This window comes from Mercenaria mercenaria, chromosome 10, assembly GCF_021730395.1.
Source record: "Mercenaria mercenaria strain notata chromosome 10, MADL_Memer_1, whole genome shotgun sequence".
NCBI lineage: Eukaryota > Metazoa > Mollusca > Bivalvia > Venerida > Veneridae > Mercenaria > Mercenaria mercenaria.
The window spans coordinates 49,713,539-49,857,717 of NC_069370.1; the positions used below are offsets into that span (position 1 = coordinate 49,713,539).

At 36.3% G+C, this 144,179-nt stretch overlaps 5 protein-coding genes across 7 annotated transcripts; 2 read left to right on the forward strand and 3 right to left on the reverse strand.

Moving 5' to 3' along the window:
* Positions 1–16,474: 16,474 nt before the first annotated feature.
* On the reverse strand, positions 16,475–28,742 carry LOC128559916 (uncharacterized). Its single transcript, XM_053553049.1, has 8 exons — positions 28,669–28,742; positions 27,572–27,752; positions 24,193–24,355; positions 22,462–22,645; positions 20,826–20,946; positions 19,418–19,540; positions 17,323–17,432; positions 16,475–16,703 (listed from the first exon to the last, which is right to left on the reverse strand). Exons 2-8 carry the CDS (start codon positions 27,657–27,659, stop codon positions 16,527–16,529), a joined length of 966 nt encoding a protein of 321 aa, XP_053409024.1. The 5' UTR covers positions 27,660–27,752; positions 28,669–28,742; the 3' UTR covers positions 16,475–16,526.
* On the reverse strand, positions 28,695–42,395 carry LOC123561617 (serine/threonine-protein phosphatase 2A 65 kDa regulatory subunit A alpha isoform-like). The gene is made up of 4 exons (XM_053516907.1): positions 42,236–42,395; positions 30,374–30,464; positions 30,066–30,166; positions 28,695–28,736 (listed from the first exon to the last, which is right to left on the reverse strand). Exons 1-4 carry the CDS (start codon positions 42,329–42,331, stop codon positions 28,695–28,697), a joined length of 330 nt encoding a protein of 109 aa, XP_053372882.1. The 5' UTR covers positions 42,332–42,395.
* A 152-nt stretch (positions 42,396–42,547) lies between these two features.
* Positions 42,548–94,792, forward strand: LOC123561618 (cystathionine beta-synthase-like). Of its 3 annotated transcripts, none has more exons than XM_053553045.1 (15): positions 42,548–42,691; positions 46,739–46,901; positions 56,617–56,723; positions 63,305–63,439; positions 65,070–65,149; positions 67,392–67,596; positions 72,917–73,008; positions 73,876–74,001; positions 77,567–77,651; positions 80,008–80,119; positions 80,950–81,030; positions 84,425–84,439; positions 86,189–86,323; positions 86,996–87,189; positions 90,280–94,792. In XM_053553045.1, the coding sequence occupies exons 2-15, from the start codon at positions 46,762–46,764 to the stop codon at positions 90,402–90,404; spliced, it is 1,632 nt and encodes a 543-aa protein (XP_053409020.1). In that variant the 5' UTR covers positions 42,548–42,691; positions 46,739–46,761; the 3' UTR covers positions 90,405–94,792. The 3 variants fall into 3 exon arrangements, with proteins under 3 accessions (XP_053409020.1, XP_053409022.1, XP_053409021.1); XM_053553046.1 differs by having other exon boundaries at positions 42,598–42,750; XM_053553047.1 differs by lacking the exon at positions 84,425–84,439.
* Positions 94,793–103,551: 8,759 nt separating this feature from the next.
* LOC128559914 (sulfite oxidase-like) lies at positions 103,552–119,234 on the forward strand. Its single transcript, XM_053553044.1, has 2 exons — positions 103,552–103,835; positions 111,750–119,234. The coding sequence occupies exons 1-2, from the start codon at positions 103,634–103,636 to the stop codon at positions 113,231–113,233; spliced, it is 1,686 nt and encodes a 561-aa protein (XP_053409019.1). The 5' UTR covers positions 103,552–103,633; the 3' UTR covers positions 113,234–119,234.
* Positions 119,235–137,212: 17,978 nt separating this feature from the next.
* On the reverse strand, positions 137,213–142,393 carry LOC128546328 (uncharacterized). Its single transcript, XM_053516740.1, has 3 exons — positions 142,265–142,393; positions 137,895–138,940; positions 137,213–137,309 (listed from the first exon to the last, which is right to left on the reverse strand). The coding sequence occupies exons 2-3, from the start codon at positions 138,915–138,917 to the stop codon at positions 137,241–137,243; spliced, it is 1,092 nt and encodes a 363-aa protein (XP_053372715.1). The 5' UTR covers positions 138,918–138,940; positions 142,265–142,393; the 3' UTR covers positions 137,213–137,240.
* Between the last annotated feature and the right edge of the window lie 1,786 nt (positions 142,394–144,179).

Genomic DNA, 144,179 nt, shown 5'->3' on the forward strand with positions numbered 1-144,179 from the left:
ATGGTATGTCACATATCCGGCAATCATTCAAAAGCAGAAACTTTTATGAACAGTCTACCAATATCATCATGTCTTCATGGAGAAAGTCTACTAAGAAGCAATATTCCACGTACATTAACAAATGGATTTCATACTGTTGTAAAAGGCAAATTGATTCTTTTCAAACCATTATAAATAATGTGATAGAATTTCTGACGGAACTTTTCCATCAAGGGTACAGTTATGAAACTATAAATACAGCTCGTAGGGCACTTTCGTCCTTGTGTGTTTTACAAGACAGATTTACAGCTGGGTCTCACCCTTTAGTTATTAGGTTCGTGACGGGTGTATATAATTTACGACCAACGAAGCCGAAGTACACAGAAACGTGGGATGTAAGTAAAGTCTTGTGTTACCTGAAGCGATTATACCAAATCAAGATATTTCCTTGAAAATGTTGTCTTATAAATTAACAATGCTGGTAGCATTGACTAGGGCAAGTCGCTCTCAGTCTATTAGTTTGTTAGCGCTTGATAATTTTAAGAAAGAGGGGGCGTGGACAGTGTTGCATTTTCCATTACTGCTCATGAACAGACTCAATCAAACCGACTCTGCAATTTTCACTGTTTGCATTGTTCTCGGTGCTTCCGAGGGATCTACTTTTCAGATTAGATACATTTACATTGTATTATAGTGGGTTGTTAAATCAGAGTAAACGGGCTAGACTTAACCCTGTTGTGACATTTAATAAATATGCTCCAGACAGGAGAATTTGTGTATACAGTGTTTTAGAAGAAAATAGCAATAGAACCGAGCCTTTACGTGGTAGTGAGAAAAGATTATTCATTAGTTATGTCAAACCTTACAAAGTAGTTACGTCTTCAACCATTAGTCGTTGGTTGAAAAGTGTTATGTTTTGTGCAGGAATTGATACAGGAAAATTCAAATCACACAGCATTCGTAGTGCGTCAGTATCTAAAGCCAAGACACTTAATGTGCCAATATCAGAAATATTGCGGGTAGCTGGTTGGTCTAGTGACAGAACCTTCGCTGAATATTACAACAAGCCAATTCAACGCGATAGTTATGATACAGCTGTTTTACAGTAAATATCAAACAACATGTAAGTGTTATTATTTATTTATTGCATAACAAACAATATCACAGCAAAAGTTACCCGTGGAGACTTGTTTTGTGATTTAATGACAAAAAAGATTTGTCCATGCTTTGAAGTCTCATTTGATAACGGAAGCTATATGACGTAAAAGAATCCCCCAAACAAACAAGACTTACCTGGAAGTTGATGTTTGGTTGTGATTCTTTGTAGTCATATAACAACTGGAGGGATCAAATGCCCTCCCTGGGAAATTTAGCCCTCCCTGAAACAGTTCAAAAATATGTCTTTCAGTAAATGTTATAATATTTATTGTATAGTGTAAATATGTAATACACTATAAGCACACACACACTATATTTGATCCTTGTTTAGGACAAAACTTTTTTGTAAAGCTATTAAATACTGATTATCACGGTCTCGGTTAGCGCGCATCTCATGTGATCCCTCGAGTTGTTATATAACTACAAAGAATCACAACCAAACATCAACTTCCAGGTACAAGTCTTGTTTGTTTGGGGGATTATATCGAAAGTAGTCGATTGTAACTCGCTGCTTATGGAATTTCAAGGGCACACTGCAAAAGCTTCAATGTGTACAAAACACAGCATAACAAAGACTCCGCGATACAATCACATCACACCAGTCTTAAAGCAGTTGCATTGGCTTCCAGTTAAAGACCAAAATGAGTTCAAATCTTGACACTTACATACAAAGCCATGCACAGTGAATTTCCAAAGTGCATTGTCGATATGCTGGACATGTACACGCCTCATAGAATGGCGCAGTGTCTTTGGTTGCTCCGAGGAGTCGAGCAGAAAAGTATGGTGACAGAAGTTTCAAGCATTCAGCTCCAAAGTTTAGGAACACCTTCCCAGCAAGCATTAATTAAGAGATTCTAGCTCACTGTCCGCATTTAAAAAATATCTTTGAAAACACTTTTCTTCCACACATGTTATAGAAATACTGTTGAAAATGGCGTTAAACCCAAAACAAACAAATAAAAATAGAATCATGACCGGTTTGTATCGTGGTGTTTGTTTTGGGTTTGACGCCGGTTTTCAACAGTATTTCAGATATGTAACGGCGGGCAGTTAACCTAACCTGTGTTCCTGGATTTTGTACCAGTACAAACCTGTTCTCCGCAAGTAAATTGCCAACTTCCCAACATGAATCAGAGGTGGAGGACAAATGATTTCAGACACAATGTCTTTTTATCAAATCTTAACAGAGAACATCCGCCCGGCACGGGGATCGAGCTCACGCCCCACAATCCGTAGACCGACGCTCTCCCTATTGAGCCAAGCGGGCGGGCATTGTGATTGCTCTCCTTTAATAACGTACGAATGTGAGTTAAGGATGATCTTGTTTTAATTAGTATTCCTTTTTATCTTTTACCAATGTATTTACATGTAAGTTTATATATGTAGGGGCCTCCGTGGCCGAGTGGTTAAGGTCGCTTCAAATCACTTGCCCCTCATCGATGTGGGTTCGAGCCTCACTCGGGGCGTCGAATTCTTCATGCGAGGAAGCCATCCAGCTGGCTTACGGAAGGTCGGTGGTTCTACCCAGGTGCCCGCTTGTGATGAAATAATACACGGAGGAGCACCTGGAGTCTTCCTCCACCATCAAAAGCTGGAAAGTCGCCATATGATAATTGTTCTGGTGCGACGTTAAACCCAACAAAAAATGTTTATACATGTGTATATGCATGTTTAAAGATCAACAATGTTTTTGTACTTCTAATAACAAAGAAACTGTACATCCATTATTTAGGTAATATCATTCAGTACAGATGTTGTTCTTTCCTGGATAAGTTTAATTTAGTTATTCAGCAGAAGAATATTGTCAAAATCAAATTATCAAAAGTGAGTGAAGATTTTGTTTGTTTGTTTTGGGTTTTACGCCGTTTTTCAACGGTATTTCAGTTTTGTATCGGCGAGCAGTTAACCTAACCAGTATTCCTGGATTCTGTACCACTACAAACCTGTTCTCCGCAAGTAACTGCCAACTTCTTCACATGAATCAGCGGTGGAGGACGAATGATTTTAGACACATTGTCATTTATCAAACAGTCACGGAGAAAATACCCTTCGCCTAAGGCGCGATACGTAAATCTGCGCTATCCCTATTGAGCTAAGCGAGCGGTCTGAGTGAAGACTTTGGTTTTATCTATTCCTTACAAAGATTATTTAATACGGGCAATGACAGTCATGACCCCAGTTAATCAAACATTTAGATCTACAAATCATATAACTAATTCAAAGCCCACAAAAACTTCGATACTTTACAAATGATATATCATAAAGTGTATATGCATATATATGCATTTCTTTTCATTTCTTTTTTCAGTTCCTGTATCGCGTTGTGGCCGACCCCTAAAAAGAAAGATTTTGGATTTATGAAAGGATAATATAATCATTTTTGTGTGTTTAAACTGAAAGTCAGTAATTCAATTCCTTCTTTGTTTCATATAAACTAGGTGCCCAAAGGCAACATGTCGAGCCCGCCAGCTGTCAAAAGAGCTAGAGTTGCACATGACAACCTTTCTCATTTAGGCAAACATTTATGCCATATAAAAATGACAGCAAAAAGTTTCAATACAAGTTATTTATAGTAACAACAAAGGGAAGAAAATCTTTTAAAAAATCTAAATCCACACAAAAATCCTTACAAGTAGAGATAGGTCAAAATACACCTGAAAATTGGATGTAACACGCATATTGTACTACAGGAAAGTGGTCTTGATTTTTCCCTACGACCAGTAATAAAAATGTTACAGTACAAGCTATTTATAGTAACAACAAAGGGAAGTAATTCTAGATTCTTGCACATGACACTCCGTCTCATAATGGTGAACAATTGTGCCAAGTTACATCAAAATCCCTCCATGCATGAAAAAGAAATTCTCCGGACAAAGTCATTCTTGTATCTGACCTTTGACCTCCAAGTAGCCCGCCCGCTTAGCTCAGTAGGTAGAGCGTTGGTCTACGGATCGCGGGGTCGCGTGTTCGATCCTCGGGCGGGCGTATGTTCTCTGTGACTATTTGATAAACTACATAGTGTCTGAAATCATTAGTCCTCAACCTCAGATTCATGTGGGGAAGTTGGCAGTTACTTGCGGGGAACAGGTTTGTACTGGTACAGAATCTAGGAACACTGGTTTGGTTAACTGTCCGCCATTACATGACTGAAATGCTGTTGAAAAACGGCGTAAAGCCCAAATCAAATGTTTGTTTTGGGTTTAACGCCGTTTCAACAGTATTTCAGTCATGTAACGGCGGGCAGTTAACCTAACCAGTGTTCCTGGATTCTGTACCAATACAAACATATTCTCCGCAAGTAACCGCCATCATCCCCACATGAATCAAAGGAGGACTAATGATTTCAGACACACTGTCGTTTATCAAATGGTTACGGAGAACATACGCCCCGCCCGAGGATCGAACTCAAGACCCCGCGATCCGTAGACCAACGCTCTTACCTACTGAGCTGAGCGGGCCCTTGACCTTAGACTTAGGGTCCTGGTTCTTGCGCGTGACACTCCGTCACATGGTTGTGAACATTTGTGCCAAGTTACATCAAAATCCCTCCATGCAAGAAGAAATGCTCCGGACAGTCATTATTGAATTTAAACTTTGACCTCCAAGTGTGACCTTGACCTTTGAGATAGGAACCTGCGGTGTATGCATGACACTCCGTCTCGCTGAGATTAACAATCATGCTAAATATAAATGAGATTGCTCCATGCATGTCAAAGTTATTGTCCGGACAAACAAATCCGGACGGACGCATGCACGCACTCACATACACCGAACAGCCATTTAGACAACAGTGTCTTCGCTACGCAAGCGGGCTCGACAAAAACGACAATATCAGGTCGTTTTTACGTACCTTTAAAGAATATCACTTGTTCCTTCACCCATTTTTTATGAAAGTTCTATCATAAATTAGCGAAAACAATAAAAAGAAAATAGGGGTTTAATAGTTCCTAGTGAAATGCCAGTCAGTTGTGGTCTACCCCAAAAGTGGCGGACATTTGTTCTTGTCCGCACAATAAACACCTACTTCCGGTTTCAGTCTGCAGAACTTGTCATGGGGCCTCCGTGGCCGAGTGGTTAAGGTCGCTGACTTCAAATCACTTGCCCCTCATCGATGTGGGTTCAAGCCTCACTCGGGGCGTTGAATTCTTCATGTGAGGAAGCCATCCAGCTGGCTTACGGAAGGTCGGTGGTTCTACCCAGGTGCCCGCTCGTGATGAAATAATGCACGGAGGGGCACCTGGGGTCTTCCTCCACCATTAAAAAGCTGGAAAGTCGCCATATTGCCTATCATGTGTCGGTGCGACGTTAAATCCAAAAAAAAAAAAAAAAACTTGTCATGTGGGATGTATAAACATGAAAATCGTATCATTTCATGCAGAATATATACTAGCAGTGAAAAAATAAAAGCACTAATAACCTTTAAATGGTAGTGAAGAAACAACATGTACTTTGGCCAACTGTTATTTCATATCCAAACACCAATCCTCATTTTTCATCAGATTGATAGTGCAAATTTATGTCTATCACTTGAGCAAAATCTTAAATGGGATCAATTGCAGTTGAGTAACAAAAAAGTGGTCTGTTTCTTTTAATTTCAATAGAATTTCTAGTTTTTCATTTGCATTTAATAATTATTGGGATATTTCAACTAGAATGTGTACATAGGACACAGGGTGTGCCCCCCCCCCCCCCTCCACTGGTGCATTTGTCACAAATAAGGGGAAATAATTCAAATGTTTGCAGTCTTAATGGGGTATAGCCTCAACAAACACTTTATGAAAAGTATTCATTATTTTAAGCCATAAACTTTTTGAGCTATGAGCATCACAAACAAAAAATCCACTATATTTGCTATTTCAAGGGCCGTAACTCTGTAATAAGCACTAAGATTCTATAGAAGAATGCCACGTTCGCAAGTTTATATCATAATAAAGACTCGAGCAAGGTTTCATGAATTTACATCAAATACATTTTGAATTAGATGCTTCACAAGGTGAAAATGTGCATTTATTTACTATTTCAGGGGCCATAACTTTGAAAATAGGGGCGGACCCAGATGAAAAATAGGAGGTGCGCAAGTTCATACCATGATTAAGACTCGGGCAAGGTTTCATCAATCTATATCAAATACTTTGTGAGCTTCGCGTGTCACAAGGTGAAAATGTACACTTGACTATTTCAGGGGCCATAACTCTGGAAATCGAGGGCGGAGCAAGACGAAAAATAGGAGGTGCGCAAGTTCATATCATGATAAAGACACACGCGTGGTTTCATCAATTTATATTGAATACATTTTGAGCTAGGCGCGTCACGAACCTTGGGCGGACGCACGGATTGACGGACGCACGGACAAGAGAAAAATATATATGCCCCCACTACTCATGAGTATAGGGGGGCACAAAAACCAAGATTTAAAACGCCAAGCTTCGTAATTAAGCTGTTTTCAATCGATCTAGGTTGTGCAATCAAGATTTACAAAGGGAGGTAATAACGATTTTACAAACTTGCATTTTGGTTTGATTTTGAAAAAAAAATGATGTATTTCACTTGATTTTATTGATCTATAATAATGAATGTTTATCAGAAATACAGGATAGTTATGACATTCAGACCTAAAATTGTTGGTTTTTTTTTTGTTTTTTTTTTTGGTCAAAGACACTTATTGCAAACAATTGTTCTTACTATAAGCGGAAAAGCTTTTATCGGTTTCTGAACATAAAAACTGAAACTGAATAGTTTGATTAAACGCCTATTTCTGTACAGTGGCATATTCAATGGTTCAATGGCGTTATACATTATCTATTTATTTATTTGGGTTTTACGGCGCACCAACACAGTATAGGTTATATGGCGCCAAACAGGACTTTGTACATAATAATAACAGTAATAAAACAACAATATTAATAATAACAGTTATGACAGTCTTATTCAAACAAAAAGTCGTTACCGCACCACTCTCCCTGAGGTAATTTTACCCCTACTGCGAATACCAGTACTTACTGCCTTACATGGTAAGCCAAGATCCCAGATCGAGCTACTATTGTAATGATTTTATTTCTATTTCCCTCTTTTTGTTTGTTGTTTTGTTATCGAAAGAATTCTTCAATGTTTGTTGATGTTAAAATAGAAATGAGTCATGTTTTTTGTGTGCGCTGTGTCAGGTCATGCATATTAAATAAAATTAGCCAGGCAACATACATTACAAAAGGTGCAATACGGATTTTTTTTGTCCGTTCATAATATTTAGTTGTAAAAAACAAGCATATTTTTGACATAATTCATATAGTTATATTTTTTCTCGGCTTGAGCATTTCGGCCTGGGTGGTTCCAATACTCCCGTTTTCATATACTTGAGTATTGTATAATCAACCCTTGAATATGATGCCTGTATTTCAATTTTGACTTTTGGCACTTCCTGTGATATGCAGACTCCATAATGTCAGATTCCCTTTCTACATTTAGCCCGCCCGCTTAGCTCAGTAGGTAGAGCGTTGGTCTACAGATCAAGGGGTTGCGAGTTCGATCCTCGGGCGGGGCGTATGTTCTCCGTGACGATTTGATGAAAGACATTGTGTCTGAAATCATTCGTCCTCAACCTCTGATAATTCATGTGAGAGGTTGGCAGTTACTTGCGGAGAACTGGTCAGTACTGGTATAGAATCCAGGAACACTGGTTACGTTAACTGCCCATCGTTACATCATGACTGAACTACTGTTGAAAAACGGCGTTAAACCCAAACCAAACCAAACCTTTCTAAATTCCAGTTTGTTTAGTTCTGCAAATTGTTTTCTTGTTTAGGGTTTTACCCATTATTTTAACTGGGGACCATGCGCCGCTTTTCATGGAATTACACGCTAGTGCATCATTGAAGGATTCCATGTGCACCGTCATATGAACACATCTGCGGATGTCTCCTAAATTGGTTTTCGCACTTTTGCATGGCATATGTTGAGTTTTGCTCGACTCGGGGCTAGAGGGCGTGGCGGTAGTATGCATTTCCACTACTGTTAATGGACAGGCGCAGTCAAACCAAACTTGCAACATTTTCGTTTATGTCGTGTTGAGCGCCCTATGGGAGTTTCCACTTTTTCTATTATCACAGCAACGTTGTTTGTGCTGTGTGGAAGCTGTAAAATGTCCCCATACATTCAGTCAGGGCTGTTATATTTCGATCTTCTCAGATCGTTCAGCACGAGATTTTTGTCATGTTAGTGGTACCTTTAATTTCTCAGCATGAACGTGATTCCAATACTCCCGCTTTCACAGCTTTGGATATTGTATAATCCCCGTTTGGATATGGTGCCTGCTTTTTAATTTGTATTTTGGCAGTTCCTGTGATATACAGGCTCCATAACCTCAGATTCCCTTTCTAAATTACAGTTTGTTTAGTTCTGCCCACTGTTTTTTCGTTTAATCTAACATTGGACCATACGCCGCTTTTCATGAAATTACACGCTAGTGTTTCATGGAAGGTTCCATGTGCACCGCCGTATGAACACACCCGCGGATGACTTGTTTTTTAGCTCACCTGAGCACTTGCACTAGTGCTCAAGGTGAGCTTTTATGATCGACTTGTGTCCGTCGTCGTCCGTCGTCAACAATTTGACTGCTAACACTCTAGAAGTCACAATTTTTGCCCAGTCTTAATGAAACTTGATCAGAATGTTACTCTCAATAACATCTTGGACACGTTTGATACTGGGTCATCTGGATTCAAAAACTAGGTCACTATGTCAAATCAAAGGAAAAGCTTAACACATTTTTGACAATTTCTACATGAAACTTGGTCGGAATGTTAACCTCGATGATCTTTAGGTTAAGTTTAAATTTTGGTTAGGTGGGATCAAAAACTAGGTCTCCAGATCAAATCACAGGAAAAGCTTGTTAACACACTAGAAGCCACAATATGACTGTATCTTCATGAACCTTGGTCAGAATGTTAATGGTCAAATTCGAATTTTGGTTATCTGGAGTCAGAAACTAGGTAGGCATGCATTTCCACTACCGTCCATGAACAGGCAAAAACCGAGCCGGCAACATTTTCGTCGTGTTGAGCGACTTGTGGAGTCTCCACTTTTTCTATTTTACTTCTATATATTTAAGTTTTATTGCAATGTTATATCAGAATGCTATATATAATGACCACATATATCTAGAGTCTATTTTGTAGAAACCTTGACAAAATGGGTAATAATTATGTCCTATAGTATAAAATACTTATCAACCTGTATCTATAAATGAAAGATAATTAGGGTTAGGCCGAAACCAATCAGTACTGCAGTACTGGTAATCTGACATTTCCAAATATTTCTTTGTGACCCAACCGTAAATTGGGGCCTCCGTGGCCGAGTGGTTAAGGTCGCTGACTTCAAATCACTTGCCCCTCATCGATGTGGGTTCGAGCCTCACTCGGGGCGTTGAATTCTTCATGTGAGGAAGCCATCCAGCTGGCTTACGGAAGGTCGGTGGTTCTACCCAGGTGCCCGCTCGTGATGAAATAATGCACGGAGGGGCACCTGGGGTCTTCCTCCACCATTAAAGCTGGAAAGTCGCCATATGACCTATCATGTGTCGGTGCGACATTAAATCCAACAACATCAACCGTAATTATTTCATACCATTTGCTGGAAGTCGTCAGCCAGATCTAATACTTTCAGATACATGAAGAATAACATTCAACGAGGTTTCATCGATATTAAATTCATACATTCGTCATTTGTGAAACAGTTTTCGCTACGTAGGCTGATCAAGTGCTACCAAACTAAATGTAAATAAAACCTGGAAAGTAGATCCCTCGGAAGCACCGAGAACAAAGCAAACAGTGAAAATTTCAGACTCGGTTTTATTGAGTCTGTTCATGAGCAGTAATGAAAAATGCAACACTGTCCACGCCCCCTAGCACCGGCTAAAGCCCACACAAGTGTAATAGTCCAGATATAAATAGTCCTGATAGTTTTTTCCTTTCCTCGTGCTCTTTCTCAATGACATTGTGTTTTCTTTTATTATATTGTGTTTCAGTATGTCGCAGTATCCAAATAATCTGTTTCTGCTATGGTGATGTTTAGCACAGATAAAATCATTGTAAGAGAAAGATATTCTTCCTTCCTACCACTTTAATTCTTTTCAACATTTACCAGAACCAAAATATTAATTTGTTTTGGCTTAATAATCGTTAATACAAAATTACTTGTCCAACTATGACTTATTTTGCACTAAAAATAAACACATTATTTTGACCACCTTTAACTACAACACATCCATTTACTATCAAATTTTATCACATGTTCAACCTCATGTGAGTGAAATTAACAGCATGCAATAATTCCGGCTCATCTCAAAGACTCAGTACATGAAAAAGACCGAAGTTTTTGAACACATGGAAGCTTTTTAACTTGCTTTCCACGGGAGCAATTGCAGATGCACAAGCAAGCTGGAATATATAAACCCAAAAAGACTCTTGTGAAGTTTCATTAAATTGTGTAAAAGGAATGAGTAGAGTTGGTGCACACAAAGTTGTGTCTACGGACGAACGGACGGACAGACAGACAACCTGAAACCAGTGTACCCCTCTTACAACTTCTTTGTTCGGGGGTACAAATATAATTGCCACATCTGTTTATGACGCATTATACCATATTTCATTAACAACATGGAACTACATTTTGGACTACTCCACATGTGACATGTGGTCACTTCCTATTTGGTGAAAACAGTGATTTAGTACGCATTAATTCCAATCAAATATATGGTAGTTTCATTTATGATGTTTGAATCTGAACATGGCGTGTTAAAATTCAAAAAGTAATTCAAAATCCGTAGCATGTATTTAACTTAAGGTAAAGAATGTGTAATGAGAGGGAATTTCAAAAACAAGTTGCATCCTTGATAACATGTTTAAATAATAGCAAAAGCTGATCTTCACCCGATGTACAATTATTAACAAGAGTGCCAGACTGTCACAAAATACGCCCGTCTAAATATTCAGTTACGTAAATTCAAGGGCCATAATCCAATAGTGTCTGGGACGATTTCGGTGGTTATCAAACTTGGCCGAGATATCATGCCCAAAAACATTGTCACCAAGTTTGGTGAAGATCGGATGAAAACTGTTCGACACAGAGGGCGGAAAAGGCTAAATTCGCAGTTTTTCGAATAAATTAAGGGCCATAATCCAAAAGTGCCTGTGGCGATTTGGATGGTTATCGAACTTGGCGGAGATAGTATGCCCACAAACATTGTCTGGAAGTTTGGTGAAGATCAGATGAAAACTGTTCGACTTAGAGAGCAGACATGGCTAAATTCGCAGTTCTTCGATTAATTCAAGGGCCATAATCCAAGAGTGCCTGGGGCGATTTGGGTGTTTATCGAACTTGGCCGAGATATTATGCCCACAAACATTGTCAGCAAGTTTAATGAAGATCGAATGAAAACTGTTTGATATTTTCCACAATAAAAGTAACGAACGTTACGGCGTACGCCGGTCACGTGAGCTGCAAATACAAAAAATAAATTTCCAATTTGTTATGATTTTCTAATGTGGCCTGTTCCAAATAAGTTAACAAAAAGTTCTGACAGTATGTTTCTACCTTTTCTGGTATTAACCCAAATTTCCAAATTTTTTCCCGATTTTATATCGCGAAAATATATGATTTGCCGCTTTGCCTATCGCGCAAGATCGGCGTACGCCGGATAGATACGGGCAGTGCCGGGAAGCCAAACAAACGCCTAGCCGGTTGCCTTCGGAAAAACGGCGTACGCCACAAAAGTGAAACGAATTGGCCCAGAGTATAGGCTCTGACTATTATTATTATACCAGATTTATATAGCGCCCTTTTCATGATGAACACGTTCAAAGGCGCTTTACATATAGCGAACGCAGCCACACAGGGCGCGAAATTCATCCTCTACTAGTACAGACACAGAGCGATCTTACCAGAGGAACAGAGTGAGATAAAGCCTCTACTGGTTACCCAGGCAACAGTGCCAAAAGAATGTCATGAAATGAGTAAGGAGCGGACAGAGCAGACTCCAGTTTTACCGTCAAGAAAATTTTAAACAATGTACGCAAGTACTAAACATCACTGAATCATAGATAAACTAAGTGTGTCTGAAACATCAATGTGAACTATCGGAAAATGGGCTTTCGCATCTCGCATGAAAGTGATATGAAGGCTTACAAAGTTATTGCAGAAGGCCTTATGAAGTCACAGGTGTAATTACCTGACGTAATGTGTTAATTACATGAATCGTGTGTTTCCAGCATTGTGCAATGTTACACAGTCACAGACCTACCAGGGCGTCCATCCCGGCACAAGTGTTGTTTGTTCTAACAACACATCGTTGTCATTCATACCCTTGGTAAGGTACTGTTATGAAATATATGTACCTGATGGTGAGTTAGGAGGTGTGTTCAACTAGAATTAACTTCATGATTATCAATGTACTGAATTAGTTTGTATATTACTTATGTTATATATCGGCCGCTATGAACAGATAATGGGGAACGGGTAAGATGGGTGGTGGCCTTTTGACAGTAAGAATTATTTTTTAAGAATGTAATTTTGTAAGTGAGAAATTGAATATTTGAAAATTCATCATAGATCATGAAACAAGATTAATACATGAAGATAGGATATAGTAAGAGATGAAAGGGGTTAAGTCCCCGGAAATTCGTAGTTAGAATTATTTTGAAAGAATGTAATTTTGTAAGTGGCGAAATTTGAAAAATATCAGATTTTATCATGGATCATAAAACAAGGGGAATATAAAGGGAAGAGAGGAGGAATGAGGAGCTGAAAGGCGCAAAGTCCCCGGCATTTTTGTAGTTAGAATTATTTTGTAAGAGTCTAATTCTGTAAGTGGCGAAATTTGAAAAAGATGAAATTTTATCATAGGTCATAAAAAAGAGGAGCATACGGGGAAGATTGGAGATAGTAAGAGATCAAAGGGGCTTCGTTCCCGGCCTTATCGTAGTTCGAATTATTTTGTAAGAATGTAATTTTGCAAGAGGCGAAATTTATAGAATACACAATTGTATCAAGAATCATAAAACAAGGGCTATATAAAGGAAGGAGAAGAGGTAGAGGAGCTGAAAGGGGCTAAGTTCCCGGCCTTTTCGTAGTAAGAATTATTTGTAAGTTGTAATTTTGTAAGAGGCGAAATTTGAAAAAAAATACTCAATTTTATCACGGATCATAAAACAAGGGGAATATAAAAGGAAGAGAGGAGGTAGCAGGAGCGGAAAGGGGCAAAGTCCCTGGCCTTTTCGTAGTTAGAATTATTTTGTAAGAATGTAATTTTGTAAGTGGCGAAATTTGAAAAATATCAAATTTTATCATGGGTCATAAAACAAGGGGAATATAAAGGGAAAAGAGCAGGAAGGGGGAGCTGAAAGGGGCTAAGTCCCCGGCATTTTCGTAGTTAGAATTATTTTGTAAGAATGTAATTTTGTAAGTGGCGAAATTTGAAAAAGATGAAATTTCATCATAGATCATAAAAAAGGGGAATATACGGGGAAGATTGGAGATAGTAAGAGATCAAAGGGGCTTCGTCCCCGGCCTTATCGTAGTTCGAATGATTTTGTAAGAATGTAATTTTGCAAGAGGCGAAATTTGAGGAAATGAAATTTTATCGTGTATCAAAAAACAAGGGGAATATACGGTGAAGATAGGAGATAGTAAGAAATGAAAGGGGCTAATTCCCCGGCCGTTTTTTAGTTACAATTTTTTTGTAAGAATGTAATTCTGTAAGAGGCGAAAGTTAAAAAATATGAAATTTTATCATAGATCATAAAACAAGGGGACTACACGGGGAAGATAGGAGATAGTAAGAGATGAAAGGGGCTAAGTCCCGGGCCTTATCTTAGTTCGAATTATTTTGTAAGAATGTAATTTTGCAACAGGCGAAATTTATAAAAAATAAAAAATATGCAATTGTTTCAAGGATCATAAAACAAGGGATATATAAAGGAAGGATAAGAGGTAGGGGAGCTGAAAGGGGCTAAGTTCCCGGCCTTTTCGTAGTAAGAATTATTTTGTAAGTTATAATTTTGTAAGAGGCGAAATTTAAAAAAAAATCAATTTTATCACGGATCATAAAACAAGGGAAATATAAAGGGAAGAGTGGAGGTAGCAGGAGCGGAAAGGGGCAAAGTCCCCGGCCTTTTCGTAGTTAGAATTATTTTGTAAGAATGTAATTTTGTAAGTGGCGAAATTTGAAAAAGATGAAATTTTATCGTAGATCAAAAACAAGGGGACTATACTGGGAAGTTAGGAGAGAGTAAGAAATAAAATGGGCTAAAACCCCGATATTTTCTCAGTAAGAAATAGTTTCGTAAAACTGTAATTTTGTAGGTGGTGAAATTTGAAAAATATGAAATGTTATCGTGGGTCATAAAACAAGGGGTATTAAGAAATGAAAGGGGCTAAGTCCCCGGCCTTTTCGTAGTAAGAATTATTTTGTAAGAATGTAATTTTGTGAAAGATTAAATATTATCATAGATCATAAAGCAAGGGGACTATACGGGGAAGATAGGAGATAATAAGAGATGACATGAGCTAAGACCCCGGTATTTTCGATTCAGACTCGTGACGGATGGGATTTTACAACTTGCCATTATTTTTTAGTTTTAAAGTCCATTGTAAATAATTCTTACAATATGCGGGGATCTGGCGAACTGGACAGAAAATGAGACATATCTAGTTCCGTCATAATAAAAGATAAAAAAACTTAAGTTTAATCCGGTTTAATAACTAAGGGGTCACAACTGAAATTCGCAATCATAGAATTGTCAAGTCTGTTCGTTATATTCTTCATATGCTTACTGTAAATGTGTTTGAAGTTTTACAAATTTTATTATAATTTGTCCACCACTCCTATAAATTCAAATCATTCTTTACCGCACTAGCTGGACGTAATGGCGAAGATGGCATTCCATTTTTAGACACGGGCTGCTGTAGGTCACGAGTGATATTAATATCATGTCATGTTTGTTCTCCGTCTGAGAAGGTCCCCTGTGCATGATTGTATTATTGTCCGGTGGGTAGGCTGACCATAGAGTCACGCTATGGTTATGCATGGCGAGGTAATTTTGCCAAGCAGTATGTAGCCTTATTTATCGCGCATCTCTTCACTAGAATGTTGCTGCAGTAATGATACCACCACTAGATGGAGAAATTCGTCAGTTAAAAGCTGACATTTAAATTGTAAGGAATGACAACAAGATCTGTTTCCCGACCCGAACCCTCAATTGTCCTGCCCCAAATCATAACACTACCCTTCTCAAAACCCGCCCCAAGAAGTAATTATCAGGGGAAAAAAGGTAACCTTGGTGACCTACCATGAGGACATTAACATTGAAATGAGATTCGTTGTTAAATAACATCCTTGTCCTTTCGGTACGAGTCCAACGTAAATGCCACCTGGCCCTTATTGGAACTGAGTGTAGTACTCTCAAACGGTTTAGAAGCTTTTTGTGGATATATTGCACTGAATTGCGGTGCTTGTACCAGATGCGTTATTGTCAAGTACCCGTCTTGCTGTCATTACCTTTGGCCCGTCTAAACGTACGTCGTCCATGACGCTTCCAGATCAGGGAATACGCTTTCGCAGACTGATATTGTGCCGCGATGATAGTAAGCCGCCCTTCAAAAATAGCTGTATTTTGTGTTTCCATGATGGTGATCGTACAATATTTGCAGAATTCCAAAAATTCAAACTTTAAAGTGCTGCCTCAGTGGAATATCATGTCGTAAACACGTGACATTATTCCCCCTCACGGTCACATTATACTCACACCGGCTTAATATGGGGTGTTTCTGCTGAGCTAGTTTTATTGTGTATGTAAAACAATAAGATTGAAAAAAGGTGACTTCTACCGTTTTGAATTTATTATATTACATTGTTCGCGTGAAAACTAAACGTGTCAAAGCAATTTTAGGGCGAACCTACTGTACTAACAAACTTACACGAGAATACCATGACTAGATTGGCATCTAATCATTGGGCAGTCAAATAGTCAAATCCCACTCATTTCTGAAGAACTGTATTTATATCCCCACAAATGCAAGTTTATTCAAACGTCGGAAGTATTTGTAAATATTGTACAGAATTGATATATTTTCGACGTTTAAATCATACATTTTCTAAAGTTTTCAAATGTAATACAAAGTAGAAATGAAAAGTCGTAATTTAAAACGTTTTTACTTTGAAAAGAGGTTTTATTTTTTCTTGTGAAGCCTAAATGATCTTTTAAGATGAAAAATACAACATTCGGACACGTTCAATTGAAAATCATATATATCATTATATGAATACAAAACGACAAAACACGAAAAATGAAAGAATTCTTTGTTTAATATTCATATCATTTTTGGGCTTTTGTGTATTTCTAGAATGGAAATTTGCCCCAGTACTCCATTGCCATGCCCCTGGCTGGTCCCACAACCATATCAAGCATAGGGACCAGTACCGTTGTCTTGTACGACTGTTTACCTCCATTCAGATATACAGTAATATGGACGTTAGTGTACTTGAATTCACTGACTGCTGTAGGATCAAGTTGTAGCTGAAATAAAATATTGGCAGTCTTTATAATAGCTTGTGTTTTGTTAACTTAAACTTAATAGGGAGAGGGCACCGGAAATAGGTGACAGAATAATCTTTAAAATTGCAACTATCTATATCAGCATTTGGTAGAGGTAACATTTCTTGTCACGATTGTGACAGCGAACAGATTTAAGAGCATTGTTATCTTATCAGCTATACTTTTTGTTGTAACTGAACCAGTTAAATACAGATGTTGCAGCCGTGTATTAAGTGTTATAATCAATGTTACGGAAAAGAGAACAAATTTACTTATGTTTATAAACAAAACCTCGAGTACCTATCTGAACAATGAAAAAGCTATATTCATAAACTGGTCTGCAAGCTCAGTTTTATAATATCTGAGCCATAACAGTTTGTGGTGGATTTTGCACTGAAGTCGCTCAATCAGCACACAATGGCTGCATATAGCACCAGTGTAACAGATGATGTTGTGAGACAGTGTTTCTTGCTCGCCATCTAACTAATGCAAGGTAAGTTTACTGTGATTTACGTAACAGATGATAACACCTGATTAAATCATGTTCATCAGTATGCTACGATATTCTTAATTATATCAATAGGTGTCGAACTGTCCCTACCTTATCAACAATGGGATTCTTTTCGTCCAATGTATGGTTGTACACACCTTGGATTTTCGTTAACATTTTCTGTATAGTTTCGTTAGCCTTGACGATTTTAGGTCCACAAACTGTAAAATATATTTGTCATTGTTCTTTTCTTATTTTTATGCAGAAACTAGAATCTAGTATATTGTAATTCTATTGTCTAAGGCAAATAAATTCTACCATATTTTACAAATAAATGTTATTTCTGTTGTCTTGGCAGCCGAAATTCCAAAACACCCATGCACAATGAGAATAAAGAGTTGTATAAATAAAAAAAGACCGTGGTGAAACCAAAAATACACGATTGTGTTATTTTTCAGTAAACTCATTTTAAACCATTTCTAAATATTCAAATGCATGTTAAGTTAGTGATACGCATAATTTTTCACATATATGACATGAAATATACACCTCATGTACAACGACGTCATACTGTTTTCATGACGTTTTAACGATACGTCTCTACATGCCTTCGGTCAATTACTTAAAAGCATTGTACGTTTTTGAAATACTGAAGATAATCTATCCTACCACTACGCATTTATCAGGCTGATATCTGCTTGCCGTGTATACTTGGGGTTTTTTCAGCCAAAAGAGGTTTATACGGTCAATACAACTGACGGACTAATTTTTCAAGTATTTGTACTATAGGCAGTGTAAACTGGGTCAATAGTTCGAAGCTCAAACATTTCATCTGTTTATGAGAACAGCCACGGTAAAAAAAAATCAAAAATTATTTTTGTCTATCCAATGGTACGGTGACGGTTTTTAAAAACTTGGTAAATCGACCGTGACTGTGTATTTGTGGCATTTTGACATTTCTAGACAAATAATCAGTTTTAAGCAGTCCTTTATTGTAATTATTAGATCTAAACCATTTGTGGTGGATAGAGTTTCATTTACGTCACATTATCTTGCACGGAAATGGAGTATATTTAAGGTAGAGACCTGAGAGCATTTGAATTCATCTAAAGCCTGGTTTTTGGCTGTATTTTATTCGGGTCAAAACCACTTTGTTTTGTACACGAATGCCCTGTTAGCACATATGATTAATGGTACGCAGAAGGCAAAGTATGATGTAAGGAATAATGTTTTATCGTAACGAATCTTGTGTAACTGAAAGGAATTTACAAATGAGTAAAAATCTGTGTGGATTATTTTGTATTAAAAACATTTTTTTAAACAAATACATGTTAAACACAGATTTATAGACTGCAGGCTAAATAAAATATAATGTTACTGTCTTTCTTGACATAAGTTTATCCACCTCGACTCCGAACAATTTATCCCCCTCGGCAATCCTCAGGATGGATAAACTTTTCTCCAACTTGGCGGATAAACTAAAGTTAAAGTGACATTATACGCATTTTATTGCATAGTGTGTTTTTGGTGAATGTTTTATAAAAGCAATTTTCGGTTGCTGTGCATTTAATTGTGTTAAATTAACGACATTGCAGCGTAAGAATTTGAAGTTGGTGATTTAGAAATAAAGAAATCGGGCTAATAAAATAAAAGTTCTTTTCTTCAATCTTCTACGCAATAATCTCCCTTACCTATAGGTAGATATTTCTGAAGTGGAAGGGAAGCAACTCCTGCGTGCAGTTTGACTTTTCTTAAAAAGACTGCCTCAGTTATTATTTAAGTTATTATTTCGTACTGGTAACAGGAAAGGGTTGGTATATTGGGTCAAAAGCTATAATTTCCTTCACCCTTTTTACACACACATCTATTTCAGCTGGAGTTTTACTTGAGAAAAGCGTATAATTCCACTTTAAGAAAGACAGTACTCAAATATTCTCTGTTTCTTCAAGTTTTCAGATTTGGAAGGTAATTAAATAATTTGCAGGATCATTTTTGTTATCTCAGTTTTTATTTCTTTTCACTAATAGAGTTTTTGTCATAAAACGGCCAAATCATAAAGGCTGAATGTGTTCAAATATTCGATAAAAGTAATAGGCATATAAATGGGCAATATCTTATATATAAGTCTGCATTGGAATAGAAGTATTAGCGGTTAATTTTACTCTGTACACCTAAATGGTGTAGATATAATATTCTTAATTATTACCTGCTGTTATTATTTCGGATTGGGTTGGTTTCAACAAAGGTGAACAGGAGACGCATTGTTCCATGCACTTTCTGACTTTTGGGTCAATTGTCTCTCGTTTCCTACGCTTCTTACCAAGCCAGTCTGTAAAGATATATATCTAAAATGTATATGTTATTTGATTAAATTGCTTAACTGAAAGAATACCAACTGTTAAAAAATACAGTTCTTAAACTAAAATACATTGTTCATTTACAAACTAGTCGGAACAAACACACTTTATATTGATATTAAATGTGCCTAGGCTCCCATTCTAGTTCTAAGCGCCTCCTCTGTGTCGCTGGCTCCTCCTCTTGGCCAAAAATACACATAGACGGTAGTAATCCGCCAACATATTCACGTAGATTATACAGTAATAAGACATTCCTTTCAACAACATCCGAACGATAACTTTGAAATCTCTGACTTGTGTAAATTAGGACGAAATACATAGACATATGTCCACTTTCAGTTTAATTCGGTCCTATTTCACAAATTTCAAAAGTTCTCTCTTCAAGAAATGCCTTTGCTCTGCAGATCGACCTGCATACATAAGAAGTTTAACCAATTCTGAGTGGAATAACATTGCCTCTTTTTTGAAATAAGGACTTAAATTTGTTACAGAAAGTAAAAAATAAACTCGCCCTCTGTCTTTGTTTACATTTCTCGTGTAGTTTCTGTCATTAGCGCCGCCTTCGAAGTATCACTGGCTCTTTTTTCAACTCACCTCCATAAAGAGTGGGAGCCAGTGTTTACAACCCGTGTAATTGAAATAAATTGAAATAAAAGGCAATCCATCGTATACAATACAAGCTCTTGCTGTAAATATTTTAAAGCATTTTATTTATTAAAAATGTATTTATACTGACTATTTTGAGGTGTTTTTAGCGCATCAAACCAACTGTGGAAAAACTACGAGTTCGTTCACAAACAAAGTAGTGTTATATGCAAGTACTCGAACATATTAGTAATGGTATCGGTATAAGACTGATAAAAACTTTTCTCTTCTTCACTTTTGTGTTGTAATCAAGAGCGATTTACAAACCGTAACCAATTTGCATATGAAGTAGACGTATATGCCCAATTAGTGGTACACGGGTATTTTATTTGTTATTTTGCAATTAATCACCGCATTTCGCCAGACTCGCAAATAATATATAACTTTATTACTTTATAGTATTTCACATTTTTACACATGAAATATCAGCACAACTAGATGGTATTGCTATAAATGTAAGCCTGAAATTTTCATTTACCCGAGTGAACTTGGTTCAGGTCTTGAACACTATGTGCAATTAGAATTGTAATATTTCAAGAAGAGGACTCAAGAGTGCTTTAAATCAGCTCGATCTTTCTTTACAATTGAACAATAAATAGATACAAAAAATACCTTTGAAGGTATCTCCGAGAATTGAGCCTGTGTCAATGACAAAGTTACCAATGTCTACTCCAAGTGTTTTAAGTTCCGCTATTGCCTTCTTAAGTCCGGCTGAGATTTGTTCGTAAATAAACTGGAGGATAAATAAACGATTTGAACAGAAAATACAAACCCGGACGTTAAATTTACGAATGTTGTAATATTCTTAGTCGCCTAAAATTATTTGAAAATTCAGTTTTGATCATAAGGTGTCGGCAAGGACTTTGGAAAGACCACATTTAACCCACTGGATGACATTAGATAATTAATGTCTGAATGTTATAACTTTTAAATCGCCTAAAGTTATTTGAAAATTCAGTTTTGGTCTTCAAATGTCGGCAAGGACTTTGGAAAGACCACACTTTACCCACTGCATGACATGAAAAGGAACAATGGCGATATCTTTCAAAGCAAATGTTCAAAACGTTTCAAGTTTAACAAGAATTCTGGTACAATATTGAATAGAAATACGATTCTCTGGAAAAACTGTTCGTATTAGATGTCAATGATAAAGACGCTGAGTTCTTACGACAAAAGAGATTGGTTAGAACTGTCTAGAATGTTGCATCATATTCATGTATCTATATTTAAAGATTGTTAATTAGATTTTGGTCATGTTATATATTTGTTAAAATCTTTTAACAACTGTTCTCTTACACTTATTTATGTACATCGAGTGTTTAGTACATTTTAGATTCTCAATAGAGGTATTTTTGATTCTGATTTGATTGCCAAACAACATGAGTTAACCAATTTTAGCCTAGGGAATGGTATAAATATAAAAACTACCGTATTATATTTGTCAAAGATATGCTTTGACAACTGCACATTTGGCTGAAATTCATTAGAAAATCAAGTTGTAAACTTATCATTACCTCCCTTTGCCTATATTGGTTGCTGTGAAAAAAGTAAGATTGGAAATAATTTAATTCCGGTTCTTCATGGAGTCTTAAAACTTTCCACATGGTTCAGATTATTGAAATACCTATCTAATTGGTATGTGAAACGAAATAAAAAGAAATAAAAACAATGAAATATACATTTCTAAAAAGGATTTAATCAATGTAATAAGTCATCTTATTCCATAAATGTATCTCTAATAGAATATTCAAGAAGTGAACAAATGGCATAAAATGTTGAAAATGTGCGGTATATTTAATCCTTGAAGGTTATTAAACGATAATATGTAGATACTATAGCATGTTGGTTTTTTTAACCTTTACCCTGCTGAATTTCTAAAATGGTTTTGTCTCTCATTCAGTTCGGGCAGTACCACTTGTTATTCAAAGCGATGTTCACTGAAAATTTAGTGAATAATACAGACCATGATGTTGCTATGCTGAATTTGGTCTGCACTGATCGCAAAGGCAAAATAACTTGTCGCCAACAGGCGGAAAATTAATTGTTGTTGCTGTTTGTATTTTGCGTGAGGCTGAATGCAACCTATTACAGTTATTGCAAGATCTATCAAACTAAAGGAATTTCTTAAGCTTAGTAAATTTCTAGTAAGATTTGGGTGTAAAATGTTTAAGTTTATGTGCAAAAAAAGTGTGATGTTTTTTAAGAAGCAAACGTAAACGGGAAGAACACGATAATGTGAAGTTGTTACCTTAAATTCCGGTGGAAGTTTTACTGAGTCTGCAAGGTTTTTCATCGAGTTAACGAAGCCACCAGCCTGATCTTCTACTAGTTTAACGGCGACCATAGCCTTACTGCCAATGTTATCAAGAGGTTCTTTCAGATAATTATACGGATTTGCAATATTCAATATATCTAAAAACGTTGGTGAAGACCTGAAAAGAAAAAAAATATTAAGTGCTTTAAAAAAATGCAATGTTAAAGCTGTTGAATTTAAAATTATCTCAATAAAAATATATATCACCCGAATGCATTTTTAAGTAAAGAAGTTTTAATTTTACTATCAAAATAGTGGACACAAAAACAATGTTTGTGTTAGCTTGTTGGTTCAGTCATGTTCGACACTGTCATAAGACGTGGTCAGACCGAATTTGTTTGTTCCTGGTCTTATTTTTGTTTTGTTGCGGTTAACGTCTCACCGATAAAGTAATAGGTCATATGGCGACTCTCCAGCTTTTCATGGTGGAGGAAGACACAAGGTACCTCTCCGGGCATTATTTCAACACGGGGTAGATCCTGGTAGAACCAATGACTTTCTGTAAGCCAGCTGGAGTTCTTCATCACATAAAACATTCAACGCCCCAAGTGAGGCTCTAGTCGGTTAGAGGCAAGTGGTCTGAAGTCAGCCACAGAAGAAGCCCCTGCTCCCGGTTTTAAGTTGTGCACAAAACAGAACAAGAACTATTAATATGTATCGAAGGATCCCATTGGCTGGTGTATCTAAAGATCCCACTGGCTAAAATACCGAAAGATTCCAGTGTGGGTTCAGCTCTCTCGTTACATAGAAGAGGACCTAGCAACATGGTAACTCAATGAACATAAATAAATGTAAATAATCTGAGGTTAATGTTTTAATGCATAGATACAGAGGGATATATATATTTCATTTGCTAATGCCTTTCAACTAAATTTTCTAATAAATATAACTACGTACACATAAACTAACACAACAAAGACTTCCGGATGCCTAACAAGTAATAAATACTCATCGTAATGGATACGATTATTCCGAAAGTCTTGGGATGGCGCGATTTCAAAAAATAAAATTGTTGCATGAAGCAAGCTACCGGTATGCTAGTCAAACATAAATTAAGTCTACCCTACCATGTTGTTTGGAAGCAAAATGCTGTGTGTTAGATCAATAATTATGCTAGGTAAATAATACACGATAATTCATAATCAAAAACATGCTTATCCTTTTTTAGTGCAAGACGTAAACGTTTATTTACAGTCATGGTCCTGGTGCATTCAGCAAATCACTAGTTAGTTCTAATTACTTTTCCGCAAGATTTGCTTTCGGCGATCTTATCGTTTAAAATCAATACTTACTTAAACCTAATTTTTCGGAAAACTTCCATTTGGTGACCTTAGCGTTTAAAATCAATAATTGCTTACAATTGCTTTTTCGGATGACTTTCTGTCGGTGACCGTAGCGTATAAAATCAATAATTGCTTACAATTGCTTTTCCGGATGACTTTCAGTCGGTAACTGTAGCGTATAAAAATCAATACTTATTTATACTTACTTTTCTGCAAGATTTTCATCAGGCGACCTTTGCGTTTAAAATCAATGCTTGCTTATAATTACTTTTCCGCAAGACTTTTATTCGGCGACCGTAACGTTAAAAGTCAATACTAACTTATAATTATTTATTCCTGAGACTTTCATTTGGACACTTTAGCATTTAAAATCAATACTTACGCGCATTTAATCTTTGCGCATTGCTTGCACTCTTCGACTTTGCTCTTTATCTTTGGTTTGCACACGTCCATTTCAACTTTCAGCTTCTTGCTAGCATCTACAGTATTGTTTATTTCCAGTGCAACTTTTTCCAGAAGCGTTGTACGAAAGTTTTTGATGAATACTGCAATTTCAAATGATAAAAATTTATACTTTTGATACAAAGGATTGCTACTAAAATATAATTGCATTTATGTTTCCCAATGAGAAACCACAAAGTAGTATAAATCCAAATGTGACTTTGTCGAGTTTGTTATAACGTTTTATATATATTATATTCCTCGATTTTGAGACTACCTAGGTGAATCACTCTAGAATCCTGTCGTCAAAAGTTTATGCAACGGCTTAATAGGACAGAGGCCAGTAACTTCTACGTTGCACCCATCTTAACATTTTTCATAGGTTCTAAATTGTTTGGAATTATATAATTAATTGTTATAAATTGTTGTGAGATGTTTTGTTTAAAAATATAGAGTAAACACTTAATAGAAGGTGGAAGCAATATGTAATTTCATCAGATTAAGTCTAAAGAACTAAACACTTAATAGAAGGTGGAATCAATACGTAATTTCATCAAAATAAGTCTAAAGAACTTACTTAAAGTATAATTAAATTGATAGTTACATTAGTTCAAATTAAAACAGGAACATTGAAGGTAAAATGAATGTTTCAGATGATTTCTTGTTGGACAAAAGAAAACAAATCATAGTCTTAATAATATACAGCTGAAGTCGATAATATTATCATATTGATGACAATGACTTTCTACCTACATATCTTAAATACAACAGAGCAAAGTGGTGACGTTTTTGAAAGGTGGTTAATTAGATTTTTGACAAGTACTGGATTTGTTTAAAACTTTAAGATCTGATCGGTTACTCTTATTTATGCTCACTGAGTGCTTGATATACATAAGAGTTTCACCGTAGATATTGTTAAAAATTCATTTTCCAATCCTGGTTGTCAAACCAATATAGAATTATTTTATCATAAGTATCAATTTTATAGATAAACATAGTCTAGGGAATATTATGAATATAAGAACTATCGTAATTTATTTGTAAAGATTTGCATTAAGAAACATATTATTTAGCTGACAGCCTCGGTAGTGATAAAGCGCCCGAGTGCGGGAGGTCGTGGGTTCGATCTCTGGCCGCGTCATACCAAAGACATAAAAAATGGTACTTGTAGCTTCCTCGCTTTGCGCTCAGCATTAAGAGGATAGTACTAGGACTGGTCAGTCCGGTGTCAGTATAATGTGACTGGGTAGTAATATCATGTCACGTGTCTACGGCGTGATGTTTCAGTGAGGTAGCACTATAAAATTGGGCATTGGGCACTGCTACAAGTAACTACAAGTAGACACTGTCGTTTATATGACTAAATAAAGATTGAAAAAGACGTTAAACCTGGAGACACACGCACGCACGCACGCACGCACACACACACACACACACACACAAACACATTAAGCTAAAATGCTTGAGAAATATAATTTTGAATTTTGAAAAATTATAATTACCTCCTTTTGTCCTAGCTTGGTTTTGCAAATGAATTCCGAACCTACGCACTATGGAACAATTTACTATTTGACCGAGATTGTTGCAATATCCATTACCTATTAACTTCATTGAAATCAAAGGAAATACTCAGCTTTTTAGATACTTTCACATTAGATTAACTATAAAATTTTATTAAAACAATAAAATCTACAATTCTAATAGGGACCTAAATCCTTATAATGGTTATTTTTTGTTCCTGAAATAAATCTTCATTAAAATATACGAAAAGTGAATAATGTCATAAAACTGTGCTTAAATGTGATTGTCCACTTTTAAAACGTCGTCACGGAAAGAATCATTGCTTCACTAGTATGGAAATATACTGATTTAGAGTATTTAAGATCTCATATGTAATATTATTAGACTATCAAGATTATTGAAATAGTAACTTGTGCAAAGTATGTAACATACAGACTTATCCTTTAATAAAGTGTTTACACTATATTTTCATATGACAAAGATCATATGATCATCTGTTTATTTATGATAGATTACCTTTTATGCTATTTAGTTTAAGCAATATGTTATTTCCTGAGAAGTTAGTTTAAGCATTGGTTCATTTTATGTAAATTAGCTTAATACATTATTTAAATTTAGAGCAACAAAATACTACTTTAGAATTTAAGACCAGATGGAAACCGTTTGGTAATGAAAGCTTGCAAAAAATGTTTTTTTACAAAATTTTGGCATTTTGTATTATTCTCATTAGTATTCATTAATATGCAAATTTGTTAATTAATATAAGAATACTGCCACTAAACGGCAAGTAACTATTTGGTACCATTTTATTGTTCTTTTTTAACAAAGCTGTCCAAGATATGATGGATTATCATTTCATAACAGGTTGTCATTTAAAAAAATAAATGGTTACCATCGAAACAGAAAACAGAAAAGTCTTATATAGTTCAAAAGAGTTGTTTCATGAGAACTTTTTTTTATTTTCCCACAGTTGGTCTTGACAAGCAAGTTTGTACATATGAAAAAAAATGTCTTAAAGAGGGTGCATGGTAGTTACTGGCCTCTAGCTAGTAGCATTATAGTTTTACGCATTTATATGAATAAATGAATTTAGATAAAACTGCTTAAACTGTAAATAATAGATACGTAAAAATGATTTAGTACATATATTTTCACTGCGGTGATGAACTGTGCTCATTGATAACGCATATTTATAATTACAATGTATCATTATTATAAAATAAGTACCGGTAATACCGATCAATATAATTACACTTTTACTTATCCTACCTGCCATGCGACATTTTGTTAAAAGCAAAATTGTAGTATCTTCACTTTAAAATACACCGTGATACTTCATTTTATTATCGTTTTGTTACAAGTTATTTTTTTTACTACAAATATAAGCTGAAAAAAGTGAGGCATTTTACAAGAGTAAATCATGCACATATGAATATATCCTAATTGTATTTATTTCCTGAGAAGTTATGATATTGGACTAAAACCTTTTACATTTTCCACTCTATTTTATAAGTGCACCGAAAGCAAACTAAGAGAAATTTATGCTTGTAATTGCTTGCTTGAGACAAGAGATGTCAGCCTTTGCCCACAGAGCTATAAAATAAATATCAGAACTTCAGATAGAAAATTTGTAAAATCATTTTTGGTTATTCGAAGGACTTCCAGTCAATTTCTATACTTAATTTAATGTGTTTCTCTCTTTGAAAAAAAGTTATATCAGTTTTAAATAACAAAGACACAGATAATGATAAATGGTGATGATGATTATATATTGTAATAAAATCGTTTAATTTACAAACCTTTCTTTGATTCTGCGGGAATCGACATTAGAGCTCCACTTGCAGCTTGGACTGCCAAACATACAAGGACAAATACAGGAAGCATCATCCTGACCTCCGTGTGAGTGAGTCTTCTCCGTGTTAATGTGTCTTATTTGTGTAATATGTCTTCCTCGGAATGCGTTCAGTGTAGTCTGCTTTGCTATATGTATTAATGATAAAAAAGTAACATACGTACGTTCTATTTCTACCACGATCTTCGTCTTAAAATGACTCCTTTTTTGCCCATATATTTTATTTCAACAAGATATACTATTTATACATAAACATAGGGCAAGCAAACCCGCAGTAAATAAAAACAAATACGATTTATGTCAACGAAACGTACCACTTTGAATATATATTGACAAAGCGTTACTGAAAAGTGAATGAATCTACAGGTTTTGAAGCAAATGTTTCAGCAAAGATAACATTATGAAACCCAGTAAAATTTGAATGAATCTAAAGTTTCTGAAGCAAAATTAATGTTTAAGCAAAGATAACGTTATGAAACCCGGTAAAATTTACTAGCTAAATGAATCTAAAGTTTTTGAAGTAAATAACGTTACGAAACCCAGTAAAATTTGAATAAATCTAAAGTTTTTGTAGCAAATGTTTAAGCAAAGATAACGTTATGAAACCCAGTAAAATTTGAATGAATCTAAAGTTTTCGAAGCAAATGTTTAAGCAAAGAAAACGTTATGAAACTCGGTAAAATTTAAATGAATCTAAAGTTTTTGAAGTAAATAACGTTACGAAACCCAGTAAAATTTGAATAAATCTAAAGTTTTTGAAGCAAATGTTTAAGCAAAGATAACGTTATGAAACCCAGTAAAATTTGAATGAATCTAAAGTTTTCGAAGCAAATGTTTAAGCAAAGATAACGTTATGAAACTCGGTAAAATTTAAATGAATCTAAAGTTTTTGAAGCAAATAACGTTACGAAACCCAGTAAAATTTGAATAAATCTAAAGTTTTTGAAGCAAATGTTTAAGCAAAGATAACGTTATGAAACCCAGTAAAATTTGAATGAATCTAAAGTTTTTGAGCAAATGTTAAAGCAAAGCACATCATCTTACCTGAGTCAAAACCGTGGTTTCGAGCCTTAGCGTCGTAATGCCTTCCTAAACGGTTGCCTTTTATACACCTAGAACAACGAATGACTAGTGGGATAATTGCCGTTTGTAAACAACTCTATTAATCAAACAGCCTAGTTTTGTCATTGAAATATTGGTAAGCAGCTTTGAGCTAGGAGATGACTCAATAAGTACTATCAGCATGTGAAGTTTGAAGGTCCTGGGTGCAGTGGTTCGTGAGTAAAGTGTCTTCATACAAAAGGTTAACATTGGCCCCTGTGACCTTGACCTTTGACCTGGAGACCCCAAAGTCAGTTAGGGGTCGTGTACTCAATAAGTTCTATCAGCATGTGAAGTTTGAACGTCCTGGGTGCAGTGGTTCGCGAGTAAATTGCCTTCATGCAAAAAGTTAACATTGGCCCCTGTGACCTTGACCTTTGATCTGGAGACTCCAAAGTCAGAAGGGGTCGTGTACTCAATAAGTACTATCAGCATGTGAAGTTTGAAGGTCCTGGGTGCAGTGGTTCGCGAGTAAATTGCCTTCATGCAAAAAGTTAACATTGGCTCCTGTGACCTTGACCTCTGACCCCAAAGTCAATAGGGGTCGTGTACTCAATAAGTACTATCAGCATGTGCGTGTACTCAATAAGTACTATCAGCATGTGAAGTTTGAAGTTCCTGGGTGCAGTGGTTCGCGAGTAAATTGCCTTAATGCAAAAAGTTAACATTGGCTCGTGTGACCTTGACCTGGTGACCCCAAAGTCAGTAGGGGTCGTGTACTCAGTAGGTACTATCAGCATGTGAAGTTTGAACGTCCTGGGTGCAGTGGTTCGCGAGTGAAGTGCCTTCATGCAAAAAGTTAACATTGGCCCCTGTGACCTTGACCTTTGACCTGGAGACCCCAAAGTCAGTAGGTTTCATGTACTCAATAAGTACTATCAGCATGTGAAGTTTGGAGGTCCTGGGTGCAGTGGTTCGCGAGTAAAGTGCCTTCATGCAAAAAGTTAAAGTTAACATTGGCCCCTGTGACCTTGACCTTTGACCTCAAAGTCAGTAGGGGTCGTGTACTAAAAAAGTACTATCAGCATGTGAAGTTTGAAGGTCCTGGGTTTAGTGGTTCGCAAGTAAAGTGCCTTCATGCAAAAAGTTAACATTGTGACGAACGAACGAACTAACAAACGGACGGACAGTTGAAAACTAATATGCCTCCCTTCGGGGGCATAATAAAAAGTTGCAAGAATGAAATATCTGCCCTAGTCGATGGCCCATAGATGGATGCTGCATATTTTATTTTCTTGGGTGTCAAAACGATATATGTCCATTAAATAATATATCAAATCAAATATTTATTATGACATGTTGCTGCAGCTTGACACAAATGGCAAAAAATGTAAACTTACCAGGAGGCAGTGGACATACTCTGGTCCACCTACAAGAGGAGTGAACTGGCCTAACTGTTCTGCTAGAGCTAGCAATACTTCATCTTCATCATAGATTGTGTCTGAAAATGAAATTTTTACTGTGTTAACTGCTGACTTCCATTCTACATAGTCTAGTCTATCAGTTACATTACATACTGAATCAAGGTTACTATAAGATTAAGAAAGGCAACAAACTACTAGAATGAGACTGTATGAAATCAAACCAACAGAAAACTATTAGAGAGCTGGCAAAAAGAAGACTATCAGCTGAATTATTGAACAAGTACCTGTAAGGAAGGGAATAAGTTCACTTCTTGTTCTTTCCACTCCAAGGGCTAAAGCTATTGTAGACAACTTTTTGATACTGTTTAATCGAAGCTGAAAAATGGAGAAAACATCAAATAAATGCATCTTTAAATTAAAGGAAATATTTTTATTTCCAAGGCACATGGTAACCTAATGTAAGCTTTAGAATATTGGCAAGATGACAGTTACTGCACTCAAAGTGACAATATGCTGGCTGGCAGAACCATCAGTGTTTTCTTTTTTTCAGGTCAATTTGCCAAATTTCAGTCCCAATTCCAGTGGCAGATAGAATATTTTACCCAGTTTCAAAGCTAAAATTCCCCAAGTTAAAAAAAATCTTTTTTTTTAACTTTTACAGCCAAGACACACACCTATGAAACCTTAAACATTGGAAACACAAGGCAATGTGTTAGTGAGTTCTGTTTAATGCATTACTCACCATTTTTGGTTGCGGGTTTATCCCGCTACCAAAGTTATGTGTATTTCTGACAATCATGTAGCATCTTTATTTGATTCCAAATCACACCCAAAGAAATTTGTTCATGTGCTACAATGAACAATGCGGATGAATTATCAATGATCAAGCAGTTCTTATTTATCCTCTTTCCATTCACACTGGCCATTTAGATTTTATAAGATTTATGCCAGCCCATGGTTACATCACTGACTTCCAGCTGTTCATGTAAGGCCAGGCAGAGTTTATCTTAGATATGAGGCACATTAATTAGTATTTGTTTCTTATACTTGTATATTTATAGATTGGCATTTAAAATGAAAATAACTCTAGCAAAACCCGCAACCACCAGACATCTCAAGGCTTTGATTTTCTTAAATGTAACATAAATTTGATAAAACAAGAGGACCATGATGGTCCTGAATCGCTCACCTCTTCCCACATGACCCAGTTTTGAGTATGACGTCGTTTTTTCTATCATTTGACATAGTGACCTAGTTTTTGAGCTCATGTGACCCAGTTTTGAACTTGACCTAGATATTATCAAGATAAAAATTCTGACCAATTTTCATGAAGATCCATTGAAAAATATGGTCTCTAGAGGTCACAAGGTTTTCCTATTATTTGACCTATTGACCTAGTTTTCGAAGGTACGTGACCCTGTTTTGAACTTTACCTAGATATCATCAAGGTGAACATTCTCACTAATTTTCATGAAGATCTCAAGAAAAATATGGCCTCTAGAGAGGTCAAAAGGTTTTTCTATTTTTATACACACTGGCCTAGTTTTTGACCGCACGTGATCCAGTTTTGAAACTGACCTAGATATCATCAAGATGAACATTCAGATCAATTTTCATGACGATCCATTGAAAAATATGGCCTCTAGAGAGGTCACAAAGTTTTTTCATTATCTGACCTACTGACCTACTTTTTGAAGGCACGTGACCAACTTTCGAACTTGACCTAGATATCATCAAGATGAACATTCTCACCAATTTTTATGGAGATCCATTCACAAGTATGGCCTCTAGAGAGGTCACAAGGTTTTTCTATTTTTAGACCTACTGACCTAGTTTTTGATGGCACATGACCCTGTTTCGAACTTGACCTAGATATCATCAAGATGAACATTCAGACCAACTTTAATACAGATCCCATGAAAAATATGGCCTTTAGAGAGGTCACAAGGTTTTTCTATTATTTGACCTACTGACCTAGTTTTTGAAGGCATGTGACCCACTTTCGAACTTGACCTAGACATCATCAAGATGAACATTCAGACCAACTTTCATACAGATCCCATGAAAAATATGGCCTCTAGAGAGGTCACAATGTTTTTCTATTATTTGACCTACTGACCTAGTATTTGATGGCATGTGACCCACTTTCCAACTTGACCTAGATATCATCAAGATGAACATTCTGACCAATTTTCATGAAGATCTCATGAAATATACGGCCTCTAGAGAGGTCACAAGGTTTTTCTATTTTTAGACCTACTGACCTAGTTTTTGACCGCACGTGACCCAGTTTCGAATCTGACCTAGATATCATCAAGATGAACATTCAGACCAACTTTCATACAGATCCCATGAAAAATATGGCCTTTAGAGAGGTCACAAGGTTTTTCTATTATTTGACCTACTGACCTAGTTTTTGACGGCACATGACCCAGTTTTGAACGTGAACTAGATATCATCAAGGTGAACGTTCTGACTAATTTTCATGAAGATCTTGTGAAATATATGGCCTCTAGAGAGGTCACAAGGTTTTTCTATTTTTAGACCTACTGACCTAGTTTTTGAAGGCACGTGACCCAGTTTCGAACCTGACCTAGATATCATCAAGGTGAACATTCTCACCAATTTTCATGAAGATCTTTTGAAATATATGGCCTCTAGAGAGGTCACAAGATTTTTCTATTTTTAGACCTACTGACTTAGTTTTTGATGGCACGTGACCCAGTTTCGAACTTGACCTAGATATCATCAAGATGAACATTCTGACCAACTTTCATAAAGATCCCGCAAAAAATGTGACCTCTAGAGTGGTCACAAGCAAAAGTTTACGGACGGACGGGCGCACAGACGACGGACGCTGCGTGATCACAAAAGCTCACCTTGTCACTATGTGACAGGTGAGCTAAAAACAAGAAGCTGCGTTCAATAAATGCTTGATGCCCCCGGTGGCATCCTTGTCAATACAAAGCAACCTAAGTCCAAAACGAGGTCAAGGTCAAACTGAGGTCAGGTGATGTTTGAAGATGAGGAATGGTCACAGGTTACATCTGTATTAGTATCAACTCATTCTTAGCTGTCCGTAAGACAGCCAAGCTCGACTATTCGAAATATTGTCCCAGAAGCAGGAAAATGTTACCCAAAAAGGTTAATTATCAAAAGAGTTTTAAGTTCAAAAGGGGACATAATTTGACCAAAATGCATATCAGAGTTATGGGACTTGCGGCTATCAACTAGTTTTATAATCCCGAAGGCACATTGTGAAGTTTCAATTCAATATCTGTATTAGTTTTGGAGATAGTAACTTGCATGTAAAACTTTAACCAGAATTTTCTAAGTCCAAAAGGGGGCATAATTTGCCCAAAATACATGTCTGAGTTATGAGAATTTGACACAGTGAGATTGGTAATTGATCTAGAAAAGGAAAAAATAAGTTTCAAATCTATAATGCCTTTTAGCAATAGCTGTATGTACTTGCACACAAAACTTTAACCAGATTTTCTAAGTCCAAAAGGGGACATAATTTGGCCAAAATGAAGGTCAGAGTTATGGGACTAGTTTTATAACCCCGAAGACACATGTGAAGTTTCAATTCAATATCTGTATTAGTTTTGGAGATAGTAACTTGCATGTAAAACTTGAACCAGAATTTTCTAAGTCCAAAAGGGGGCATAATTTGCTCAAAATACATGTCAGAGTTATGGGACTTGACCCAGTGAGGTTGGTAATTGACCTAGAAAAAGAAAAAATAAGTTTCAAATCTATATTCCTTTTAGTAATAGCTGTATGTACATGCACACAAAACTTTAACCAGAATTTTTTAAGTCCAAAAGGGGGCATAATTTGGCCAAAATGAAGGTCAGAGTTATGGGACTTGGTGTTATCAACTAGTTTTATAACCCCGAAGACACATGTGAAGTTTCAATTCAATATCTGTATTAGTTTTGGAGATAGTAACTTGCATGTCCAAAAGGGGGCATAATTTGCTCAAAATACATGTCAGAGTTATGGGACTTGACCCAGTGAGGTTGGTAATTGACCTAGAAAAAGAAAAAATAAGTTTCAAAGCTATATGCCTTTAAATGATAGCTGTATGTACTTGCATGCAAAAACTTAACCAAGGTGTGACGCCGACGCCGACGCCAGGGTGAGTAAATAGCTAGACTTTTCTTCGAATAGTCGAGCTAAAAACATATATAAAAAGTTTATTGTCTGTAGAATACTTCAATAGGATAATAAATATTCTCAAATTATGAATAAAGTGGCTAAAGGGGAAAGAATAAGATACGTATCACAGGTTTTTGCTTATTTTATTCAGTAACTTTTTGCCATAAACTGAGACTGATAGTGGGGGTTTTTAATCGCCAAGGGAAGCATTAATTCTTCTTTTCAGATATATAATTTTTATATCTTTGTTAAGAGAAAAGAATGACGAACACTTCAACAGGATAATAAATATTGTGTGTTCATTCTAATAAAAACAATATTTGTTCAAACATTTTTTCCTTCTTTGTTTCTATTGGAAAATATCAACCTGATAAAAATCAATATCGCCAAGCAAGGTGATTTCAAGGGGGATAATTTTACCGATAAGGTGGCAAATTTTACCGAATTGTTGATCATGCTAGATGTATCCACCTATGTGCCAAGGCTGTGAATGAAGAATGTGATGCTGAACCGTTTTTGACAGTATATAAGGACTCTGGTTTAGAGTGAGGGTATGACTCCAGGGGTGTAAAATTCTTTTTCACACCACTCGTCCTGCAGGACTAGTAGCTGGTAAAATCTACTCGCCCTTAGTGAACAGTCACTCGCCCTAATAATTGACATTTTAATACTGTTCGAACGTTTTATGGAAGGAGTATTATGTACAAGCAAATTTCAAATATAACACATACAGGGCGTTCGGTTGACCTGAGGTACCGGGTTTTGACCTGCGAAAATTGAGAAAAACTCATATTTGACCCGCATAAAATATGCCACGCGCGTCGGCTCGACTCGCGGAAATTTACTTTGATGCGTCTCATGTTCGAAAGTTCTGCCCCATGTCAATCAAAATCCCAGTGAATTTCAATATTGTTGGCCAGCACATGCGGAAATATGGCAGTAGGCGGAGCGTCGTATGTTAATTAACTACTGACAGATCTGATGTCAGTCACGCCACTTGCCGACTGACACGTGATCATCTCGCGGTTTGTATTTAGTACAATAATGCTTTGTCATTACCTTAGGTGTTTATTGATCAATGTGTAAAAGTTAATTGATAAACAATGCAGCCTAAGATTATCGTGTTTGTACCACTTGTTAATTATTTTGTGTGCTTGACACGATTACATGAGCCGGTCTGCAGTCACGGTCTATAGCAAATTTATAATCATTGCCAAGGCTTTGTTTGGGCAAAACAAATTCAATGCTTTAAATAAGCAAAAGTTATACGTGGTATGACGAAAAAAATGAAATTTAAAACAGTTATATTTCAAGAATTTTAAATGTTTACTTTCATTTTCTGTATTTGTCACTCGTTTTTTGCGACCACCATTTTTGGACATTTTTATCATTTCTTACAAGATTTTTCTACTACAATTTGAACAATCGCTCACCTCTTCCCACATGACCCAGTTTTGAGTATGATGTCATTTTTTCTATTATCTGACATAGTGACCTAGTTTTTGAGCTCATGTGACCCAGTTTTGAACTTGACCTAGATATTACCAAGATAAAAATTCTGACCAATTTTCATGAAGATCCATTGAAAAATATGGTCTCTAGAGAGGTCACAGGGTTTTTCTATTATTTGACCTACTGACCTAGTTTTCGAAGGTACGTGACCCTGTTTTGAACTTTACCTAGATATCATCAAGGTGAACATTCTCACTAATTTTCATGAAGATCTCATGAAAAATATGGCCTCTAGAGAGGTCACAAGGTTTTTCTATTTTTATACCTACTGGCCTAGTTTTTACCGCACGTGACCCAGTTTCGAAATTGACCTAGATATCATCAAGATGAACATTCAGATCAATTTTCATGAAGATCCATTGAAAAATATGGCCTTTAGAGAGGTCAAAAGATTAGAGGTGCGCGGTATTACCGGTATACCGGTAACCGTGGTACCATCTTCCCGTGGTACGATACTGCGGTACCATCGGGGAATACTGGTATTTTATCAACATTATCCCTACCTCTGTTTATTTTTAATATAGTTTGTCTATGTAGCCTTCCGTAACAGCAATTGACACCATGCATGATTTTCCGATTTATATCTCTGGAATTCCCATGCTACTATTATTAGTTTCCAGAAATAACCACCCAATAGTGCAACTGAACATGTATGATCGACCGCGTGATCCCCAAACCTCCAGATTATTCCGTATAGATGGATGACGTCATGGGCGCACTTGTTTTTACTTTGAGTCTGGTAAATTCGGCGAGTCCCGACTTCTTGTTTAAATGATGATAGTTTAAAATATCCCACTATGTATTTGCACGTATTAAAAAAGAAATAAATAGTATGGAAAATGTTCAGTCGAAATTTATTTTTTGTTTGTTTGAAAACAATCTGATGAAGCCTTCATAAACGTTACTGGTTTATCAAACGGGTGCACGAATCGAACTTCAAACAAGCGCGACCTATATACATGTGACCCAGTGCTTCCCTAGAGACAATATGGCGTCTTCCGACGAATACACGCTGGTAAAAAATACTAAGGGTCATTAATCTAACTAGTCATTAGTCAAGTTAATATTCCAGTGTACCTTTTTTCTTTAATTCTAGTCAAGTAACTAGTCTTCGTTGTTGCTCATAATAAATTAAGTATTTCTGAGAGTTTTTCAATATTTTTATGACCACTACCATTGCTGCAAGTCTTACGATAAAGATGATGGTATACCGTGGTATATACCGCGGTAATTAGGAAAAAACCGTGGTATACCGCGGTATTTTTTTCAAGGCGGTACCCAGCCCTACAAAAGATTTTAATAATTTTAGACCTACTGACCTAGTTTTTTGACCGCAGTTGACCCAGTTTCAAACTTGACCTAGATATCATCAAGATGAACATTCAGACCAACTTTCATACAGATCCCATGAAAAGTATGGCCTCTAGAAAGGTCACAAGGTTTTTTTATTATTTGACCTACTGACCTAATTTTTTAGGGCACGTGACCCAGTTTCAAACTTGACCTAGATATCATCAAGGTGAACATTTTGACCAATTTTTATGGAGATCCATTCAGAAGTATAGCCTCTAGAGAGGTCACAAGGTTTTTCTATTTTTAGACCTACTGACCTAGTTTTTGACCACACATGACCCTGTTTCGAACTTGACCTAGATATCATCAAGATGAACATTCAGACCAATTTTCATACAGATCCAATGAAAAAAATGGCCTTTAGAGAGGTCACAAGGATTTTCTATTATTTGACCTACTGACCTAGTTTTTGATGGCACGTGACCCAGTTTCAAACTTAACCTAGACATCATCAAGATGAACATTCAGACCAACTTTCATACAGATCCCATTAAAAATATGGCCTCTAGAGAGGTCACAAGGTTTTTCTATTATCTGACCTACTGACCTAGTTTTTGAAGGCACGTGACCCACTTTCAAACCTGACCTAGATATCATCAAGGTGAACATTCTGACCAATTTTCATGAAGATCTCATGAAAAATATGGCCTCTAGAGAGGTCACAAGGTTTTTCCATTTTTAGACCTACTGACCTAGTTTTTGACCGCACGTGACCCAGTTTCGAATCTGACCTAGATATCATCAAGATGAACATTCAGACCAACTTTCATACAGATCCCATGAAAAATCTGGCCTTTAGAGAGGTTTTTGATGGCACGTGACCCAGTTTCGAATCTGACCTAGATATCATCAAGATGAACATTCAGACCAACTTTCATACAGATCCCATGAAAAATATGGCCTCTAGAGAGGTCACAAGGTTTTTCTATTATTTGACCTACTGACCTAGTTTTTGAAGGCACGTGACCCACTTTCAAACCTGACCTGAATATCATCAAGGTGAACATTCTGACCAATTTTCATGGAGATCTCATAAAATATATGGCCTCTAGAGAGGTCACAAGGTTTTTCCATTTTTAGACCTACTGACCTAGTTTTTGACCGCACGTGACCCAGTTTCGAATCTGACCTAGATATCATCAAGATGAACATTCAGACCAACTTTCATACAGATCCCATGAAAAATATGGCCTTTAGAGAGGTCACAAGGTTTTTCAATTATTTGACCTACTGACCTAGTTTTTGAAGGCACATGACCCAGTTTCAAACTTAATCTAGATATCATCAAGGTGAATGTTCTGACCAATTTTCATGAAGATCTTGTGAAATATATGGCCTTTAGAGAGGTCACAATGTTTTTCTATTTTTAGACCTACTGACCTAGTTTTTGACGGCACGTGACCCAGTTTCGAACTTGATCTAGATATCATCAAGGTGAACATTCTGACCAATTTTCATGAAGATCTCATGAAATATATGGCCTCTAGAGAGGTCACAAGGTTTTTCTATTTTTAGACCTGGTGACCTAGTTTTTGAGGGCACGTGACCCAGTTTCGAACTTGACCTAGATATCATTAAGATGAACATTCTGACCAATTTTCATAAAGATCCCATGAAAAATGTGACCTCTAGAGTGGTCACAAGCAAAAGTTTACAGACGGACGCACGGACGGACACTGCGCGATCACAAAAGCTCACCTTGTCACTTTGTGACAGGTGAGCTGATAAAAAGACAATAAAAAGTCTGCATTTAAGAAAAATATGATCACTGTTTCCAAAGCAGCTCTTATTTAGAGGAATTTGCCGAGAATAAAATCATGCAAAGCACCAAACCCCACCCACTTTTAGGCAATGTGCAAAATAAGACAACTAAAATATGAATTGATTAAGAAAATCTGTAATGGCTAATGTACTTGTTTTAGATAAAGTCTGTGGGAGCTGCATTAATAACAGTATACATGTAGCTTGACCCCTGTAAAGCTAATCTTGACTCTTGAAAATCTGACTTTGACCCTTGAAAATTTAAGCTGAAGAGTCAATGATTTTTGAGTTTCAGAACCTACTGAAAGCCCTGTCATAGCTTGTACACTACGTTTTTCTTTTTGATTATTCATTTTAGTTACTCTTAAATTTCCTTTTCACACCAGACATTTTTCTTTTTCTTTCACTAATTTTGTCATCTCTACCATCAAGTTGCTCTCCATAGTAACTGCATCGATAGTAATAATAATCAGTCTAACCCCTACCGTCATGACCGTAGTTTCCCAAAGTGTCAGGAAAGTATTAAATATCAGTTATTTTTGTTTTCCCAAGACTTATTTCCGAAAAATAGTTATTTTTATAAGTGTCCTAAAAATATGGACACAATAATCATCATCCACCTACCCGTCTTGAAAGCGAGAAAAAAAGTTGACGATCAACGGTAATTATTCTGTTAATAAACTAAGTAATTGGCCTTGTTTTCATAATCAGTTAACATCCTCTCAAAAAGCTAAAAGAAGTGTGTCGGTATCATGTCATCTGAAGTGGAGATCAAAGCGGAATTGTTGCACTAGATTGTCATGGCATTACGTCATATTACAGTTTTCGCGCCATGTGACACAACACTGTCTGATCGTACCGCCTCAATTCTTTAAATTGATGAGAAGCGGAAATCAATAAAAAAATTTCTTCCTTAATTTGTTATTAAAAGCGAATGTTCAGTATCGCGTATAAACTGACAAGTAAATGTCTTAAACGCTAATAGTGGAAATCCTACCTCTGTGACCTATTTGCCATCAAGGAATTTACATTATCGTTTGAGAAGAATATTTTATCAAAAATACATGTACAAAGATTCATTTAAAACTTATTAAAAACCGCAACAACATCATTTTGTTTTATTTTAAAACCACATTTCTATTTACGTCCATGAGGTCACGTAACCTATTCCACCGCACTAACAAACCTTTTTACTAAAAAAAAAATCGTTTTACTCAGTATTTTTAAATTACTGCCGTTTTTTCATTATTTAAGATTTTTTAATTTTGTTTTTTGTTCTTTCTGGTCAAAAGTCTGAATTTTATGCCCATAGTATGTATCACTTATTTTCTCTTAGAAAGAAATAAGTAATTAAGATCCTGCTGTTTGAAATTTAACAAATGATTATATGAAAATTCGACCGTTTTTATACAAACTTTCTTACATTTCCGTCGATATTTTATTGAAATCTTAATAGAATTCAGATTGTATTACTTTTCAAGCGGTGTTGAAAAATTGAAGCAATAATGTTAAAAATTGAATGCACTACGCGCGTTTTTTGTGTGTACGTGTCGATAAACAAAAGTAACGGCGATGTAAATTAGATATTACGATAGGTCGCACGTGCTCTCGGAATGGAAAATTACCGGCATGACATTTTGATTTCTTTACGATTTGCAGGTAAATTCCAGTCAAATTCTAGCAACTGAACCATCTCAAAGTTCGTTGACGTTTTTCGAGATATAATTGCTGAATTTCATTAAAGCTACAACGTTAAAACCACACGCCCGATCGGTCGAGAATACAGCGAGGTCCACTCGTCCTATCCAGACTTTTAACTCGCCAATGCGAGCGGGCGAGTGGAATTTTACACCCCTGGACTCTGTCTTTTTAAGTGGTCACAAATACATTTTTAAGAGGAATTCTGTTTTTATCTTTTTGTATAAAAAAAAACATAGCTAGACAATGCAAAGAAAAAACAACCAAAAATACACCAGACTGCACCATTTTAAACCTTCAATTTCAAAATTTTCAGGGGGAACACCCTCCCACTCAGGTTCCGCTGCTATTTAGAACTCTTTCATCACTGACTACTTCAAACTTTATGGAGAGCCCTGAATATGTGCGTGATTGTTATCTTTTTAACATGATTTGCACAATATTAGCGAGCATAGCTCGAGAGCAATCACGAGCGCGTAGCTCGCCTTACGGCAATGTGTAGGCGAATATAACAAAGGTGTGCCGAATGAGGCAAAGTGATGTAGCTGAAAAATTTTCCTCTCGTCTGGGCGCCGCCATTTTGGGTGCCGCCATTTTGTTCTACTTCCATCAAAGTCGGGGAAAATTGTTTGTTTTTTTTAATTTTATACTTGAGTTACAATCTCTATGTTCATTAGGTGTCTTTATTTTTTAAAAAGTTATGTTATGGAAATAATTTCAATTTTGCTTTTATTTTACAAAGTGCATGTCCCTAGAGGACAGGTGCTCACAGGAAATGCTTTGTTGGCAGTGAATACAGAACTTCAATTGATTGCTGAATATTATCCATCACTCAAAAATAATGCAAGAAAGATTTCCACTTGGTAGAAAAAAAAAGATTTTCTTTTAAAAGATCAAGCATTGGCAATGGGATAAAATACCATAAATAAGCATAAAGTCATAAGAACGCCACAAACAGGAAATGACGTCACCGTGACACCGGCTTTCCATAAATTTTGCAACGTATGATATTCGCTGTTACAGGTATAATGACACTAATTTTTTGTTTCTTTTCATCAAGTGAATAGGTTCTCGGAATTGTTTTAAGCAGTGAATAGTTTCTTTGCCGTTTAAGCTACGCTTGCTCACAGGCTTTGCCTTTTTCATATTATACGTGAGTGGGAACACTGAAATTACTGAATTTTCAGCCGGTTACCAGATGGCTAGACACTTTCTTTGGAAATTTTAAATCAGAAAGACGTGTTCTTCGACCAGATTGGATAATGTGATCAATTTGTTTATCATTATCATTTCTGGACAAACTTTATGGAAAGAAATTTTATCCTGGAGTGTGCCAGAAATCAATATCTCATTTATTGTCAAGCAGACAAGTTGGCTGGGGTCAGAAGTTTTAAACTCAGGACCAGACTACTAAATCACACAGTTATAGTGAATGAGTTAGCTCAGCTTCGTATTGACAACAACTGTACATACTTTTTTGAGTACAATTATTAGATAACATTGATCTTCAATGAATTTAACGACTGATTGGTTACAACAACCGGAGTGTTTGTTTGAACAAGTTTCTACGGCACGAAAAGAAGATTTTTTAATACAACCTGAAGATTTGTGCATTCATTTAAATAGAGTACTATTATCAATGCATTTCGGCAGATTACCTGAACATCTTCGTTTCGTAATTCGTCTATTAATACAGCAATTGGATAGAGAGAATCATCTCCTTGATGCTGTTGGAGTTGCTGCTGGTCAGCCATTTTTCTGCTGGAAAAACTGTAGACTGTGTTACAAACTGCTGCGAGATACTCCCCTATGTTGAGGTATTGTATATTAGCCAGTCTATAATGTAAAGCACACAAATATTTTTCTTTTTTCAGTTTTAAATTTATAAAGCATATTATCTATTAAGAGACAGTATTAAGCATGTATCAACACTGCAGGGATAATAAAGAATACTTAAAAATTGTCTTTCAGACCGGAAATCCTATGGAAGATGCCATAAGTAGTTTATAGGTTGGTCAGGTTATAAAAGGCCAAACCTCTTTCTTTGACCAATCAAAATTCAGGAAACGTGGAGGTGCGGTCAAGAAGAAAAATTGTCAACATACATTTACCAGGTAGTGTTTAATCGTGTCGAGCATCCATGCAAATTATTTACACGTGGTGTCAGTTTAAGGTAACGTGTCCAAAACTATCGATATATTTTATCTATTAAAATTATGTCCAGGATCCAGGTCAAGTGATCTGTGACTTGGTCACTGGTCAGTAATGTCACTCATAATTTGTCAGACTATAGTGACATGTGCAGGGGCGGAATATACTACAATTTGTTGAGCTAAGATGGGTGTCATTGAAATAATCATGTACATTCACAGATTATAAATTGTGCAAATTAAAGATACCAATAGGCTACTTTAAGGGCTGCCTAAAAAAATGTTTGTTTACGGTATGACCCACCCTAAATTTTTGGCTGGACCCTAAATGTTTTATGGCATTTGAGAATATTTTTTCAACTTTTTGTTAAAAAGTTGCAAAACTGCACTTTTTATGCTTTAAGCATGGTCAGTAACGTTAGAAATCAACTTACTGATGCTCGATCTAAATGCATAACCCCCTTATTTGTATTCATTTTTTGACACAAAAATAATTTCTGAAAAGTCTATCTATCTATCTTCGTATACTGCTTACCTTCCCTTTCGTGTATTATTAGCAGGTGCACAGTTTAAGTGCAAGAGAAAGACTTTTACAAAAGTACTGACAGTGAAATGTCAGAGTGAAAAAGTGAGACTGAAAAAAAAGATAGAAGTGTTAGACAAGAGTATGGGTAGTAAAATCAGGTTAAAAAACGCACATTGCTACAACTAATTGCATGTATGTTGGCATACTGCCTGCTTGAAAGATTCAAGTGTAGGCAGGAAAACAACTTCAGATGGGAGGTTGTTCCGTAAGACCAGAGTACTTTGAAAAAAGGAAAATTTGAAGTAATTGGGAACTGCATGGATTTGTCTATAGGAGAGATCGTGTTTGTATACAAATCTGTTGTATTTTCTATTTTTAGAACTGATAAGACAAAGATCGGGCGGGCAGAGGCCGAGCGTCCGCGTTTTCTTGTAAACAGTGATGTTTTTCTAGCGGCTTAAACTTCCTTAAAACACAAATGATATCAATAATTTTTTGATCAATGGAAAGGATATAAAACAAGCAATTTACTGATTAATTTTAACTATTATTTCTAAATAAAATGGATTAATTATGAACGCCTAACTTACACTGTTTTTTCTAGAAGTTTGGAGCATCGCTAAGCCGCTTATAAAATCATATGTCATTTAAAACGGTTATTCATTTTAAAAAGATATTTGAACAAGAAAATATGAAAATCGTAAGCATTTCAAATCTTTTTGAATTTTTAAAATCCATAAATGAGCAAAAAAAATATTAAAGATTAAAAATTCGGATCCCATACACAAACGATGTAAAAATATTTTGTTTTGCCCACCACCAGATAAACAGGAGTTGATGCGTGACATCACGGCGATCTCTCCTATAGGCAAGCGTGTGTGTGTGACGAGAGCGCATGCACTATTCCACACATGACAGTGTCTCAGGTATGCAAAATTCTCTCGGTTTAAGATTTTTGGAAAAATATACTGGAACAGGAATAGCTACTAGTGAATGGACAATTTTGTAAAACATTACTAATTTTGCATCAGTTCGTCTGTTCTCCAAAAATCTTAAACCGAGAGAATTTTGCATACCTGAGACACTGTCATGTGTGAAATAGTTGTTGTATATCCATCTGATTGCTCTTCTTTGTACCATTTCTATCTTATTATGTCTCCCACCACACAGTGGTGTGGGAGACATACTGATTTACTCCAGTCTGTGTGTCTGTCTGTCACAAAGCTTGTCCGCACTCTAAGTCGAACATTTCTCATCCGATCTTCACCAAACTTCAACAAAATGTGTCTGCCAATAAGTGCTCGGCCCAGTTCAATAACTAGCCAAATCGGCCTAAGCGCTTTGGAATTATGGCCCTTGAATTACCGAAAAATGCTCAGATTTTAGGTGCATTCCTGGAGCCAAAAGGACCCCTATACTACTCATGAGTAGTATAGGGGTCCTTTTGGCATGAGTAGTATAGGGGTCCTTTTGGCTCCAGGAATGCGCATGCAGTCTGAGTAGTATAGGAGTCCTTTTGACTTGATGAATGTGCATGCGCTCTTGTAGGGCAAGTTCGATAATGAGCCAAATCGGTCCAGGCACTTCGGAGTTATGGCCCTTGAATTACCGAAAATCGGCCTTTTTTACTCTTGTCCATGCTCTAAGTCGAACATTTAGGATGAAAACAAGGGTTTTTATCAGTCTGGTCATATTTTTTGTCTAGGTCCGATACTCGTGCCTGTGGACCTAACTACCCTAAATTATTTTAGCATGTTACTGGAAACATTTTTTTTTTTTATTATGCCTTATCTGTCTCACTATTTTGTGAAGTTCTTTTTCTATACTTTTAAACTGTTCTGTCTCCATCATCGTCATTTACAGCAATGGCAAATGTTCAGAAAGGTTCAGAAGCCTAACACCTTTAACATTAAATGGCTTAACTGCAGAATATATATTGTGCAGTAAAGAAGATGTTAGTAGGGTTAAAAGTAGGATAAAAGCAAAAAGATCTGTATTTGAATTATGGTGTAAACATCAATGTAGCCAGTTTGAATCCAGAGACTGTTTCAGCACTGACTACATGGGATGGTAATTTGTTCCACTGAAGAACAGTTTCTGTTATAGGAAAAAATAAGTTTTTGTAATAATCAGCAGTAGTAGATGGTTTCTGAATTTTTTTTTAACCAAGCCTGGTAAATACAGTAGATTCTTTCTATTAAGGGCACCCAGCGATCTGACCAAAAGTGGCCTTAATAGTGGTCTGGCCGTAAAAGTGAATTTGAGACTTCGCGTGTTACTGACCGGTCAACAACCATTGTACTATGAGGTCATAATGATGTTTCTAGATATAACCATGTAGTGTCATACTTAAAATCCCTCATTTATATGTTTGATTTGGATGTGGAGTTTGATCTTAATCCATGTTTTGGGTCAGTTATGTACATGTAGAGTGTCATAATTTCTATGTTCAATAAAGTCAGTTAGGCCTACAAACCCAATTAAAGAACAAAAATCCCCTGCATAATTGACACAATTATCGTATCATTCAATAAAATTAATTTCTTCTTTGTCAGAGATCAAAAAGGTTAAAATGATACTTACATGAGGATAACTGCTGCTTATTGCTCAACAGTTAAAGTTTTCACAACAAAATTGACAAAATAATTTCAGCATTTCATCATGGATCTGTAAACGCCTGAATTTGCTTTTACATTTGTATAACAAGCGTCCAGGCGATACCGATTAAGTGTACCTGATTGAAATACACATGTATTGATCGATGTACCTTGTTGTAATTTGCCCGAGGCAGGGGATCATTTACACACTATAAATAAAAAAGGTCAATGTGTTAAATAAACAAAGGATGTCTGGGTCCATCTTTTTGTCTACCTGTAATTATGGTCAGTAAGCTCATAGTAAATAAGCAATTTGTTTCGCAAAAAGTGGCCGCAATGCCGCATTAGCGACATGCCCACTTTACTGGTCAATATTTATAATGAATAAAGAACAAATTGATTTTGTACTTTGAAAATGTGGCCGCAATATAGGTGTGCCCGTTGTTTAGTCGTGCCCGTTAGGTGGAAATCTACTTAAATGTGCTTTTACGGTAGGTTTTCTGGGCCCAGAGACATTACTGCTCCCCTGGTTATAAACTGTAAAGGTAATTTTGCAACTGAGCTGAACCAGTATGCGTATTTGTAGTCCTGTGAACTACACTGTCATCTGCAAAAAGACGTACCGGTACGCTGGAAGACACAGATGCAGTTAGGTCATTTATGTTAATCAGAAATCAGGAGCTAGGGGAAGGGACCTGTTGCACATAGGAAAAATAGCTCAGTTCAAGGCAAAAGAGAATAAAATCCTGATTTAAAGTCAATTTTAGGGGAAAACTACATGATCTGAATGAATTATTCCATGGATCAAAAATTGAAGCCTAGCTTGCATATAGATATGATAAGAGAGTAATTGGCAAGAACATAAATTTTATGGTATATTCTTTTCAGGAGTAACAAACAACCAAACAGTCATGTCTGAATGTCCGATCCAACAAAATGGTGTTGAGCGTGACAGTCCATTCCGCAAATGGCAGAGGCCGGACTTGCCATATAAGTGTACCTATCATCAAGCGAAATCAATGGCAGAGTCTCCACACCGTCATGTACCACTGTAGGTAGATTTAAGTTTCTAGTATAAGGACCAGTCAGCTAACTATAATATGCACATTATGTTCTTCCATAAGTGTCTGCTTTATGTGACAAGTACGAAAATTGCTGCAAGATGCAGCAAAAGGAAACTCTGCAACAAACAAAGCAGTGTATGTAGTACAGTACTGATAGAACAGGAGGTGATACAGCTGGTGTCCTTGTTGTAGACCCTAGGCAAACAGACAGTCTGGGGTTTCATGACTGTTGGACAGACAGGCGTGAAACTCACGTACAGTTTGAAAGGGAAGACCAGTGTGGCTATTTGGTTTAACCTTAAACTATACTGCCGTACAAAAGTAAGATTAAGGACATAAATAACATCCTTGGTAAAATTAACAAAATTTTTATGAAAAATACTAAGAATACATGTCAGGATTTGATGTTTTATTTGTGTGTTTGTGAAAGTTACAATTTCAGTTTTTAATTCTTAAGCTATGAAAGCATTAAAATGTTAAGAATAATAAGTGCTTATAAAATACACCTGGGATGACGATAAGTAACTCTAAAAACGTCTTTTAAAGAAATAGTATGTAAATTACCAAGTACATAAGTATCTTCTCCAAATAACAGCATAAATATATGGATCACCTTTTTTATACGCCCGTTTGAAAAACGGGACGTATTATGGGAACGCCCCTGGCGGGCGGGCGGGCGGCGTCCACAGACCTTGTCCGGAGCATATCTTCTACATGCATGAATGGATTTTGATGAAACTTGGCACAGTTGTTCACCATCATGAGACGGAGTGTCATGCGCAAGAACCAGGTCCCTAGGTCTAAGGTCAAGGTCACACTTAGAGGTCAAAGGTCAAATTCAAGAATGACTTTGTCCGGAGCATATCTTCTTCATGCATAGAGGGATTTTGATGAAAGTTTGCCCAATTGTTCATCATCATGAGAAGGAGTGTCATGCGCAAGAACCAGGTCCCTAGGTCTAAGGTCAAGGTCACACTTAGAGGTCAAAGGATACAAGAATGAAAACTTTGTCCAGAGCATTTCTTCTTCATGCATAGAGGGATTTTGATATAACTTGGCACAAATGTTCACCACCATGAGGCGGAGTGTCATGCGCAAGAACCAGGTCTCTAGGTCTAAGGTCAAGGTCACACTTAGAGGTCAAAGGATACAAGAATGAAAACCTTGTCCGGAGCATTTCTTCTTCATGCATAGAGGGATTTTGATATAACTTGGCACAAATGTATACCACCACGAGACGTAGTGTCATGCGCAAGAACCAGGTCCCTAGGTCTAAGGTCAAGGTCACACTTAGAGGCCAAAGGTCAGATACAAGAATGACTTTGTCCGAAGCATTTCTTCTTCATGCATGGAGGGATTTTGATGTAACTTGATACAATTATACACCATCATGAGACGAAGTGTCATGCGCAGTTCCCTTCTTTAGAATTACTTCCCTTTGTTGTTACTGTAAATAGCTTATATTGTAACTTTTTCATTACTAGTCGTAGGGACAAATCGAGACCACTTTTCTGTAGTACAACATGCATGCTACATCCAATTTTGAGGTGTATTTTGACCAGTCTCTACCTGGTAAAGGTTTTTGTGAGGACTTACAATTTTTTTTTTGATTTTTTTTTTTTTTTTTTTTTTTTTTTTTTTTTTTTTTTTTTTTTAAGATTAACTTCCCTTAGTTGTTACTATAAATAACTTATATTGTAACTTTTTTATAATTGACCGTAGGGAAAAACCAAGACCACTTTTCTGTGGTACAACATAGATGTTACTTTCCAATTTTAGGTGTATTTTAAGGTATCTCTACCTGGTAAGGAGTTTTTTTGTGGACTTCGAAAACAAAACACTTAGATATTACTAAACAACCACAAAATTAAAATTCCATTTGCAAATACAGGTGCTAGAGTAAAGAAATTTGCTGTGACGGGCGTATATTGTGACATTCTTGCACTCTTGTTATCATTTAAAGAATTATGTACCCTTAAAACAGAACGGCTCGGACAATTCATACCTTCAACCATGTCTGGTTTTTGTCATTTGTATCATTAAACAATTTTATATGAAAGGTCCTCTTATGAAATTTTGTAGTAAGATAAAGTCAGTATGTCGTAAATAAATTGGTTATTTGCGCTGCGCGATTACAAAACGCGAAGATTGTTATTTGCACGAAACATTTGCACAGCTACTACCAAAATCATTAACAGTAATTATTGCAACACACTGAACAAAATATTTGGATACGTTTACATAACAATATTGTTAAGCCATTAATATGTGCTTTAAGAATGCACATTTACATGTTTTAGAGTTTATGGATCAAAACTATTTCTTCCTGGCGCATTCATCAAACTGAATTAAAAGGACAGAAATTTTCCAAGTGATGTCCGTCAAAAGGACTTCGGACACTATCATATGCTTCTAGCCTACATTTCAAATGCAAATTTCTCCTTAAGTGTTTAAACGATACCCAAAGCGTTTCGAGTCATTGATAAACCAATGTATTAGTTAATTTATTATAGCAGAAACTGATTTGTATCTGTTCCTATCAAGATGTTTTTAATATTTTATCTGGCCAGGGTATATTTTCTTGAAAAAATAAAATGTTTAAATTTCCGTGAAAATATAATGTCATCACTTTACGGAAGTTTTAAATATTTCAATTCCAGTCGAAAAAAGTGACAAAATCTGTTTATTTAAGGAAAAAATAACATTTTAAGAATAAAATCCTATAAATAAATAAAAAAAGGGAACGATATTTTTCCAAACAACCTGTACTTGATTTATCTATACACTGTTCATAACGCATTACTAGCATTTAGGAGTGACCTGTCGCTTTTATTAATAGATTTGAAAGGTTACTGGAATAAACCACTTCAGTAAAGGGGTACCCTACCTTTTTATAACTTATTTTTGTAATAAATATTTAAATGACTGCCTTCTTCGACAATTAGATGCCATAGTGCAGTGGTTAGCGTGACGGCTCTAGAATCTAACTTTTGCGTGTTCGAATTCCAATGGAGATCAAGATTTTTCTTTTTTCATTTTATATTTTTTTTCATTTTATATTTTGCTAACATACATTTAAAAATTATTATAATGTAAAACATGTATTTGAATCGCATTTCTTAATGTGTCATTTTGCTATTTTCACATATAACATAGGTTTTTCAAATATCTTCTTGATATTATTCAACATGGTTGACATAGCTCTTGACAGTTTGGTCATTCAACTAGCTGATGACACTGATTCGGAAGAAACCGACACCGCCAGCGAGTGTGAAGATCCTCCATTGGACGCGTGTGTTTGAAATGTATTGAATGTATTGAAATTGTACGAATGAAATTGAAAATGAAATTGAAATGATGAAATAAAATGAAATAATAGAAAAAAAATACACGAAAAATATAAATAAAACAAATTCAATCTTAAAACAAATCGCCCTGTGTGGGATTCGAACCCACATCCTAATCGCAAAAGTTAAATCACTAACAAGATTCCTCAATTGTACCAATTGAGCTACCGATGCATGTTCAATTTGTATATTATTTGAAAGATATTTATAGTTGTAAAAGTCAAATATCTTTCAAACTCTTATTCAATAAATGGAACAGTCTGGAAAATCCAAATCTAAAAATAAAAGCGACAGGTCACTCCTAATTGCTAATACATTGTGTGAATAGGTATACATGTATAAGTGACCGGTCAGTTTTATTACAGTGGTTCAGGTAGTTATTTAAGTACATGTACATGTCTGTATAGCTCTGTTATAAGTGATGGCAGCTATTTGTGTGATGTATAACATTAATAATAAGAAAAGTCAGTAATCTTATCAAGGCCATAGGGTGGGATTTTGTTTAGGATAAGTACCAGTGGCACACATAATATATTTGAGCCGCGCCATGAGAAAACCAACATAGTGCAATTGCCACCAGCATTGATCGATCCTGACCACCCTGCACATCTGCGCAGTCTAGTCAGGATCAATGCTGTTCGCTAACGGTTTGTCTTATTCCAATAGACTTTGAAAGCAAACAGCATGGATCCTGACCAGACTACGCAGATGCTCAGGCTGGTCTGGATCCATGCTGGTCGCAAAGCCACTATGTTGGTTTTCTCATAGCACGGCTCATTTCGCTTAAACATGTAATAAAAATGTATCTGAAATGACAGTTCTATCTGAGGCTTGCCTAAGGAAGCTGGATCGGAAAAAGTTAAATCCGGATAAGTCTGACAACAACCCATCTATAGATAATGTTGTCTATTCAGGGCTGAAGTTGTGGGCAAAACATATTCGAAAAGTTGAAGCAGGTCGCTGCTTAAAAGTTCCACCTGAAACTCGGCTGGACCGTTTAGTTCGTGTTCGCGTCTAGCCGTATTTGTATATGCCATCTGCATGGAAAGTGACTTGACACATCACTTTCGTGGCATCACACTGAATGTGAAACCATCACTGATATGACCTGCCAAGAAGCTACTGTTCTTGACCTATGCATCACAGGCATATCAATGCCAAGCTTTATTTCTGTTGGATAGACTATAGTCAGGATCAGATAAAATGCTGTGCACATATTGCCCCTTTTTTTGTTGGCCTAGTCCGCCGCAAAGAAAATCTTCAATTCAGTTTTTACTGAAGGAAGAACATGAAGTGATGAATGCGTGTCACATGTAGTATGTGTCTAAAAGAAATAAATATAAATGCACAGAAAAGATGAAGAAATAAAGAAATGAAAAATGTATAAAAAATACAAAAAAAAAATAATAATAAAAACAAAATGGGAAACAAATTACATCCTGGTGTGCGCGTGGCGAGGAGGGCATGCAGAAGATTACCTGGTGTGTTGCTAGTATTTTACAGCACACATTTGCCAATCTACTACAACAAACAAACAGGATATGCGAATGAAAATTTAACCCAATGAATAATAAAGAATTAACAGTATTTGCTTCCCTCAATACTCTACATGTATAACATGCCTATATGTGCCCATTCAAACATTTGTATAGTATTTTAGTTACAAACAGATGTAAAAATATGTGACTATCAAATTATTAAAAATGAATATAAAAAGTATTGGTTACTTTAAATTTGGGAACACCCTGTAGTTATATTTTTTGTTTAAAAGTACTGTTCCACCCCTTGCATCAACACAATAGTCACAGAAAATGTGTATAATTAATATCTACATAATTATTATGCTGGTCAAATATGGTTTTGATGCACGGGGGGGAACAATGTTCTTTAAAGCAAAATAGCTTTTATATGTATATAACAGGGTACGTAATTCTATTTAGAGCAAAAATTACCATTTTATGAAAAAATATTGAAAAATTTGACTTTAAGAAATAATCTCAAATATGTATTTTGATGGTATATGTAATTAAATACTTATTTCTTAGTGGTTTATTTTTCACTCTTGGAGTAGGCAAATTCATATAGAAAGTGTCCGAAGTCCTTTGTTTTCTTTTCTGCTCTTTGATTTCTTTCCTGTCTTATGACACTTATTTTTCTCGTTTGTGTTTTTAAACTTGATGCCATTATATGGGCCAGGCGCCAGACATTAAAAATGAAAATTTTAAATTTTGCAGATCGAAAGGACAAAATCGTTGTTTACGACATACATTGCACTGACAAAAAGCCATTACAAATACTCCGCTCATGTGAGCACGGAGAATAATACATTGAATAGTGTAGCGTATAGAATGCCATAATGCCATAATAAGATTAATATAAAGTTATCAGTCAGGTGATTTAATACGAATGTTTTTCTGTGTCCTAAGATGACCTTATTGGCCAGAACCAAAGAAAATACTGACAAAATGGCATCATTTACTGAGGAAGTAATTGCTTTATATTATAACTTGTCAGATATAGGCCCTGTTTTCTTGAATTTCCCTAATTTTTATGCCTCCTTTCGAAGAAGAGGGATATATACCATTTTGCACATTATCAGACGGTCTGTTGTTCAGTAGACCATTTGGTGTTAAAAAGTGAAGAATGCTTTGTCTCACAATGGTCAAATACCATTTTTTGAGGTCAAGGTCACAGTGACCTCGAGGCTGAAAACAATTTTTGCTTGATAACTGAAAAACACTTCAGCCTACATTCATCAAATCTTATAGGATGATTGTCTCACACTGGCCATAGCTTTCGCAGAAGCGGTGGTTCCAACCCCGCAGCGGTGGAGGATTCGTCGCAGAAGCGGTGGAGAAATATGGCCGACTTACTATATTTACGCTCTCATCGGTACTTTTTCTAACGAGTGTTTCACGTTTGACTGAAAACAACCAGTGAGACAGGAGCCCACATGTGTATTCTTCTAGTCACAAACACTTGTTCAGTGCAATTCTTTGTCATTAATGTAAACACTTCTGTACAGTTTGACAAGGGACTTCCGTTTTTGTAGAATTTCTATCAGAAATGGTAAAATCTTGTACAAAATGACCCCTGAGCACATTTGCATCAAAATATAAGTCTGACACTGTCAAACAAAAACTTTTTCTATGAGTCGGTGATTTTTCATTGCAAGTATACAAAATGATCGACCAAAAATGATTCTAACGCAGTGTGCGGTGGGTACAACTGCAACGCATTACGGTTGATCTTGTTTCTCTAATGTTTGCTATTGACTTTAAATTGGAGTAAACAGCATTTTTCCCAGAATTTTGATTGAGTAGGGCCATGAAGTCACTTTGACATTAGATACAGCAACAGAAACTGGAAGTTTAGAATAAATATGACATTGATTTGCACATCCGTAAATACATAATATCAAGTGACAATAACAATTTTCTGATTTGACCACATGCTTCTTCTGCATTGTAAACCAACTTGACTAAAGTACAATAAAATTACTAATACGTAGCATACCTTAACAAAATGCCATTGAGCAGCTGTGTTACTGGAGTTAAGACTTTTTACAAGTAGGCTAATTTTCTTCAACAATATCATTTTATTTTTAGACGTTTACCACAGAATCTCAAAGTGTGAAGAATAAAGTTTAGATTTTTTTTCTTAGTGACAAGATGAGATTATTTGATTGCCCTTCGTCCGTCGTCTGTCAGTCATCTGTCGGTACGTTGTCCGTCCACAATTTCTTTTGAACACGATAGAGACCTCATTTTTCAACAGATTTTAATCCCTTAATGGGCAAAATGTTCACCTTATGAACATGATAGCAGTGACATTTTACTTTCGACTTCTACCACACGAACACACAAATTAAGTCACAATAAGATCTCGGTTCCTACCAGTTGAAAACCAGCTAGATTCCATCATATATTCAAGAGATACTACCCCTGAAAGGGGCAAATTTTCTATTCTGGCCCTCTCAGCCATATAAGGTTTCATTTATGCTTGGATTTGATACAAAATTGCATATTATGTGTGCCCAGTCACATGATTGCGCTACGTCATTTTGAGCCTAAAAGTGAAAGTGGAAACGTAAACAAAAACTATAAATCAGGGCGTAAGTTTTATTATTCAATATATTGTGTTAATATCATGTACATCATCCGAAACCTATTTGAAAGTGCTACCCACGGTACTACAATAGTCCCGCCAAAACCTTATTGTTTTAACGCTATTCTGTTCAACCACTTTCGACAGTGTGCGCTCGATGTGCAAGTCAATTAACAGGAATAGCATTAAAACGAAAAGCTCTTGGTGGGGAAATCATAGTACCGGGTATAGCACTTTTAAATAGGTTTCGAATCATATGCATGATATAAACACATTAATATATAGATTAAAAAACTTACGCCCTGATTTTCAGTTTTTGTTTACCTTTCTACTTTCACTTTCGACCTCAGAATGATGTAGCGCGATCACGTGATTAGGTATTAATAATCTCTAGGTCAAGTTTGAAACATTGTCATGTGGGGTCAGAAACAAGGTCACCAGGTCAAATCAAAGGAAAAGCCTGTTAACGTCATACGCCACATCATGGCCGTACCTTCAGTAATGTTTATCTTGATGATTCTAAGGCCAAGTTTAATGTTGAAAGCTAAATGGAGAAACAGAGTACAAACAACTTAAAACAGACAAGCAGAAAGAAATGTAACAATAAATGAAAGACAAAAGCTTCATTCTCCTCTGAAAACTGTCACAGCGTCAATCAAACATATTAAGAGACCTTTAACTCCTTGTTCTAGTGCCAAGAGGACGACAAGGAATCAACTCATTTCAGTTATTCTTATTATAACAACTGAAGAGAAATTACAGCTGGGAACATACTTAGATATGCTAAAACATGATTAAAAACCTATAAAAATGACAAATGGTTGCAGCATGTGCAGTGTGTTGGAGAACACTCCCCCGCCCCCACCTCAATGCGAACCCAACTTCGATATTATGTGGCCAAAACAAAAAAAAGGGACAGCAGAAACCCTGTCAGTTTGTATACTAGATAAGTTGGTCTGTTCTATGATGTAAAAGTCGCATGTGGTGAGCATTTCATCAAACAATCGATATTGTCAGTTGATATTTTGTATATGATAAGGGAAAAGGAAAATGAAGAAAACCTTCATGCTTTAATATCAGTAATCATAATTGAGGTGTATTTAGTACGAAAGAACATGGCGTTATTATTTGGCAGTTGATTAAGTAAAATAATTATGGTTTAAATAAAGCTTTTCGTGTGTGCATCCAACAGAACGGAAGTGCAAATCAACAGTATATTATTACTAAACATGATGTCAAAGTGATTCATGGACCTACCCCAATCAAAATCCCAGGAAAATGTTGTTAACTAAAGTTAAAAGTCCATAACAAACATTAAAGAAACAAGATCCACCATAATGCGTTGCAATTGTACCCACCGCACACTGCGTTAGAATCATTTTTGGTCGATTTTGTCATATGCCTGCAATAAAGATTTACCTATTATGAAGAAATAGATTTTGCTTGACAGGGCCATACTTACGATTTGTGCAAACGTGCCCAGGGGTTGTTTTGTACAAGATTTTACCATTTTAAATGGCACTTCTACAAAAACGGCAGTCCCTCGTCAAACTGTACAGAAGTGTTTACATTAATGACAAAGAATTGCACTGAACAAGTGTTTGTGACTGGAAGAATACACATGTGGGCTCCTGTCTCACTGGTTGTTTTCAGTCAAACGTGAAAAGGTCATTAGAAAACATACCGATGACAGCATAAAAGTTGTCAGTCAGCCATATTTCTCCACCACTTCTGCGACGAATCCTCCACCGCCGCGGCGTTGGAACCACCGCTTCTGCGAAAGCTATGGCCAGTGTGTTGTCTTTGATCAGTAGATGGTACAATGTCATAGTTTTTGGTGTCAGGAGGTTAGAGGTCAAGTTCACAGTATTCTTGAGACTGAAAACAGTTTTTGCTCAATAATCGAAGAGCGCTTTGTCAGTCAATCTTTATAGGATTGTTGCCTGCAGTCAGTAGATGACTCTTGTTGATTTTGAGGTCATTTGGTAAAAGGTCAAGGGCCTAGAGAATAAAATTACATACCCATTTGCCCCCCTCATGTTATTATGAGGAGCATATGTGTTTTACATAAACAGCTCTTGTCTTGTATTGGCTCAACTTAGTTAAAATTACAATGTGCTGAAAAGTTTATATTGCATTTATCTTGAAAAATATTCCACCTAGAGTCATGACAGTGACTGTACATGTACTGCATATATTTTAGCATCAGCAGATATTAAAAAAAATAATTTATATTTGAACTTAACAGGAAACCCAAGCCAGCAATCATGTCAACAATTCTGGACAACATTGGCAACACTCCACTTGTACGTCTCAACAGAATACCAAAATCAACAGGACTACAGTGTGAAGTCTGTAAGTAAAATGTTAAGATACAGATACAATAATATAAGTACAAATAAAATGAGACATATACATAAAATATAGTAATTATTGTGTAAATTATTGCCTTTCTTCAGGGATATACACTAATAAAAATCTAATATATGCAGCAGCTGTTTCAGTTTAGCTGCAACATTTTTGTAGCATTAGACTCAAATAATTATATTATCAGGCCCATAATGAAATATTCATTGATTCCCATCTGGATGCTGTAACCCATAAAAATTCTCCCTACCCACAAAAATTGGCTCTACATAAAATTGTTTTGTAGTACCAGGGTATGTGTAGTTTTTAGCTCACCTAAGCACAAAGTGTTCATGGTGAGGTATTGTGTTAATGCTGTATTCGTCGTTCGTCCGTCCGTTCGTCAAGTCGTCCGTCGTCAACAATTGTGTTTAAACAACATCTCCTCCAAAACCACTGAATGGATTTTGATGAAACTTGGCCTAAGAGGCTGAGTGTTCCTTGAGTGGTTGTCTTCCAAAGTTGTTCAAACGGTTCCGCTTGGTTGCACATAGGGGCCGCCAGAGCTAAAAATAGAAAAATCTTCAAACGACATCTTCTAAACCAGTGGTCCGATTTCATGAATTTTCATGCTTGTGACAATCCATGTAATTAAATCCTAAAGAAAAGAAAATTTCCAAATCAGTCTGTCATCTTTATAATCAACAAATTCCTATCTCCACAAAACAGGGATGTTGGCCAAAAACAGTTAAATTTCAGACACACAACAAACATTACAGGATTTCATAGTATATAAAAAAAATTCTACTTACTTACCAAGCATTTAATGGCATAGGGAAGGGAAAAGTTTGGCATGACAATGCTCAGTGTTTTTTTATGCCCCCGGTATTTACTGATATATATATATAGTGATTGTCTTGTCCGTTCGTTCGTTCGTTCGTCCATCCGTACGAGGTTAACCAAATGGGACCGTTTCGTCTAGCATCAATACCGCTTACTAGAATGACTTGTTACTAATGCAGATGTAACCTGTGACCATTCCTCATCTTCAGACATCACCTGACCTCAGTTTGACCTTGACCTTGACCTCATTTTGGACTTAGGTTGCTTTATATGGGCCATCTCTTGGTTAACCAAATGGGACCGTTTCGTCTAGCATCAGTACCGCTTACAAGAATGAATTGATACTAATACAGATGTAACCTGTGACCATTCCTCATCTTCAAACATCACCTGACCTCAGTTTGGCCATAACCTCGTTTTGGACTTAGGTTGCTTTGTATTGACAAGGATGCCACCGGGGGCATCAAGCGTTTATTGAACGCAGCTCCTTGTTTTATCATGATATGAACTTGCGCACCTCCTATTTTTCATCTGGCTCCACCCCCTATTTTCAAAGTTATGGCCCCTGAAATAGTAAAAAATGCACATTTTCACCTAATGATATGCCCAGCTCAAAAAGTATTTGATGTAAATTCATAAAACTTTGCATGAGTCTTTATCATGATGTGACCTTGCACACTTGGCATCCTTCTTGAAATAGCCAAAATAGTGGATTTTTTGTTTGTGATGTAGCTCTAAAAGTATGTGGCCTAGAATAATGAATCCTTTATATAAAATGTTTATTGAGGATATACCCCCTTAAGACTGCAAACATTTGGATTATTGCCCCTTATTTGTGACAAATGTACCAATGGGGGCACACCCTGTGTCCTACAGACACATTCTAGTTACTGTATTGTTTCATAGTTACTGTAGCACCTGCCGGGAATTGCAAAATTCAAAAGAGGGTACATATTGGGACCACTTTGGCACGCCATCACATAAAACTGTCTGTCCATAAAATGTTTAAATTTAAGAAACAAGTAGGCCTAAAAGACTACATATTTGTAGTTTTTGTGTTTTGCCAGTATGCACTTATAAACATTCAAAATCAGGTCACATTTCCTACTTTAAAAAAAACAACAGGTTTAGTAACTGCTGCTTAAAAGGGTAGTGCTTTTTAGAATCAATATAGTATATTAACTTAACCAAAATTATTTGACTTAATTTATTCAATTTGTAATTGGACAGGCTTAAAGTTTATATTAAAAAACTGAAAAAAAATTAGTGCAAGTCATATTTTGCTTCATGTAACAGGTGGTATATTATGCAGAAAGTTACATGAAATAACCAAACTTTGTGCTATAAAAATGATATATATATAAATTTTAGTTTCTTCAGAAATAATGAATGCACATATAAGTGATTAGCCTGAGTGGTTTCATTTCTAAATTTGGAAATTGTAAACCTTTGAAGATTTTTATCTCTTTTAAAATTACTTTGCTCTGACACATTTCTTTGCAACCACTTTAAATAATCATAGCTAAAATATGCAGATAGAGAACATGTGACACTCTTAATTAAGATTTAATGACATTCTTATTACAGTTGTTTTGATGTGAATTTCATCATTCTTTTTCCGCCACATGCCGGTATTGATTTCGTCTTTACTTCCTGTTTATATCTGTGGTAAAGGTCATTAAAACTGTACATTTTGGATGGTGGATGCAAAATTCCACAGGTTTCCGAATTGAATAGATAATATTGTGTGCAGGACCTGGTGCTCTGAGCTGTATTGTTCAACAGTATAATCCGTTGCAAGGTTCCTGTGGAAATAGCTTGTAAAATGTCAATCATAAACCTGAATCCCACAAGGCAGAGTTCAGCTCTGCCATTCTGATACGGAGTGATCTTCTGTAAACGATTTACAGTCAACTCGTCCCCTAGTCAACTTGTCTTTCAGTCAACTCGTCCCAATTTTGGTCATTTCGTATCCCTTGACGATTTCAAAAATGGTCAATGGTCTTTTCTCTCCCCCTGCACCCCCCTCCTCCACACACACACACACACACTGTTTGGCCCCTCCTTTTTAGTCTTATTTTTATGCTCCAAAAGGTGGGCATATTAAAATCGCACTGTCTGTCCGTGTGTGTGTATCTGTGCATGCATCCGTCCGTGTAAATTCTTGTCCTGGCTGTAACTCTGCCATCCATAAAGGGATTTCGAAATAACTTGGCATAAATGTTCACCATAATGAGACGACATGTCTTGCGCAAGACCCAGACCCTGACCATAGCTCCAAGGTCAAGGTCACACTTAGAGGTTAAAGGTTAACAGGATCTGTTTCGTGTCCGGTCCATAACTCTGCCATCCATGAAGGGATTTTGAAATAACTTGGCATAAATGTTTACCATAATAAGATGACATGTAATATGCAAGACCCAGACCCCTAGCACCAAGGTCAAGGTCACACTTGGAAGTCAAAGTTTAACAGGGTCTGTTTCGTGTCCGGTCCATAACTCTGCCATTGATGAGGGATTTTGAAATTACTTGGCATAAATGTTTCCCACAATGAGACGATGTGTCATGCGCAAGATCCAGATCCCTAGCTCTAAGGTCAAGGTCACACTTAGAGGTTAAAAGTTAACATGGTCTGTTTCTTGTCCGGTCCATAACTGTCCTGGCATAAATTAATGTTCCCTATATTAAGATGACCTGTCATGCGCAAGACATAGACCCCTAGCTCCAAGGTCAAGGTCACACTTAGAAGTCAAAGGTGTTTCTTGTCTGGTCAATAACTCTGCCATTTATCAAGGGATTTGAAAATAAATTGACACAAACATTAACCCATGTTGAGAAGGTGTGTCACGCTTATGACCCAGGTCTCTTGGGTCAAGGTCAAGGTCATGAAATGATGTATGTTGTTTTTTTTTTCACAGACAACTGTAGCATTCTTGGGCATGCTTTGGGGGCATTTGTCACCAATAGTGACAGCTCTTATTTTTGTCAGTTTCCTAGATTATGTAAAATATGTGTTCTGTAAAATATGTTCAACATAAAAAAAAACATGAAACTTTTACTTTAAAAACTGCATTTTGTTTTCTCTATATGTAAAAGTCTTTTTTTGTATAATCATTGGTAAATTAGGAATATTTTTAAAAAGCAGTTCAGTCGAAAATTTTGTGTTATATGGTTACAAACAATTTCAATAAGACAAATATCGGTTAAATCACAATGGCCAGTCGTCCAGCCACAGGTTACCTGTGGTGTTAGTCTGCAGTTTGACTGCTAACACTCTTTAGGTCACAATTTTGGCCTAATCTTAATAGAAATTTGTCAGAGTGATACCCTCAGTAAAGCCTAGGTCATGTTCATTACTGTGTCAGCTTTGGTCAAAAGCTAGGTCACTAGGTTAGATAGTAAGAAAACCCTATTAACACTCTGGAGGACATATTTTCTACTTGATATTCATGAAACTTGGTCAGATTGTTTTTCTCTATGAAATGAAGTTCAGTTTTAAAACTGGATTACATGAGGGGTCAGAAACTAGGTCATTAGGTCAAATTATTGAAAAACCTTGTTAATATGATAGAGGTCTCATTTCATATTTGATCAGAATGTTTGTTTCTATGAAACCTATATAAAGTTCAAAAATGGGTTACCTGAGGTCCAAAACTAGGTCACTTTGTCAAATTATAGAAAATTCATTAATGATTTGAACACCACATTTTTCTGCTTGACTGTCAGAATGTTTGTTTCTATCTAATACAGGTCAAGTGGGAGGTCAAAACTGAGGTCAAAAACTAGATTACAAGGTTAAACCACAAAAAAACTGTATAATAACCCTCTGAAGGCCACATTTTCTATTTCATTTTCACAAAACCTTGTCAGAATGTTTGTCTCTATGAAATGTTTGTTAAGATTGAAACTGGATTATTTGGGTCAAAAACTAGGTAACGAAAGACCATGTTAACACTCCAGAGGCCACATTTTCCGCCTCATCTTCATGAGATTTGGTCAGAATGTCCGTTGATAACGTAGCTTTGGTAAAAAACTTGGTCACTGAGTCAAATTATTGAACAATTTTGTTAATGATCTTCCTGACAGTTACATAAAACATATTCATAATGTTTGTCTCTAATCTAGTTTAAAATTGTTTACATAATCCTTCAGTGACCCTATACCAAGTTTGTTCAAATGGTTCTAGTTTGTCAAAAGGTGGTAGTCACTTTTTCATACACGTATGTACAGTAGTAACTTTTAAAGTCTTCTTGTCAGATAATGCTAACCAAGTTTCAGAATAATTTCACAGATGTTTGCCATGCACAACCCTCTACCAAAATTGTTCATGCAATCTGTGAGACTCTGGTGAGCAATCTAGGGTCATCATGGCACTCTCCTATTAAGTTATAATGCTCTAGTAAATTGTATTTTATTGATAATTGAATTTGTTATGGATAATGTCCTGCAGCTTGACTCTTGATTAAATGAATACTTATCATACTTAACAATGATCCATAAAATAGTATATTCATTAAACAGGTTTTCTAGTAATTTTTAATCCCCCGCCGCTAGTGGTGGGGAGTTATAGGAATGGTCTCCGTCTATCCGTAACACTTTCGTGTCTGCTCCATATCTCCTAAACCCCTTGAAGCATTTTCATGAAACTTGGGTCAAATGATCACCTCATCAAGATGATGTGCAGAACTCATGAGTCAGCCATGTCAGTTCAAGGTCAAGGTCACAGCTCAAGGTCAAAGGTTTACCCTTTCACTAGCCATAACATTTGCGGGGGATTTAGCTGTCTTTCAGACTGCCTTGTATTGGTTAAAATGGTCAGCTTGGAAAGAAATGATTTATGTGTGCAATTGCCATTTACATTTTTATATGCACTTGGCAGCATCCACAACAGTTGTCCACTCTCTAACTTTAGCAGTTCGTATCCAATGTTCACCAAACTTGGTCGCAATGTTTACAGGCATAATATCACGTCCATTTTCGATAACTAGCTGGATCTTCTTAGTTATAGTCTTTAAATTACTGAATAATGTAAGCCATTCTTAGTCAATGGTCACAATATTTATGGACACAATATCTCTGCCATATTCAATAACTAGTGGGATCTTCTTAGTTATAGCCCTTAAGTTACTTAATAATGTAAGCTGTTCTTATTCAATGGTCACAATGGACCATTGACAACTAATATGCTCAATAAAGGCAGAATTTTAAAAGTCAGAAGTAATTTTCTGCGATTGGCATATATATTCAGACAGTTTGGCAATGTTGTTTTCCAGGTTAAATTATTCAGAGTATTAGTTAATAGTAAAATAGTAAAATCATAGGAACAATAAAGTAAAGTACAAATTATAGAACTGTTTCATACTTAAATGATTATTCTAAGAATTGGCTTCAGAACCTTTTACTAAAAGTGACCAAAATACCTCAGCAGGAATAAAGTTTTGAATCGATTTCTTTCAGGTAGTAAACCTGTAATGGTACTCGGCTATTTCCAAGGGATAACGTATTCTCCTTAGGCAATTTGGCATTCGTTTGAAAGGCAATTTGCCATTCTTCAGAGGAAAAAGTAGGTCAATGCATACGTGACTTTCAGCAAAACTGTAGAATGCAGAAATCGCAAATGGAAAATACTTAATTTGCCACTGTCACTACGGGTCCACTACCTTAAGCTTAAAGTATTCATGTATGTATGTAAAATATATACTAGTATAATTATTATTAATAAAAGTACATAATTTGTCTTTTTACAGTGGCTAAATGTGAGTTTTTCAATGCCGGGGGCAGTGTAAAGGACCGTATTGGAATGCGAATGGTGGAAGATGCAGAAAAGGCAGGAGTGCTCAAACCTGGCGATGTTCTGATTGAGCCGACTTCAGGAAATACTGGTGTGTAGTCAAAGTGGAGTAGCTCATGATGTCATTCCATTTCTTTTAAAAAAATCTCTGATGCAAATACAGGGTCTTTTGTGGCCTATTGCTGACTTCAGATCACATACCTGTCACTGCTTTTGGTATATAGAGCTCTTTCATATGAGGAAATCATGCACTAACTTACAGAAGGCTGGTGGTTTTACCTAGGCTGAAATAATGCTTGAAAAGGTACCTTCGGTCTTTATGTATGTGCGTGTGTTCGGGTTAAATTTTTCAGTCATATAAACGATGGTGTCTACTTGTAGCAGTGAGCACAATGGCCAACTTTATAGTGCTGCCTCACTGGGATATCACGCTGTAGACACATGACATGATACTCCACCCAGTCACATTATTCTGACACCGGGCTGACCAGTCCTAGCACTACCCTCTTAATGCTGAGTGCCAAGCAAGGAAGCAACTAGTATGGTCTTTATGTAATGTTTTTATTTTTATCATATTGGTAAAAGAGCACTCTGATTCAACTCAAAATGTGGAAGCATTTCATTATCACTTTCTAACTTTATTAATGACAGTCGGCAGTACTGGTAAGCGATTTCGGCATCTTTCGGCCATAACAGAAAATTACTTTTTAATAAAACCAGAAAATGCAGAAATCACATACATACTTGTTTGGAACCATTTTCCGGACACATTTTCATATTTCGGCTCCATTAATTCTTAAAAAAAAATATTTGACATAAATGAAGTCCACACTGCACGAACTTCAGCTCCTTCCGCGTCCGATGTTATAATCAGCATCGCGTTGTGACGTAAAATATGGGTTCCGTGGGGCCTCAAATGGGGTTACTAAAATAAGGTATTTTTCCCGTCAGGTAAACCAGTTTCCGGACAAATATTTTGACGGTGTTTTGTTGTTAATTTGATATCAAAATAAGTAATTAAACTATTTCTACACATTTCTTAATCATTCATCTCTTCAAAATTGCACTTGAAACATAACCCGACATTCAATAGCAGCTATGAAAGCAAACTGAGGTTGGCTATAAAAAAACTCGAATTTCATCTAACACGAATCCTTGATAATTCCAATAGAAATAGAATAAAATTAGTGCAAAAATCGACAGCCCTGCATCTTACGTAACATTTAGCGTGAAATTAAAAGTAGAACAAGTTATCAGCACACAATCATTATGTAGTTTGATTATTTCTTCCACACTTGATACCTCGGCACGTGTGAACTACTGCGCATGCGCAATGCTATCTTCATGCCCCGTTAAGACAGAAAGTTGTTCTGTAAACGCAGGTGAGTTATCATCAAAAACCCAAACATTATACAGCCTTATAAAATAGTGGTTTGTTGTAGACATGAAGAACAAATATCTAAATGTTCTAGATAAAACAATTACATGAATAACAACGAAATAAAGCGGATATTGCATGGGAAAAGGTTCCTAACCAGTAGAGTATGTTAACGAACAGAAATTATCAGATTGTCATAAAGGTTCACTACCTTGAGTGCTTATTCTTTATTTGATACTAACATGCATGCATAGAATTTCAAAGAAGACAAATGCTTTTTAAGTAACATTTTAGCACACACAGTAGGTGCATTTTGAATTAACCTGATTTACCTGTATTTTAGGCATTGGTATGGCCCTAGCTGCTGCAGTGAAAGGTTACAGATGTATTATTGTCATGCCAGAAAAAATGAGCATGGAGAAGGTTGGTTTAAATGATCAGTAATTTTGCATTACTGTTAACCCTTACCCTGCTAAATTTCTATAATGAACTTGTCCATCTTTTGATTTGGACAGTATGTTAAAAGGGGCGCTTACCAGAAAGATACTGACTAAATGGCGAACAGTGCAGACCATGATCAGACTGCACGGATGTGCAGGCTGATCTTGGTCTGCACTGGTCGCAAAAGGCAGAATCACTTGCCGCCGGCAGGCTATGGGTTAATTGGAAAATAGTCCTGGTGTCTTTATTTTCCCAATTTTACCTTAGAGACTCATGAGTTCCAAATTGTCCTTCATATGAGCCGTGCCATGAGAAAACCAACATAGTGGGTTTGCGACCAGCAAGGATCCAGACCAGCCTGCGCGTCCGCGCAGTCTGGTCAGGATCCATGCTGTTCGCTAACAGTTTCTTCAATTCCATGGAGTAGGCTTTAAAAGCGAACAGCATGGAGCCTGACCAGACTGCGCGGATGCGCAGGCTGGTCTGGATCCATGCTGGTCGCAAACCCACTATGTTGGTTTTCTCATGGCACGGCTCATATTAAACAACATTCCAAAGAATGCTTTGAAGTGAATACGAATATAGCCATTGTTTATCAGACTGTAAAATATAACTGTCAAGAAATATATCCAGTCTGTAGAAAAAAAGACATATTTAGTTGAGAACATCCATATTGCATTTTGTTAATTCCAATTGCAAATTGCTTTTTAGCTCACCTGTCACGTAGTGACAAGGTGAGCTTTTGATCGCCCTTCGTCCGTCCACAATTTCTTGTGAACACGATAGAGACCACATTTTGCAATTGATTTTAATCAAACTTGCACACAACTTGTATTGGCGTAATATCTCGGTTCCTTTCGAAAACTGGCCAGATCCCGTCACAGGTTCAAGAGTTATGGCCCCTTACAGGGCCAAAATTTGCTATTTTTGCTTTTGCAGCCATATAGTGACTTTGTTTATAGTTTGATTTGATACAGACTTGCAAAATATCTTTAACAACAATAGATCTTGGATTCAATGATGAATCCAGCAGATTTAATCATCAGGTTTCAGAGTTACGGCCCCTGATTGACCCCTGAAAGAGCCAAAATTTGTTAATTTTACCTTGTGAACATGATAGAAGTGACATTTTATAGTCGATTTTAACCACACTTACACACAACGTCACAATAAAATCTCAGTTCCTTTTGAAAACCGGCTAGATTCCATCATGGGTTCTAGAGTTACTGCCCCTGAAATGGGCAAAATTTTCTGTATTGGCCCTTTCAGCCATTATCCTTTGATTTGATACAAACTTGCACAGAATGTTTATCTTGATGATCTCTAGGACAAATTGGAAACTGGGTCATATGGGATCAAATGCTAGGTCATCAGGTCAAATCAAAGGAAAAGCTTGCTAACACCATAGAGGCCACATTTATGACCCTGTCTTCATGAAACTTGGTCAGAATGCTTATCTTGATGATTCCTATGCCAAGTTGAAAACTGGGTTATATTGGGTCAAAAACTAGGTCACCCAGTTAAATGAAAGGAAAAGCTTGTTAACACTCTTGAGGCCACATTTATGACCCTATCTTCATGAAGCTTTGGCATAATGTTCATCTTGATGATTTCTAGGCCAAGGTCGAAACTGGGTCATGTGGGATCAAAAACTAGGTCACCCCCTAAAATCAAAGGAAATGCTTGTTAACACTCTAGAGGCCATATCTTTGATCCTATCTTCATGAAACTTGGTAAGAATGTTTATCTTGATGATTCCTTTGCCAAATATGAAACTAGGTTATGTGGGGTTAAAAACTAGGTCACCACTCAAATCAAAGAAAAAGCTTAACACTGTAGTGGCCACGTTTATGACCCTGTCTTCATGAAACTTGGTCAGAATGTTTATCTTGATGATTTCAAGGCCAAGTTTAACAGGTGAGCGATATAGGGTCATCATGACCCTCTTGTATAGATGTATGTTTAAGAAAACTTGAATGGAATTGTCATAATCAAAGTGAAGACGTCATAGAAAATTTATCACACTAAAGTCTATGTCCAGAACATAATTTTGCTAGATTTTGTTAATTATCATGTGTAAAAAATCCCCTTTTGGTCATATCATGTTGACAGATATAATCTGATGTTTTTTTCTTTTGTTAGTAAATGAGCAGAAAATTCGATGAGTTTTTCTGATAGTTTGAGGTTTGATATATGACAGTTGAAGTTGATTGTTTGTGTACAGGTTGATGTGCTGAGAGCTCTTGGTGCCGAAATTGTTCGAACTCCAACGAGTGCTGCATTTGACTCACCAGAATCACACATCAGTGTTGCCAAGCGACTGATGGAGGAATTACCTAACTCACACATCTTAGATCAGTATCGTAATGCCAGTAACCCCCTAGCTCATTATGATGGCACAGCGGAAGAGATTCTACAGGCTTGTGATGGTAACACTTTTGGTCTTGCATTGATAAACTTTTTATTAAACTGGAGGTTTGAGTAGAAATATTACCTTTTAGTGAGGTAGACATGAGAATTTATCAACCTGTAATATCATCCAAGGTTTTTGTAGCTAGAGTTTGATATCACTTTTCCCAGGGCGATAAATCGTGTTATTGACCAAACCTAAACAATTGTTAGCTCATCTACAAGGAAGACAGATTTTCCAATACATGATTGGTTCTAATGCCGGTGTAACGGTCAGTTTTTTCCCCAGTCAGTTTTTTCCTCGGGGAAAAAACTGACTAGTTAGTTTCTTCCCCGGGGGAAAGAATTGACTAGTCAGTTTTTTCCCCGGGGAAGAAACTGACTGGTCAGTTCTTTCCCCCCCTAGTCAATTTTTTCCCCCCCAATCGCAACTGGTTACTCTTGATCATTCTTATGGGGGGAAAAAACTAACTAGTCAATTCTTTCCCCCCTCATCAATTTTCCTGGCTAGTCAGTTATTTCCCCTGTTAGTGAATTGGAACTGGTTATTCTTTACTAGCCTGTTTTTTTCATTTCCGATAGTCGGTTTTCATTTAAATTGCATATAAAATAAGAAATACATGTATGTTTCATATCTTGTGTAAATTAAAGAAATGTTTTTAAATGAACTTATTTTAATTTCTGTTGTATTTTTAATTTGCCTTTTTCCTGTTTTAATTTCTTCTAAGGTAAAAAAATTACTGCTGGTCAGTTCTTTTCCCACGTAGCCAGTACTTGACCAGTAAGGTGGGGGAAGTAAATTGACCAGTAAGTTCTTTTCCCCCTAGCCTGTACTTGCTCTGTTAGGTGGGGGAAGAAACTGACTGGTCAGTTCTTTCCCCCCAGCCAGTACTTGACCTGTCGGGTGGGGAAATGAAATTGACCAGTCAGTTCTATCCCCCCTAGCCAGTACTTGCTTTGTCATGTGGGGGAAGAAATTGACCGGTCAGTTCTTTCCCCCCTAGCCAGTACTTGCTCTGTTAAGTGGGAAGAAATTGACCAGTCGGTTCTTTCCCCCTATCATATACTTGACCTGTCAGGTGGGGGAAGAAATTTACTGGTCAGTTCTTTCCCCTCTAGCCAGTACTTGCTAGAAAGAACTGACCGTTTCTTCTCCTTCTAGCCAGTATTTGCTCTGTTAGGTGGGTGAAGAAAATGTCTGGTCAGTTCTTTCCCCCCTACCCAGTACTTGACCTGTCGGGTGGGGAGAAGAAATTGACCGGTCAGTTCTTTCCCCACTAGCCAGTACTTGCTTCTGTTAGGTGGAAGAAGAAATTGACTGGTCAGTTCTTTCCCCCCCAGCAAGTACTTGACCTGTCGGGGGTGGGGGGAGAAATTAACCAGTCAGTTCTTTTCCCCCTAGCCAGTACTTGACCTGTCAGGTGGGGGAAGAAATTGACCGGTCAGTTCTTTCCCCCCTAGCCAGTACTTGCTTTGTCAGGTGGGGGAAGAAATTGACCGGTCAGTTCTTTCCCCCCTAGCTAGTTCTTGACCTGTTGGGTGGGGAGAAGAAATTGACCAGTCAGTTCTTTCCCCCCTATCCAGTACTTGACCTGTCAGGTGGGGAAATGAATTTGACCAGTCAGTTCTTTCCCCCCTAGCCAGTACTTGACCTGTCAGGTGGGGGAAGAAATTGACTAGTCAGTTCTTTCCCCCTAGCCAGTACTTGACCTGTCAGGTGGGGGAAGAAATTGACTGGTCAGTTCTTTCCCCTCCTAAGCCAGTACTTGCTCTGTTAGGTGGGGGAAAGAACTGACCAGTCAGTTTCTTCCCCCACCCGACAGGTCAAGTACTGGCTAGGGGGGGGAAGAACTGACCAGTCAATTTCTTCCCCCACCTGATAGGTCAAGTATATGCAAGGGGGGAAAGAACTGACTAGTCAATTTCTTCCCCCACCTATATGCTAGGGGGGAAAGAACTGACTGGTTAATTTCTTCCCCTCCCCCCCTTATAGATGAAATATATGCTGGGGGGAAAGAACTGACTAGTCAATTTCATTTCCCCACCCGACAGGTCAAGTTCTGGCTAGGGGGGAAAGAACTGATCGGTCAATTTCTTCCCCCACGTGATAGGTCAAATATATGCTAGGGGGGAAAGAACCGACTGGTCAATTTCTTCTCCCCACCCGACAGGTCAAGTACTGGCTAGGGGGGAAAGAACTGACTGGTAAATTTCTTCCCCCACCTGATAGGTCAAATTTATGCAAGGGGTGGGGGAAGAACTGACTAGTCAATTTCTTCCCCAACCTGACAATTCAAGTATAATAGTAGGGGAGAAAGAACTGACCGGTCAATTTTTTCCCCCACCTGATAGGTCAAGTATATGCTAGGGGGGAAAGAACTGACTAGTCAGTTTCTTCCCCCACCTGACAGGTCAAGTACTGGCTTGGGGGGAAAGAACTGACTGGTCAATTTCTTCCCCCACCTGACAGTTCAAGTATAATGCTAGGGGGGAAAGAACTGACCAGTCAATTTCTCCTCCCCACCCGACAGGTCAAGTACTGGTGGCTAGGGGGGAAAGAACTGACTGGTCAATTTCTTCCCCCACATGATAGGTCAAGTATATGCAAGGGGGGAAAGAACTGACTAGTCAATTTCTTCCCCCACCTATATGCTAGAGGGGAAAGAACTGACTGGTCAATATCTTCCTCCACCTGATAGGTGAAATATATGCTGGGGGGAAAGAACTGACTGGTCAGTTTTTTCCCGCACCTGATAGGTTAAGTATATGCTAGGAGGGAAAATACTGACCGGTCAATTTCTTCTCCCCACCCAAAAGGTCAAGTACTGGCTAGCGGGGAAAGAACTGACTGGACAATTTCTTCCCCCACATGATAGGTCAAGTATATGCAAGGGGGGAAAGAACTGACTAGTCAATTTCTTCCCCCACCTATATGCTAGGGGGGAAAGAACTGACTGGTCAATATCTTCCTCCACCTGATAGGTGAAATATATGCTGGGGGGAAAGAACTGACTGGTCAGTTTCTTCCCCCACCTGATAGGTTAAGTATATGGTAGGAGGGAAAGAACTGACCGGTCAATTTCTTCTCCCCACCCAAAAGGTCAAGTACTGGCTAGGGGAGAAAGAACTGACCGGTCAATTTTTTCCCCCACCTGATAGGTCAAGTATATGCTAGGGGGGAAAGAACTGACTAGTCAATTTCTTCTCCCAACTGTCAGGTCAAGTATATACTAGGAGGGAAAGAACTGACCGGTCAATTTTTTCTCCCCTACCGACAGGTCAAGTACTGGCTAGGGGGGAAAGAACTGACCGGCCAATTTCTTCCCCTACCTGACAGGTCAAGTACTGGCTTGGGGGGAAAGAACCGACTGGACAATGTGCCTCTCCCCACCCGACAGGTCAAGTACTGGCTAGGGGGGAAAGAACTGACTGGTCAATTTCTTCCCCCACCTGACAAGTCAAGTACTGGCTTGGGGGGAAAGAACTGACCAGTCAGTTTCTTCTCCCCACACCACAGGTACTATCTATATAAAGGGGGGAAAAACTGACTAGTCAATTTCTTCCCCTACCTGACAGGTCAAGTACTGGCTAGGGGGGAAAGAACTGACTAGTCAATTTCTTCCCCCTCCTGACAGGTGAAGTATATGCTAGGGGGGAAAGAACTGACCAGTCAATTTCTTCCCCCACATGATAGGTCAAGTATATGCTAGGGGGAATCAACTGACTGGTCAATTTCTTCTCCCCATTCAACAGGTCAAGTACTGACTGGGGGGAAAGAACTGACTAGCCAATTTCTTCCCCCACCTGACAGGTCAAGTACTGGCTTGGGGGGAAAGAACTGACTGGTCAATTTCTTCCCCCACCTGATAGTTCAAGTATAATGCTAGAGGGGAAAGAACTGACCGGTCAATTTTTCCCCCACCTGATAGGTCAAGTATATGCAAGGGGGGAAAGAACTGACTAGTCAATTTCTTCCCCCACCCGACAGGTCAAGTACTGGCTAGTGGGGGGAAGAACTGACCAGTCAATTTCTTCCCCCACCTGATAGGTCAAGTATATGCAAGGGGGGAAAGAACTGACTAGTCAATTTCTTCCCCCACCTATATGCTAGGGGGGAAAGAACTGACTGGTCAATTTCTTCCCCTCCCCCCCTGATAGATGAAATATATGCTGGGGGGAAAGAACTGACTAGTCAATTTCTTCCCCAACCTGATAGGTCAAGTATATGCTAGGAGGGAAAGAACTGACCGGTCAATTTCTTCTCCCCACCCGAAAGGTCAAGTACTGGCTAGGGGGGAAAGAACTGACCGGTCAATTTTTTCCCCCACCTGATAGGTCAAGTATATGCTAGGGGGGAAAGAACTGACTAGTCAATTTCTTCCCCCACCTGACAGGTCAAGTATGCTAGGAGGGAAAGAACTGACAGGTCAATTTTTTCTCCCCTACCGACGGGTCCAGTACTGGCTAGGGGGGAAAGAACTGACCGGCCAAATTCTTCCCCCACCTGACAGGTCAAGTACTGGCTTGGGGGGAAAGAACTGACTGGTCAATTTTTTCCCCCACCTGATAGGTCAAGTATATGCAAGGGGGAAAGAACTGACCAGTCAATTTCTTCCCCGCAACTGACAGATATTAAATAGTAATGGCAATCAAACAGAAGTTTAAAAATTTGATTTGGCAAAAAAACATTGATTAAAGTTACAAAAAAAGAAACATATAGGTTTATTCAAATGAAAAACAATACCTGTTTCATCTGAAATTTAAATGGAAAATGAATAGACACTTGTATCCCAAATAACAATACCGAAAGAATCCAGTACTTGAAGGGAAAACTTGACTAGGGGGAAAGAACTGACTAGTCAGTATTTTCCCTGGGGAAAAATCTGACTAACTAGTCAGTTTCTTTCCCTAGCAGAAAACTTATTCCAAGGGGGGAAGAAACTGACTAGGGGGGGGGGGGGGGGAAGAAACTGACTAGTCAGTTTTTTCCCCGGGGGAAAGAATTGACTAGTCAGTTTTTTCCCCGGGGAAAGAACTGACTGGGGGAAAAACTGGGCTGTTACACCGGTAAAGTGAGGCATATAGCAAATGCACTGTCTGTCTGTACAGTAGTTTGTTCATTAGTCTTCCGGTCTGTTCAAGGCACTTCATGTCCTAGCTGTCATCTAAAATTTGAAAATCATTTTAATGTGTTGTCAGATAGACAAATGTTTATTGTCTCCTGAAATGTTAAAAGGAAAATAAAATGTATTTAAATCATTTGTAATTTTAACAATCTTCCCTTACTAAAAAGTTTCTATGTATGCCATACTATGCTGCATAGATAGTATTTTGTTGCAGATAAAGTTGATATGATTGTGCTTGGGGCAGGAACCGGTGGAACTTTGACTGGCATTGCTCGTAAATTTAAGGAAAGATGTCCAAATTGCAAGGTAGGCCGTTCTTAAAGTATCCACTATTTGACCTTATCTTTCTCTGAATTAAACCAACATTTGAGTTTGTACTAAATTATTTCAGTTAAAATGAATACAAATTAAATATTTTGTACGTCACTTAGGTCTGACCTACAGCTGTTGTATTGAGAGGCCATCATCTTTCGTATGAAGTGAACTTTTTTTTTATCAGATTTCAAATTAGAGTACAAAAAGCATTATACACAAGAATGTGAGGCCAAATGTCTAAAGAACTCTTATAAATTAGTGCAGATTGATCTTGCTGATACAGGATTGTATTTGATATCTCTGAGTGGTTTCCACACAATAAAAAATTTCACAGTCAAATTGACATCTAAGTAAAACAGAACGTTTTTTGCAGTGCAAATAGAATAAGTTCTCACCACTACAGGTTAAGTTTTCAGATAGTGGTTAGATGATCAAGTTGATCAGCATTGGGTTTGAATGCTCTCCATTGGGTTTTAGTTTGTATTTGTAGAATTCTCACTCATTATCAGGACCCAGAAATGACTGATGAAAGTTCAAAACAAGGGACTCTGAAAATTATTCATAAGCATTGACTTTGGAAAGATTGATGCAAATTATTATTGCGAAAGAATAGATTAAAAAATATGACTGCTAAACCATATAATTAGTTTATTAGTTAACCCTTACCATGATGGACACGATTGATTCTGCCTTTGCGACCAGTGTAGATCATGATCAGCCTGCACATCCTTTTAACAGTAAATGGTACTGTCCAGATTGAAAGATGGACAAGTTCATTATAGAAATTTAGCGGGTAAGGATTTATAAGTAGAAACCATACAGGTACTTCACATTATAATATTCATTGTTTGATTCCAGATCATAGGAGTGGACCCAGAAGGCTCAATCCTGGCCGAACCAAGTGAGCTCAACAAGACATCTGTAACAGGATATGAAGTGGAAGGAACAGGATATGACTTCATACCAACTGTGCTGGATAAAACAGTAAATATCTTCGTGCCTTAGTTTAATGACTTTTTATGGGTCAGGTTAACACTCACTACAAGACAAAGTAATTTTTTTAGCTAACCTTAGCACCAAGTGGTCATGGCAAGCTTTTAGGATTCAGTTAGTCTGAGTAGTTTTCCGGACCTTTCATTTTAACAGTTGTAACCTTTCTGTAAAAGCAAACATTTCCGATTTCGTTATATATATTAAAAATTAAAACATAATTCTATGGTGTGATGACGATTTTAAAAGTGTATTTCAAGAATTTAACAAATACTAGATTTATAATACGCTCATTACAGTTACGTTTAATTACGTTTGAAAGACGTTTGCAACGTCACGCTAAAATGACGGGACGTATTTAGTGGACTGGTAATATTACAAAAAAGAAATTAAGAACTTTTAATATACACTGGGACCCCGTTATAACGCTGTCGTCGGGGTCCAAGGTCTGAGACCCGCGGATCTAGTGGGGTTAAATTTATAACGCGGGTTGGTTGTATATACGGTATATGCAATACCCCACCCACCGGTAATGTATTAGACGTATTTTGAACGCTGTTTTATGTTACATGAGAAATTAAGAATGTATAAACGGGACATTTATTTACCTTAAATGCTACTGAAAAATACATTAAAAGAATTATAACGCTGTGTCAGCTTCTCATTTTGTCGTGGTTCTAAAAGAAAGTTGGAATTGTGTAACCCGAAAGTAAACATATAACGCTGTGTGAGGAGTGCGCGTTTGTGAAAATTACATATGCAATGCAATTGCAATAGGGTTTTATATAACTAAAACACGCGGACAGACTTTAAAAATTTAATTTTGAAAAAATAAAGGAAATCGATGAATAAGATGTTAATTCACTGTTGTTTGCAGCAGTCTAGTCGTCATTCCTGTGGTCTCTGGTGAAGAAATCTGTCAGTCTTCGCTGCACCGCCTTCTCTCTTGCATTGGCTCTGGCATCATGCAAGAGATTTCTGACTTGTGTGACCTTGGATACTGTGCCACGCTCTGATGTTTCAATCCAGCGCATCACAGTATCCAAAGACCGCAACACTTCAGAAATTGCGGGAGGGGGTTCATACACGATTGACTTGTCCTCCTCATCTTCTTCCTCGGTGATGGCTGGTTCGTTCCTTGCACTCTCAATGATTTCTTCATCTGTCAGTCGCTGATACGTTGGTCCATCGTCGTCCACTGTGATCCAATTCTGCAAGGTTTCGTCGTCGAGGTCCTGTCCAAAAACCTGCCTGGCACTCTGCAGATCCTCCTCGCAAAACATAGCGTTGTCCATGGCCCTTCGCTCCGAAATCCTTAAATCCTCCCCACTGAATCCGTCGAAATCCTCGCTGTCCTCTCGATCCTTCTCAAATGCTGGACCTAATCCCTTCCTCCAACACCCGATGATCGTCTTTTTAGTGACATCACTCCAGGATGTTCCCAAGAGATGAATTGCCTCCTTCAAATTCAACTGACGCAGGTAATCGGACACAGACATTTTGCTGTTAACCATAATACCTGATAGATTACGCGGGTAGTTGCGCTGTAATTATAAACTGCTTTATTTTAAAAAAAGAACAAGACGGTCTCAAAACTGGTAGTCTAACACCCTTACCACTTGGGCATGGGCACTGCTGCCAAACATTTGATTGAAAGACGGTATCGTAGGTAAATCCCTGTCTATTTTGGTTCCTATTTTTAATCAATAATTTGATGCCGTAGTATAGTGAATAGGTCGATTTTTTCTAGCTTTCATTGTGTTGTTCATGCGCACTGTAACTGGAATTCCCCTACAGTTGACAATCTCTTGTGTAAACATTACATCGAAGTAAGTTAAAACAACCGGGATTTTCAAATAATAAATAAGTTCGGTAATGCTAGGTTTTCGCTGCTATGTAAAGGCAACAAAGGTCTAGATGATATGATATTGTTACCCAGATACTTTACGACAGTGTAAAGTCTATACAGCATGAAATGTAAAAGGTCCGGAAAACTACTTGGGTCCGGAAACTACTGGGAAACCAGTAACTTTGTAATTTCTATTAGAAAGAACTTCTTCAGGTTACAAAATAGACAGATGTGTGTCAACCTTGCTTTAATTGCATCGATCTTGAAATATATTTGTAACTGCTGTCCAAAAGTTTGTTTCATTTACTACACATTTTTAGCTCGACTATATGAAGTATGTAGAGCTATCATACTTGACCCGGCGTCGGCGTCCTTCCGCGTCCGCACTTTGGTTAAAGTTTTGATGCACTTTCTCTTTATCTTTGTTATTACTTGATGGATTTGCTTCAAACTTAAAATAGTTGTTCCTCATCATCACCCACATCATATGGCACAAGGATCATAACTCTGGCACCAATATTTCATGAATTATCCCCCCTTTTTACTTAGAATCAGGTTAAAGTTTTGGTGCACTTTCACTTTATCTCAGTTATTACAAAATGGATTTTATTCAAACTTAAAATAGTTGTTCCACATCATCACCCATATCATATGACACAAGGTCCATAACTCTGGCACCAATTTTTCATGAATTATGCCCCCTTTTTACTTAGAATTTTATGTTAATTTTGATGCATTTTCACTATATCTCTGTTATTTCACTAGGGATTTGATTCATACTTAAAATAATTGTTCATCATCACCACCTACATCATTTGACACAAGGGCCATAACTGTGACACCTGTATTTTATGAGTTATCCCCCTTTTGTACTTAAAATTTCAGGTTAAAGTTTTGATGTACTTTCACTTTATCTCTTGTTACTACCAAATGGATTTTATTCAAATTTAGAGTAGTTGTACTACATCATCATCCACATCATATGATACAAGGGCTATAACTGTTCCACCAATATTTCATGAATTATGCCCCCTTTTTACTTAGAATTTCAGGTTAATTGTGGTGCACTTTCACTATATCTTTGTCATTATTTAATGAATTTGATTAAAACTTAAATTAGTTTTTCCAGATCATCATCCTCATCATATGGCACAAGGTCAGTCACTCTGGCACAAATGTTGTATGAGTTATATCCCCTTTTTACTTAGTTTAATTTTGATGTTTTTTTATATCTCAGCCGTTTCTAAATGGATTCAATCAAACTTAAAATGGAACGTTCCACATCATCACTCACATCATACAACACAAGTTTGATAATGCCGGCACCAGTACGTTCTGAGTTATGCCCTCTTTTTTCTAATAGAATTTATGGTTCAAGTTGCGATGCACTTCTGCTGTATCTCCAGTATTACTAAATAGATTTGATTTAAACTTAAAATAGTTGTTCCGAATTATTAGCCGCATGATATGACACATGGTGCATTACTTTTGCAGAAGTTTTCCATGAATTATGTTCCTTTTATACTGATTTAATTTTTTGAGACTTAAGCTGTTGTCCAATATCTTCATCAATATTTGAGTCATTAAACACTCCAGTGACAGCTCCAGCTTCCTCGGATGTACCCAATTTCACTATCCAGCGTCAAAATAGTCAATCACGCTGTCTCCTGTGACAGCTCTTGTTAAAGATACTGGTGTTTGAAATTTCAGTTTGTTGATAAATGGTACAAGAGCACTGATCGTCCCTCCTTCCAGATGTGTAGACGTCTTATACGAGAGGAAGGTCTTCTATGTGGTAAGTAATACTGTGTAATTTTTTGAATATCAGTTATAGTCTGTGTGTGTTTTTAGCTCACCTGAGCAATGCTCAGGTGAGTTTTTGTGATCGCTCGCTGTCTGGCGTCTGTCTGTCAACATTTAGCTTGTGTATGCGATAGAGGCTGTATTTTTCAACTGATCTTTATGAAATTTGGTCAGAATGATTACCTTGATGAAATCTAGGACAAGTTCGAAAATGGGTCATCTGGGGTCAAAAACTAGGTCACTTGGTCAGATCAAAGAAAAACCTTGTGTATGCGATAGAGGCTGTATTTTTCAATAAGTCTTCATGAATTTTGGTCAGAATTATAACCTTGATAAAATCTAGGTCGAGTTTGAAAATGGGTCATCTGGGGTCAAAAACTAGGTCACTAGGCCAAATCAAAGAAAAACCTTGTGTATACGATAGGGGCTGTTTTTTTCAATTAGTCTTCATGAATTTTGGTCAGAATGATTACCTTGATGAAATCTAGGCCGAGTTCAAAAATGGGTCATCTGGGGTCAAAAACTAGGTCACTAGGTTAAATTAAAGAAAAAACTTGTGTATACGATAGGGGCTGTATTTTTCAATTGATCTTCATGGAATTTGGTCAGAATGATTGCCTTGACAAAATCTAGGCCGAGTTCGAAAATGGGTCATCTGGGGTCAAAAACTAGGTCACTAGTTCAAATCAAGAAAAAACCTTGTGTATGCAATAGGGACTGCATTTTACACTGGATTTTCATAAAAAATTTGGTCAGAATGGTTGCCTTGATGAAATCTAGGTCAAGTTCGAATATGGTAGTTTGGGTTCAAAAACTAGGTCACTAGGCAAATCAAAGAAAAACCTTGTGTATGTAATAGAGGCTGTATTTTTCAATTGATCTTCATGAAATTTGGTCAGAATGATAGCCTTGATAAAATCTAGGTCAAGTTCAATATAGGTTCGAATATGGGTCATCTGGGGTCAAAAACTAGGTCACTAGGTCAAATCAAAGAAAATGCTTATTTAAACTCAAGATTATTTGCTCCAGTTTTAATGATAATTGGTCAGAATATTTTTTTCCAGTAAATCACTAGGTCAAACATGCGTTTACACTGTTATGGTGTGTTATGGTATGTTTCTAAAATCAATTACATCTTGTGAACTTTAAATGTTGTATCTTTGTCATAAATGGCTGCTTCATGGGGATATGAATTTGTAAATTTCATTTAAAGATATAATTAATAGGGAATATGTTTGTTAATTGGAATTTAATTTTGTAGACTGATTCAAACATGAAATCGATGGGAATTAGTCCCCGAAAAAAAATTAATGGTTTCATTTATATAAACTGTATTTACCATGAAAATCAACTATTCGCTATTAGGGTTTTCAGGGGTTGTCTGGCTGAAAAAATCGATTTCTTGATTATAAAGCATGTCATGTATTTGTCAGAATACTGGAAAAGTCATTAAATTTTTGTCTCGCCCACTTTTAGTGGAAGCGAGACTAAGCAACCCAAATTTTGGCGGCAGTGACGGCATTAACAAATGGGAATAACTCAAAACGTTTCCATATATTTCTTTTAAACCGTGTAGGATGTTTTAGAAACTAATTTTACACCCCCCATGGTGAGTCCTGACCTCCTAGTGACCTTGACCTTGAAGAAATTAGCATTTTTTAGATTTTGATGCCTTTGAAAATTCACAAAAATGACAATTTCTCAAAAACAGTTACATATACATGTATTGCTTTGAAACCTTGTAGGATGGTTCAAAAACTCATATTACACCCCTTGGTGAGCCCTGGGCCCCCTATTGACATTGACCTTGAAGAAATTAGCATTTTTTAAGATTTTTTTTATGGCTTTGAAAATTGCCCTTGGGCGAGACACTTCCTGGCTGTGGCTTTGTTTGAAATTGAAATTTCCTAGCTTCATGCCACTGTTCCCATAGTCTTAAAGTTGACTTCAGTATATGTGCCAAATTAAAGTTGTTGAGCAGAAAACGTATGATGCTGCCCATCCATCCAACAACATTCACCATTTTGTATATCAGATTTCCTTATAAGCCAGAGACAAATTAATGATAAACTTATAGAAAATATTCCACTATAGTTCAGAGACTCACCAGAGCTAATATTCTTTCATATGAAGAAACTTTCTAACTACCGTAGGTGTTGAAACTTTGATTGCTGTACCCAGGTGCAAATATATGTCTAAAGCATAGATTCTCAGTGGGCACCTGGGATCAATTATTAAAGCTGAATCTTGTTTACTGGACATTAAAGCCAGTAAAACAGAAATACTTTTTTGACATTGGTACAAGGATACTGTACACATAAATCACAATGGACAATCCTATTTTTTAGGTGGAAGTAGTGGTGCCACAATGTACTGTGCTCTACAAGCTATGAAAGATTTTGGATTGAAAGAAGGTCAAAGATGTGTTGTCGTATTCGCTGATTCTGTCAGAAACTACATGTAGGTGTTCTTCTGAACAAATTTGGTTTAATAGATAGATCTTATAAGAGTTGTTTCCCTTACCCAAAATGGTGGAAAATCAAAGTATAAAAATTTCCGTGGGTATAGAAAGGCCTATACATGTGTATATAAGCACCCCTGATTTGAGCACAGTCCTGGGGGTAAAAAAAAAACTGCATTATACATGGGTATCTACAGTAATCTTGATTGTTTTGGTACATCATGTTAAGCTCATTTACCCCAAACTTATGTGTATACTATTTGGGTTTACCTTGGCATATTTCTTGGTGGTGAATTCAAAATTTTAAAGTGTAGTTTTCTTGCCATACAAATTGTATTAAAGGTTTCTTAAATTATTTCCTTTGCATATTTTATTTGCCTGATTAACCACTGTTCAGTTTTCGGATGAGAAGAAATTAAAAAACAAGAGCATTAAGTGGTATGGCTGAATATCCAAGCATCTGAATGATGAACTGCTGTAAATCAGATGATGAACCTCAAGCAGACATTGTTTATTTACATTCTTGCATACTCATTGAAGAATAGTGACGAAAATTATGCTTAACTTTATCCATCTGAGTTGTCATGAACTGGATGTCATATGCAACAATTTGACACCATATTTGATGTCGAAATGTTTTCTTAGCTATGGGCTTGTTATTTGCAGAATATACAAGATTTGACTTCCTTCTTTATTTTACTGATTAACAAGTTGAAAATTTATGAATGAAAAATTGCGACATGAACTTAAATTTGAAATTACGATAGATTTCTGCATTGAAATTCATGAAAAAACAATTTAATCTTACAACATGACATTTCCACTGCAGGTCGAAATTCCTGAGTGATGATTGGATGAGTCAGAGAAATTTCCTCGAGTTAGATCCTGCTGATGCTCGCTCCAATTCCTGGTATGTTCTGATATAACTGTTCACAATTTGTTGCTTATCTTAAAGAGGAATACTTACATGGAATTTATAAATAACTGCCTGGGATCATAATGAATGAAAAGTTCTAACGTTTTGCAGAAATAAAATACAGTCAACTTCGTTCCCTTGACTGGATCCCTGGAACACTTGCCTTCATTTGAAGTCAGCATCTAGTCCTGGCAAAATCCTTTTATAATACTTATTGTTCTGCCTTGAATTGTTCAAAAATGGATGGCTGGAACTATCAAACTGTACCTTGATACACAACCATTGGAGTATAAATGACGCCTTTTTGTCCGAACAACAAAAGATGTAAGTCGAATCTCTATTATTGGCAGTCAGTTTGTACATTTCAGCAGAGCAAACATTTTACACCCTGTGCCATTGGTAATTAAGGGAAGAATTGGGTAATATTTGCTCAAACAACAGAAAGTGCAAATCGAATCTCCATTGCAAAATCAAATTTACTGTTGACTTCATTACATAAATGCAATTACATAATTATAATGTTTACCAACAATATGCCAGAACAGTGTTGAGTTTTGAGCCTATAACTTTAAACGAATAAAGCTGGACTGTAGATTTATGTGTCATTTCTACTATTAAGATATGTTTTATAAAGTGCTATTCTATTTGTTAGCTCACCTGTCACGCAGTGACAGGGTGAGCTTTTGTGATCGCATTTCGTCCGTCGTCCATCGTCCTTCCGTCGTCTGTTCACAATTTCTTGTGAACACGATAGAGACCACATTTTGCAATCAATTTTAATCAAACTTGCACGCAATTTGTATTGGCATAACATCTCGGTTCCTACCCAGACCCAATCATGGGTTCCAGAGTTATGGCCCCTTAAAGGGCCAGAATTTGCTATTTTGGCTTTTGCAGCAATATAGAGACTTCATTTATGGTTTGATTTGATGCAGACTTGCAAACTAACTTATGCAACAATACATCTTGGATTCCATGATGAATCCATCAGATCCAGTAATAGGTTCCGGAGTTACGACCCCTGATTGACCCCTAAAAGAGCCAAAATTTGTTAATTTTTACCTTGTGAACACAATAGAAGTGACATTTTACATTTGATTTTAACCACACTTACACACAACTTAAGTCAAAATAAGATCTCGGTTCCTTTCGAAAACTGGCTAGATTCCATCATGGGTTCTAGAGTTACTGCCCCTGAATGGGGCAAAATTTTCTATTTGGTCCCTTTCAGCCATATAGAGGTTTCATTTATGCTTTGATTTGATACAAATTTGCACAGAATGTTTATCTTGATGATCTGTAGGCCAAGTTCGAAACAGGGTCATGTGGAGTCAAAAACTATATCATCCGGTAAAATTTAAAGGAAAAGCTTGTTAATACTGTAGATGCCACATTTATGACCCTATCTTCATGACACTTTGTCAGAATGTTTATCTTGATGATTCCTAGGCCAAGTTTGAAACTGGGTCATATGGGGTCAAAAACTAGGTCATCCGGTCAAATCAAAGGAAAAGCTTGTTAACACTCTTGAGGCCACATTTATGACCCTATCTTCATGAAACTTTGTCAGAATGTTTATCTTGATGATTCCTAGGCCAAGTTTGAAACTGGGTCATGTGGGGTCAAAACTAGGTCACCTGCTCAAATTAAAGGAAAAGCTTGTTAACACTCTATGGGCCATATTTATGACCCTATCTTTATGAAACTTGGTAAGAATGTTTTTCTTGATGATTCCCAGGCCAAGTTCAAAACTGGGTCATGTGGGGTCAAAAACTAGGTCACCACTCAAATCAAAGGAAAAGCTTGTTCACACTGTAGAGGCCTTATTTATGACACTATCTTCATGAAACTTGGTCAGAATGTTTATCTTGATGATTCAAAGGCCAAGTTTAACCGGTGAGCGATATAAGGTCATCATGACCCTCTTGTTGGTATACCTATCAGTTCTAATCTACATGGTGTAAAATACTAAAGGAGACCTCCAGCAGCCAATTGTATAAAACATTTAACCGCGCGGTAACCACTAAGTGCCAGTAACCAACGTGGTAACATCGTGGTAAGCGATTGTATAAATAATGTCATTCGTGGTAACCACAATATAACCACAGTTAATTTTAACCCACCTACGGGAGCTTAGTAACCACAAAGTAACCACTCAAACATGGCCGCCGTACAATTTGACGTATTTACAGACAAAATTTGACAGACTTGGCGGATGAAAAATTACGCAAAAGGTATTCAGGTGTTAGCTGACAACACAGACAGACTTGTTGGACTTCTTGGACCGACTTTGGAACGACGGACGCAACGGAACCAAGCTCTGACACTACGGCAACAGATTTAATCCGACGACGAATCATGAGTGGGTTTTATGCTGTTATAGGGCTCCCGTCTGTTATTCACTAATCGGTTGTATTGACGAGACCCATGTTAAAATATTTTCGTCCGTTTATCCGCATTGAGGCCGCATTTGTTAGTAGAAAACATCAACACAGTATCAATGTCGAGGCGAACTGCGACCACAAAGACATGCATTTAACAACGGTACTGTATAGCACCATTGCGCACTAGCTCTACAGTACATTACATACACATTGATTCAGTATGTGAAATAAAGAAGCAAACATCTTACTTGATAATCCACATTCAGCAAAACACGTTTGCAGACATTTCATGAAGCATTTCCTTTTACAGTCCTACTGTCACTATAAACACACATTACTCCGAAGATACTTTTAAAATCCATATTTTAATTAAATGCACAGATTCTCTCTGGTTAATGCAGCTGTTTACACTGTTTAATAACCTTGACATTGGTAAAACACAATATGTACTGTACACACGTGTATTGATGACATCATTATACTGATGACATCATAAAAGTGCCTTGTTCAGGGAACTATATGGAAGGCCGGTTATGCGCGCAGTGCATTATTGGAAAATTTACCGCGGTTAAATTGATATTTTACTTGGTTAGGTTACCGCGCGGTTAAACTGGTTTATACAAGAGAAAATAATCAGTGGTTACCTAACCAAGGTATATACCGCGGTTATAGTTTTACCGTGGTATATTTTAACCATTGTTTATACAGTTGGCTGCTGATTGGCTAAGTTTTTGTGACTTTGTCTGCACAGCCTTGTGGGGTTGAATCCGGCTTGTCATTTCATAAAATAAAGCCACGCAGCTGTCTCCCTTAATGTCAGAGGTTCTACAAAGGTTCCAGCATTCTTGAAATAATATCTGGGGAGGAACTCAGGGTCTTCTTACACAGTTAAAAGTTGATACTAGAATATCTAAAATTGTGTCAGTGTGTCACAACAAAAATAGAATGATAGGAAATCTAAAAGTGAAATTATATTACTTCTCTTTTTCGTTACTGTTTTACAGTCAATCCAAGTCCTGGTAAATTACCTCTGCCTGTTTACTCGTTTCTATTCTTTCATGCTTTATTTATTCTGTAAACAAGGGTAAATTCATTGAGCATTTTCCTGTGTACTGGACTCAGGAAACAATTGTTGATCATACATTCAATTAAAACCTTTTCAAACAGAAAAATTATACGTTACTTCATACAAACTACTGTGTTTTCTTGAGAATTTAATACTTTGAAATGATAATTTTTGTCAGGGCTCTTAGAGACTACCAGAGCAGAAAATAAAACCTTTAAATAACTTTTTCTCAGGAACTGCTTGATGTAAAAGTTGGTTAAAAGTAAATGTCAGGGTCGGATGAGCTACTTGGGACTATCATGGTTCTCTTGCCTTCATTTTTGTTAATCTGTCTCCCAAGTTCAAACATGATTGGGAAAATATTATAAAAAAATGGAAAATATTATAAAAAATTTTGTTTGATCTCTATTAAAAAAGTTTGTATGATCTCTATTTTACATGAATTTACCCTGTTTACAGACTTGGCTTTGTTGTACTATCACATATTTTCTTTATAGTGACTAGCAGTTGGTGTGTTGTTTTTGTGGTTGTTGTGTTGCATTCTGCAGTATGCACATCCATCGAAATATTATTAAAATGTCACCTCAGTCATTTTTGCATCGTGCTGTGACATAATACTCTGTTCTTCTTGTTAATCAAAGATTTTAAAATACACATGTAATATTCATTTGGTATTGGATTGTATAATAGCAGGGAAATGTGTTTTTTTTTTAGTTCAAGTTGTTCCATGTTAGCATTAATTAATATAGTGTCCTGAACCCTATTAACAAGTCATCACAATAATCATATATTTTGGTTTATGTATATTCTAAAAATAGTTGCTAGTGGATTTTTGTTCATTTGAATCTTGTCTTGTATGCATTTATCTCTAAAAGCACATTATGTTACAGACAATAGCTTGTTTTTTTTTCATAAAGTTTATAGGTTTGGTTACTGGTAGGTGTGTGTCAGTTTAGTATGGACAGATTGTATATTGATTACAAAATTCCTCGGAAGTTCATATTTATGATGTTAATTTTAGAGTTTTACTGATTGATTTTCAATTACTGTAAAATTGTACAGGTTGTACATTAATTTCAAGATTCCTTGGAAGTTCATATTTATGATGTTAATTTTAGAGTTTCCCTGATTGATTTCAATTACTGTAAAATTGTGTTTTTGTAGTGCATGCATTTACGTACCTTCTAATAAGCTGCTGTTTTATCATGTTTATCACGCTTAGCTAAAGAATATAAACAACTGGTAATACTGGTAATAAATCAGCATCGAAATAAACTGGTGCAAGTTGCACTCTTTTAATGTCTTACTAAAACAATTCATAAAGTATTTTTAATTAATTTTGACATTTTTTATTAAAACTCTTGTGATAAAGACAAATATATATATGAGATATATATAACTCTAAGTCTGCTCCACCCTTTAAAGAAATGTCAGACACATAGAATTCTTTTGAAGCAAATTAAATAAAACATTTTTTTTCTTATGTTTTTATGGCCAATTTTGAAATTCTCCAATTTATGAATTTAGAATTAATATTTTCAGCCATCATGAAATTGAAATAGTGTACGTTTTCAAATGTAAATGCTGATACATGGATGTAGCCTTTATTGAGAAAAAGGTGGCTTGCCACCTTAATGATTTGAAAATTGTTCTTTTCTGTATTAAATTTTGCATGAGTTAGATTTCTTTGTCTTTGTTTTAGGTGGTGGAATTTGAATGTGAGTGCCTTGAAACTGCAGAGTCCGCTGACTGTTACACCCAGTGTTACTATCTGTGAAACACTTGAACTGCTTAACAAAGAAGGATTTGATCAAGTCCCGGTGGTTGATAAAGATGGGTAGGTAGAGTTTTTACATGTTTTTAGATATATTTTACATTCCCTATGGTGATACAATGTGGATATGGTTATACAGGGTGAATATGGCAGAAATGAAAATACACTGCTTACGTAATCAGTAGGTAGAGGTAAACACTAAGTTGCAGAATAACATCAGTTAATGACTACTTGAAAGAGTAAATATCCAACACCTTGATTAGTTTGTTAGTAAAATGATATCCCTGGAGTAGTATACTCTGTTCAGCATAGTAGTTGCAGTCTTCCTGCAGGGTTACACTCTAGTTTGTCCACTAGTAAATTTGTGGACCGTGAAAAATGTATAAAATGTGCAAGAAATGTACAGATTAAGTGTAACTGGGAAATAGAAAAAGTCTTAATTTAAAACCTACAGCATACAAGACATCTTAGGTGGAGGTTGCAAGTTCAGTCCCATAGCAAGATGATTGTTTTCCATGATGTTGTCATTAGAAAAAGTTATGCCTTGAATCATTTATTCCCACCCACATTGTCCTCGTATTCATGGGCAAAAGTTATACTTATGAAGAACAAGTCTGTACTGGTACTGATTCCAAAACTACTGGTTAGGTAAATTGACTACAAAGCTATTATTCTGAGGAGAAATGTTCCTGCACCCATATCTTATGAACATCATAATTATTTGCTGTGTTACAGAACTATCCAAGGTATGGTGACAGTAGGAAACATGATGGCACAGGTTATCAAGTCCAAAGTTCAGAAGTCAGATCCCGTTTCCAAGGTGATGTATAAGCAATTCAAAATGGTTCAGATGGACACATCTTTAGGACAGTTGTCACGGATGTTAGACACAGACCATTATGTTCTTGTTGTACATGGACAAAAACAGTGTAAGTAATTTTATATATTATAATTATTTTAATTTATACTGATTTTGTTAAAAAAACTTGCTGCTTTCAGCACACATCTCTTGTAGAGATAGTTATCAAGACTAACATTCTTACTGCAGTTTTAGTGCAGCCATATGGTGACTTGAGTTCATAAAATCGTGCCATTTGTGGGAAAAGCGTCAAACGTTTCCGGGTATTATCTATATAAGAAAACGAAAGGAAGTTGCTGTAATTACCAAGGTGGCTATTTTAAAAATGGCCACCAAAATCCTATATTTTTTCCAATAATCTGTTATCATGCTAAATATTTATAAAAAAATGAAAAGAATGCTCAATATTACACAGTATGATTTTTAAGACTGCATACTGTATTTGTTGACATTATATTGGATGTTACTGTGTTATCAAAATGGCCGTCAAAAGTAAAATGGCTGCCAAATATAAATATAAAGTAGGGATTTATTTCATGAACCGAACCATCATTATACTGTAAATTAAGAACATATTTGATTCCTACCAAACTAATGTTTATCTATGTACCTTGCAAATGCAAAGGGTATATGAGCCGTGCCATGAAAAAAACCAACATAGTGGGTTTGCGACCAGCATGGATCCAGACCAGCCTGTGAATCCGCGCAGTCTGGTCAGGATCTATGCTGTTCGCTTTTAAAGCCTACTGCAATTAGAGAAACTGTTAGCGAACAGCATGGATCCTGACCAGACTGAATGTGCAGGCTGGTCTGGATCCATGCTGGTCGCAAACCCACTATGTTGGTTTTCCCATGGCACGGCTCATATGTTTAATATCCAAGTTTATAAGTTTATCAGCCGTTGCCATTATATAATTACCAATACATTGGCAAATAGCTATACATAGCAATACCATCTTTGCAGATGAAGTAATATTTGCCTTTTCAAGAGCATATGTGAAATATAAAGACATTACACATCGAACTATACTCATCTTCATGGCAAGTGTCTAGCCAAATCCACTGTTTTCATTAGGCAAGACCACATAGGGGTTGACCACAAACTATTAAAATTACAGGTGTGCTTCCAGTGTGTATGCAGTCAGTTACATGTAACCTTAGTCTTTGTTATCAAACTATCAACATGTCATATGACTGTTTTGAAACCTACCCTCTAATTACATGCATCTCATGTTGATAAGCTAGTAAGTGTATATGTATTTAAACAGCTAATGTTCACTGATAGATAGCATTCATTTTGCCCATTTAAGATAGTCGTATTTCGACCAATTTGCACCTAATTACAGACGACTTTCATAAGGCCAAAAAGCAAGCTTGAATGTAAGTGGCATATGCTCAAAGTCACAATGAATATTCAAATATAAAGTGATGGGTAATATATTATTATTCCTCATAGGTATTTTTCAAGACATCAGAAATCTGTAGGGAGACAGTAGTTATCTAGTCCGCCTGCTTAGCTCAATAGCGAGAGCGCAGTTCCAAGGACATGGGGTTGTGAGTTCAATCCCTGTGACTGTTTGATAAAATAAAAAGACATTGTGTCTGAAATCATTCGTCCTCCACCTCTGAATATGTGGGAAAGTTGGCAGTTACTTGCAGGTAACAGGTTTGTACTGGTACAAAACCCTGGAACACTGGTTAGGTTAACTGTCCGCCACTATATAACTGAACTACTGTTGAAAACGGCGTTAAACCCAAATCAAACAAACAGTAGTGATCTTGCTATTCCCTTTGAGTTATCAGCAAAGGAGCTTGCAATGAAATGAATTTCAGCTACTTTTGTATCAATAAATCTGAAAATATACGGAAGGCTATACACTCACAAGAAAAATCACTAAGATCAGATCAGTTAGACTCAAAATGTTATAGAACGTCATGTTAAAACAAACTGTTTTGTTGATTTGAATCATGCAACAGAAGATTCAGACATGACATTTTAAGAAATTCCTGGAGGATTTTGGTAATGTACCAAAGATATTTAAGAATGTGCAATAAGATCTATGTTAAAGAAACCTAGGCTAGAACCAACAGCCACAAAAACAACATGCTTGTATCCAGTCTCCCACTCATTATTGCGACGGTAGCTGATATCAGTAAGAGCACCATCCAGAAAAGAACAAATCCTTGAGAAACTACAGTCTATATACAGAAAAATTCATTCATCTGAATATGAGCTAATGAAAGACCAGGTTGACCTAACTAAGTTCCAGAACGGCAATATTCAGCCTCTTGACCAAACTACATGTATCTTACAAGCTACTAGAACCATGACCATCTGACTGTGTTGCACTGACTTGAGCAGTTGATGAAATACAGTATACCTACGGGTCACAAACTAAATCCCAAAAGTTACATATATTCACCATTGGTGAAAAAAGGAGATGCTATGGAATGATTTGTTGTTACTACACCAACGCCTCCCAGTTGTTCTTATCTTTTAAGCCTATAAAGGCTATTGGTTGGTATTGCCCTATATTGTAACATGCTCAAACTCGATGCTGATAAAACAGAAATAATAAAAGATCACATGACCCAAGTCACTAAGTTCAAGGTCAAGGTCACACTAAGAGGTTATATATCAAGTAGCTTAAATTCTTGTCTACTTCATATCTTCAAAACAGCAAGAATGAATTTCATAAAATTAGCATCAGTTGTTCACCTTTGCAGAGAGCACAACCAGGGTCATTAGATGGAAGGTCAAGGTTACATTTAGAATATTGAATTGCTCTAAGATTCTTGCCCGCAGATGTGACTCAAATATCAAATAGCTTAAATTTTGTCTGTTCCGTTTATTCTGAACCACTGGCAGGATTATCATAAAACTTGCATCAGCTGTTAACCCCATCAAGATAATATGCGGAGTGCAAAACCAACGTCACTAGGTCACAGAGGTTAAGGTCAAACTTGCGGGTCAAAGGTCATTATCACAAAATTTTACTTTCCCTGTATCAAAGCAGCATCTAGGGGTATAGATTGCTTTAAATGATAGCTGTACATTCAAAGAGATATTTCTGTAAATAAAAGTTTACAAGGATGTTGTTGGTATGAATAGTATTGAGAACATTTTGTTGATTAAACACCTCTATGTTTACCCTGACAGATGAAGGTGATAGCAAGACAACCCAGAGACAGATGATATTTGGTATCGCTACAAGAATTGATCTACTGAATTTTATCACAGAAAACCTGTCTCTTATGGATGGACAGGCAAATGAAAAGAAGTAAAGTGAAGAGCTGCACAGAGCTGAACTACTCTGATGATGACACAACAAAATTGATTAATGTTAGAAACAGTCATTTTGATTGGTTGCAATCCTAAACTTTTCCCATTTATCCAATCATGATTCAGATTATCATATTCACGCAATTTGATTTGTATATGATGTCTACTGTAATCCAATCATCTTTCAGATTATCATATTCAAGCAATCTGATTGGCTACATTAGTATGTGATGTCTATTGTTATCCAGTCATGTCAGTATTGAATTAAGTTGAAATCAGTGTCTATTGAAAATTTTGTCTAGTCAGATTTTTGCAGAATTTTGTGTTAAAATCTAGGACCCAACTTCATAATCTAGATGTTGATTCAGTTTCTTTTAACATTATTTCCTGGCAAATCTCTTTTTATCTTGTCTTCATGTTTTGGCTGTATTTCTATGAGCTGTGTTATTGTTTATTTTTGGAAATGTAGAAGCAGATATCATTTGGATTAGGTTGTGTCATATTTCATTAAATACAGTCCGGCTAGCAACAGACATAAACAATATTTGAGCCACGCCATGAGAAAACCAACATAGTGCTTTTGTGACCAGCATGGATCCAGGCCAGCTTGCGCATCCACAGTTTGGTCAGGATCCATGCTGTTCGCTGACGGTTGTTCTAATTGCAATAGGTTTTGAAATCATACTGCATTGTAGAACTATATTTCACATTGTTGTCTCTTGCTCTGTTAGAGGAAGTACAAAGAAAGAAGGGATTGTCTTCCTAACACATGCTTTGTGATAACTTAATTGTATATACACGGTACATGTATTCCAGTGTTGCTCATAATTGTTTTTTGCATGGTGTTTCCTTAGGATTCTTAATGATATAATGGGGCATTTCCTTGTAAACTGGTGACAGAACGGGGACCATTGTAAAATGTTTTATTTTTTTTGTTAAATGTATTTTTTATTTGATGGTTATTATATTTTTGAAAGTGCTGTTAATCTAATGCCATTTTATTTGGCATACAAATATGATCAGAATGATTTTGGTTTAAGGTAATTCTGCATGTTTGATTAAGGTAATTCTGCACGTTTGAAAAACCGAAAGTGATGGCGTAACGTCATTTATCCGGAAAACGTATAATAAAGCCTCGATTCGGCGTACAGAAATGAAAATCAATTAATGAATTAATCGAAACATGTGCATGAATTTATTACAGTGGCACTGTTGCTATATCTTTTAAGTCAAAATTTGATATTAAAACAAAATTCGTATGAAGCGAGTTTGCTATTACCGAAATAATTTTACAAAGAAATAGAAGGACTCAGCCGGGGAATCCGGATTTTGTTCGTTATAGCCAAAAATTTGTATCAAGCGAGTTTGTATTAAGTGGACTCGACTGTATATTCTGAAGTTTTGAAAAATCAGAGTTTAATCAAATTCTACATTGTAGAAAAAAAATTGACTCAAACATGCAGAACTACCTTAACCAGAAGTTACAGCAGAACATCATTTATACAGAAAACCTAAACTAATGCCTGGTGGCCACTGTATGAGTAGCATATATGCGGCCAGCAATCTATTTCATCCCATGTATTGAGTGTTAAAAAGTCAGCCCTACTGTCTAAGTTAAGGTGAATTTTAATGCTGGATATGTTTTGATGTAAAATTATTCAAAATAATAAAATAAAATAAGCAGCAACGTAAGGACTCCAGCTGATATTTCGCGAATTGTTAAAAAATAAGCACACAGACTGATACATATTCTTGGTCATATGGTTAAAAGGAGGTAAATCTACAACCTTGAAAAGTCATTAAAAACTACTCTACATTGTGGAATATTTTCAGTATGTGAAAATGTCATCAAATTTGTTATTTTCCCTTTGAAGTCTATTTTGAAACTTGACTGAAGGATCAGTAGTAACAAGAAATAGCAATCGAACAATTGTATCTTTGTTGAAAAAACATGTTTTAATAAAATGCTATGTTGTAGAACAGTAGTCATTTCAAACAAACACAACTAGCTTAAAAGAAACTGATTTTTCCAGAAGATGTGTGGGTTTTTCTATGTCAAGTACACTGATTTGTCAAGAAAAGAACCAAACATTGGTAATTTATATAGGTGAACAGTTCAGCACAGTGTTTTGACACTCCAGTATGACCCCAGCTGGAGTGTATAAGTACTGTGAGATTTGATGTAAAGTAATTTTGAAACCAGAATTTTCAGTCCTGTTTGGGGCCTTATAACCTGCACTATGTGCACTGTAAAACGTAAACAAACCTAGTCTAACCCTCTGGCATGAACTTGGCTGGATTGTAACAGTACTGCAAGATTTTAACCTTGCAATATGACCTCTGCTTGATTGTAGCAATAGTGTAAGGTGCTTACCCTCCAGTATGACCTTTTCTGTAATATTAAATTGTAAGATTTTTACCTTCGAATATGACCTTAACGGTATTATAACAGTAGTTTTGCAACTTTCCGTCTTCCAAGCTCATTACGCATTAGAACTACCTTTTCGTTGCATGACAGAGCCAGTAGCTTCGAGACTACTTTAGAGACATACTACAGTAAGATTCTTTCCCTCCAATATTACCTCCACTGTATTGATGCAATACTGTAAGATTCTAACCGTTGGGTATGACCGCATTTGTAATACTGTGAAATCATTAATATTCGTGGGTGACTAAATTTCATGGTTGAGTCAATCCACAAAATTTAATCCCAACGAACAAGTAAAATTCCCATTCATTTTATGTTCAAAAGTTGAAATCCACGAATTCATATCCCCACGAAATTTTCGTTTTGACTGAAACCACGAAATTTCATGCCCACGAAAATTAAATGATTTTACAGTATGTTAAACTGCCATAAGATTTTGTTTGGATTGCTTGAAATCAAGATAACTTGAGCATGTTATTGCTCATCCCCTATTGACTTCAAGAGTTTGATTTTGTACTAATATATGCAAATATAAAAACTGATCTGCACTAATACTACCTACCCATAGTCTGTTTGATTGAAGCTCTCCTTAATGGGCGGTCCTAGGTCGAGGATATATGTGGGTTCTTGCAGAATGTCATATATACTGTTTTTTGATGTGGGTACAAAAAAAAAACCCACATGTCTTTATTCCGATCAAGTCATGGTATGGGTATTTTTATTTCAGGATGTTTTTTTTTCCTGCAAGATAATTTCATATGTGTGAATCTCATTGTCTTGCATTTTGTTGTTGTTGTTGTTGTTGTTGTTATGCTTCTGTTCAGTGAAGTCATTTAATTTCATGTGTGTGAAGAGTCCTGTATGAATATCAGTGACTTTGCAGTATGTAACTTATGTATTCCTACGCCTTAAAGTGACTTGTTAACACTTTTTGAGGAAAAGTATTCCTATTTTCTCTAAAAAGTGTTTGACGATGACCTTAGGTACAAACAAATTGACAAATATATTTTTTCAAGGTATTCCAGTGTATTTGCTGATACAACATTTAAAAGAGGGTAAACTTTGAAATAATAAATACAGTCATCATTTTAATAATATTTAATCCCAATTTTACGTTCATTTAATCTTTTTATGTCATATAAAATCATTGATATTCATGGGGGACTAATTTTCGTGGATTTAGTGGTTCAGTCAATCCACGAAATTTAATCCCAACGAACATGTAAAATTCCCATTCATTTTATGTTCAAAAGTTGAAATCCACGAATTCATATCCCCATGAAATTGCCATTTTGACCAAAACTACAAATTTCATGCCCACGAAAGTAAATGATTTTACAGTAAGCATTTTCTGTCAGTGTTTGTGGTGTGGAAATAACAAATGAATATGTGTCTTTAAATTTTTGTTAAAATTTTGTTTAGCTTTAATTATTTCATTGACATCACTGGATATGGTCACCTTCTTTTTAGCACAATATCCTTAAAAGTCCATTTCATAGGGTATATGTGGTCACAATGCCCATCTGTATGATAGTTTGTTAGTCTGTCCATTCATGTCTTAGCTATAATTTTGAGATTACTCAATGAAACTACACAAATGTTAAGCATGATTTGAGGACATACAAATTCAGAACTGTGCCTCCAAGGTCACAGTTTTTGGCACTTATAATTTTCCTGCCCATCCATATAAAGTGTTTTGTACCTCAGACAAGACTTACAAATGATTTAAAGAAATTCCATTGAAATATTATAAAACCGATTTGAAAGTGTGTTACAAGTTTTCACATTTTGTTTAATTTGTTGTGAAAATAGAATGTCTTTGTAATTCTAGAGGAATTCTTTAAATAAACTATTGATCTAGACATATGAAACTGTCTACTTCTGATAACACTACTTCTTGGTGTAACATATTAAGATATAAACATTGTTGCTAAGAGCAAATAAAGTTATTTTCAAGAGGAAGTTGTCTTGTTGTGTCTGTTGAAATAGTACTGCTGGCAGCATAGCTATGACAGTTGATCCATAAGTAATGTCACTGGAGCCACAAAAACATGTATAATGAAAGGAAACAATGAAATTCACTCCAAATATTTATTAATCATTTAGTATTATTCTGCAATTCTTATACTAGAAATATAATGCCATACCTTGGTATTTACTGGAATTGGAATCAGGTGTTCTTCACAAAATTACAATTCCATATGACTTAGCACATTATTTTGATGTTAAATGGTGATTGTTGTTGTTTCTTTGTTGAGCTTTTGTGACCGCTCAATGTCCGTCGTGTGTCGTGCTCGCCTCGGGGGTCACAAGTTTTACATAGACTTATATAGTAAAAAACTTTCAAATCTTCTTGTCTAAAACCACAAGACCTAGGCCTTGATATTTTTATGTAGCATTGCCTCTACCAAAATTGTTATTATGACCCAGGGTAAAAGAACTCATCTTCAGGGGGGGTTTTGGGGGTCTTAAGTTTTACATAGACACTTTATATAGGAAAAAAACTTTAAAAATCTTTTGCCTGGAACTGCAAGCCTAGGCTTAGGGTGAAAAGAGGCCCTGCTCTGATTTTACCAAGTTTAACATAGATCTTATATAGGAAAAAAAATAAAGATCTTGTTGAAAGTTAAGGCCTAGGCCTTTGATATTTGGTTATGTAGCATTGCCCTGGTGGATCTCTTACAATATTTGTTCCAATTTTATGCCCCTGGGTGAAAAGCCCCACCTGGGGGTCACGGTATAATTATGAGTTATATAGGAAAAAATACTTCAAAAATTATCAGATCATATTTCCTAGACTGTTTAATTATAATTACCTGATGACCCCAAGCAATTAGGGATCACTTGACTATGACCTTGACCTACTTTCTTGTTAATCCCCCGCCGTGGCGGAGGGATTATAGGAATGGTCTCCGTCCGTCCTTCCGTCCGTAACAAAATCGTGTCCGGTCCATATCTCCTAAACCCCTTGAAGGATTTTCATGAAACTTGGGTCAAATGATCACCTCATCAAGACGATGTGCAGAACCTATGAGCCAGCCTTGTCGGTTCAAGGTCAAGGTCACAACTCAAGGTCAAAGGTTTGAGCCTGCCATTTTGTGTCCGCTCTATATCTCCTAAACCCCTTGAAGGAATTTTATAAAACTTGGGTCAAATGATCACCTCATCAAGACGATGTGCAGAACTCATGAGTCAGCCATGCCGGCTCAAGGTCAAGGTCACAACTCAAGGTTAAAGGTTTGAGCCTGCCATTTTGTGTCCGCGTCTATACTCTAAACCCTTGAAGGAATTTTATAAAACTTGGGTCAAATGATCACCTCATCAAGATGATGTGCAGAACCCATGAGTCAGCCTTGCGCTCAGGTCAAGGTCACAACTCAAGGTTAAAGGTTTGAGCCTTCCATTTTGTGCAGCTCTATATCTCTAAACCCCTTGAAGGAATTTTATAAAACTTGGGTCAAATGATCACCTCATCAAGACGATGTGCAGAACCCATGAGTCAGTCATGCCGGCTCAAGGTCAAGGTCACAACTTAGGGTCAAAGGTTTGACCTTCCATTTTGTGTCTGCTCTATATCTCCTAAACCCTTGAAGGATTTTCATCAAACTTGGGTCAAACGATCACCTCATCAAGGCGATGTGCAGAACTTATGAGTCAGCCATGTCGTTCAAGTCAAGGTCACAACTGAAGGTCAAAGGTTTGAGCCTTCAATTTCGTGTCCGTATAATCTCCTAAACCCCTTGAAGGAATTTTATAAAACTTGGGTCAAATGATTACCTCATCAGAAACGATTTGCAGAAATTATGAGTCAACCATGCCAGCTCAAGGTCAAGGTCACAACTAAGGGTCGAAGGTTTGAGCCTTCCATTTGGTGTCCACTCTGTATCTCCTTAACCCTTGAAGGATTTTATCAAACTTGGGTCAAATGATCACCTCATCAAGAACTCATGAGTCAGCCATGTCAACTCAAGGTCAAGGTCACAACTGAAGGTCAAAGGTTTCAGCTCTGTATCTTCTAAACCCCTTGAAGGATTTTCATGAAACTTTGGTCAAATGATCACCCCATCAAGACGTTGTGCAGAATTCATGAGTCAGCCATGTCAGTTCAAGGTCAAGGTCACAGCTAAAATCAAAGGTTTTACCCTTTCACTATCCATAGCAGTGGCGGGGGATTTAGCTGTCTTTCAGACTGCCTTGTTTTTTAAGATACAGCCTTGAAATTTTGATGACATGTACAGTTTTGCACACCGATCTTAAAATACTTTCATGATGTGACCTACTGACTAACCTTTATAATATTTAAGATTGTTTGGCCACTTTGAAACATGTGTCAATGACTTAGGTGGTGCGTCCAGTGTATCATGGGCCCTCTTGTTTTTCTGTTGATAAAACTTTAAAATGATGTTTTCTTAGAAAAATAACGCTCAGCTCATTTGCACTGACATATCCTCGATTGATGAATATGTATTTTGATATAACTGAGACATATTAGGTACGATACTTGAAGACAGTTTTCCAAAATTACAAGTCCTTCGTAGTCAGGTCTTTTGTTTGTCCCTGCTGCTCTTACCAAAGTTGTGAAAGTCGTGACCGAGTGTGTCGAGCCCTGCTTGCCGCAGCTATAAAAGGGATTAAACTCACGCCCTGATTTTCATACCCTCGTGGCAATGGATTCCATCAGAATGAGGTGTCGAAGTGTTAATCAAGGTTGTAGGACTTTCTTCTCACGATCGATCCAAAATAAATTATGTATAAAACTAAATACTTGTTCGAAAATGTCTTGCATTTTCTTCTAGTACTGGTTCAAGTGCTTGACATGTTAAACATGTAACCATTTTTATCTCGCGGCGGTTTGGAAAGTAATATATAGCTTGATTTTGTGCATACACACCAAGTCACTAACATTGCGTCAGTAAAACATGTAACTTGATCTAACAGACTTCCCAATTATATGTGGTTGATATGGGACTCAGGAGTCCGAATGTGCACGTATCGGGTCAAACTTCGGAGGTAATAATTAATCACGAGTGCGTAGCAACGAGTGATTTAATATTCGATTCCAAACGACTGCCATTTATTATCATTAATTAGATTATGACATACTTACTATTTCGATTCTACAACGCAAAATTTCGCATTTTACCGTACACGTACTAAACGCTAGCGCCACCACCAAATTGTGTGATGGATATACATTAAAAGAGATGTTCGACATTTCGTGTGCAGCTATCGCCCGTTTACTTGTACATGTCGAGTAAAATTTATATTTGAGATATATTTTTAACTGATAGTACTTATTTAGCAGCTATTCGGAATGTAGTTCCTGTTGTATAACACTTTACTAGAGGTTGGCTGTAATTTCATTAAATATTATGCAATTGTGGTGCAGGAGCTTTTCTCTGATTTGCTGTGGATATTTCCATATATGCTAGTATTCGAACACCATTCCATGATGACGTCACACACAGTAAAACATACCTGCGCATTCAAAGTGATGATTCAGAACTGAATAACACGTATTCAGTACACCAAAGAATTACGAAAACACAGTTAAAAAATTAAAACACGATTTTTTGAAAATGTGGGTATTCACCCGAGTGGTGGCGCTTTACAGTTGTGGTGGCGCTGTGTATGTGATTTGTGGCTGATATATTCAATTTTAAAATATGAAAAGTCGGACTGCAAGCGGAAATTTTACAATATTGTGTTACCATCTATCCCACACTACACCGAATTACGTTACTCAACATACATAGATTAATTGTAACATGATCGCAAATAATTAACTGTATATGGATTAGATTGATCTAAGCTGTTTTAAATCAATATTAATCGATTGGAATTGAAACTGTATGTACTTTTTGAAAGAATTGATGAAAGTATGTCTTTGTTTACAATGTGCAAACGACGTAGAAATACAAAGGCAAGTAACTTAGAATCTAAATAAACAAATAAATTCTCACAAATCTTTGTTTGAAATAAAAGTATTGCTTATTTTTCATGACCTGAATTAAAGTACCTTCGTTTGTATTATAGATAAATTTAAAGGTTAGAAAATAATTCTACATTTAACATTTTAAACAAAGGAAATTTACAAGAGGCCCAAGGGTATTAAGTATTTTTTCTTTTTTTCTTGGATAATAATGTTTCATAAGGTACCATCAAACTGATGAATCGATTTTCTTTCTTATAACATGATTCCTTGCAGGAATTTATCAGTAGAGAATGTTTTTGGTTTTTGTTCCGATGCGTCAGCGTATTATAGGCTGTAACAGCGCACACTATGTAAATACGACATTCACTAGAGTTTAGCGCCACCAAATTTTAAAATCCTGGCATATTCTTACCCGAGATTTCATTATTTCATGATGTGCATATAGTATTTATCATTTCTACACTATTCATGGCAGGTATGTTCTTACAGTGGTCCATTAATCGAATGGTGTTCGAATATGGCCGATATGAAAATGTGCGACTGTCAGATTCGGGAGAATAGCTCCTGACACCACAATTTGCATATTATTTTAATAAAATCACAGCCAACCGCTAGTTAAAGTGTTGTTACACGGAACTATATTCTCCGATTTTTGAAAAAAGTTCTATCAATAAAAATATAAGATAAAATATAAATTTTACTCACGTGTTTACATTTTCAAACGGGCGATAGCTGCACCACGGAAATTTTCCTTATCACCACAATTTAATGGTGGCGCTAGCGTTTAGTAGCCGTGCAGTACTACATTTTCAGCGTAATACGTCATTCGGGTTATATGCTGTTACAATTTACCTCCTACGGTTAGAAAGTGTTGCATAGCCAATGGAAAGTTTAGATATTTGTTTCATTTTTATCAGAATTTTGAGAAGTATTCATGAATTAGTAATCTAACAGCTCGCAAACTAATTATGAACAGAATCATCAAATTAAGCGAGTTGACCCTGTCACGAGTGACGAGCTTAACTTTTATATGACGTCATACTTTGTCATACATTTACGACGTCACCGCTGAATCATAATTAAGCTAATTGAATCGCTCGTAGAGATCAGAACGTGTTTTATCATGGGCGTAGGAGCGAGTTTAACTTTGGGGGGCCCAAACCTTTTCGACCGGCGGTTTGGGGGGGGGGGGGGGGGGGGGGGGGGGTAGCGGCAAGGTATCCTCGGTGCATTATTCGTTACAAAGACTCAAAGCCTTGTACAGGGATTAATTGGGCCATAGGCCCCTCAAACCTTTATGTTTTAGCAATCATTGAGTTATTCTGATGATACACATACGACTAGGCACTGAACTGTGTTAATCAGTCATCTTATGTATTGTTCTAATTAAGTGTGCCATTTTTTTACATTCTTCTGTTGAAGCCCTGGACATACAATCAATTAGCACTGCATTTGTCTAATTGTGGTATAAAGTTGTGGAAATATCATTTCCCTTGAATGGACAATGAAAAACAAAAAAAATACATAACGTTTACATGCGTAAACAGGCTTAATAGTTAGGCCTACATTGATTTTGCAGACGCTCAAACCGGAACTGTAGTGATTGCGCTCAATCATATATTATTTTTATAAAATGTAAACAATTCTTGGCGTGGCGCGTACAGATTTCAGTACTCACACTACGGAAAGAGACATTTTTAGTCAGAATACAAGGGAAGGCCAAATGCAAATCAGAAATCAGGTTGAAAAGAATTATATGATGCTAAGTAAATGTTATATTAGACTGCAATTTATATCTCTTTTCCAAAATATTCGGGGGGCCAAACTATACTTTGGCCCCCCTCTCCTAGCTTTCGTGGGGCCTGGCCCCCGCTGCCCCCCCCCCCCCCCCCTTGCTCCTACGCCTATGTTTATGGACCTACACATAAGTCAGTATGACTTTTTATTAAATTTATGTTTTTGAAATGCTGTTTTCAACCGTTTGGCCCTGAAATAATTCGTATGTAATGGAACTGAAGTAGAATCTCTTATGTTACAATCATAGGGGGTGAAATGTAACAGCCAACCATATTTTATCGTAGATTCATGTATAGGCGATTTCGCTATATGTTTATATAGCAATTGCTGCGGATCGTGTTAGAATAATTGTCACACTGCTTGCAAATGATAAAGTCAGGTAGTTTCTAATGAAGTCAGCTACTGAAAGTACCTTGATTTACGGTCGCCAGGAAAGAAAACAGCATTTTCAGTATGTCCGCCGATTACCCGGTTCGATTCGATTTCACACAAATGATTAAACGGTTTGAAAATTTTGAAATTGTCCCAGTGCTATACAAATCCAGACGACATCGGGAAGAAGGTAAATAAAGTACAACTTTAGTTCAACAAAACACATTACGTACAGAAAAAAACGCGCGTAGTGCATTCATTATTTAAGATTATAACCTGAAACTTTCAGCACCGCAAGAAAATAAATATAGCTTAATTTCTATAGCAATTTTGATACGATAATAGCAGAATGTTAAGCAAAAATATATAGAAACAACCGATTTTTTATAAAATTACCTGTAATATATCATACAGCGCGATCGTAAATAGCTATTTCGTTTTTATCGTAAATAAGTGTAAAACACTACGGGCATAAAATTCAGACTTTCGACCAGAAGATGTCAAAAACAGAATAGAAAAATCTTTAATAACTAAAAAACGGCAGCATTTTAAAAACATAGAGTAACAAATTTCTATTAAATTACATAATTATAGCTGCATTGTACACTTGTAAAGTTTATGAATTCTAAAAAAATGTATCATGTTGTACAGACAGTCCATGGCCCTTGGATGTTTTGTGTGCAAGTCAGGAAGGGAAACCGCGGGTATCCTTGTGGACGAATTCGTAAATTAATAACTTGCAGTAAACAGTATTAAAATATTTTTGATACATCTATTTAAAATGAAACTTTTGACAAATTTGATCGGAAAGTAACACCTAAAACCTTACAAAAACAAACAACGATACCACCACCAATACCCAGACATGTTCTAAAACTAACACCCGGGCTTTGAATTAAGACCCATTTTATCATATATAGTACACTAATTACTAGGATAAAGATGTAAAAAAAAATTGGCAAAATTATGTGGATTCACGGGCGTACTGGCGTAAGTAGCTACGCCTAGTCAACCCATTGAACGTAGGCTAACATTTTAAATGTTCTAGGTGTGTGTGCCAACCATTGTTAATGATGCACACATGATTAATACAATTTTTTTAAAATTTCTTTATGTCACATTCTATGTTTTGTTAGGCCTATGCCATGTTATTAGTCACGGTCGAGAGTGCGACATCTTCTTCATCACAGGTCACGTCCGGGGTACCCACAGGGGACTGTCCTGGGACCCTGCATATTTCTTCTATACATCAATGACTTGGCAGACAGCATTTCCTCAGAAATCCGACTTTTCGCAGATGATTGTGTTTTATATCGTCCAGTCATAACACATGAAGACCATCTCTCACTGCAAGACGACCTGAACCGTTTGGTAGGCCTACGTACAGTTGAGTGACTCACGGCAAATGGAGTTTAACGTGAAAAAAAATGTGCCATCATTAACTTTTCTAACTCTACTAATAAGAAAACATTTAATTATACTATGAATAATGAAAAACTTGAAACTGTAAAACATTATCCATATCTGGGGGTAGAATTGAGTGATAACCTCAAGTATAACACACACAATTATATCAAGTAACAGGTAAAGCGTCTCAAACGCTTGGATTCATCAAGAGGAACCTAAAAACATGGCTATCAGTCGTCAAAGAAAGAGCTTATCATACTCTTGTACGACCGAAACTGGAATATTCATCTCCTATATGCCGGGAATCCCAAACAACAAACCCAAATAAAACAAATTGAACAAGTTCAACGTAACGCAGCAATATTTGTCGCCAACAAGCCATTTAATCCCCTGAAACCAGATAGCGCCTCTTCAATCATCACAAACCTTCATCGGTCATCATAACAACAAAGTCGCCAGCGCTTTGACGTCACCCTTCTATAGCCTGCCGTGTGGTCCGCGGACTTATTGTGCACAGTGCCTGCTTCATATTTACCTACTAAAGCAATTATTCGAACCACTAGACAAAGTAATGATCACAAGTTCTTGCAACCTCACTGCCGTGTGAATGTATATCAACATTCATTTTTTCCACGCACCATACCCAGTTTGGAATGCTCTACCCACCGCTGTTGTATCTACGCCGAGCCTGGACGCGTTCAAGTCAAGATTCCCTGGACTCTTTGCTTAAGGTGAAAAATAGACTGTACAGTGTAGATCTATATATGTTTGGCATGTCATTTTAACAACACACACGTTGGAGATGCGTTTCTCACTCTGCCATGTGCAGTTTTTTAACCCTCTCCAGTCGATGTCCACAGAGGCGTTGGAGAGTACTTCGTTCAAAGTTGAAATTGAAGTGGCAGCTGTTTATGGAATATTATTGCAACCAAAGAGCTATAAAAATATGTATTTTATACTTCTTTGTTGCAACAGAAGTCCATGGGAAAACAACTGGTGGTCTATAACCTAAAACCAATATACATAATAGAAAATTAGAAATTAAAGTAATTGAGGTAACGTTAATAATGGTGTTCCATGCCATCTCTCCGTCATTAAGCTAAGAGAAGATGGCATGATCTATGTATAGATCTTAAAAATCTTCCCGCCCTAAACTTTAAAATGGACTGTTCCGACCATAAATTAGACTGTTTCATTACACATGCGCAGTGCTGAAGTGAGACAACAATAACAACAAACAATTAACCAAAAACTACGTATTTCCAGGGCAAACATTTTGTTTGCAAGCAAATATGTCGATGCTAGGAAGTGTTTGTGTTTGTAGAAGTGCTTTTCTGCGGTTGTCAGTGTGTAAATTACGCATTTTACCAGCTACAAATGTTGGTGTTTTCCAGCTTAAGAGGACGCAAAATTACAGTGGCGGATCTGGTGGGGAGTCTCGCGAGAGAGGATCCTCAACGAAATGGGGAGCTGCAGCCGTAGCTGGTGCAACAGGTAAAATCTACAATAAAATTACTTACTAGATGTTGTTTCTTGTACAGTTTGAAAACAGAGAAACATCATGTGAGAAGAAGATTAGTCAAAATAATTTGAAGTTCAACTTCAGATTGTTTTATACAGTGCTCTAGGGTATAGCGGATTTTAGGGTATAGAGGATAGATTGGTAAATTTTATATTTAGACTTATATAATTGTATAAATTTTCATATCATTCTTTTACTGGCATGCAAACAGACATTCTGACATGCATTTTAAATATTTGCTTGTTGTGTTATTTTTCATATGTCATCAAATGTAAAATAAAGCTATCCCCTATAGACTAAATCAGTGTATATGTAAAAAATGTCAGTAAATGAAAAGTATTTAATAGAAATTTAAAAAGCTGAATGTTTTTGAAAAGAGAATACATTATTATTCTGATTTATATTAAAGAAGTCTTGGAAAGTTTGTTAAGATGTTGATTTTAAACTTATAATGTAAAAAATGACCAAAGCTATCCTGTACACCCTAAATCAGCTCATATGTAAACAATGGTGTGGAGAGAAAAAACACATGAATTTCTATGAAAAGCTGACTGTTTTAAGAAGAATAGATGTTTTCTGTCTGATATACTGAAAAAAAAAATTCTATTATTGTCATTTCTTTGAATTGGAATGCAGGAAAAATTAGTTAGCTATCCGCTATACCCTAAAGCACTGTATTCATAATTTGAACATGTCCAAAACATTGTGGAATGATACTAATTTCACTTGGGTAATGATTTCATTTTACTCGGACTTTATCATAGATTCCCTGTGTAAAATCTCAAACTTTAAACTAAAATAAAGGTATAAAGTCCATACAATATTTCAATGAAACTTCAAAGTTTTGTTGTTTGTAGCATCATCTGGAGCATGTGCAGTGAAAAATATTAATTTGATTTCTTAAATAGTATGATATTTATTTCTAATGTCACTATAGGTTCATTGTAAATATACTTTGTTATACGTGGAAACTGGCAGGTACTCGAAAATGCAGCTCTCTGCATCATGATTGGTAAGTTAGAACCCCTAATGTACAGTGATGTCATGATAAAATTATGAATTTGTTACGGGCAATCTAAACGTCAAAACTTTGAAGGACCAAAATGATGGAAGATAAATCACAGTACAGAGTAATGTAAAGTTACTGGTTTTATCCCATACACAAGGTTTTTTCTTTGATTTGACCTAGTAACCTAGTTTTTAACCCCAGATGACCCATTTTTAAACTCTACCTAGATTTCATCAAGGTTATCATTCTGACCAAAATTCATGAAGATCAATTGAGAAATACATCCTCTATCCCATACACAAGGTTTTTCTTTGATTTGACTTAGATACCTAGTTTTTGACCCCAGATGACCCATTTAGAACTTGACCTAGATTTCAGTCATCTGGGGTCAAAAACTAGGTCACAAGGTCAAATCAAGAAAAAGCCTTATGCATGAAATAGGGGCTGCATTTTAGACTGGATTTTATAAAATTTAGTCAGAATGGTTGCCTTGATGAAATCTAGATCAAGTTGGAATATGGGTAATCTGGGCTCAAGAACTAGGTCACTAGGTCAAATCAAAGAAAATTACTGTGTATGTGAGACAGGCTGTATTTTTCAATTGCTCTTAATCGTGAAATTTAGTCAGAATGATAGCCTTGATGAAATCTAGGCCAAGTTTGAATATGGGTCATCTTGGGTCAAAAACTAGGTCACTAGGTCAAATCAAAGAAAATACTTGTTTACACTCAATATTTTTGCTCCAATTTTAATGAAAATTGGTCAGAATATTTATCTCCATGAAATCACTTAAAGGTCAAACACTGTTATAGTGTGTTTCCCAGGTCAGCAACTTAGGGCCATCTTGGCCCTCTTGTTTTTTGGGTTTGTTTTTTTTTGCTAGATTCCTACATGTACAGTTTATAATTGCCAATCTGCACAACTTTATACTTCTAGAATATATTCTCTTTGCAAACCTATAAGCAAGGCAAATGCAAGCTAGCATTTCATTTTTTTTTGAGGACACATTTTTTTGAACTCTTGAAACTAGGGTTTGCAATTAAAAGTTATCTTTTCTTTATATACGCTATATTAACTGTCTGTCTATCAATTTTCTTTTGCTGTGTAACCCTTTACAGGGACATAGACACTTTCGTGCACGCCAACCCACAACGATTGTTACTAGAAAGTAAAAGAAAATTGGGACAAATATAATAGGGAAAGGAAAATTAATGGTTGATAAAAAATAAAAACGGGTGAAGAGCAAGGTTCTGGTGAAGTATGTTCATTGTTGCAAACAGCGCTTAGTACAGCATGACTTTGTGTAATAAGCTCTCCTTACATTATGATGTTGTTCTGTTTGATTATAAAAGTCAAAATTTGTGTCTTGCTTATCAGGAAGCCATCAGACCTCACAGGATTGTCTTTCATTATGTTATGCACCTAGTGTTTTAATTGGGATTTCATACAGCAACACCAGAATTATTATATAATAGCCATTCAGACTTTGTATACATAAAAAAGACCTAAAAGTTGTTTTGCAAGTATTTGATTTAGAATTATGAAACATTATAGGAATATTATTCAGCAAATGAAGTTATGAGATTTTCTAAGTTTGTCACCCACATCAAAATATTTGACCTAGAGTCTTTAAACCATGTTAGAATATTGTTCACCATGTGAATTTGTGCACCTGAGGTTTATGTTTTGGATTTCAATATACAAGACCAGGTTAATAATTATTAATTAAAACAATAGTTACTTCATTTCGATCACCGGTTAAAGATATCTCGTACCCATCTTCACAATGATATTTTCGTTAAATATTTAGAGTTATATTCATTAATGTCATGCATCAGCATGCAAATTTCTTTAAAAAAACACTTCTAGGTCACCTGCACAGAAGGGTCAATGTGAGCTGATGGTATAAGTGGATGGTCCAGTGACCAACATTCACAATTTACATTTATAAACATCTTCTCTGAAACTACTGGTCAGAACTACTGTCCTGACTAACTCTTGAACCCCTTGAAGGCTTTCGATGAAACTTGACACAAATGTTCACCACATCAAGACAACTTGCAGAGCGTATGTTTTGGATGTCTCGCTTCAAGGGCAAGGTCACATTTAGGGTTTAAAGGTCATATGACTATGTTTTGTGTCTGCTCTGTAACTCTTGAACTGCTTGAAGGATTTTGAAGAAACTTGGCACAAATGTCCACCACATTGAGATGATGTGCAGAGCGCATGTTTTGGATGGCACACATTCAGGTCAGAGTCACACTTAGGGATCACAGGTCATACCTTCGGGCGTATATTGATCCGAATTGCAGTACTCTCGTTAAGGTATGTGAGGTCTCCTGTTGTTTTTAGCTCACCTGAGCAATGCTTAGGTGAGTTATTGTGATTGCTCGATGTCCGGCTTCTGTCTGTCTGTCGTCTGTCAACATTTAGCTTGTACGCGTTTGCAATAGAGGCTCAGTATTTTTCAACTGATCTTCATGAAATTTTGTCATAATGATTGCCTTCATGAAATCTAGGCCAAGTTTGAAAGTGGGTCATCTAGGGTCAAAAACTAGGTCACTAGATCAAATCAAAGAAAATCATTGTGTATGCGAAAGAGGCTGTATTTTTAGCCCACCATCATCAGATGGTGGGCTTTTCAAATCACTCTGCGTCCGTGGTCCGTCGTCCTTCCGTCCGTCCGTCCGTCCGTCCGTCATTCCGTCCGTCCTTCCGTTAACAATTTCTCGTTATCGCATCTCCTCAGAAACTACAAGTGGGATTTTGACCAAACTTTGTCAGAATGATGTATTGGTACCCTAGTTGTGTCCCCCTGAAAATCAGACTGGTTCAACAAATTTTTAGTAAGTTATGGCCCTTTGTTTAATTCTATAATTTACATAGATTTATATAGGGAAAAACTTTGAAAATCTTCTTGCCCCAAACCACAGAGCCTAGGGCTTTGATATTTGGTATGAAGCATCATCTAGTGGTCTTCTACCAATATGATTCAAATTATTTCCCTGGGGTGTAATATGGCCCCGCCCCGGGGGTCACATGGTTTATATAGACTTATATAGGGAAAAACTTTGAAAAACCTCTTGTCCAAAACCACAGGGCCTAGGGCTTTGATATTTTGTATGTGACATCATCTAGTGGTCTTCAACTAAGATTGTTCAAATTATCCCCCTAAGGTCAAATATGGCCCCGATCCGGGGGTCACATGGTTTACATAGACTTATATAGGGAAAAAATTTGAAAATCTTCTTGTCCAAACCACAAAGCCTAGGGCTTTGATATTTGTAATGTAGCATCGTCTAGTGGTTCTCTACCAAGTTTGTTAAAATTATCCCCCTAGGGTCAAATATGGCCCCGCCCTGGGGGTCACATGGTTCATATAGACTTACATAGGGAAAAGCTTATAAAACTTCTTGTCAATAACCTACAACATTCAAATTTGGACCACATGTATGGTTTTGAGTGGCAAGATGAACCTTGACATGAGTTGACCTTGATTTTGACCTAGTAACCTTCTTTCACATTTCTGTAGCTACAACCTTCAAATTTGGACCACATGCATAGTTTTGTGCACTGAAATAAACTTTGACCTTGACATTGACCTAGTGACCTACTTTCACATTTTTGAAGGTACAGGCTTCAAATTTGGACCACATGCATAATTTCGTGTTCCGAAATGAAATTTGACCTTGATTTTGACCCAGTGACCTACTTTCACATTTCTCAAGCTACAGCCTTCAAATTTGGACCACCTGCATGGTAATTGTACCGAAACAAACTTTGACCTTTACATCAACCTAGTGACCAACTTTCTCATTTTTGAAGGTACAGGCTTCAAATTTGGACCACATGCATAGTTCTGTATTCCGAAATAAAATTTGACCTTGATTTTGACCTAGTGACCTACTTTCACATTTCTCAAGCTACAGCCTTCAAATTTGGACCACATGCATGGTTTTGTGTACCGAAACAAACTTTGACCTTTACATTGACCTAGTGACCTACTTCCACATTTTCGAAGGTACAGGCTTCAAATTTGGACCACATGCATAGTTTTGTATTCCGAAATAAAATTTGACCTTGATTTTGACCTAGTGACCTACTTTCACATTTCTCAAGCAACAGCCTTCAAATTTGAACCACTTGCATAGTTTTGTGTACTGAAATGAACTTTGACCTTAAGATTGACCTAATGACCTACTTCCAGATTTCTGTAGCTATAGGCTTCAAATTTAGACCACATGAATAGGATTGTGTACCGAAACAAACTTTGACCTTGATATTGACCTAGTGACCTACGTTCACATTTTTGAAGGAACAGGCTTCAAATTTGGACCACATGCATAGATTTGTGTTGTGAAGTGAAATTTGACCTTGATTTTGACCTAGTGACCTACTTTCTCATTTTTCAAGCTACAGCCTTCAAATTTGGACCATTTGCATAGTTTTGTGTACCGAAATAAACTTTGACCTTAAGATTGACCTAGTGACCTACTTTCAAATTTCTCAAACTACAGTCTTCAAAATTGATGCACATGCATAGTTTTGTGTACAAAGAACTTTGTCCTTGAAATTGATCTAGTGACCTACTTTCACATTTCTCAAGTTACAGCTTTTGAATTTAGACCACATGCACAGTGTTGTGTACGGAAATGAAATTTGACCTTGAGCTAGTCAGTAAGTCTTGAAATTTGGAACACACAAAAATGACACATTGGTGGGCGCCAAGATCACTCTGTGATCTCTTGTTCAATTGATCTTCATGAAGTTTGGTCAGAATGATAATCTTGATGAAATCTAGGCCATGTTTGAAAATGGGTTATCTAGGGTCAAAAACTAGGTCACTAGGTCAAATCAAAGAGAAACCTTGTGTATGCGATAGAGGCTGTATTTTTCAATTGATCTTCATGAATTTTGGTCAAAAAGATTGCCTTAATAAAATCTAGATAAAGCTTGAATATGGGTCATCTGGGGTCAAAAACTAGGTCACTAGGTCAAATCAAAGAAAAAACTTGTGTATTCATTAGGGGCTGCATTTTACACAGGATCTTCATAAAATTGATCAGAATGTTTGTCTGGATGAAATCTAGGTCGAGTTTGAATATTGGTCATCAAGGGTTACAAACAAGGTCACCTGGTCAAATTAAAGAAAAACCTTGTGTACGCAATAGGGGCTGCATTTAACACTGGATACTCATAAAATTTAGTCAGATTAATTGCCTTGATGAAATCTAGGTCCAGTTAGAATATGGGTCATCTGTGGTCAAAAACTAGGTCAAATAAAAAAATCTTTATGTATGCGATAGAGACTGTATTTTTAGCTCAACTGAGCACAAAGTGCTCAGAGTGAGCTTTTGTGAACGCCCTGTGTCCGTCGTCCGTCAGTCGTCCGTCCGTCGTCAACAATTTGTCTGTTAACACTCTAGAGGTCACAATTTTGACCTAATCTTAATGAAACTTGGTCAGAATGTTCCCCTTAATAAAATCTTGGACGAGTTCGATATTGGGTCATCTGGGTCAATAACTAGGTCACTGGGTCAATAACTAGGTCACTGGGTCAAATCAAAGGAAAAGCTTGTTAACCCTCTAGAGGTCACAATTTTGATCCAATCTTAATGAAACTTGGTCAGAATGTTACCCTCAATTAAATCTTGGATGAGCTCGATATTGGGTCATCTGGGGTTAAAAACTAGGTCACCAGGTCAAATCAGAGGAAAAGCTTGTTAACACTCTAGAGGTCACAATTTTGGCCCAATCTTAATGAAACTTGGTCAGAATGTTACCCTCAATAAAATCTTGGATGAGTTTGATATTGGGTCATCTGGGGTCAAAAACTAGGTCACCAGGTCAAAGCTTGTTAACACTGTATAGGCCACATTTATGACTTTATCTTCATGAAACTTGGTCAAAATGTAAATCATAATGATCTCAAGGTCCAGTTAGAATCTTGGTCATGTAGGGTAAAACACTAGGTCACCAGGTCAAATCAAAGGAAAAGCTAGTTAACACACTAGAGGCCACATATATGACCTTATCTTAATGAAACTTGGTCAAAATGTTAATCTTGATGATCTATAGGCCAAGTACAAATTTGGGTCAGGTGGGGTCAAAAACTAGGTCACCGGGTCAAATCGAAGGAAAAGCTTGTTAACACTCTAGAGGCCACATTTATGACTGTATCTTCATGAAACTTAGTCAGAATGTTAATCTTGATGGTCTTTACGTCCAGTTCGAATCTGGGTCACGTGGGATCAAAAACTAGGTCACTGGGTTAAATCAAAGAAAAGTTAGTTACAACTTTAGAGACCACATTTATGACCATACCTTAATGAAACTATCTTGATGATCTTAAGGTCAATAGGTCAGGTGTGTGAGCGATACAGGGCCTTCATGGCCCTCTTGTCCAATTGATCTTCATGAAATTTGGTCAGAATGATAGCCTTGATGAAATTAAGGTCAAGTTTGAATATGGGTTATCTGGGGTTAAAAACTAGGTCGCTAGGACAAATTAAAGAAAAACGTTTGCATGCGATAGAGGCTGTATTTTTCAATTGAGGTTCATGAAATTTGATCAGATTGATTACCTTGATCAAGTCTAGGTCAAGTTAGAATGTAGGTCATCTTGGCTCAAAAACTATGCCACAAGGTCAAATTAAAGAAAATACTTATTTACCCTCAAGATTTTTGGTCCAATGGTCCAATCTTAATGAAAATTAGTCAGAATATTTGTGTCCATGAAATCACTAGGTCAAACATGTTTACACTGTTATGGTGTGTTTCTCAGGTGAGCCACCTAGGGCCATCTTGTCTCTCTTATTTAAAATGCATGCTATGTAAATCCTATGATAACAGATATTTTCTTTTATTTATTTTTTAGGGTTTGCGTTATTTCTGAAGACTCAGTGGGAGAGAAATACAGTGTCTGCTGCAGCAGTAGAGCCAGGGGCTATACGACAAGGTCTGCCGACTTACACAATGGCTGATGTAAGCAAACACAAAACAGCGAAAGACAGGATTTGGGTAACATACAATAATGGTGTGTATGATATAACTGATTACGTTGCACAACATCCAGGCGGAAATAAGATTCTTCTTGGGGCAGGAACTGATATTGGACCATACTGGGATATGTATGGAGTCCACAAACAGCCAGAGATGTATGAATTACTGGAAAAATACCGAATTGGAAATATAGTGGAGGTTGTGAAGAGAAAGGAAACTAGTAAAGATGATCCCTATGCGAAAGATCCAAAGAGACACCCTGCCCTGATTCCTAGTTCTGAGAAGCCTTTCAATGCAGAACCGCCTGTATCCTTGCTTTTGCAGGACTTTTTAACACCAACTGGACTATTTTTTGTGAGGAATCATTTACCTGTTCCAAATGTGGATGTAAAGAACTACAAACTAGATGTCTCCATTGAAGGTGGTAAAAAATCTAAAGTATTGACTCTAGGCATTCTGAAAAATAAGCTTGCAAGTAAAACTGTGGCTACAACCTTGCAGTGTGCTGGAAACAGGAGGAGTGACATGGTTGCCATAAAACCTGTGAAAGGTCTAAATTGGGGAATAGCAGCCATAAGCACAGCCGAATGGACTGGACCTACCCTTAATGATGTGCTTCAGTACTGTGGTATTGACCTTGAAAAAGTTGACTGTGAACATATCCAGTTTGAAGGAATGGATACAGGTCCCGACGGCACTACATATGGTGCATCCATTCCAATTGAACTGGCACGAGACCTGAAAAAAGACATCATTGTAGCATACAAAATGAATGGTGAAGACATACCACAAGATCATGGCTACCCAGTTCGTATCATTATTCCTGGTGTAGTTGGAGCAAGGCAAGTGAAATGGCTCAACAAGATTGTACTCAGTAAGGAAGAGAGTTTGAGTCACTGGCAGAGGCGTGATTATAAAGGATTCAATTCCTCTATTGATTGGCATAACGTTAATTTCGATACATCACAGGCCATTCAGTTTTTGCCCGTGCAGTCGGCAATCTGCGAACCAGAAGATGGACAGACTCTGGATGACAGTGAGGAAGTCACAGTAAAAGGTTACGCATGGAGTGGGGGTGGTAGAGGTATATACAGAGTAGATGTGTCAGCGGACGGGGGTAAAACATGGGTCAGTGCTGATCTGGAGCCAAATGGACAAAGTCCTTATAGGTCATGGGCATGGACATTTTGGGAAGTCACAGTGCCAATTCCCAAAGGTCACAAGGGAAAGGTTGAACTGGTTTGTAAAGCGTGTGACTCGCAGTATAATGTACAACCGGATAGCGTAGACGGAATATGGAACTTGAGAGGGTGCCTGAGTAATGCATGGCATAGAATACATGTTGATGTTCCTAAATGAGATTGATAAATAACAGTGATCCAGTGATGATTGTTGTATGTACTAGTCACAAGTGATTTAGTCTGTCAAGCTTTGGTCGCAATTATTTACAGCAGAAAATCCATGAATGTATCTTTTATTTAAAGTAGTGGACCTGTAATGTTTGGGACTTTCTGTTAAGTATACTCCTTAAAATGTGGTTTGGAAAAAAAACAACTCTTATCAAAAGATATATATTATGGCTGAAGATGTAAGATGTTGAAGTTGTAAACAAGAATACAAATTCATGGATATAATTATTACTGGCCCACTGCCTGAATGCAGTGCATATATAAACATTCTCTTGTCACGTATGCAGCAGCTGACGTATGTGTGTAAAATTACTAAACAATTTAGTCAGACAGTCTTAGATATTAAGCCAAGTAAAATCAGTACAAGTATACATACATGTTAGGAACATCTTCCAATTGTATCTTTCTGTATACTAAGATACAAGAAATAACTGTTTTTCTGCAAGGTTGTTTTTATTTCTTTCAGAAATCTGACTGGTAGAGAATTGACTTTGTTTGCCACAAATGATTTAATATTATGGAAGTGCAAGTGCTATCCCCCGTGCATTGTTAATGATACATATTACTGCAGAGAATGGGGCATTAGCAGTTGCTATATAGTAAAAAACTGACTGTAGCCAGTAGAATCCTGACTTATATAACAAATAATAAAATCTGGTTATAGTGAACTATTCATGAGTATAATGTGTTTGCTATATTTCAAATTTGAATGTATAGGAAACTTGTTACAGTTGTATAGGGAACTTGTTACAGTTGTATAGGGAACATGTTACAGTTGTATAGGGAACTTGTTACAGTTGTATAGGGAACTTGTTACAGATGTATATGGAACTTGTTACAGTTGTATAGGGAACTTGTTACAGATGAATAGAGAACTTGTTACAGATGTATAGGGAACTTGTTACAGATGTATAGGGAACTTGTTACAGATGTATAGGGAACACATTTCAGAGTTGCAAATGGATTTTTGAAACTCTTTTTTCTTTGAAATCTTGCAAAAGTCAGTTTTCCTTGTAACCTTGCAAAAGTTTAATAACGAAATATAGTTTATTCTAATATATTCATAATTATTTCATGAATTATGATAGATTAGTATTTAAAATGCATTACATAACTTTTTGTGAAGTGGTAAATTATTATTCATACCTGAAAGCTTAGGAAAAGGACAGTTTTTGAGAAATATAGCAAAACACATGTAATAAATCTATGTCACAAAATTATGCTATTTGAAGATGAGATGTCATATTTACATTTTACAATTTTCATAAACTTGGGTTGTTTTATGCCCCACCATATATCATGGTTTCTGGCCTGTAGCAAATAAAACTTAAGCAACCTGATCAAAGTACTTGTAGCATACCATAGTAATACTACACTTAAAAAGCCTTTTTTTTTACCGTGGATCATGACATTTTTAGGGTTAGCAATAATCAATGTTCTTTGAATTTATTTTTTATTATTTAGACATGAGAGTGTGTTCCTCATAGAGGAGAATGTACTATATCCATATCTGTTTTACATTCTAGACCAAAGAAAGGCATGAATCAGGACATTTGAAATTATTGTCTATAACCGGATATTGGTTATAACCATGTTTGTTGTAGGTGTAGTTAATTGGTGCATATTCATAAGTGCTTTTTCAACATATTGCTCAAGGTAAAACTATGTTACTTAACAAGATTTAGTTGGTTTGAATTTACATTTTGATTGTGCAGTGTATGTGTGCTTCTTTTTCATAAAAGTATTTTTAACATTCCATACAGCCTTGGTAGCTCAATGGTAGAGTGCCAGCTTCAAGTGTGAGAGCTTGTGGATTTTCCTTCTGGCCAGGTCATACTAAAGACATGAAATTGAAAGCATTATTGGTGTTACTTTAAGGGGACGCATATTGCTACATTCACAGTTCATACAGCAATGCGGAAGGGGTGCATATTCAAGAAATCGATGGTGGGAAAATAAAAAACATATTCCTAAACTGATATAATACTGATGGACACCTGTAATATTCAGTATTTTGTGGATAAGGATGTGGTACTATGAATGTAATAGGAAAACAGAGGTGTTTGTGAAAGTACATTCAACACAAAATATTAAGCTTTTGTATAAGGAAAAAACAGGTTTTTTACAATAACAGTGTTCCAAATAATGTTGAAGGGATGAGATTTTCTTTCTAACACACCAGGTTTGCTTAAACATGTAAAAATTTAACGCCACGTCAGTTCATCTCGGGATGGACGCCATATTTCTCATTGATAAAAGATGTAAACAAAAAAATCAGAGTGGGATTAGCATTGCAAGGGCATAACATGACATTCTACACAATGAATACCTTAGAATAGATATCTAAGATGCTACACAGGTCAGGCGGGTTAAATGCATAATGTCGATCACTTGAAATTCATCTTGAAAAGGTGGTTAATTTTAGTTTGTTTACATGGTTTTTAATTTTCCCACGACTTCTCGGCGATTCACTGCAAATGTATTACTGCACCGGACGAAAGGTAACTCTAATAAACAACGGGAGACAACTTAGGTGTCAGCACGTGTACGATTTTTAAAAAAAACATGTCGATGATTATAATTTCTTATCAAATAATGAACCCTATTCAGATATTCGTCTTTAATATTAGAAAATCATTAATTTCTGTGGACATTTGTCAAAAAATATTACCTACAGTGGAGTACTTTGCGCATCAAACTGGTTTCCGCTTCAGTTGTGAGGCACTTCCGTTATACTTTTGACAACAATAACAAAATACAAAATGAATCAATAAAGTCACTTATAAACCGACTGCTACTTAAATCAGTGTAAGTAAAGTTGTTGTTACAACATTATACATGTTCGTTACGTTATGAGATAAAGTTTATCTTGAACTGCATAATCCATTAACTACGTTTACATGATATTGCATTTACAACTTATTTGACCCCATTTTTTACGTGAATGACAGCATTCTCGTGCAACTCGTGCAAACAGAGTTATGAAAAGTATGGTGGAGAATTCAAGGACAAATTATAAATGACATTAAAATGAGGATAACTGTATATTCGGCCAGTTTTGATCATTGACATTCCTGCTGTGTATTAGTAACTTTTGTGAACAAGATTAGAATGTTACTTTTGCACATATACACATTGATTGGACCTCTCAACCAAATTTCATACCTTATTTTAGGGATTTTTAAGACAGTACATTTTCAAAAGTTTGTTGAATGTGTTTTGATATTTAAGTGCATTGCAGTTCATGAATACCAAGTTAAAAATTAATAATGGCAACATTTCTAGGCCTTTATTGTAAGCCACTAGACTTCTGTAATGATAAATGTTTAATGTATTAAGGGGAATATACTCTTTTAGTTTTGTAATGTGGCATTCCTTGACCACCGTATCTTTTCTTATGCACTACTTTGTAAACAAACTAAATAATGTGTTTTAGCTCACATATGCCAAATGAAAAGCAAGACAGTGAACTTATTTCACATTCTTTCTTTAGATTAGAATCTGTAGGACATTGATAAATGTTTGGACAAAGTGAAGCACTATTATTTTCGCACCAAAAAGTCTTAATTGTTGACTTTGAATGTACACAAGAAGTCTTATGTAATTCAACAATAACTTTCTTGTTTCAGTTTTTCTCATTTTTATTTTAGTGAGCAATCCTTTGTGCACTTATAAGAGTTGAAACAGTATTCATTTCATTTACCAAAACCTTGTATTTTTTTGCAGGTAAATTTTATAATACCCCACCCACTTTTTTCTAATTTCAAAGTATGCGTCCCCTTAAACCCAAGAGATTCTTATTTTATTGTGTTATATTGTTGTTGTTTTGTGATTTGATAGTTTTGTGAAGGTATTGTAAACACTGGAGTTGCCATTTGAAAGTTGGGGTTTAATGTTGTTATTAACGTAAAATCTACATTTTTCATGGACATACATGAGTATAGGTATATTTTTTGTGGGTTATCATTCATACATTGTTGGGTGTACATGTCAACATCACTGTTAAGGTTGTCTTGTTGTAGAAGTCATAATTTTCTGTGTAGCAGTAGTATATTTTTAGCAAACATTATTTTCATCATAATCTCTGTTAAAATTTTTGACCTTTTTATGAACTAGCAAGGCTGAAATATGTACTGACAGCAGTAAAACAAAGCATTTTTGTGTTTCCTTAAATAGACATATGTCAGATCTCATCCAACTTCCCTTGAGTGATGACAGCTGCAAGAAGAAATAGCATGCATACAATAAAGTCCCAGTTCCCCGCAGATAAAAAGAGTACGGAGGGGCCTCCTTGTTTGAGTTTAATTCTGCTGACATCAGGTCACTGGGTTTGAAGCCTTACTATAGGTAGCCTATAGAGGAAGCCATATAGCTGACTTACGGAAGGTTGATGGTTCTACCCAAGTGCATATTTTGTGGAAATTATGGCTGGATAGGCACTTGAGGTTTTCCTTCACTATTAAAAACTGGAAAGTCTATATATGACCTATAATTTTGTTTAATCCAAACAGAAACAAATAAAATATATGGGGTTGTATTGGAATCAAGCTTGCCCGTCAGTTAGTCTTCCTGTTAAATTTGCTTTGCAGATATAATATCTCAGAAACAATTTAATGGATTTTCATACACAAAAATGTTCGTTGCCATAATAAATGAGGTGCTTGCATGACCCGTAGTGAAGACACAATATGAAGTCAAAGTTCAAAAAGCTGCTGACACAATAGTAATTGTAAACCTCATCAAAAAGACATGTAGAGAGTCCTATCAAACTCAGTAGGTTCAAGGGAATACTAAGTCTTGGAGGTCAAAGATAAAATACAAATAGACTTACATAGTGTCCTCTTCTTATCATATAAACTGCTCGAAGGACTCTAATAGAACTTAGCATCAGATGTTTATCTAGTGAACAACAGTGGGAGTATTAGTTATTTTCAGCGACAGCTCGAGTTACGTAATTATCTCCATGGTGTTATTGAAGTACTGTACATATTATGTTTTGTTGTTTGCCAGTTCTTGGTAGTATTATATTGGATGTTTTGAAGGATGGTGATATTGTTCGATGTCAAAACTTTTGTGATAGCTTGATATTACTTCATCTGATGGTAAAAACTGAAAATGTAAAAAGTAAAAAGAAAAAAAACAACAAAAAAACAGCTACTAACAGCATTTAGTAGCTGTTGGTTTAAACAATATTTTATTCAACAAATAGCATGTGAATACAATACATGTTACAAAAGCAAGGGATTGAGTAGTAAGCTATTTACGCTTTTTTAGAAACTCTTTCTCATAGCAGATGATCCAACATTACTAGACTGTAATTGACAACCATCTTATCAATGTAATAAATGATCTAAAGTGATGCTTTAATAGGATTTTAGTCTTCATGTTTAAATTTGGTCAACTTGATTTTAACAGCACAAATAGAGTTTGCTCTGTGGTGACAATATTTGATTAACAAACAAAAAATCCAATATATATTCAATTTTTTTCACAAATAACATTTGAAATTTCCTATTTAATTACTTTTAAAGAAATCTGAAGTCATATACAAAATACATCCAGCCCATGTTCTTTTTTTGCACTCCAAAATTTTTTGTGGGAGGACACTTCGAGTTGACCTTGTCCATTTGTTTGTCCGACTGACTTTGTGTCTTGCATATATCAAGAAGTATTTTATCAAGAGTCATTAAACCTCACAAGATTGCTATTCAGCATGAGAAGTAGTGCACAAAATGTTTTAATTTTGATCTCACCCAGCCAGACCAAAGTTGTGGCCCTTGAAAAAAAAAAACATGCATAAATAAGGCCTAAATTTGCGTGGCATGTATCTCAAAAAGTATTTGTCCCAAGATTATGAAACATTACAGGAATATTATTCAGTATGTGAAGTTTTGCACCTGGGGTTTTGTAGGTGATATCACTCACCCAGACCAGAGTTAATGGCCCTTGACTTAGTCAAAAATATGTATACAAGGGCATATCTCAAAAAGTATTAGAGTCAGAATATTATTCAGCATAAAAATATGTATAAAAGGGCATATCTCAAAGAGTATTAAACCTAGAGTTAGAATATTATTCAGCATATGAAGTTGTGCATTTAGGACTTGGTTCCGGATTTCTATCAGTCGGAGCAGAATTATGGCCCTAGATTGTCAAAAATATGCATAAAGGGCATACAAGTTTGTGTCACATGTATATCAAAAAGGAGTTCACTTAATAGTCATAAAACATCAGGGAATATTTTATAACATGTGAAGCTGTGCACCTGGTTTTACACAACCAGACCAGAGTTAAAAAATACACAATATGTGCTTAAAAGTTTGTGTTGAATATATCTTGAAAAATATTTCACCTACAATCATGAAACCATGAATTTGTGCGACTTGGAATTGCTCTTGGAATTTTTCTTGCATGTTATAATTATGTCATAAAGAATATTACACCTACAGTCATGAAACATGTACAGTGACAGGAGCTGGGAGCACTCATGTCACACATCTAGTTACAGTATTACCACAATCAACAATTATTGCAGATTTTAGTTCTAATGTGTGCTTGGTGTGTGCATTAGGAGACCACAGGATGTTACCATTGATATTAGTTAGACATGGTTTTTACATCTTGATAATGTTTGCTAATGTTTTTGTTTTATTCTAATATGCTTTTCTCTGTTAAAACACTTTTATGCTAGAGTGACCACGTTGACGTGCAGTGACATCAGTATTTTTTGTTGCGATAAAGAAAAAGCGCAACTGTATTTTATCTACTGTTTTAGGTTAAGAGCATATTAGAAACGAAATAATTTATAGCAAAACCGTGTTTTGACACTATTTATACACTCGGGCGGTAATAGGTCATACAAATAATTTCACTTGGGCCGCACCCTCGTGAAATTATTATGCCTGACGTATAACTGTCCATTGTGCATAAATAGTGTTTAAAGACTCTTTTGCTATAACTTATTTCTTAAATAGACGATGAAATTATTAGGAACTAAGTAATAGTGATTTGCTGGTTAATCTTAGTATAAATTACCCAGGACATAATGCTTTACAATTTTTTTCATTGTTGACAAATTTTTACCTCATAATAATGCCCCAAAATAAGCTAAATCTATTAAAATTTCTACCCTTTAACTGTCAATGTGCATGTAAAATGATATTCTACTATACTAGACAAAATTGGGGCAATTGACAATCCTGAACATTGTGTAGTAACATTTCCTAGATTATTAACCAACTTTAAAAGTTTAGAGCTATCATGTTACTTTGGCCAGGTAACAGTCAGGCTTTATTACACTGATTAGTCAACAACCAGACATTATATTTAGTAATTTATTAGTAGTAATAGGCACATTTGCAGTGAGTAATCAATTACCAGGCATTTTTATACTGAATAATCAATGATCAGGCATTTCTGTACTGAATAATCAATGATCAGGTATTTTTGTACTGAATAATCAATGAATAGGCATTTTTGTACTGAATAATCAATGATCAGGCATTTTTGTACTTAATAATCAATGAATAGGGATTTTTATACTGAATAATCAATGATCACGCATTTTTGTACTGAATAATCAATGATCACGCATTTTTTGTACTGAGTAATCAGTAACAGGGTTGTGGAAATCCGAATATTTTTCACTTGTCCACGGACAGACAAGACTTAAAAATCTACTTGTCCGCAGTCAAAACTTACTTGCCCGGATTTTCAACATTTTAGCATGCAAATAATTCTTTATTTTGGACAATTATCTACAAGAAGTAACAAAAGCAAACATAATAAAGTGTAATACTGTAGCTGTTTTAAAAATAAGCTTCGGACTAGGGATGGGAACGAATGTTCGAATATTCGAATATTCGAAAATCTGTCGAATATTCGAATATGAAAATCAAATTCGAATATTCGTAAATTATTGCATTTTTTTTTTCAAAATAAGTTTCATTGATTTTGGGCTATATGAACGAGACATACAGAATAAAACCATGTCATGTTAGTTTATCACGTAACAAAAGATGTCCAATTAACAAGAAAATAGCAATGCATAATTGGCAGGGGCCATCGTTACTTATTAACAGTTTGCAACAGGCGTCAATGTGTCAGATGCTTGTCAAAAGATGTCCAATTAACAAGAAAATTGCAATGCATAATTACCTGGGGTCATCGCTACGGATTAACAGTTTGTATAAGCCGTAAATGTGATATCTTTTTATCTTTTGTTAATTTTTATTGGCGCCTGTTTTATGTAACAAGTTGTAGATTTTTTTTTTCGAAAACAATACCAAACTTGTATATATTGTCGATCTTTTCACAATATTTTGTACGAGGTTTCAGACCATCCGCAGAATCGGTTTTCATCCGCAATCGGCCGTATTCGAATTAAATTTTGAAGTAGTTAATAATAAAATCAAGAAAAAACGTATGATTGATGCACAAGTTCATGTTGAAGGAGGTTTAAGTCTGCCTTACTTGCATTTTACACGACGATTTTTACACGCCGATTGAAATTTTTAAAAATGGCGGCGGTAATACAACAGCGCGTCACGTGTTTAAATGGGACGACCTGCTATTTTTAGATAAAATTGCGACGGTCTAAATTATAATCGTTTTGATTTTTTGTATCATTTTGAAGCTAACACACTGAATTAGTTAAATATGTTCATGATTATACTGACAGAATCTTGAAATAAAACGCTAGGATCGGCGGGTTTCGCTATGTAGGATCGGGTTACTCGAAACAAATATTTTTTGGCCTTATTTACGATGATCCACGCTTTAAACAAATGAATACGTTGTGTATATACCAGTCACTTAATAACAATTTAAAGCTTCCATTAAAACTAACCGAATATTCGAATATTGATTTCAGTATTCGTTCCCATCCCTACTTCCGACACTTTAGCGTGTGTTTCTCTGCAAAGCCATTGAACATTCAGCAGAAATACCTATAAGACTGCTCAACCATGTGAGAAAGCATGACATTTTCTGACTGTTAGAGAAAAAAACAACATGAAACTTCCTGACTCGTATTAGCTAGCTCTTTGTGCTTTGACTGTTGACTTCCATTTTTGTTTGCAGACGAAGTTTTAACAACAAATTTATCTAAAACTTTGTGATAATTGTTTACGTTTCCGGTTTCTATTCGCCGAGTTACCGTGTGTAAAATCACGCGAGATCGTGACAGGGAACCAATCAGAATGCAGAGAAAGAGCTGCTAAATTTAGACACAGTATGGTTTTCCCAAAACTGGAGAGATCGAGAGGCCCTTGGCGGATGAAACTGATGTTTCATACGTCAAATTCTTTTATAAACTCCATAAACTTGAAGCACTGTTCAGCGTTTCTGAATTTTTCTTTCCTTCTTTCATTTCAAACCAGAAAATATGTGCTTGTCCGCAGACAAATGGAATGCGAAAACTCACTTGTCCGCCGTCAAAAAGTCCCGAGTGGGACAAGTTGGACATAGGAATTCCACACCCCTGAGTAATCAGGTATTTTGTACTGAATAATCAATGATCAGGCATTTTTGTACTGAATAATCAATGATCAGGCAGTTTTGTACTGAATAATCAATGATCAGGCATTTTTTGTACTGAATAATCAGTAACCTGCTAAACAGTAATCAGAGAATCGGTAATGCCAGGTATTTTTATGTACCAGTTTATGAATAACAATGCAAGATTTTTAGATACATTTGTTAGATACATTTGTATTATTTTGTGAATTAATATTAAGTCATAAATGGTTGTCTTGATAAATCGGACATTGAAAAACAAATTGTTAAAGGCTGTTATGAAAAAAGTATTGGTTTTCATCTTTTTACAGCAATTTCATTTCAAAATAATTGCCATAGTCACACATGTGCAGTTAAAATTCACTTTTGTTTTCTCTATGGGTGTTTAGATGTTTAGCTGTTTTAAGTACAGTGTTGATTAATTTATTAAAGCTGGAGTTAATGAGGAGGTTAGAAATGGGTCTTTAAGTATTATTTGTTGGTAGTATAAGACTATGCAAAGGTAAAACTTCCCTTGGCCTGAAAAGTTAAAAACTGGTTTTTATTAAGTGTTGATAACTATAGCCCTTGACCTATATGCATGTTTACCTTGATGATATAAAATGAGTTATCATAGTCAGATCTAGGGGGCATGTATGGCATATACATTGTGACCTTAACATGAAATTTTAAGTTGTGTTTTGGCAGAAATTCACTATTCTTGTGCCCAATACATGTTCTAGTGATATAAGTGTTAGTGGTATTAGGGCGGGACTCTGTAGAAAAAGAACAGGTTGGGTTATGTGTTTGGAAATTAACATAAAAAGGCCCTTATTCAGATGCCAAGATGCTAGATAGTTGTGTTAGGGTGCATCATTTGTTAAAACTTTCCAGAGAGTTTTGAACTGTGATGCACTGTGATTAAATTCTTATGCCCCAGGTGGTTCTGGGATGATCTGTGTATGAAAAGAATTGGAAACACTGCCTTACCCTTGCATGATCGTAAGAGGCGACTAATAGGGTCTTAACACTTGGTTTTGCAGTAACTCTGTGATTCTAGCAGGTATACAAATTTTGATTCCATCCCTCGTGTTTTATTTCAATGTAAATGAGATGTGAAACCAAAATTTGTAGTCCTGTTTGGCACCATGTAACTTATACTGTGTTGGTGCGCCGTAAATTCCAAATAAAAATTAAAAAATTAAATTCTTATACTTGAAGTTTGATACATTTGGATCATATATTACATTGTTTTTAGATCAATAGTGACAATCATAAGTGCCAAATCTCTATGAAACCTGTTGTTTTTCCTGCTGTAGAATTTTTTCTCACGTTTTAACACTGTTATTAATATTTAGTTTTAACATATTAAATCTTCACTGCTGTGACAGCTATGAAGTATATATGTTGTACATATGTGATGAATTATACTGTGCAAAACATGTGACATACGGTAATCTACTAAAGATTGTGTTATTTCAAGGTTCATGCAATGTTGTTAGTTACTTTCCCTGAGTTTTTTTAGTTGACTGTTAAAAAAGTATTTAGAGAGCTATTCTTATTGCCCTTGTGTCAGCTTCCACCTCTACATATTGATTAACCTTCTGATGCACTTTAACTCTGTTATTGGTTTGCTTCAGACTTGAAATAGCTGTTCCTCATCGTACGCTATGTAATGTATGACACTGACTCTTCTGATTATAGATTTTATAGTACATAAACAAGTACTTTTATAGCAAGTCATTATAGAGAGGTAAAATTAACAATGTTTTGAAATGTACATTTTAGTAGGTGTTATAACATAAACTTTGACAACATAATTATGGTTTAAGTCATTGAAAATATTGCACTTATTGTGATTTTGATGAATCCATGCTTTCCCTTTTAGTTTATTATTTTCATTTGTGTACAAAATGTTTTCTTCATGTTGGGGAAATAAAAGGTATTGGTGGTGGTGGGATTATTTGCAGTTAAAGTAATTAATTTTCTTGAGACAAGGTTTTGTTTTACAGTCAAAAATCAGTATTTTTTGTGTTATAGATAATTATTGGACAATAGTTTGCTCAGGTCTGTCAATGGGTAATTTAATTATTGATTAATAGTTAGATGATAGTAGTTTCTTTTTGTTTAGTTTAAAGTGGAATTATACGCATTTTTCATGTAAAAGTACAGCACAAATAGATATGTGTAAAAAGGGTGGAGGAAATTATAGTTTTTAACCCAGTATATCAAACTCTTCCTGATACCATTACGAAATAATAACTTTTTAAATATGACTTTTCTTATTTTGACTGGGGCAGTCTTTTTAAGAAAAGTCAAACTGCTTGCAGGAGTTGCTTCCCTTCAACCTCAGAAATCTCTGCTTATAGGTAAGGGAGATCATTGCGTACAAGACTGAAGAAATTAACTATTTTTTATAAGTCCGATTTCTTCATTTCTAAAGCATCACTTTCAAATACTTATGTGGCATTACTGTTAATTAAACACATTTAAATGCACAGCAACCGAGAACTAGCTTTTATAAAACATTCACCAAAAACACACTACGTGCTGTAAGATGCGCATAATGCCACTTTAATAAAAAGGATAAGTTAATTTTGGATTTTCCGGAGTTTCAGGTTACTGTAGATCAGGTAATGTTTGCAATGGTTATTTTCACTAATATTCATGAAAAAAGCAGATACAAGTTCAAAATCCTTGTGAACATTAAAGAGCGTTTGGGGAATATTGATAAAGTATGGTCTGTAGCATCATTGTAAACATTAAAGAGCACTGGGGAAATATTAATAAAGTATGGTTTGTAGCATCATTGTTAAGTCCTCCCAGTTTTATTCAAATGGGGGCACCTGACCATTTTTAGGTGCTGCAAGAGCTAAATATAGAATTTTTTTCTGACAACTTATCTTATATTAGCATTATCTACGAATGAGGAACCAGTTAACCAGCACACATTCTTAATATTAATTTTGTTGTCTTCCAGAGCTCAAAATAATTGTGAAATGACCCAGTCTGCAGTTTTTGCCTTATTAGCTCACCTGTCACAAAGTGACAAGGTGAGCTTTTGTGATCGCGCGGTGTCCGTCATCCATCCGTGCGTCAGTGCGTGCGTGCGTGCGTGCGTCCGTAACCTTTTGCTTGTGACCACTCTAGAGGTCACATTTTTCATGGGATCTTTATGAAAGTTGGTCAGAATGTTCATCTTGATGATATCTAGGTCAAGTTCGAAACTGGGTCACATGCCATCAAAAACTAGGTCAGTAGGTCTAAAAATAGAAAAACCTTGTGACCTCTCTAGAGGCCATATATTTCACAAGATCTTCATGAAAATTGGTCAGAATGTTCACCTTGATGATATCTAGGTCAGGTTCGAAACTGGGTCACGTGCATTCAAAAACAAGGTCAGTAGGTCTAAAAATAGAAAAACCTTGTGACCTCTCTAGGGGCCATATATTTCACAAGATCTTCATGAAAATTGGTCAGAACGTTCATCTTGATTATATCTAGGTCAAGTTTGAAACTGGGTCATGTTCCATCAAAAACTAGGTCAGTAGGTCAAATAATAGAAAAACCTGGTGACCCCTCTAAAGGCCATATTTTTCATGGGATCTGTATGAAAATTAGTCTGAGTGTTCATCTTGATGATATCTAAGTCAAATTCGAAACTGGGTCACGTGCAGTCAAAAACTAGGTCAGTAGGTCTAAAAATAGAAAAACCTTGTGACCTCTCTAGAGGCCATATATTTTATGAGATCTTCATGAAAATTGGTCAGAATGTTCATCTTGATGATATCTAAATCAAGTTCGAAAGTGGGTCATGTGCCATTTAAAACTAGGTCAGTAGGTCAAATAATAGAAAAACCTTGTGACCTGTCTAGAGGCCATATTTTTCATGGGATCTGTATGAAAGTTGGTCTGAATGTTCATCTGGATGATATCTAGGTCAAGTTTGAAAGTGGGTCACCTGCCTTAAAAAACTAGGTCAGTAGGTCAAATAATAGAAAAACCTTGTGACCTCTCTTAAGGCCATATTTTACACGGGATCTGTATGAAAATTGGTCTGAGTGTTCACCTTGATGATATCTAGGTCAAGTTCGAAACTGGGTCAACTACGGTCAAAAACTAGGTCAGTAGGTCTAAACATAGAAAAACCTTGTGACCTCTCTAGAGGCCATACTTGTGAATGGATCTTCATGAAAATTGGTCAGAATGTTCACCTTGGTGATATCTAGGTCAGATTTGAAACTGGGTCACGTGCCTTAAAAAACTAGGTCAGTAGGTCAAATAATAAAACCTTGTGACCTCTCTAGAGGCCATACTTTTCATGGGATCTGTATGGAAGTTGGTCTGAATGTTCATCTTGATGATATCTAGGTCAAGTTTGAAACTGGGTCAATTGCGGTAAAAAACTAGGTCAGTAGGTCTAAAATTATTAAAATCTTTTGACCTCTCTATAGGCCATATTTTTCAATGGATCTTCATGAAAATTGATCTGAATGTTCACCTTGATGATATCTAGGTCAGTTTAGAAACCGGGTCACGTGCGGTCAAAAACTAGGCCAGTAGGTATAAAAATGAAAAACCTTGTGACCGCTCTAGAGGCCATATTTCTCATGAGATCTTCATGAAAATTAGTGAGAATGTTCACCTTGATGATATCTAGGTAAAGTTCAAAACGGGGTCACGTACCTTTGAAAACTAGGTCAATAGGTCAAATAATAGAAAAACCTTGTTACCTCTCTAGAGACCATATTTTTCAATGGATCTTCATGAAAATTGGTCAGAATTTTTATCTTGATAATACCTAGGTCAAGTTCAAAACTAAGTCACCATGTCAAATAATAGAAAAAACGACGTCATACTCAAAACTGGGTCATGTGGGAAGAGGTGAGTGATTCAGGACCATCATGGTCCTCTTGTTTAAATTCCAGTGAAGGGCTTCTAAAGTCAAAACTTTATGTTTAGCTTAGCTTTATGTTGGCATTGTAAGACAAAACTTATTTATGTTACTATTAATATACCACATTTATATGTCACTCTTTTCATGTTATACGACACATTGACTTGTATGAATTTTCTTATTCTGTAACAGTGTTATACCAGAGAATATTATATTTTGAGAAAATACTGAAATGCTAATAAACAGGAGGTATATATCAGAATGTGTTTTGTCTTGAAGTCAAAGGAAGTCCTTTAAATTTATTCCATGTTCTGAAGAGAAAAATATGTCCTGGCAATGAAGTATTCCCATATTGTTTTTGTGTGAAAAAAAAACCCAGTACATACAGTAGTAACAGTGGACCTTGAATGGGTTTTTATTAGCTCACATGAGGACGGAGTGCTTGGTGTGAGCGATTGTGATTGCTCACTGTCTTTCCAGCTGTCCATGCTTTTCTTCAGGTGACATCTCCTTTGAAACGACTAAATGTCAGTAGCACCTTCTATCAAGTTTGTTCAAATGATTGAGTGGTCTTTGTTAGAGGCCAGCAAAGCTTAAAGTAGAAAAACAATAAAATGACTTCTTCTCATGAAAAACTATAGATCTTCATCAAACTTGGTCTGTAGCATCATAATAAGGTCCACTACCAAGTTTGTCCAAATTCATTGGTTTGCTTGACCAATTTTAGAAGCTGTTACAGGTAAAAACGAAATAGCTATATAAATGACTTCTCTTGAAATGCAGGATGAATCTTCATCAAATTTGATCTGTAGCATCACTATAAGGACCTATCCCAATTATTTCAAATGCTTGGACTGCTAGAGCTCAAAGTAGAAATATCTTTAAATGACTTCATCTTATGAATTACTTGATTATCATCATTAAACTTGGTCTGCAGCATCATTCTAAGGTCTTCTCCCAGTTCTTTCAAATTGGGAGACTTGGGGGCCCTTTTTAGGGGCAACTTGGGCTATCTATCCCGATAAAGCTCGGAAACCCAGGTAAGAGAGTAGGGCCGGCATAGCCCTCGTGTTCCTTGACTGGATGTTTAGTTTTCTTTTTAGACCAGTACTGATAATCTGCAATTTAGCATCAAGAGAGCCAATTACACTTTAATGAAAACCAGTTTCGGGGACTATAGGAATGCGCTTTTCCATCATTCCGTCTGTCCGTCGGAGCAACTTAAATGAAAGAGAAGGCCATCAAACAGTAAAGAGAACAATAGCTTCAATCCGTTAACAATAGATTATATAGGTCCCCCTATTTAAACAAAAGAAGTGGCCCCTCCTTCAATTCGATGGGACGTCCACCCGTCCGCATTGTCCATTGTCATGAACTGATTATGCATTTTACAGATTCCATAACCCTGTTCTGCAATTTTACAAAATTATTCCCCTTTTTATACGCCGGTATCTGAAATGGCGGGGCGTATTATGTGAACACACGTGTCAGGCGGCAGGCGGTCGGTATCCAGAAGCACGTCCGCTCTCTTAATTCGAACAGTTTTCTCCGATCTTAATCAAACTTGGTGACAATGTTAGTGGGCATGATATCTCGGCCAATTCGATTACCAGCAAAATCTCCAGCACTCTTGAGTTATGGTCCTTGAATTACTCAAAATCTGCAAATTTAGCCTTGTCCGCCCTCTTAGTCAAACAGTTTTCATCTGACCTTCACCAAATTGGTGACAGTGTTTGTGGGCATAATATCTCGGCCAGGTTCGATAACCAGCCAAATCGCCCCAGGCCCTTGAAGTACTCGAAAAACTGCGAATCTAGCCTTGTCTGCTCTCCAAATCAAACAGTTTTCTTCCGATCTACACCAAACTTGGTGACAATATTTGTGGGCATAATATCTCAGGCAGGTTTGATAACCAGCCTAATCGCCCCTGACACTCTTGAATTATGGTCCTTGAATTACTCGAAATCTATTTTAGCCTTGTCCGCTCTCTAAGTCGAACAGTTTTCATCCGAGCTTCACCAAACTTGCAGATAATGTTTGTGGGCATAATATCTCGGCCAAGTCCGACGACCAGCCAAATCGCCCCTGGCACTCTTGGGTTATGGCCCTTGACTTAGGCCAAGTTCGATGACAGTTATTTTGTGACAATCTGCCACTCGTGTTCAACTTTTATTTTCATTCAACCGACAAGGCTGTTGAATAGTCGAGCATTGCTGTCCTCTGACAGCTCTTGTTTTTCTAGGATTAACTTCCCTTTGTTGTTACTATAAATTTATATTATAACTTTTTTTTTTATAATGGGTCAAAAAAAATCCATGCTAGTGTAAAGAAATTTGCTGTGATGGGCATATACACGATCGTTTATATATGTTTATAGTTAAAAGCAATATCGCAAAGTTGTGACTCTTGACTTACGCAAAATATGCATTTAGGGCCTTAAATTTTTTGTCTTGCATGTCTCAAAAAGTATTTGACCTGGAGTCCTAAAACTTTGAAGAATGTTGTTGAGCATGTGAAGTTGTGCACCTAGTGGTTTCATTTCAGACTTCCATTCCTTGTCCCGTATCTCCAAATGAATGTTTGTTTTACTTTTGTTTCTTTTGTGTATCTTGATGATGTTTTGTAGTCCATACCTTCACTTTACCTCGCCTCTACCCAACTGACGACTAACACACCAAGGTAATATAAAATTTTACTTCGTTTTGCATTGTCTATAAGTAACATATGACCATACAGTGACAGAAAATGGGGGGCACCAGTATCCTATGGGCATGCATCTTGTCTTCATGATACCATGAAATCTAGTCAGAAATTTGTTTCGGTAGCTTATATAAACTAAACGTTCAAGGTGACATATTTGTATATGTTAATGGTCTGGCATCTGTCATCCACAATTTACATAAATATTTTCTCTGACACTACCAAACAGAATTGCACCAAAATTGGTCTTTAGCATCATAGTAAGGTCCTTTCTCAAATTAGTTCTAATGTGTGCAATTGGCCATTTTGAAGGGCTAGTTTTCCCTATATGGCTTCTCATTAACAGCTTAAAATGGGTCTTCATCAATCATCTGTTACTTCATTGTAACAGCATATCTAAGATATATTCAAATTGGGTACCTGACCTTTTACAGGCCACTAGTGTGAAAATAGAAAACAAAAGTTAAACTTCTTCTAAAGAACAACTTGATGGATCATTATCATAGCTCGTCTTTAGTATCATTGTAAGTTCCTCTCCCAGATTTGGTCAATGAGGGTATTTTGCACCTTTGGGGAGCATTAGAGCTAGAAATAAAAAAATAAACAACTTCTCATGAACTGCTTGAGGGATCTTCATCAAACCTGGTCTGTATGATTCTTATAAAGTCCTCTTAAATTACATATGAGCCGTGCCATGAGAAAACCAACAGTGGGTTTGCGACCAGCATGGATTCAGACCAGCCTGCGCATCCGCGCAATCTGGTCAGGATGCATGCTGTTCGCTTTCAAAACCTATTGGAATTAGAGAAACTGTTAGCGAACAGCATGGATCCTGACCAGACTGCGCGGATGCGCAGGCTGGTCTGGATCCATGCTGGTCGCAAACCCACTATGTTGGTTTGCTCATGGCACGGCTCATATGTACTTCAAATGAGAGCACTTGGGTCCCTTAAATAGGGCACTTTAGCCGAAAATATTATTTTTACTTGACCTATACAGTGGACCTTCATTAAATTTGGTCTGTATTATCCTTATAAGGACCTCTCAACTTTGTTTTATTGAGGGCACTTTATCTGATTTGTTTTAAATTAAACACAGCCGTTACAAGTCAAGAGTCAGTATGTCATTTCAGTTGTGAGTCTTATGTCCATTACGAATTTCTGGTGTAGTTAAGGTAAGTTCAAAACTGGGTCATTTAGGCACAGAAAGTAGATCACTAGGTCAAAACAAACAAAAAATCTTTAACATTTTCTACTAGATCTCTCAAAACGTTGTCAAAATAGTTTGTCGCTGTGAACTTTAGTCGAGCTAAAAAATGGGTCATCTATGGTAAAAAAAAACTAGATGACTAGGTCAAATCATAGATAAAACATGTAAATACTTTTACCTGACCCACATGCAACTTCAGTAGGTCAAGTTCGAACTGGATAAAATATCAGAAGTCATAATCTGTGTTACTGGGTCAAATAGAAGAAAAACGCTTGTTAACACATGACCCAATAGATAAAATATATGGAATTTAACATCTTTAATTGGAGCTGTCAGATTTGTTGAAATCAGAAATAGTTCCTCATTAAACATAGTTTGGGTGTGTATATATCATTTGATGTCTCCTGAGGATGGAGCCAGTTTTCCCTATAAATATCTTGAACTGCTAAATACCTTCTCAGCAATATTTCCGAAGTAGCGGCGCCATCTAGCATATTTCTTAGAATCATCGTGTTTCGTTAAAAGTTGTCATCAATGGGTGGGCTAGTTTTCCCTATATGGCTTCAGGGAAAACTTTGAACATATCGTCTGAAATCGCTGGCACGGTTTCAAGATAATTGCAAGGCAATGTTTCTTTAGTGACCTATTTAATTCCTCTCGTTAAAAAGATTGGGAAAGTTGAAAATCTTTTCTCAAACCATTGGCTAGCCCGATTGTAAAATAATGTCACAGGAATTGTTCTTTAAGTAATCCTCTAACAAATTCCTCCAAATCATTCCGAATCGTTGAAAAAACATAGCCCACAGGGTTTTAGGTTATTTTTTCCTGATACTTGTTCACCCTTACCAAAATGAAAAGTTTGCGGCAAATTTGCCGCAAAGTTGCGGTAAATTTGCCGCAAACATTTTAGTTCACCAGAACAGAGTAATAAATGTTTGCAGGAGTTCGCCGGTAGTGGCGACCTTTCGGCAAACGTTTCGGTGACTTTGCTGCAAACTCACCACAGACCTTACTGAAATTAAGAGTTTGCCATAACATCGCCAGAAACTTTATCACATGATTTTATTCACCCAAACGTCACCAGAATCTTTTATCTATATTTTATTCTCCAAAACATTCGCATATGATCTTCTGACCAGATGTGAAAGTTCGCCAGAGGATTGCCAGAACAGCATCACATGACTTCTTCTTTGTTTTTATTGGCTGCATAGAGTTTGGCTCCATTTTCAAAACTGCCAAACAGTAGTTGAACATCGATGTATTAACATGAATTATTTATGTTTCTTTACTAAACAAAAACTTCCACAAAAAGATGGATAATTCACCGAAGTATACTGTGTTTAATTCCGTGGATAAATGTTGCGATATAAGGTTAGTTTTCACATTATTACGCATGCAAAAGCAGAATGATTTTTATACGGTTAGCCTTTGTTTATTTCAGACATGTGTCACCAGCTAAAGACCATTAGATACAATAGATTGCAATAAATAATTTAGTGAATCTGCAAATTAATAAAGACATTTGCACACAGAGGAAATTTTTGCAAATCAGTTATCAGCTTTCACAACGGTTCCTTTAAAATATTTAAATAGTTTCAAACCCATGTAAGCATAAAATATATTTACTAACGATATACTTTATCATAATGATCTCGTGCATTTGTATTTTTTCTTTATAATTATTTAGAAAAGATAAATCATTATTAGCAGATGATATTTTGCTAATTTAATAGACCTTTCTTACTTTTCTTGAAAATATATCATTTGTTCTTCAAAAACAAAAGGTCTGTTACTTTAGCGCCAAAAGTTTGCAGCAAATTTGCGGCAAACTAATTTGCATAATTGTTTGCTGCAAAGTCGCCACAAACAAATTTGCATAAATAGTTTGCCAAAAGCTCGCCAGAACATTGCCAGAAGTTCGCCAGAAAGATTTTGGCGAATTTGCGGCAAACCTTTACCATGCAAATTAGGTTTGCCGCAAATTTGCTGCAAACTTCATTTGCATATTCATTTGCATAAATTGTTTGCGGCAAATTTGCCGCAAACTAATTTGCATGGTAAAAGTTTGCCAAAAGAAAGTTTGCGGCAAATTCACCAAAACGTTTGCGGCAAATTTGCAGCAACGTTCGCCGGAAGCATGATATTTTGGAAAGGGCATGGATTTTGAAAGAAAGTCTCCTGAGACAACTGGTTCGAATCAGTTTCAAAACAGTTTAACAGCAATATTTCTTGAGGGTCCGTCAGAAAATGTGGTTCTATGGGGCTAGTTTTCTCTGTATAACTAAATATCTCCTCCTTCGAAATTGTTGGCGGTCTTCATCCATCTTGTTTAAAGGCTGTATCATGTTACGGTCTGGGTTATGGAAAAGTGTTGACGAAAAAAAAGTTCAAAACCTTAAGATATTTTTCGCTGATATGAACCTGTCTTTGAATTGAAGTAGATTAATAACGTGTAAAGTATGAACTAAAATAGCAAATTGTGCTGAGTCTGGTGCTATATTATTTTTAATAATTTCGAAACTGAGGCCAGATACTTCAATATTCGGGGTCAGAAAGTTCATTTATGTATTTGTTTATATATATCAGCACTTTTCCATGACCCAGACCGTAACATGATACAGCCTTTAAACAAATTGCCCGTACATTAATCTTAAATATTTGAGCATAACACAGTCACGTTTCAAGGCTGTAGACGGTTTATATTACCATCGCGTTTAAAGGTGGTTTATCAGATTTTGACTAAGTAATAGATTTGGTCAGAAGTTTAACCATTTACACTTATTTGTGTTCACTGACTGCTTAATGCATGTTAGAATTTCATTGGAGGTATTTCTAAAATTTGATTTTCCTGTCCAAACAAGGTAGTTATTTTAGCATATGTATAAATCTAATAAACATACTTTGCCGAAGAAATCACACGACTATGGTAACTATTGTATCATTTTTGTCAAATATTTACATTAACCAACATTCATTGGAAATGCGTGCTGGTAAAATATTACCTCCCTTTACCTTGGTTGCGCAACCAGGGCAGATTTATATGAATTCCGAAGCTACACACGTACTGTTTTAAAGTTCTGATTCTTAAAATAACCCAATATCCATCAGATTCACATGTAAAATTTAGAAATTATATTGAAATCAAAAGCAATGGCCCACCCTTTTAATACTTTCACATCAGAGGGAAGTAATTACAAAATTTATAAAAAAAAATGATAAAACATACATTTCTAATAGGAATATTACTCTGTTGAAGGAATCCTTTTTACCTTAAATAATTTCTAACAAAAAATATTCTAAAAATGAAAAACAAATGTCACAAAATGTTGCTCAAATGTGATTGACTACCTTTAACAATCGTGCGGGGCTAGGGCGGATCGAGGATATTGGTTAAGGGTCAGTGAACGGAGGACCTGGCTCAGTTTAAATGGATCAAAAACTTAACCACTTGATTAAATCATAGAGAAACCTCAGTAACACTCTAAAAGCCATATTTTCTAATTGATCTGCATGAAAGCAAGTCAGTTTGTTTGTCTTTATGAAAATGTAGGTCCAATTTGAAACAAATTAGGTTATCTTGGGGTAAAACAAGTTTATGAACACTAGGTCAATCACAGAAAACCCCATTTAACACTCTTGAGGCCACATGTTTTACCTGTTTTAGATGAAACGCGCTAAAAAATCTTCATAATCGAAGCCACTAGGTCAAACCGTCGCGATAGCCTAGTGGTAGAGTGCACGTGTCCGCTTCGAGTGCGGAGGGTCGTGGGTTCGATCCCTGACCGCGTCACACCAAAAAGCGTGAAAAATGGTACCAGTAGCTCCTTTGCTGGGCGCTCAGCATTAAAAGGGAAACTGGCTTCTTCTATCATACCCTTGTGGCGATGGATTCCATCAGGAATGAGGTGTCGAGAGTGATTAATGTAAGTTATAGAACTTCCTTCACAATCGACCTAAAATAAATTATGTATAAACTAAACCGTACCGTGTTTGTTTTATGAATTCTTTGTCCAGATCTGAAGTGGGCTATCTGAGTTCAAAAACTAAGAAACTTAAGATCAAATATTATGCTGCACACCGTGTTATACTGATTAAAATGTTTCAAAACAGTACATTTAATTGTAAGGTTACCATGTTGCGCGCCGTGTTCTTCTGTAAGTAAGAGTATAGCCATGATGCACAATGTGTTTCTTCTGTTTCAAAACAGTAAGTTAGGGAAGCCATGTTGCACACCGTGTTTTTCTGTTTCAAAACAGCAAGTAAGTGTAGCAATGTTGTGCACCGTGTTGCTTCTGTTTCAAAACAGTAAGTAATTGTAGCAATGTTGCGCACAGTGTTTCTTCTATTTCAAAACAGCAAGTAAGTGTAGCCATGTTGCACAACGTGTTTCTTCTGTTTCAAAACAGCAAGTAAGTGTAGCCATGTTGCACAACGTGTTTCTTCTGTTTCAAAACAGCAAGTAAGTATAGCCATGTTGCACACCGTGTTTCTTCTGTTTCAAAACAGTAAGTAATTGTAGCCATGTTGCACACCGTGTTTCTTCTGTTTCAAAACAGCAAGTAAGTGTAGCCATGTTGCACACCGTGTTTCTTCTGTTTCAAAACAGCAAGTAAGTGTAGCCATGTTGCACACCGTGTTTCTTCTGTTTCAAAACAGCAAGTAAGTGTAACCATGTTGCGCACCGTGTTTCTTCTATTTCAAAACAGTAAGTGTAACCTAGTTGTACACCGTGTTGTTTCTGTTTCAAACAGTAAGTGTAGCCATGTTGTACACCGTGTTTCTTCTGTTTCAAAACAGTAAGTAAGTGTAGCCATGTTGCACACCGTGTTTATTCTGTTTCAAAACAGCAACTAAGTGTAGCCATGTTGCACACCGTGTTTCTTCTCTTTCAAAACAGGAAGTAAGTGTAGCCATGTTGTACACCATGTTTCTTCTGTTTCAAAACAGCAAGTAAGTATAGCCATGTTGCATACTTTGTTCTTCTGAATCAAAACAACAAGTTTAACGATATTGCATCTCTTGTACTTCTTTTCAAAGGATTAAGTAAATGTCATTACTTCTGATGTATTTTCTATATTCATGACTTTTGCTAGAAACATGATAAATCATACGTACTGTGTATATGTCGTTAGTTTACACACCTGGCTAGAGGTCATTATGCTACAAAAATTTATACCAGAATTTGATGATTGTGACTGTATAAAAAAATTAAATTTCGTTGAAAATTAAAAATCTCTTTAAGAAATATGGAAGCGTCCTAGCTGGTGCCAGCAGAGAGATTTAAATTTGTCTTACGGACGACTTAGTATCTCCTAAGTAGGACTAAGTATCTCCTTCGTAGGACATAGAGATAATATGCGTACGTACGAATTACTAAGTCCTACGTATGAGATACTAAGTCCTATATATGGATAGTATGTCCTACATAGGAAATACTAAGTCCTACATAGGAGATACTAAGTCCTTCGTAGGAGATACTAAGTCGGACGTGAGGCAAATTTAAACCTCTCTGCTGGCACTAGGATGCTGCCATAGAATATAACATACGAACTTCAAAAGTTTCCCTAGCGATTCCTTTGGAAATTCGCGTAAGTACCCTGTTGCCAATATATTAAACGAACGTGCAGCCAATGTTCAGATTTCACTGATTTATTTATCATAAATTTGAAAGAGTAAAATAAGAATATCCGCAGCCTTCTTCTGTCTTGATACTGGATGTCACAGTCTGTAAAAATAACGGTAACGAAATCAGTTACTAAATATTGTTTGTTAGTAGAGATAGTACTTAAATTTAGAATTATGGAAAACGATTAAGAAATGATGCAGGTGGATTTATATGTAACATTAAACATATCTTTCACGAGTGGACACCAGGTGCAACATTTTCACGAGTGGCCGTGAGTGAAAATGTAAGATATCATGTTCATGAGTGAAAAATATTTCGATCTTACATCTAAAACAACTGTTCTTTTATTTCCAGTTTCCTGACCCATTTTATAGTTTTAATCAGTGAAAATATATTTGATATTTTTTCTCTGCTTAAATACCAGACATATTTCACTCTGATATTTCCGATAACTCACTGAAAAAAAAAACCATGTAACTTTTAACATGTAATAAAAATGATGTTAAAGAAAGCACATGATTTAATTTTAATTAGATACATTGCCGGTCATCATAAGATAGCTATGACGTTCTTATATTAGCGCAGCGCAAAGCATACAGGTTTCAGAAAAAAGTAAGATTACTATTTTCACAGAAACACATTACCTACATTTAGAATGATGAATAATACAAGAAATAAACCTACAATGTCACTATGGAGACAACTTCCGGCGTAAACATCCAAAATACCAAACACTTCATCGTCGTCTGTTATGACGTAGGGGGTGTCTTTTGGGGTTTTGACATTAAACCGGGTGCTGTAAGACACTTTGTGTCCCGTTGCAGGAATATCTGAATAGTTTTCTCCTGAAGGTACGAAAGTGCTACTGGATGCTGCTGGTGTGGATACTGCTTCCTGTGTTGCTAGTACCGCGTCTGACCTTGAAGTGGAGGCCGTTTCCTGCTTTTGGTTTCCGGCTATAGCGACTACAGAGGAGCCTAAAGCGGACTGACCTTCAAACACTTTCTTTGCTTTTCTTAATGCGGCTGGAACAAACGGTTTCGCAGAGGCATTTAAGGTTGAAACTGGTACCTCTTGTTTTGGGAAATATGACAACTGCGTATCATATGGAAGGGAAACGTCCATAACGTTTGCCTGTAGTTTAGAAACCGACCCAGACTGTGTGACGACTGCAGGTACGTGCAACTCGGAAGCAGAAACTTTTTTCGCATGACTCATGTCAGCAACTGGTTCAGTTAAATGCATGGCCCTGGATTTTTTTGGCCAATGGATCATTCTAAAAGTGGGCTCGAAAACATCTGCAGTGGCTCTCAACGTGGAAACTCTTTCTATATATTGCATTGCTAAAGCAGACTCAAATATGCTTTTGAAACCTCTTAATGAAATATCTTTTTTCGGAGACAAAATTCCTAATGCAGGCGACGGTAAACTTGCAGATGACAATACTCCGTCCATAGCAGACGTCGCCTTTGAATCAGATATATATAGAGTATCTGGAACGGCAGAGTGGACTTGATCTACACACATGTTCATTTCATTCAATAGTTGTTCCTGCTTGCGTTTTATTTTACGCATTTTCTTCTTATACTGCCTAACTCTCTCCTTTTGCTTTTCCGACTTCTTCTTCGGTGTTTTAGTGGTTACACCCTCAGCGTTACAATTACTGTTTCCATCACCTAGCCTTTCAACGTATTCCAAATCATCCATGTTATATAGGCATAGTTACAAGACTGCAAAGAGACAAATACATTATTACATTTTCACTTTTAAACTTTGTTAACCTACTATATCATATGTATGTCCGGACTGGACTATTTTGGCGCTCTACACCTGTATTGGCGGTAACGAGGGCCGGTTTAGACTTCGTGTCAGAAGTTGAGACAAACGCCGATTTTAGAAAAGAATTTTAATATTGTTTAATACTCACAAGATATACACTGTTTTAAATCAAATTAAACAAAATTTCGTTTGCCAGTAAGTTTTTATTTTATTTACCATCGGGATCAGTCCGTGCTTCTGTACAGGTTATTTAACTCCCAGAAAAGAACTTTTTATCATTTAAATCGAAACCATGAATGTTCTACGGAAGTTATTCGCAGTTTATGGTAAGTAAAGGGAAGTAATCCCAAACAACATTTTTGCATTAAGGAATCGTAGTTGTCCCGTCCAATTACCAAAATATAGGTTTAAGGTCAGTAAATCAAATCCTTTGTTTCATATAAAAATGACAACTTCAGGTCGTCATTACGTATCTTTAGAGAACATCACTTTTTCCTACACCTATTGTTTCATGAAAGTTCTATAAAAGATATCGAAAAAAATAATGAAAAGAAAATAGGGGGTTGAAGAGTTCCTAGTGAAATGCCAGTCAGTTGTGGTCTGCTACCCTAAAAATGGCGCATATTTGCTCTCCTCCGCGCAATAAACTACTACTTCGGTTTCGATCTGCAAAACTTGCCATGTGGGGTCTATGATGAACATGAAGACCATCTCATTTCATGCAGAATATATTCTAGCAGTGAAAAGGTGTGATTAAAGCACTCGATCTACACGTATTTGCGCAAAAGCTGGGAAAATTAGGATCTATTTATTATGAACTTCTTTCGACCGAATTACTGGCCTTATTCCATAACAATTAACTAGTATTCAAATATTTCATATGGCGACTTGAAACCGTATGATTTCAAAATAATTACCAAAATATCAGAAGTTTCTTCTCTCATTATTTTTACTCATTGCGCAAAAAAGAAAACCTATATGAAAACAACTTTTCACCAAATTTTTAACCGAAGCAATGCTTATTGGACAAGAAATGTTCCAAATTAAGAAACTGAGTGCTCATACTTATTTTTCGTTTAGAAATAGGAAAGTTGTCACAGTTTTACTGAATGCATTATAAAAGGGAAGTAATCCCGAAGGACTCTGCATGAATTAATTAAGGAATCGCGACGGTTGTCCCGTCCAATATGATAATATGGATATTTGGAGAAAAAAATGGCCCTTTTGAACAGTAGATTTCTTACATTGTATACTTTCAAAAAACCGTGAATACATTTTAGCCATAATTTGGGTGAAGTTTTTCAACGTTTCATTTCCACCAAGTTTGGTATAGAATGTATATGTGACACTGAGAAAAGATTTTGGTTATTTATAAGAATTTATTTTATGCTTATTGGTGAAATACTTGAAAATAGCAATGAGATATTAATCGATATCACTCACAGTGCCGAACTTCTTTTTTTTCCAGATAAATTATCTCCCTTGAAATATATTCTTTAATTACCTCCCTTTGCTGCCTTTAAAATTACTGGATTATACTAATACTCAAGCCATACACGAGTCATGAACTGCTAGATTTTGGTTATTTATAAGAATATCTTGCAAAAAATCTTGTCAAAAGTTGGTACTATTTGGGTACTCACTTTTTATGGATTTTTGAGAGAAATCATTTTTCACCTTAAATGCATGGGTTAGTCCGTACAAAACTGATTTCTATTGTATTGTCACGTGATAGAAAGTAAAGCTTTTATAGAGGTATGAAATAAAAACATTCCTGTTTTGTATTACACATGCCAAGTCAATCATGGGTGAAGGAATCGTTTCTGCATAACTTTAAAACGTATAACCGATGTCTTTTGCAGTCTTATAGACCGACATCACAACTGATGGATTAGATGCATTTCAGTTTAAAATGAGATGTTGTTTAAATTTACCAGAAAAATGCAGGGATGAGTAAGAATGAAATATTACTGACACGTAATTCATGCGTGGCTCAACGTATTTGCCAAAATTTAAAAGAAATACACTGGATGCATCACAGAAAACTTTGACTAATGTTAACCAGATGATTTTCTCTGATATCTCACGCGCATGCGCCAAGTGTGATCCGTCCTTTCAAAATCCTCGAGAGCAGAATACAAAATCCGCGATCTGGCTACTATTGTAATGACCTTTTTTAAGGCTTTTAACATTGCACCTCCATTTGTTTGTTCGAGCTAATTTTGTTGATGTTAAACTGAAATGGATGATGTCTATGTGTCCTATTTATAAAACTGTGTCAGCTGGTCCGACAACATACAATACGGAAGGTACAATCGGGATTTTGGAAGGTACAATACGGGATTTTTATCAGCCTTTCGTATTTCCTTGTAAAATACAAACTGTATTTATGACAGAATTTATATAGGTATATAATAAAATTTGAAATCTAAATTAAATCTTAAGATCTCCGATGTAAGTAATAGCTATGACCTTTTTAATTTTAAATATGTCCTGATTAGTTTTGAATTATTCGTAAAAAGATTTTGTTTGGGATGCTTCTCATAGCACAGACATTTTTACATTATTTTGTAAAAAAAAAAAATCTTTTTTTTTCTTGTATTTTTGGATGGATTGTTATAAAAAAGATATCTTAGTTAGCATAAAAGAAATATTTCAGCTAAAACTAGAATCTACATGTTTTAGACAGTTCGAAAATTCAAAAAGATCGTACTACCACCTTCGGATACCTGAATGATGTAAAGACTTTAAGTTTTATCTTAAGATATTAAGTTCTCTTCTAAGTATGGACTTCTAAGTATAAAACACATGTACATACCAACACCCCCACCACCTTATCTACCCTTTACCCATTCTTTATTATTTTGCATATAATCAAAATATACATGTTGAATGTTTTTGCATTTTTGAAGCAACCTATCTTTTATATCTTTCCACTAGAGTTTCTTTTTGTTGCGGGCTTATTTTGCGATGCATAGCTCTCTCGCTCATGGCAGTGTTTGGAGTTCTTTGTGCTTCCGGGACATCTACCTAATCTAACATTTTCTTTTCTTTGTGGTTTGTGACTGTAAACATTAGTTTCATTATAATAATAATAATTTTTATTATTAGTTTTCTTCTTCATCAGTGACACGGAAGCAATTAAAAATATCAAGACAGATTTTCAAATCTGTTTGCGCAAACAGCAAAATAGATAGGCCCTATCTTAGAAAAAAAGAACTTCTTAGATATAACTACAAATTATAACTTAAGTCTTGGAAATAATATCAACTTACCTAGGTTATTTGTGGAAGCTATATCAGACTTTACGCCAGGGGAATTTTCCTCCATTCCCTGCTGATACAGTGGCATGTTATTGTTTGACGCTATTGTTTTTTGTTTCTTTCGCATGCTTATTACGTCATAACGCCAGAACATACGTCGTCATTTGCCCAACAATCAAACTGCTGGAAAAATAATATTCGTCCAGAGTACTCGATATAGACAAAACGTAAAATACAGTGTTTCATGAAATGTTGTGTGCTTATTATATTATACGCTTAAGGAATGGCTTGCCGGACGATAGTCAAATCTATTCTGGTGGACCCATAGACTGGTGATTTATATAGGCACCGGTCCATAGTTTGTGCTTTATGACCGGTCCATATTCGACACAAGTTTACTGGGCTTACAAGCGAAAACAACAACAATGACAAAAAAATAATTTGTTATGTCATGTGTAACAAAACATTAATGGGATGGCTTGCCCGTCAAGCCTAAACTATTAGCTGTCAGTCCTTCGGATCTTGGACAAGAGGTTTCACTGTTTACCGGTAAAGCCATTCAATGAGTGTATAATATTGCTACAGCTATGTATATACTCTTAAATAAATTTCTTATAGAAAAGAGAACACACAATTTTCTTGAGACAATAATTACTGCTGATTCTAAACATTACTTTGGTGAAAATATGCTTTCTCGTAAATAACGGAGCGTGTTATATTACAATTTCATTTTTTTACAGGTTCTTACTGTCGTTGTTATACTTTAGCCGTGGCCTTTCCATGCTAATTTTCTAAATGAACTTTTCCATCTTTCAATTTGGACAGTTCCATGAATTGTAAAAGGAGTACTTACTAAAAAGATACTGACTGAATGACGAACAGTGCAGATCTTGATCAGACTGCATGGATTTGCAGACTGGTCATGATCTACAACGGTCACAAATGCAGAATCAATCGTGTCCAGCATGATAAAGGTTAATCTTCAATTAAACAGCCGGTGTGCACCCTGCTCATAATTCTGGAAGTATGAAGAGTCCGGGTATTTCATTATCATGCAGGTGGTGGTCAGCTCTACGCAGCTCTTGTCCATGTTTAGCAAAGTGAGGAAATCTTTCTTTTTTTTTCAAAATAATTTGTTCTGCTTAAGTCGAGGGAAGCCAATTTATCAGCGGTAAGCAACTTGTTTTCCCACCATGTTTGCATTCTTTCATTAAAGTACGTAAAGATATTTAATATGTCGAGGGAGATGGAAAGTGTACGGTTTGACCACCAATTAGACGTGACGTTACGCTCATTGTTGGCGTACATTAGCGTAACTGACGTTATCGCCGTTTTTAGCCGTTTAGACGTTAAAGGGATTACTTGGAGAGATTGGACTACAGTTTTCATAAATCATGTCGTTTCGATATTTAAGGAAATATTTGATATAGATTTACTATATAATATTTATTCAATATAATTATTTATCAGACAGTGAATTATATTGCGGTGTTAGATACAATTGAAATACATATACATTATTTAGTTTTCAAACGTAACGTCGACGTTACTTTAATTTCACGGCTGTGACATCTCGGCTAGATTTTGCAATTTTCATGTGTTAAATTTAATTCATATTCAACGTAAGACTTATGCACCTGTCAATATTTTGCCCGCCCAGGGGGGGCGGCGGGCCGACCCGGGGGAATTTGACATTTAAAAAATTTTGTTGTCTAAATCCCCACCCTAGGGACAACCTTTTTTGTCTAAATCCCACCCTAGAGCCTGGTTGGTACATCAAATATTTGTCAAATTCCCGCCTGTCGGGAATGGTCTTCTGTCTAAAGTCCCGTGTATGCCCGCCGCTCCCCCGGGCGGGCAAAATATTGACAGGTGCATTATGCATATCAATTTGCAGACAATTGTATGTACTCTCAGACTGCAGTCG

Coding starts and splice junctions, on each gene's coding strand:
- LOC128559916 (XM_053553049.1), bottom strand. CDS start 27,659: ATGATGCTTCCTGTATTTGTCCTTGTATGTTTGGCAGTCCAAGCTGCA. Junction 22,646..24,192: donor TGCGCAAAGATTAAATGCGC/GTAAGTATTGAT, acceptor TTTTCTTTTCAG/GTCTTCACCAACGTTTTTAG. Junction 19,541..20,825: donor TCTCGGAGATACCTTCAAAG/GTATTTTTTGTA, acceptor ATATCTTTACAG/ACTGGCTTGGTAAGAAGCGT.
- LOC123561617 (XM_053516907.1), bottom strand. CDS start 42,331: ATGGCTGACCAGCAGCAACTCCAACAGCATCAAGGAGATGATTCTCTC. Junction 30,465..42,235: donor TACGAAACGAAGATGTTCAG/GTAATCTGCCGA, acceptor TCCATTTTTCAG/CTTCGATTAAACAGTATCAA. Junction 30,167..30,373: donor ACTTATTCCCTTCCTTACAG/GTACTTGTTCAA, acceptor TTTCATTTTCAG/ACACAATCTATGATGAAGAT.
- LOC123561618 (XM_053553045.1), top strand. CDS start 46,762: ATGTCTGAATGTCCGATCCAACAAAATGGTGTTGAGCGTGACAGTCCA. Junction 74,002..77,566: donor CAACTGTGCTGGATAAAACA/GTAAATATCTTC, acceptor TTGAAATTTCAG/TTTGTTGATAAATGGTACAA. Junction 80,120..80,949: donor GATTCTGTCAGAAACTACAT/GTAGGTGTTCTT, acceptor TTTCCACTGCAG/GTCGAAATTCCTGAGTGATG.
- LOC128559914 (XM_053553044.1), top strand. CDS start 103,634: ATGTCGATGCTAGGAAGTGTTTGTGTTTGTAGAAGTGCTTTTCTGCGG. Junction 103,836..111,749: donor AGCCGTAGCTGGTGCAACAG/GTAAAATCTACA, acceptor TTTATTTTTTAG/GGTTTGCGTTATTTCTGAAG.
- LOC128546328 (XM_053516740.1), bottom strand. CDS start 138,917: ATGGATGATTTGGAATACGTTGAAAGGCTAGGTGATGGAAACAGTAAT. Junction 137,310..137,894: donor GTTGTCTCCATAGTGACATT/GTAGGTTTATTT, acceptor TTATTTTTACAG/ACTGTGACATCCAGTATCAA.